Here is a 144,179-nt window from a genome sequence, read left to right on the forward strand (position 1 = left end):
TGGACTGGCCTGGCATCCTACCCGGGGTGTGTACCCTCCCTCTCCAGGCATGTGCCCTGTGCTGCCAGGTTGGGCTCCGGCTTGCCGCGACCCTGCTCATGGACATTGTGTGTGATATAGAAGCTTCTGCACACCTACTGTCAGTGCTGGAAGGCCAACATATCTCTTGACCATGTCACGATGAAAAAGAGGAGTACATTAAATTCTGTGTAAAAAAAAAAAATGGTAAAAGAGCAACAGAAAGAATGTAGATGTTAAGAACTACCTTTGGCTTGAGTAAGACTGTTCTTTTTCAGTGGAGAAAACCTTTCCAAGGCAGCTGAGATTCTTGAAAGATGACCCACGATCACGGCGACCTTCAACATCAGGCCATGTTGTCACCGCTTGCAACGTTATTAAAGTTATTTGATGTCTGCAGTATCATTCATCGACAATTTGTAGCTAGTGGTCAAACAGTCCGTCAGACCTTTACAAAGTGCTTTTTTCATTGATTGAGTGTTAAGAAGAAACTGCTGTGAGCTTGTGGTCAGCTGTAGGAAATGGGTCAACGGTTGTTGCATCGTAGCCATGATACTTCACGCATTGCTGTCACCGTTCGAGAATTTTTATCAGTAAAAAGCAATTCTGCGATCACCCAGAACGTGATTTCTTCACGTTCCCAAAAACCAAAATATCAGAATGAAGCCAGAAGATTCTGAGGACATTCCAACAATCCAAATTAATGTTATGGTAGAACTTAGTCAGTGAAGAATTAAAGAGTTGCAGCATTGCTTGAGAAAAGTAGTGAGCTTACTTGGAATGGACAGCATATGAAAACTTTTTTTCAAGTAAAAGCCTGTTCTTATAACTTTTTGCTCAGACCTTGTGTTTTGATTGTATTATATTACTGTCTGCACTTGTTGTACTTAGGTGTGAACATCATTATAATATGCGGTGGAATACTGTACTTTGTTAGAATTGCATCTTACATTATCATCCTTGCCGCAGCAGCGCTGATTGGAGAACAAATCTAGGTCCCGGTGGAAGCATAATCTTTCGCAACGAAGAAAAGGTCTGGTACAGACTCACAGGAAATTGTTTTTATGTAAGGAATAATTTGTTCTGACAAAATTAAGAAGGACATAATGATGTTCTCAAAAGGTTAACACTACCAACCTATTTTATGTTACAAATTATTGTAAGGGCCTTTTACTGGCCAATTATGCAGCGCTCACTTGTTCCACACACAAAGCTGTTATGTACATTTTACAAGGTGTTCGGGGTTTTTTTTTTTTTTTTTTTTAAGCAATCTGTTAAAATAGTGAGTCATGGTTGTACAATTATAAACATTCAAGAACAAATAAACGTGGAAAAACCTGTCAGGGCAACTGAAACATTAAGAACTATGGTCATACACAGTCTTGCTTGAACACTGGAGAGACATGTTACACCTTTGACTGGAGTTACAAACACATATTAACAGTTGACACTCTATGGATGAAGACAAAGATGGACATGTGTGTCGGTTGTTCCGAAAACCTTTCCCTGCCAGGGTTGTCACTGGTGAAGCAGGTAAAATCCTGGTTCTGGGTTCAAATCCCTTTCTGCTGTAGCACCACTTGATCTGATACTGTAAAAACCCACAGCTGAATAAATGAATAAACAAATTTAATAAGAATAATAATCTCCTCTCTTTCAGGGTCCTTCCTCTTAGGCAATTTCTTTTGCCTGCATATTCCTTTTCAACTGAGCATCATGCGTGAGACACCCATCAACTGGAATATTAACACTGTGTTGATATGAGTCATTTCATGTCAATTTCGCCCATACATCACATTGCAGCCGGTTGCCGCGCTGCTGCACAAAGGTGGAGCTGAACGCGCGTCTCGGAGCGGAGACGCAGCGCCGCACAGTCGGGACCGTCCTTGAAGAGGCCACAAGGGGGCGCCATTGCCGTTGACTGCATAGCAGTCGCCCGGGGGGGTTGGGGTTGGTGGGGGTCTGCTGGTCGGATTCCACATCCACAACTCCTCACTTCGGAGATGAGCCCATCCTATGTGCGTGGACTGCCCTGGCCTGTCCGTGAAGGGGATGCCGATGCCGAGCTGCGCTATTTCTATGTCATATATACGCATGACAAATATGAGTAATAAATGAGCAGCGGCGCAGAGAGAGCTGCCTCCCCGTGTCCGGGACAGACCGCGCGCGGCGTGCGAGTCACGCTGGATCTGATGCTTTGTGGTCCACAGCGCCTCCGCTTCTCCTCCGCGCGCTCCTCGTGTCCCGATGGACATCTGACAGCGGCTCTTCGTGGGAAACGCGAGGACACGTCTGCGCTCTCGCCGCTCAGCACCTGACGACGCTATTCCTCGAGATCGTTCAGTCTTTGTTCCGAAGTCGGCGGCCCAGTTCGGAGCGGAGAGCGGGACGCGCGCGGCTCGAGCGAGCGCACATGGAACCGGGGACAGGATGGGAAAGTGCTGGCAACTTTTCTGGGTACGCTTCTCATCATGAGCTCTCTTTTTGTTTCCCCGCGTACACAGACGGTACGTCTTCAGCAAGTTATTGTGACCGCATATAAATTTTTTTATTAAAGGAAAAGATATTACTTATGATTACTTATAAATCTTTAAGCTCAGATTATTTTTAACCCCCTCAGCCGGATCATTATAATGAGAGGGCAGAGTGAGTGAGTGCGTGACACTTGTTTATTTTTCCGCCTGATTTTTAATTTTTTCTAGTGATTATTATTATTTTCTTTCTTTTTTTTTTTTAGTTAGGCTCCCTCTCTGCCCCATTTTAGTGGACAGTAAATGGATGCGCTGCCCGTCTGATGCCCCAGTCACCTCAGAGTTTTTTTTTCGGGCTCATTCGTCTTAGTTTTCTTTCTGCACAAACTCGAGAGGTAGGTGCGGGGCTTCAGTGGCGCGCGATTCACCGCACGGTACGGAGTCTCTGCTCTGTCACTGCGCCTCTGCTCGTTTAAAAGGCACTGAGTGCGCGAGCGAGCGCTGCGCCTCTTCGCTCTCCCCTCGGATCGCACGAGATCATGGGCGAGGCGGCTCCCCCGCAGCCCGCGGCCGCCGGATTCGCACCCGTGTTCGCTGTGGGCATCCCCGGCCCGGTGGCGGGGGGTCACGCCAGGGGCCCCGCGGTCCCGCAGCTCCACAGCGCCATCGTGGAGCGCCTGCGAGCCCGGATCGAGCTCTGCCGGAGGCACCACTCCTCCTGCGAGTCCCGCTACCGCCGCGGACAGGCGGAGTCGTGGGAGCGCGAGCACGAGAGCACGCTGCACCTCCTGAGTCTCGCGCACCAGGGCGCGGGCGGCAGGAGGGCGCGCGGCTCCCGGGCGGCGGCGGCGCAGCAGCACGCGGCGGAGCACAGCGGCGGCAGGGCGAACGGGGAGCCCCACCGGCCCCAGGGGGACGCGGAGCGCGACAGCAAGAGCAGCACGCGCATAGCTGTGAGTACCTGTCCTGTACGGGCAAGTGCTTCAACAGTGGTTCGTGACACACATGCACATGATAGCGTGGGAATCAATGAATATATAGATGTACATCATTATATATAGATTGTGCCGATGCACAGATACAGTATATATATATTCCGCCTATATATGGGAATATATATTATCTGTGGGAATATATGTACTGAGTATATTATTATAGGGAGAATGTGGGGACAAGCGTGTGTGTGTGTATCTGCATCTCAATAAGAAACTTGAATATTTTTTCCTTCAATTCTTACACTTTTTTGTATACAGTACAGGTATCTGTTTTCCCTGTTAATGTTTATTTCTAAGGAAAAAAATAAATAAATAAATGAAAAGTAGCCAAGTCGTAACCCCGAAATCATTGTTCACACGTTATTACATTTTTAGTTTCGAAACTGTTACTTAACTTTCGGATATCGGTGGAAGATGCGATTCCTCCATGAGAAAAGGGTTATTTTAGCAGGGTATTTTAGCAGGTGTAATGTAAACGTAAGGTGCGGCCCACCCGTCAGGCCACCGCAGGCCATGGTGTCCTCCTTCATAACTCTGGAGATGGACAGGTGTGCGGTTTGGCTGGACTTTCTCCTCCCATCAACACTGTTTTCAATACCATTAGTTAGCAGCAGTTTTTTGGAAGCTGAAGGTCTTGGGTTCAAAATCCACAACAGCCATAGTGCCCTTGGTTATGGTACCTACCCTGAACATCCTGGTCTCTAAATGGGTAAATCATAGTAAAGTTTATCGAATACTATCTAATAAAGTAATTTTAGACAGTGTCCACTGAATAAAGGTTACTTTCTTAGCAACCAAATTCAAACCCTTTCCATACTGTTGCGCAACAGCCGGTACTGGAGTGGTTAGAGCCCCTGCCTTTGGACCCAGAGGTCCCAGGTTTGAATCCCTCTTCAAGCTGCAGCACCCTTCAGTAAGGTACTTACCCCAAATTACTCAGATAAAATTACCCAGCTGTATGAATGGGTAAATGATAAACATTGTAAGTCACTTTGGAGAAAAGTGCCAAACAAATGTAAAATACACTCTAGTGTATATGTGATTTATGTGAGCAAACATGGCATTGCTGGCCTATGGCTTATTCTGGAAATTCTTATCCAGTTTTGACTGGCATGTAAATGTAAGTTCCCAGCAAGCTGAAATTAAAGTAAAAGTGCACTCAAAAGGGGGGCGCGGTGGTGCAGTGGCGCAGTGGGTTGGACCGGGTCCTGCTTTCTGGTGGGTCTGGGGTTTGAGTCCCGCTTGGGGTGCCTCGCGACAGACTGGCGTCCTGTCCTGGGTGTGTTCCCTCCCCCTCCAGCCTTATGCACTGGGTTGCCAGGTTAGGCTCTGGCTCCCTGTGACCCTGACTGGGACAAGCGGTTCAGAAAGTGTGTGTGTGTGTGTGTGCCCTTAAAAGTACTGGTTAAGACTGTGTGTGGGGAGGTGGGGGGAGGAAGAAATGAACATTAGGATGTTTTCAGGCATTTGGCTTCGAAAGCCTTTTCAGGAATGATCAGTGATCATATCCTCACTTGTCTCGGAGACGTTTTAATTAGCGCAGGTCTAGGGGGGCCACCCACTGCGAGGCGAAGTGGTGCGTCTAGCAGTGATCCTGCCTGCGCCGTTTGCTCTGCGGCCAATTTCCTCGCTGTCATGGGAAAGCTGAGCCGCGTACGGAGTGCGCTTTGCGCACGGGCAGATGGCCAGGCTCCGGCCCGTTCTTCTGATTGCTCTGCGCCACATGTAACGTTGCATTTTGTCATGACAAGCATCATTCAGTCCGGTGTTGGGGAAAGATGGACGGTTACTGCATACACCTGGGAGTCTTATAAAGGGAAGGTGCGGAAAATGACCCTACCTCTCAAAAGCCTCCCCTCGTTGCCAGACATAGACTCTCTTACCACACTGAAGTCTTAAGAAATATAGGCAAATTACAATTATTTACCCATTCATGTAACTGGGCAATTTTACAGTACTACAGCTGGAGGTGAGATTCGAACCTGTGACATTTGGGTCCAAAGGGAGCAGCCCTAACCTCTATGGTACCAGGAGCCCCTACACAAATGCCATAGCGTCCATTACCGGACTCACTTAGGTTCAAATTGCTCAACACACGTCCGAAATATAGAAATAAAGTAGCGTCAACTCCATAACTTACCCGTGCTTGTCTCTGCACCTTTTCAAAGTCCCTGATTTGTTAAACACAGAACTCTTATGTTTTGGTTAGTGCGGAATCTATTATACACACACGAATTTCGTCCTTCACTCAGAGTCACGTTGCTTTGGAATTTACGGTATAATTCAGCCTCTATAACACACACACACACACACACACACAATTCCAGAACCGCTTGTCCCATACGGGGTCGCGGGGAACCGGAGCCTACCCGGCAACTCTGTTTATTAGCGATTAAATAACAGTGAAAATGCAGCGCTCCTGAGCGGCGTACCGGACAAGATTCCCATCTTACTTGAGATAACGATCGGAACTGAGCATATTTTCCCATGTCAGTTGGGGATGTGTACACAGCAAAGTGGGCTATTAAAAATCCAACAGCATGCTGGTGCTCAGATTACCATGTCAGCACCCAGCCAGAGCGACCTGTTCTACCTTTGCCACTTTCACACATTTTCCATGTAATCAGTTGTTTTTCTAACATTTCCATATTACTATATAAAATAACAGCAGGTGGTGTAATGGCTAAGGGCAGACTTGTAGTCTGAAGGCACTCATATTGTCCCACATTCCCCACCAAGGATGCTACGCCCTTGAACAAAGTAATTACTCAAAATTACCGCAGTGAAAATGCCTCTTTGTGTAAATTAGTGAGATACGCAGTTGCTCTAGTCAGTATTAACTAATTGATAATATTTCCCCAATTAATGTTTGTATACAAAGTAACACAGTTTCACCAATTTAGTGATTTAGAAGTAATGCACTCAAAGGGTTATAATATGCTAATTAATTCATTAGTATTGACTTAAGACTTTTTTTTTAAGATACTGACCCAATTTTTCTTCTAAGGAGGCACCAGACAGAGTGATGATACAGAACATGTATAATGCGTTCGTCCTTTGACACCACTCCGTCTCTGCTTTTTTTCACTCTAGAGAAGTTACTGAACCACCGGCATCCAAGAAACATGAACATACAATATAAACGTATGGTTTTCAAAGTCATACGAGGCCAGAATCCCGAAAACACAGTTTAAACGTGCTCCCTAAACACGGCCTTGTTTTGCACTTTGTACATGAAAATGAGATGCAAACAACAGTAATGACCTTTATTTTCTGTAAATAAAAAATCAGCACAAATTAACTGCGTGAGAAATTCTGCTTTGTAGTACTGCTGGGAAAAAAATAAAAATCAGCTGCGTGTATTGAAAGGTTCGAACCGTTCAGATGCGCTGGTTGCGTGGAAGAAGAGGGCTTTTCTTCGTGCTTGGTGCGCTTTCTTGGGGGAAGAAAATCTGTCAGGTTTTTCCTGACAAACTAGGAATGTGTGTGTGTGTGTGTGTGTGTGTGTGTGTGAGTGTGTGTGAGTGAGAGAGAGAGAGAAAAAGCAAGCCAAGCAGTGGTTAAAGCTTTTTTCCCCTAAGTTCTGTGGTTTGTCAGACTTGCCTGAAACTGGACCACCGTGGGAACTTCAGCGTTCAGGTGCTGCATGTGCAGAACAGTGTCTAATGTATCCAAGAGTCTCTGTAAGGGGTGGGGCAGTTATGGGGGGAAAAAAAAAAAAAAAAAAAACTAACTTCTGTAGCTCTATTCGAAGTGTTCATTTGTACATCATACTTTTATATCTGAATCCCGGTACGCTGAAGTTGTACTTTGACTGCACCCTTCGCTATCTGTCCAATCACGAGATTTGTCTGTCCTGCACTAGGAAGCGGGTTCGAGTGTCCAAGACAAACCACAGAAAGTCCGATTAAGAGCTGTGTGTGTACTTTGGGGTGGGTGGGGGCGGGGGGGAGTGTCACGGTTGAGACATGTTTACGTTACAGCTCAGGGTGTTTCTTCATGCTGGGCTGAGATTGCCATGTTCCCAGGCTCCAGGTTCACACCACCTCCAGGTCCTACCGTGGATGGGTGGGGGGGGGTTTCTCCCTTCTCACCCAGTCCCCTGGCCAGTCCTCAGGTCTACATTGTCTTTGGCTGTTGCTCCTGCTTCTGCTGCCTTTCTCAGCTAAGCAGTGGTCTGCGGGAAAATACAAACATCTGTATGCCTGGCAGCGCAGCTCGCACCGAAAGCGCAAGAAAAAAAGAAAAAACGCAACAAAAGTCACCCGAGTACTATTTGATGATCTTTTTTTTACACCACGTCGCAGAAAAGCGCGTGCTAAGTGAATTGGTGTAAACGCATTGCATTTGACCCTTTATGATGCAAGCCGTGAAAAATTCAGACGTGTACAGGCACTTTCCCTCAACGCCGCGTGAACAGAATGGGGAAGTCGATACAATCTATCGTAATGAATATAGATGATTTTTTTGGTTATTTTCGGCAATTTTTCTCCGTGAGACATTCAGTCTTTCTAGTAGTCGCTGGACCGATTACCCCCCACGGAGAAATACTAGAGAAAGAAACACGTAAAAATGCTTCTACGACTTCGAAGGTAATTTGCAGGTGTAGGCTGGTTAACTGAGAGATGTATCAGATGTTTCCTCGGTGTGTCTACAACGTCTGGCCAGCTGACCAGTTAGCCCAGAGGAAACAGCAAGCAATTTAGGCCACTGCCGCAGAGCTAAGCAGCGAGAACACTCCCCAATTCATCATCATGCTAGCGGTGAAACGGTACACGACAGTTGTGATCTACAGCTGTTTACACAAAGGGGGATATGAATGCTGGGCTTCCTGACAGCCAAGGCCGGGTGGTGGAAAGCTGTGAGAATGAGGCAGGAGAACGGAGCCCGTGTTTTTCCATCCAGGAGACACGACCTACCGGGGTCCTCAACACCGGCATGTATGTAGTGGGCATTTACTATTAGGAGAGTTTCACCTTGAGAAGAATGTCTTCGGTCAGTTATTTCCAAGTGACGTCTGCGGAGATTAAGATCCGGGTTTTTGAACACTCATCTTTTAAACGTTCCACACTGCAAAATCACGATTACACCCAGCTGTACCTTGCTTTGGAGAAAAGCGTCTAGTAAATGAATACATGTAAATGTGCATTGCGAAAATAAATTGGCTAAAACGTCAGGTAATTTTGCACTTTTCAGAAAAAAAGGACCCTTTGGGGTGTTTGCTGCTTTATGTGCAGACATTTTTTTTTTTTGCTTTATTTTACTTGGTCTTGGTGTGGAATGAATCTAAAATGATTACTGAATTTGCATTTTACATTAATTTAGCAGATTCTTTAATAGATGAAATGTCACGTGTTTCTTGTATTTGTCGTCACAGCTGCTTTTTGTGTCCTATATAAAAAATGGACATTAAAAATGTAGGGGACTGACATCTCAGTACACACTAGGGCCTGCAGTGAACCGACGGCGAGGGGTTTGACAGTCCAAATACCAGGAAGAGCATTGCCAGTTGACACCTTAGACATGATCATTTTTTAATTTCTTTAATAAGAGCACAGTTATATAAAATTGTTTTGGCTCTAGATGTCTGAAAAAATAAAAAGCAAACAAATAGTAGTAATAACACACACACACACACACTGTCTGAACCGCTTGTCCCATTCAGGGTTGCAGGGAGCCAGAGCCTAAGCCGGCAACAGAGGGCATAAGCCCGGATGGGGAGGGGACATACCCAGGACCGGACGCCAGTCTGTCACGAGGCACCCCAAGCGGGACTCAAACCCCAGACCCACCGGAAAGCAGGACCCAGTCCAACCCGCTGCGCCCCCATAGTAATAGCAATACCCTTATATATTGATAATAGAAACAGCAGTAGTAACTGGGTGGATCAACGAATTTCCAGAAGCAGGAAATACACAGAAGTACTGTGAGCAGGAATTGCCCATAAGTGCTGATCCAAAGCCAGTTCAAAATGTTTTAAATGGTTAAAACAAAAGTTAGTGCTGGGAAAGCTGGTCCTTGAGTTCTGCCCACAGGCATTAAATAAACCGGTTATCGCACTTTGCTGAGCTGTTTCACTGCTGCTGCCTGTGCTGAGCTGCAAAGCAGTTGTAACTAACAGCAATCCATGTATTAGAAGAATCCATCAATCAATCAATCAATCGTTGTTATTTCAACCCGTCAGACTGTATCATGTCCAGCATTTTAGAAACATCAGCCAGTTCTGAAAGCTTGAAATCGATACATTCTCTGTCATGATTGCTACCTTGTACTGTACTAAGTATGTATTGTAGTGACAATATGATTTTTATAAATGACCAGGTACGCGGTGGAAATGTTTGGAGTGGCTGTGAGGTCTGTTGCAAAACCACTCGCTGCACTGTTCTAATTGGCAGGGAAATGGATGAACTGACGAAAGTCATGGAGAGCAAGGACATTCAAGGAGTTATTCCTCTGGGGTCATGTCTTGGAGATTAATATCGTCCTTGGTGAAAGAGGAGAGCGAGTACATTACACTTTTTCCTCGTACGGTCCCTCCTTGCAGGACTGTGCCGTGCTGTGACCGATCCTTCCTGTTCCTCCTCTCTCATTCAGCTGACCCTGTTTCTCATGCTGGCTCTTTCATTCCGGCACAGCAATTTCAAGCCCCGAAGCCCGTTCAGCCTTCCTGTCCAGCTGGGATGGTGACGTATGGTAGCAGAAAGAGAAAGAGAAGTCCCATCTCGCTCCCCGACTCCAGTCTACCCTCTCTCCGTGCTCCCCACCCCGGCCCCCCACCGATCGACTGCCTTCCTTCCTGTTCTTTTTTTAGGCAAAGCTGCATACATTTTCCATCACCAGCAATAAAAAAGGTCCATTTCTGCCACTTCTGAATAGTGTTGCCATTCATGGGAAGACCTCAAAAAACATGCAGACATTTGTAGTTCAGTTTTAATTTCCGAACTTGCAAAGTTGATCTTAGTGCTGAAACCTGATACAGTAGTGCTTTATACATATTCTAAAAATTCCAGAGATTTTTATAATGTCAAAGTTTTTTTTTTTTTTTTTTCATTTTATTAAACCTTTTTCACTATTTGCTGGCCTTGGATCTGCTTCCTATAGAATGTGCCGAGATTATTAATGCATCTTACAAATGGCATCAAAAATCTCAGTGATGATTGGTTTCTGTTACATGTCAGCTGTATGAAGAAACTGATAGCATCACTATATTTTGACTTCTTCACTGTCATTTAGTGTCATTTTGGCATGTTATGTCTTCCGACGATAACAAATGAGTCATTTCCCTAAACTCCTGAGAAGCTGCTCAGAACTGATCATGCCATACCTTCTTCCTGGAAAGTTCCTCCTTTCGGAGGCTACTGAGGCTGTGGACAGACAGGGGATGGAAATGGTCATATAGGCAAGATCTCAGAGGTAGTCCTGGCATTCAGAAACGATTTGCATACTTAAAAGACCCAACCGGAAGTCTTTGTTAAACAGTTCCTGCATAAACTTTCCTTCACCAGAACCATGTTTGTCTTCAGACCTGCCAAGTAATGCATATAGAGGCATGGCGACACTGTATCGTTACTACACAAAGCCTTCTCTGATGGAACATGTGAACATACCATTTCTGAGCTCACCAGGCCAGGAGTCAATGCTTCTGCTGCTCCGTATATTATTACATATTTTGCTAAACATTACATTGGAGTCATACCATACTGTTACTTGTGATCAGTGGAGCAGCGCTTTCTCTGCTCTAGTTGGTAGGACCCATGAGGAAGAGGGCGCCCGGTAACACGACCTCCTTTAACATTCTTGCCACAGACAGAACAGTATGTGTGATTTAGCATGAAATGGACAGTTTCGCACACTGTGAAACTAAAATCCCAGAAAGGTTTCAGACACCAGCAAAAATTTCCATCAACTGAAAAAAATTGTTTTTGGAGGGGTTTGTCACCTCCAGGGAATATACAGTGCTGCTTGAAAGTATGTGAACTCTATAGAGATGGTCATTATTCTTGTATAAAATATTAAAATAAACATATAAATTCTGAATGTGAAACTTCAATGAATGAATGACTGATTCAAGCACCTGATTCTTACTTACTTACCTGGTTTACGCAATGCAACTTGGGGTTCACTTATTTTTACACCTGCACTCCTTCAGGTTTTCTACTAAACACACAATTTCCTCTGAAGCAACATATAGAATTGGTCATTACACACCTATTATGTCACGAGAAAGTCGACTTCTCATTAAATAACCATTTCATCTCAAAACTAAAGGACACGAGGGGTTCACATACTTTATTTTTTTCCGAAATTACAGGAAAGTAGAAAGTAACGGGCAATCTAACAAAAACTCTTAATTTACTGACATCAGTAGCTGCACAGACCTCAATCCATGCAACATCATCTCAGTCCTAGGTGAAGGGTTGTATCCAACACTGCTCCTACACAGAAATGATGCCAGGGAGCCGTCTGTGCTTTTAATGTGCGATTTATTTAAGTGGAAAGCCCATGCGAATAAGGTGGAGGATGGGTGCCATGGCAACCACAAAGGTTCAGCGCTACAGAGATAGAATTATACAGTGATATTTCAAAGACAGAGTGTAAGGTACACAAAACCATTATTTTAATGGCATTTAAACAGGCCTTCGTTATTTTATTCTTAAAACAACAGGGTTTCGAAGTTGCTATGCAAATTTAGAGATTCGTGCAAAAGGGTTTTGACCGTTCAATACACTACATTGCAAATCCACTGAATTTTGTTTCGAATAACATTTCCATCCATTGGGGCTTCTATTACCGCAAACAATTTCATGCAGTCTCCTGACCCATTTCTTTTACTGTATGCAGTTTGTGCCGCATTGGCCAGATTTGGACTGAATCAGCGTTTTTGTGCTCAGATCGATCTTTGTCACCCTGCCTGTGGTGTTAACAGCAAAAGTCTGCCTTAGGGGACAGTGTGGGGAGTCTTTTATTCACCGTGCTCCAGTGTTGCACTCATGTCTACGGCTTTTGTTATTATACCCCTATAGTATAATAACAGTCTCTTTAGACCAAACGTTATATGGGAACGAATAATACCAAGATAAGCCATTACTATGCAAACTTCTGATATTGCACCCGTCTGATTCGGGAAGTCTCTCAGCAGAGGAAGATCTTGCGTCTTTGGGTTTGTTTCAACCTTCCAGAAACCTGCTTGAATACAATTAACATTTCCACGACCCACATTTTCAAGCAGTCTTCAGAAAAGGGAAAAGGAAAAAAAAAAAAATCTCCTTCTCTCATGCTCTTTGTGGAGGGGAAGGGGGGAAAACGAGTGATTAAAAACATTTCATTACATTGCAGATCTGAAGCAAAGCAATCAAGGGTCTAACGGGTTTTTTTTCCCCTCTCCTTCTACAAAATGAAGTCTTTTGAGCTGAAGGGAGAGCCGGGGCATTGTGTGTGTCACAACAGAGACCTGTAGTGCTGGGTGCGAGGAGCCCCAGGGCCCGGCAAATGGTGGGAGGTCCCTCACCCTTCCTCCTGGTTTTCCCCTGAAGACGCCAAGGGGGTGAGGGCAGGGGAGCCTCGCCTTCGAAAACGGTTGCCCTTGTTCCCGCTCGAAGAATGGCTCGGAAAACTTCGCAAAAGTGTAATACCAGGAAGTGTGGGATGACCTCGGAGAGCAGTGCGCTTTTGTAGAGGAGAGCACAAAAGACATTGTGAGGGTTGTGTTTGCCTGCCCAGATCAGTGATGACCCACCCGTTTTAGAAAGCTGAGCAATGAAACGTCTCTAGCTTGAGTCCGTCCTTCAATCCATTATCAATAACCCCATTGTCCAGTGCAGGGTGACGATTGTCCAAAGCTTATCCTGGAACCATAGGGCATAATGCAGGGTGCATCCTGGCTGGGACACCTGTTCAGCGGGTATCCATTCTCAGATACTGGAATCTACAGCAAATTATGTTAATCACATCAAAGCCAGATGTCCAACAGCAAGAGTTAAATTAAAGCAGAACAAGAGCAGAACTGCTCGCAAAAAAAAATACAGCTACCGTGTTTCCCAGCTCTTATCTAGTCAGGTCCTTTGTGAGAGGAGGAAGTGTACCGGGCCAGTGTGTCAGCTAAACAAAGCATTTGCTGTTTTGGTTTACGCTCGTTTCCCTGGACGCAGCGGCGAATTCGGCCCCGCTCCCCCGGGGCAGCGCCGTGTGACGGCAGCATCGTGAGCTGGAGGGCCGCCGAAGGACGTTGTCATATGGGACAACGGGTTGTCACAAAAACATCCACAACGGTGCAAGCTGTTGGGGGCTCACAGCTCTGCCGTGCCCCTCTCGCACCAAGCCCGGGGTTCGGGGTACTTCCTGCCCGCCGTAGACTAGCTGATCTACTACTGCTTACACAATTCAGTCCAAAGCTATTAACAGAGCATCAATGTGTGCTTCATAATTCTTTAGTGTTTTTACTTGTCTTCAGCAAACACTTTGTGTCGGAGTGCATTTAAAAAAGTACGGTAGTAAACTGGCTCTATTATCACCAGCAAGGGACGTTTTCCCATCATAATGATTTTGTTATTCCCAAGAATCCATGTTATATATTGTGGAAATATGTGCACAGCCCCTTCCCAACATTCGATCCACTCTTTCTATCCCATTATTCTTGATAAATAAAAGATCAGCAAAGAGACCGAGCTTGGAAAAAAAACAATTTTGATGCAAATTTCTAAGAGGTTATGACGACTCTTCTGTATTCCAAGCTCTTATTTTGAAATGCCAATGTGTAATTTTTGCATTACTTTTGTAAACAATTCTGACATCTGTCCAGAGAGAATTCTGACAGCCTGTTCAATATTTCACATACGTTAGAGCTGGAGATGGCAGTTTTCATAACAAAGCTTTGAATATTTCAGACCTTTTAAAGTAATTGAGCTGCGATACCATCTGTAGTTGCCACCAGCTTTGACAAATCTCATTAGGTCTCTCCTATGCAGATGTGTCCGTAACTCCATCACATATTCTGCGAGTAGCCGATGTAATGCCCAGTATTAAGCTACATATGTGTCACGGATAACCCGCGATAATCTCATCTGCTCGCCTCTCAGATTTAGTGCAGTCGAACAGCACTTTGCATATGTGGTAAATATCCAGACAGTGACTTGTTTATAACAATTCCTGGAAAATGCAGCTGTTATGCAAAGTTGAAAGTACATTCACTAATTAAAAATAAATGTCGCTGCCCTCCTTTCTCGCAGGACGCATCCTGTAGCATTTGCGCATGTATGCAATAAGCTCATTAAGCTCTATAGATTAGAAACCGTGCTTTTTCAGTGTTCGTTCCGCAGGCTGGAAAGTCCCAGTGCATCAGAAACCTTGCCTGCGTTCTTGCGTCTCGCACGCCTGTCTAATATACACTCCGAATTAGGTCAAGTTCGCACAAAGGAAATGAGGATTTATATGAGAATGGATTCAGCACTTGGCAAAGGACTGTAGCAGGTTGTAGTGGAGCTGCCTGTCTGAACCTATTCCAGATGTTTCCCAGGCTGCTGCTAACAAAATGCAGTGTTTTCTCATAAATATGAGTCATGTGAGGCGCAGTGCTGTTACCCCAGTACCCCACCGACATACCGCGTTTACTTTGCTGTATTTACTGGCGCTGGCTAAACTATGGAGTATCAGCTTCGTCCATTGTCTCTGTGTTTCCCCAGTATGAAAAGCTAAAAAGTGGATCGTTAAGAAAATAAATGACATTACAACAATTATAAAGACAGTTTTTAAGGAACTTGTGTAAAATTATCCCAGGGACAGTAAAACAAGGGAGAGCTACTATTAGATACGGTCAATAAAAAAACTATTTATTCTCAACTCTGTATGTAAATACTCCCAGGGACCCATACTAAGCCTGGAAGTGGTCCTTCAGAACAAAACTTATTTTGGTTTACAGTAACTTTTTTGGAAGTAGGGGGTACTATGTTACATCCTCAAGAACAAAGAGAGCTTGTTGAAATGTATGAATGAATCGGGGGGGGGGGTGCTTCTTTTCACCTTATTGAATCCATGCTCAACTATTACTTTACTGCTTAGTGTATTGGAATAAGCATTAAAAGCATGTTTTCATAATCTGTTCTATGGCACAAAGCTGAAAATCCTTGCCAGTTCCTTAGACAGACATGTTTTACTCGGTACCAATTCAAAAAACAATGTATGGAAATCATATACACATCTCTCACAAAATTAGTTCAGATGGCCCTCACTTCTGTAGTTATGCTGTAGCTATTACCACACCTCTTCACTGGAAGTGTTTATCACATTTAAAATAATATACCATTGGGACCCTGGACATGAGGATATACTGCACAACATCACTTTATGCGAATTGGGCTATATTAACTATAACTTGTGCTTGAAAGGGGGGAGGGCGCAGTGACGCAGCGGATTTAGCTGGGTCCTGCTCTTTGTTGGGTCTGGGGTTCGAGTTCCACTTGGGGTGCCCTGCGGTGGACTGGTGTCCTCTCTTGGGTGTGTCCCCTCCCCCTCCAGCCTTACACCCTATGTTGCCCGGTTAGGCTTCTGGTCCCCACGGCCCTGAATGGGACAAGCGGTTCAGAAAGTGTGTGTGTTGTGCGTGAAGGATACCTTTCAGATACATAACGGCAGGTATTTTACAAACGCTGGTACATTTCCTGATGTTCTCCGGCTTGCTCCTGGGGAAAAAAAAGCCAGTTTAAACTCGCAGCTATTAATTGCCGAAGCACTCACGACCTGGGTTTCATTACCTTCATTACTTCAGCACTGCTGGTTCTCTTCATGGGGGTGGGGAGAGGCGGGGGGGTAGGCATACGTTTCCTGTCCAACAGTCTACTGGCATGGAGGAAGCCCATTGCTAATCTGGAGCCTCATTGTTTGCTTATATAATTCTCATGTGTATACATTTTTATTTAGATCTTCAGTCCACGATTCAGTGCTAATTCCTCACTTGTACGAAGATCTTTTATACCACGATCCCTGAGGGCCGACCGTCGTGCGAGAAAGGATTGGAATGATTACCGGCTACAGTCATTGTTATACAAGACTTGAGCTTGAAAATGTGTTCGATAGTTAGCGTTAAGATTGTGTAACCTAGATACTACATACCAGAACCGAATAACCCTGAACATGAGTACTTCAATACTGCCAAAGTACACTTGCATTAATGAAGCAGGGAAGTGGTTTAGAATATCAATGAAAGATTTCTTCCTCCTGGGAGCCCTGCTGTCAACACCATTTTATTTGACAGTTTGGACCATATTTAAGAGCTGCTTGTTATTGATTTCTGCAGAAAGATCAGCCCATAGCGTAGAGGCCGTTGGTAGTGTAGGTCGATCGTTCCGTACACTTGGATTAAAATTTCCTCTCACAGTAATCTTTGCCATCTGTGCAATTGCACAAATATTTTGTATCCTTTTCATTCTGGGATTTGTTTACTGTGTGTGACACTGAGCGGATTGTTTTGCGTCCTTGCTAGAAAATAGCAGATCCGTTCAGTAGCTTACAGCACAGCGTGTGCATTTCTGGTTGGATGGATGACCCCAACAAGTGGGTCACGATAACCTCGCTACAGTCCGGTCTGCTTTTGCTATGTTTAGCATCAGCCGAGTGGCTCTGCTTGTCCATGCCAGCGATGAAGAGCCTCACAGGGGAGGCTCTGATGCCGCCATCCGTGCCATGGATGAAGCCATTCAGGCCTGACGATGGTCATTGACATAAATGCGAGACAAATGTGTGCAGATGCACCAGTGCTCATACAAATCGCATGTGAAGCAAACAAAAAAAGTGTTTTGTGAGCAATTCACAAGAGGGCAAGTATGAAGCAGGCAAAATGGATGCACACGTAAAACGGTTATTATTTAAGCGTAGAAAATTCTTACGCAATCAAAGCTGTCAGAAGTTCTAACCTTTCGTTGATATTAATAAAAAAAATAAAAATAAAAAGCTCCAGACCATTCAAAAGACAACACTACAAGGGGTCTCTTTGCAGTGTTTCAGGACTCCATACATGGATGGAATTCTCAGAGCCGTGCAGAGCTTCTGAGCTCATTAGACATTAATAAGAAAATCTATTTTCAGACACAGATAGTTGTAAGATCTGTCTTGAGGATTTTCTGGTAAATGAAAGGTGCCAAGATAGAACGGAGGCTTCCAGTGCTGCCAGGTATTAGGAGATGTATCCTCAAGTGTGACTACTGAACTTTCTCAAATTCTTTATCATGCAGCGGGAAAAAGAAAAAGTGTTTGACCACATTTTTGCAACTAATAATTTTTTTGTAATCGCACTACAGGGTTAGTCATTACAAGATTTACAATGGTTAGGAAAGTATAGTTTGTGAAGGATTAACAAGGCAAAACAGCAGTGGGAAATGGCAGTATGGCAATTTCACTTACACTCAGTCAATTCATTGTCACAGCAACACATGCTAATACTGGCCAACTAGTCATCTGCGGTTGCCCCTTGTTCTAATTGCCCATTATCGTCCTTTTAGTAGGGACAGCTGGTAGTGTAGTGGTTAGAGCTGCTGCCTTTGGATCTAAAGGTTGCAGGTTTTATCCCCACCTCTGCCTGTAGTACCCTTGAGCAAGGTACTTACCCTAAATTGCTCCAGTACAATTACCCATCTGTATAAAGGGGTAAATAATTGTAAGCTTGTGATAACTGTAACCTTAACATTGTAAGTCACTTTGGAGAAAAGTGTCAGCTAAATGAATAAATGTAAGAAGTCAAGAGCTTGTTTGCAGCTGAAGTTGTGATTCACCATGCAATGGTAATTAAGATAAAATCAGCAAGGGGGGACAAAGGCAGTGAAGATGTGTTCACATACTTGATAAATATAATCTGCAATACAGAGAATTATTCTACCCTCAAAACACAGCAATGGAGATTAATGCAAATAAGAACTGTGTCTTCAATGTCTCATGGTAATTCAGAGCTATACATATCCACTTTTTCCATGTATCTACCCAGAGATTTCATTCATTACAAATACAGCTCTAGATATCCTGCAAAATATTATAATCTACTCATGTTTCATCTGATTGTGTTAGACTTATTTTACAGACCTGATTTTCCTGCACCATTTTAAAATGTTAAAACCTAAAAATGTTCTGGTCACAAATGCAGTTCTGCAGCCTCTGTTCCAACTACCAGAACAGATAAACAACCAAATAGTCTAACTTGTTTATATATAAAAAATACAGCAAACTGAGTATTGCATTTACTGTTGACTGAAATTAGCATGTATTGCCAATAAAACCAAGAGTCAATATGATAATTTCTGTACTGTTGTCTTTGCAGCTTCAGGGGTCTTTGAGGAGAAAAATAGAGGGGCAGCCACCAGAATACAATTCCAAAGAAGCCAGATCATCAGAGGAGGTCTTAAACTCAGTCTTCAAGCGCATTCGTACAGATGGAGACACTCTGCTTCATGGTGGATGTGTCTTTAGCAATGGGCAGTCCCAAGCGCCAGCTGGGAATAGCCCAACAAGTCACAACGTTCAGACGAAGGACAACGACACAATTGGCCAAGCCATCGGGAGTGATCTCTTAAGCTTAGCTCTAAAGGAGGTGAAGAAGGAGCCAGGGGATATTCCCTCATGTGGAAAGTCATTTGCCAGCACCAGCAACACGTTTAACTTCAAGGACGAAGGCGCTAGTCAAATAGACCCTGAGCTTCAGGATCTGTTCGACGAGCTCACAAAGTCAGTGACTCCGCTGAATGAGCATGACTTTGAGAAAATACTGAAACAGGAAGATGGTTTCAGCATGGAAATGGGTCGACTGGGTTCCAAAGGCGGCAGAGAGCAATGTTCTCACATAGACAAGGTCATAAAGACAGAGTACTCCCCAGGGTTCCAGCAAGATGATGGAGGTTCTGCTCAGCTGGGGACAGCCTGTGTTGGGTCTGCCTTCATGTCTTCTGGGACTGTTGCCATGGTACCAAAGAATTCCCACCAAGGGTCACAGGGTCCCTTGGCAGTACCCGGGGGCTTGAACAGCTGGCTTGAGGTTTCACACGCTGAGCAGCTAAAGCAAATGGCAGCCAATCAACAGCCATCCATGCTACTGCAAAGCCAGCAACCCAGCCAGCCTAGAGTAGTGGCCAGCTGGTCATCTGCGGTTGCCCCAAGCTCTGCCCCCGGATTGTACAGCCTGAAAAAGATGCTTGGTCCAACCTCTGTCTGTCAGCCGGGGATCAGCCCCCTCTATCGAGGTCTGCCACCCTTGGACGTTAGCCAGAAAAAGGGGGTGAGTGACTGCTTAGTCCAGCTCGGGGGACACTGTGGTTCAAGCCTTGAGGATGCCAGTGGACCGCTATCTCAGGCTCCACTCTTGGAAAACCCCCACGGAAAGCAGCAGGGGCACTCCATGCAAATCCAGAACCAGCAGGCCCCTGCGCGCTTCCAGACCCCACACCTGCCTATCCTTCCGTCACCATGCCAGCCAAACAAATCCCTGCTTCTGAAGACAAATGTGACCCAACATGGACCTGGGCTACATATAAAGTTGAGCCAGCAGAGACAGGTAAGCCCAGGTTATTTAAATCATTTTTATAGAGTGCTCTTCTCATGCAGTGACACAGAGTGCTTGAACAAAGGCATAAAGCAAAGAATCAAATACAACAAAGACAGTTGACTACTTAAATACTTATCAAAACCAAAAAAATAGCATTCATTTAAACCCCCACCAGCTGACCTCAAAAAGTTAATCCTGGTAATGAGTTATTTAGTAACTCTCCATTATCATTACTTCTGAATAACTAGGTAAAGACTTTCTTTCTGACAGTCATTCCTTCAACAGGTTAAAGTCCATTAATGTCACAAAAGTCGGTTTTTGCCCAGAAAGAACTGTTTTTCAGACTAAAGCAACAATTAAGAGCTATAAAGAAGTCTTTTTGTTGTATAGACCACTACTCGTCTTGTTTGTACTCTGTCTCCTTTCCTCACACATAACTGGATTAAGAGCCATAAAAAGGCATGTTTTGTGCACCACACTGAAAAAGTTCAACTTCAACTAGGTGTATTAAAGTGTTTCCATCTTTTAAATTAAGACTTGTGCTTTAACCTTCCTTGCAGTGAAAGAGATGTAACAGCTAGATGCTGTCCTGTATTATTCTTCGCAGTTAAGAACCTTGGATTCCCTGGGCACCAAAGTGGACTCATTTATTAACATAAACAAAATCAAGCTAGCCGCCATTGTTTATCTCCTGTTGTTGTTGTTGCTGCTGCTGCTGCTGCTGCTTCTGCTGCTGTCAATTTCATCACGGCAGATGTAGGACTCCCTGAATATGCATGTCCCCCTGGAAGCAATTTGAGGACGACATGGATTGCCAGATCGTGGTGCATTAACACATTGCACTTCTAATCGCACTAACTGTCAAAGCAGCTTCCCGTTACAGCACAGATTTGCACAGAGGGGCTTGCTAATTGGGGGTCCTTAGCTACCAGGGACAAGTCGTGAAAAATGACAGTAATCTGCTCAGCCTGCTTCAGAATACCAAATCCCTAATTTGTTATGGCTGGAGAGATATGGAACATTCCTTTTTTTATAAAAGCTCGATTATTTTTCTGCTAGACGTATTTCTTTTGTGTGACCTGTGATTATTAACCACGGAAAGTGGCCTCTCAACACTTCATGTTGAGAGTAAGTAGAAAATGTATGTTCAGAGAAGAAAAGGCTATGATTAAGACTAGAGTACACAAAACTATAAAATGAAGTAAGCCTAGGTTGAAATACAAGTGCCTACAAACCCAGTTTTTTTTTTTTTTTTCTGAAGTGACAATTTATAGTGTTTTTTTCTTCTTTTTTTCCATGTTTAGTGGGTACCACTATAGGATCTCCAGGGATCTGAGCAGGCCACTATTGTTATAAAAGCCCTCATACTTAACCAAGACAGTACTTACTACTTTATTATAGTCTTTCGTGGTAATTTAGAAGTGCTGAAGAGATTCAGGGTGGCTATATTATCAAAAAGTAAGACTTGATACTTGCGAGTACAACTTTAGCTGTACCTAGGTTGACAAAAAAAATGTGAAAATCATGTGAAAGAATTATCTGAAAGTGCAACGCTTATTACACAGGTTATCTGGAGATGGAGGACTTGAAAGGGTTAAAACTACTAGTGGTCTTGAGCAGAGTATGGGTCACTGTTCAAGTAGTGTGACGGCTGTCTGGTATCTTCCCACAGTGAACCAAATTAGGGGGAAAGAAAAAGGTCCCAAAATGGTGTCCCGATCCTCAATGGAGCACGCGCACAAAGAAAGATGACCTCCCACCCCCGTGGGTCAACTGTGTAGAGCACAGGGTCTTCAGTGTTTGTTTTGCATTCTCCTCAATCACAAAAAAAAAAAAACATAGCATCATCTTCTTTCAGTCATAACTTTTTAGGGAGATGACACACTGGAAAATTGGAGGCTTGAATGCATGAAGTATGCATGAGTTCCATGACTTCTATTCCTTAAATGACTTCTATTCCTAAAATAGAAAAAAATTGTCTGAAAAAATGAAGGCAGCATGACATGATTGGAGCATATGTTTAAGTGACTGCTTGAGTATTTAGGAAACAACAGAGGGCAGTTGTGGTATAGTGCTTGCAGGTACGAATCCCACCTCCAGTTGCAATACACTTGAGCAAGGTACTTACCCTAAAGTGCTCCAGTAAAATTTACCCAGCTCTATAAAGGGGTAAATAATTGTAAGTTGATTAATATTATGAATTGCTTTGGAGAAAACTGTCAGCTAAATTAATTAATGTAAACAGTGTGTGAAAGACAAGTCTTTGTGGACATTCGGCATGTATCGCTTTTGCAGTAGCCCTTGAGTTGTGGCGCTTTGCTATGACCCTGACTTTGGAAGTATCCAACAACCATAAAGTTGTCTTGCTGATGAAACTGTCCATGTCAATGCAGGCCACCCCATAAGGGTGTTTACTGCAAGGGGAGCAGACAGTTCAGTCAACCCAGGCTTGAAAGCTTAAGTATTCAGCTCAAACCTTGAGGGAGAGCAGCTGAGCAAGAAAATTGATTTATTTGGGCCATGTCTTCATGAGAAGATTGACTTTCAGAGGATGTTTAAATGTCTGCAAAGAGCATCCAGGAACGCTATGAACACACAACTGGTAATAATCGTCCCGATGATCTTGTGACAGCTCTCCTCTGTCTCCGCGCCTCCTCACAGGCTGAGGAAACAAACAGCGGGGGCGAGGGGTGCCAAGTCGTTAAACGGTGCTGTGAACGGAGCACTTGTTTCCTGGGAAAAGGGACCCTCTGCCAAGTTGGAATGCCAGAGCCCCCACCACCACCCCCGGGACGGCGTCCCTGCTTCAGACCGGAGGAAGTGCAGTGTGGGAAATTGGAGTCCAGGGGAGGGCTGGGTGAAGTTGACACTGACGCGAGCGGAAGGGAGGATAAATAGCAACACATGGTAGTTGGTTGCAACAAGCTTGTGGAAGAGTCTAAAAGATAGAGTGCATTTTTGTGTTTTAGTAGGTGTTCCACGCAAGTTGATTTACAATATGGAGGGATTTAGGAAACAACCAGCGCTCCTTACGCACTGTGCTGTCATACAACGTAATCCTCATTTCATTTGGAAACTTGCCAGGTACTCTGAACTCCAAATTTACGAAAGTTTGTGCGTATCGTGACAGTTATTACTTCCATGAAGGTAACTCCAGAAGGTCCATATATCTGTTTGAATACTTTGTGTTTTCGCTGTTGAACCGCTAATGAAGTTTGACCCGGAGCCCGACACAAGGTTTGCTGTGGAACCTCGAACCACATTGTCACGTTTAGGATCTCAGGGTGGGTTTAGAGACTCAGCACCCGTTTGGTGTCCTAAGCAGTGCATCCGGACCCAGTGCACACTGGGAGAAGCTCTGTTTCAGCACAGTTCATTTAGTGCTTGCAAATGTTGCATTTATTTACCTTACTAGGCTCATTAGAGTGACGCTTCCAATGAAAAAAGCTTTGGAGAAATGTGCACTATTTCAGTCATTATGGCCTAGAGGTGAAATTCAGTCCAATGGAGTGTTTATGTGCCACTTATTTACATGAGTTCCATTAACATTATGGTTTCAATTATTTTGGGGGGAGGGATCCATTTGCAGAATGTACAAAATTTACATTTATTCATTTGTTTGCAAAGGTGATGAATGACTGAGGATTAAAATTTGTTGGGTGTTGACTTGTCAGAATAGATTTATTATGCCTATTGACTGTGAGCTGTGGAACAGCTAAGGGTGGGGGGGGCTGATCAGAAACAGCCAGTTTCCATCCCTGTTCTAACAAGATGAGAAACAAGGCAGTGAAAACGCGGTCAGTGGGAGCAAGTCGATAGCCGCGTTTGGTTTCAGAGGCGGGCAGCGTGCCAGAATGAATTACCAGAGGTGAAGCAAGTTCCCAGAAGAAGCGCACATTCATTGGGTTTTAAACAGGGGGAGTCGCGGCCCCGTTACAAACCTCTCTGCCTGCTTGAGAACATTTTCCCACATTCGGCGGAAACATTTGACTGTGGAGCCGTTTGTCTGTAGGGGAGAAAATTCAGTCTCCCTGGCCTCTTCCCCTCTCCCTGGTCCCCCCTGTGGGAAAATCATCTATTTTCACATTCTGGAGGTCTGATGTAACACTGACCGGAAGCCTGACATTTGTGTTGCTGGATGTTGCCCTCTACTGGGTGGTGATCTAAACGACATTTATTTTCTCCAAGTCGGGCCAGTTGTTCACCAAATGTACAGCAGTGCCTCCTGCTCTGAATGTACTGTACTCCAAGAGCTTAGAAGTAGAGCTATATGGGAATAACTATACAAGCAATCTGATCATTTTCAGTTTCTATCACTGATATGACAGAGTGCATTTCCACAATAATATAGATACTGAAAGGTTTTTTCCTGCCATGTAAGTTTACACAAAGCTATACAGCAGAAGAACTCGTCTGGAGAAAGAAAAAAAAAAAAAAAAAAAAAAATCGACCTCACAGTAATGATAGATCATATTAGGAAAACATCCATAACTTTGTGCTGCTGTTTGTTTCAGGAGAAACTGGGCGCACAAGACCGCTCAAACTGTCAGTTAACGAGGCCTCCTCCTGAATACAACCAGTCGAGACAAAGCATGAGTGATGTTCTACAGCCAAACATCTACACAGGTACCAAAACATTTGGTTTTCCAGCAGTCTTTAAGTAAAAGATCTCTCCATTTAGGAAATGATCTCTGGGGACACATGTTAATACTGAATAATTTCTCCTTTTACTTTAGCAGGTGGTTTTCCCTCAAGTGTGAGCTCCTCCCAGCCATTGTCAAATACTGTGTCCAGTCAGAGTAGCTTTTATGCCAACACCAGTCACTTCCTCTCAAGTCAAGATGCCAAGGTGACGCCGTCTCCTGGGGAGAGATTCACAATGGGGCCAAACCACCAGTCAGTGCGTTTCACCCAAGTGGATGTGGACCAGCTTGAGCAATCAAGCAATAAGAACCATTTGGAACCCATGAGACCAGCAACGACGCAGAGACTAGAGAACATGTTGACCAACACCAGTGTGACAGCACCCACAAACTGGGCCCAAGACTCTCGACAAGTCCCAATACCCCAAATGTTGAGTACAACAAGGTTTTCTGACAGCCCAAGGCCACATCACAGTGGCCAGACTGACATGGAGAGCCATCAGTTCCCCCAGAGACCTATACACCCTCCAAGTCAGGTGTCCTCAGATATCAGCCAGCTCCCGCTCAACCAAACTATGAACAGGCAGACTGTAGTGACAACCAGGGTGCCTGTACCAATCTCAAGCCAGCTGAACGTCTCCCCTCTACCAGCAAACCTCAGCCAAGCATCTGCTGTACCTGATGGAGGATACACGGCGTCCGGACAAAATCCTCGCCCGTACCAAACTCGTCACGGCAGCAGTCTGACCCTTGATTTCCTCCCAGAGGGTGACAACATGGTACCGGAGATCAATACAGAATCAGACTTCATAGACTCACTGCTCAAGTCTGGCTCCAGCAACGATGACTGGATGAAAGACATCAACCTAGATGAGATTCTGGGCAATCATGCTTGAATCATGAGAGCTTTCCTTTATGTACAGTATCTTTTTTGCTAATGGAGAACTGTCTAAATGTTTGGACAGTTGCAGGGGTTTGAATTCAGATAGGGGATTTAGTCACTTCAGAGATGCTTTGTGTTTATAATTCATATGTACAGTGATTATGCACTTAGATTTCGTATCACATCTTTGTATGTCTGTGGAAAGGATGACATCATTTCAGTAGTAATGGGCTTTTATATTAAAGTTTTGCTTCAAATCAAATGACTGTCTTCTATTAATTCCTAGAATTGGTTCTTTACATTTCTAAGCCCCTAAGAGAGTGTATGGAGCAAGGTGAAAACTGTAACACTGCAAGGAAAGTTTTAGAACATTTAAACTGGATTTGATGCTTTTCCCTCTGCCTGCCTATCTAACATATCAATCATCTGTTCTGAGGTCTAATGTTCAAAACCAAATAAATGGATAATGTAAGTACTAGTACATTTGGACTTTGTTTATATTTGCCAGCAAGGGACACATGTCATCAACCATAGGCACATCACCCAACACCAAGCCCAACGTGTCCCCCTCAGTACTCAAGTATCTAATGGAGAACCTTAAAGGAGTGAAACAGTAAAAGGCAACTCTGGTAAAAAGTAAGCCTGCCATTAGATCTGCTTTTGGAAATACATTCATTAATTTGTAACCATGTTGTATACACTTTGCAGGCATGCGTTCCATGGACCCAAGGTTGCGTGTACCCAAGAAGAGCTGTAGTCTGAAACAATTCAGTCCATGTAGCCTACTTTATTTTCCAGTGCCAGTTAGGTGTTCGAATGTGTCTCACATGCATCCATTTGCTCTGAAGAATGTTCACGTTGAGCAGGAAGCAGTTGTAACAGCTCAAAGGAGGAGCACAAGACTGAAGGCCACACGTGGCTGGATTTACCATAGTGATCCAAAGTGCCCTTGCAGGTGATGAGGATGACTACTCACTGGTGCTTGATTTAACTGATCCCATGTTTCTGTTCAGCCCTGTTGCTATAAATGTACTTTTCTGCTGGTTCCACTGAAGAGTAATTGTGTTTTAAGAAGTTTGTGAAACTAATAAAGGACGCCTGCAGACTCTGTACCTGTGGGAAAAATTTTTTACTATGTCTTGTGAGATGGCTATGGCTGTATGTGTCACTATCAGTAACCATTTTGTTTGAAGACTGGGGACAGCTGGTAACGTTTAGAGCTGCTGCCTTTGGACCCAAAAGATCGAAGGTTCAATCCTACCTCCAGCTTTAGTAACCTTTAGCAAGGTACTTACCCTAAATTGCTCCAGGAGAAAAATAATAATGGGTAAATAATTTTAAGCGGCAGTCACTTTGAAGTGTCAAAGTAGATGCAAGTCATTTACACAACACATTAAACACCTTAGCATACATAAGTGTATTTCAACAATTTCCGCTCTCCTTTAAATTGTTTCCTCACATTTAAGTGTAGCTAACATTGTCTTACACCCATATGGATGTCAAAATGTTAACATTTTAATTCCCCACTCCTTTATAGTACACATATTGTTCACCTTACCACAAGTAAGGTAACAGTTTATGACCAGCGGCCCTCAACTTTAGTACCGACTATCTAGCTTGTTTTATGTTGTAAGCCCTGCATCACTTTTGGAAGTGACCTACTGGAATGCCCCACTTAATGTTGCCGTTAATGATTTTGTTGCTCAGCAATTCTCAGGAGTAGCCATTACCACATCCTGACTAACATTCATTCAGTCATTCTGTGCCCTTCATGCAAAGTACATGTATGTGGCAAGTGTACATGGTTTGGCAAATAGTGCACCTTTCAGTACTTTTCACTCATCACAACTTGGGGGGGGGGGGTTTCAAGTGATAGACATCTAAGACACAAAATAAAAGCATCTGAATATGAAACTGCAAGTTAAGGCAGTTCAAAGCTGCTGAGTGACCAGTTGATGTGGGTAACTCTAAACTTGGCAACATGCACAATGAGGCACTTTACCACAAAGTATATACTTTATTCCAGACCAATTAAAAAAGTAGTATATAAAGAGAAATGATGTAACAAATCAAGGTTCACATACATGCACATACCTCTAATAATGAACAGATCATTGTTACAAAATATATTTGTGTCACGTCTAGAGATAGCTCAATACCAAACCTTTACATGGTGTGATTAGTACTATCACTACATAAAGAGAAACAGTTTACCTTAACTATATATATATAGTCTTACACACTACTATATTTTTTTTTTAAAAAAAAAAAAAAAAAAAAGCTTAACCATCAATTTTGTTCTGTAGATATGTGCAAAGTAAGCACTATACTGTACCACCGGGTTCTAAAATACAAACTTATTTGCATTGTTTAACTTCAACACTGTTGCATTACATTACCATGATTTGTGTCATTCATACATACATACATATATAAAATAGCTCTGAATGCAAAAGGTCTAGTACAGAAATCATGGTAACACTGGAAGCTTCCATTTTAGAGTTTCTCATACAAACACTTGTTCTGAACGTAGCCCAAGTAGCCATTTTGGCATGATAGACAAGGCAGAGGGAGTCCGTGTCTACTGTTTACGTAAAAACATGCAAAGAGTCACAGTAATGCAAATCTGAAGAGAGGAGGAGCAGAGGAGAGGAAGGGAAAAAAAAAAAAAAAAAAAAAAAAAAGGCTTTTTTTATTTTTTTGAAGCAACATTACCATGTAAACGTTGGATAACATGCAATTAAAGGAAAACTCCATCGTGGCTGCTGTCACTCAAAATCAACTGTAGTGTTTGCTTCTATCATATGAATGACGTGAAAAAAACCCACGCTAGATTGCACACAGTCTCCAATCCTAGAATTCATAGTTACATACATGAACATCTTTCCTCGACCATCTAGTCCTAAAAACATGTTCACATCTCTTCCCATTCAGACTTCTACTCCAAAAAATAGGTCCAGACCTATTGTTGTCAGTTAAGAAAATCATCAACATGGTTTAATATCAACTTGAATCAGAAGTTTAAAAAAAAAAAAAAAAAAAAAAAAAAAATTTACCAAAGCAAAATTTTCCAGCTGAACCGAAAGTATCATTTGATCATGCAATATCAGTTGCGTTTCCACAACCACAGCACCACCTACTGGCCGGGACCTATGGGAAAAGAACAGTGTAATACTCTTTGGAGGCCATGACCAAAAAGTCAACTGCAATGAGTGTGTTTTCCATTAAAAGTCCCTACTGTTGAAACATGCTTGAGTCACGATCAATCAAATCCCATCTATACCCTACTCCTCTCTTCTAAGCTCTGTAACCCCTATCGCCTCACCTGCTAGAACATGTTGGAACCACCTACGTTTTTTTTTTTTTTTTTTTTAAACCATGGCATTGAAACTCAGTCCTACTTGGCGTATCTGCAACAATTGCAACATGTGTGGAGACTGACTGAAGTCGCTGGCATACTGGGAACACCCATTTCAGCCTCATGTCCGCTTGTCAAAAAAGGGCCACTGATGGCAAATGAAACAGCTACTATTTCAGATTATCAGTGGCAGTGAGGTGCTGAAGGGACATAAGGAACAAGACAGAGGTTGGACAATTAAAACTGGACAATGCGATCAGACTTAAGAGAAATATAAAGATGGGGTTATTTAAAAAAACTCCCCAATTCCCATTAAAACATATGCTTGTAAAACACTTCTTTAAAACATACGCATACTTCTGATTATTGTACATGAGTGTAGGTACAGGAGTTTAAATTGGATTTTGTTTGACAAAACATACTCATATCGAGGCAAAATAGTGTAGTGTTGTGTACTGTTGTGTAGTGTTTCTCTCTCGAAGTACAACTGAAGGCACTTTGTTAGACAAGGTTCAACTTTAACTGGCTGGCACAGCCAGGCAGCAGCACTGAGACGCATCAATCCTACCCAGAGCCCGAGACATACATCCCTCTAGCGCCTGACCCAATGCAGGGGCATCGAACCAAACCACACCTCGACTCCAAATCCCTGCTGACAAGAGTCCTTACAACCACTGCACACACACCTCACTTTTGGTTTCTCAGGCTCACAAAAAACAAATAGAAACAATTGACGAAAAAAAAAAAAAAAAGGCTATTTGAGGATTAAACAGTCCCCCTGACAAATGTGATTGTTCGCTTGTGTGGTGAGAGCGGAGGCAGTCGAGGCAGCGGGTCACACCTCCGCTGTGGAGTGTGTACACCATTGAGAGACTGGAGGAGAACTTGCGTAGGCCTCAGCGGGGAAATCCTGAGGCGACGGGACCCAGGGACCCTCAAAATATTGTCGATTTCTAGGGCCAGGCTCAAGGACACGCTGAACGCTAAACCAAACACATAGAGCGAGGCCATCTGCAATTTGTTTGTGCACAAATGCGGAATTTTGAAAAGTCCCAAAAACAACTGAAATGTAAAAAAAAAATAAAAAAAAAAAAAGAGAAAGAAGCCTCATCATCCTTCACAGGCTGGACTTGGTGGCAGTTTGTAGTGTGAAGAGTAGAGGGAGGGAGGCCTATCCCACTTCCCCTACAACCAGGTGAGGAAGCTCTCCTTGTCGATCTTGGTGGCGGCCAGCACCGACTCCATGTCATTGAGGATCTCAGAGCTCAGCGCCTCCTGCAGGCTCGGCATCAGCTCCTCACCCTCGACGGCCATGCTGTCACTCTCCAGGGTACCCAGGTCCACGTTGGTGCCAGGGATGGTATCCAGGTAGTCGGGGAAACGGCTGGGTTGTGTCGCCATGGAGGCAGGCCCCAGGGGGTCCCCTGAGAACAGAAGGGGGAGCAGAGGGGTGGCAGGTTTTTCAGTAAAGCAGCTCATAATATCAAGTTTCAAGTGACAAAAAACTGGTCTGCATTCGAGATCGGCATCCACCTGTGTCCATTTCGTCCACGCTGTTGAGGAAGTCGTCAGGGGTGCGAGGCACGCTGTAGCTGCTCATGCTCAGGCCGCTATCGGTGCTCTCGTCCCGCGAGTGGTAGGTCCCGCTGCAAGGAGACAGAGTCACTTAACTGCAAAGGCTGTGGTTCAAGTCCCCGGAGAAGCCCTCCTCTAGCACCTCAGCAAGTTACCCAACCTGAACTGCTTAGCTGAAACTGTTCCACTGTGCAACAAAGGACAAAAAGAATGACGACAACTTACAGCTTAGCATTACGCTATTCAAAAGCAAAAATGAAAACCTAGGATACTTTTCACACAAACTAAAGACATGCAGACCTTCCACTTGTCCAGTTATTGGCATGGAAGTAAACCAAATTAAAAGTACAGAATTCAGAAAATTTACTCAACATGAAAAACAGTTCAGTTACCCATCGGGCTATAAAGTGGAAAAACGAGATTCTGCGTGATATGACTATTCCGCTGATGAGAAGGTGAGGAAAATGGGCAGCCTTTGCAAAGCAAGGCTCAATTTTCCTTTAGAAAAGTGTGAGAAAAGTGGACACATTTGGGGAGGGGGGTTAGCGGGGCAGTCTGACACTGATTAGCACCGACTAAAATATGTAGACTGCATGCTGCAAGGCTGAGATGAATGAAGCCTTTGTAACAGTGTGCGCTCGTGGAGGGGGTGGCTGGGCGTAGCAGTCTGAGCCGTCCGCCTGGTCAACCGTTCTCACGGGGGGAACTTGCCGCCAAGCCTTTCTCCACATTAACTGGTAGACTGCAACAGATTCTGCTGCGGCTCAAACCCCTAAGGCCTCCACCAGAAAAACATCTCAAACCCTTCATTAAAAGGGTGCAGTCACGTGGTTTCTACCCTTTTACCATCTCCAAAACACACCCTGACCCCTTCTGTAGATCTAACACCATCCCATGGGGGGGCAGCCTTATGTAGCGATGGCTTTACCTTCGTATTTCCATCAGGAAGATCTTTAAAATACAGTTAATGCTGCTTCATTGTTCCTTTCAAAGACATTACCGGCTGTTAAAGGAAGCACATCTAATGTGTTTAAGCAGCATCTGCTGGGACCTCATTACCGCAGGTAATTTCCTTTTGGCCCGTTTCCCTGCCCCAGGCTGGCAGGCAGATCCATAATGCTGCTTTTAACTGACCAAAATGTGTCCATTTCACACAAGCCGAGCACTGCCATGGGGTATGTCCCAAAAAAAATGCTGGTTCTATTTTTTTTTTTTAATCTTTATCAATCATATATTAGTATGACCAGTACTGACCTGTATGATTACATATTCCCACTAGAGTGCAGTATTGCACAGCTTGTTTTAAAGATATATCGTCTACCATGCGCTGAGAGTGACGTGCAGAGACTACTGGTTTCCATTTTGGGTTGTTAAGGATTTATTCCCCCCCCCTCACTTAACAACCCAAAATGGAAAAAAAAAAAAAAAAAAAAAAGTGTTATGGAAAGCTAATTACTTAGCAAACTTCAACACACGATAATGTAAGAGAAAATATCTGCAAACTAAGTGAAAACAAAGACTTTAGTAATCAGTAAATGGAGGGGGGGGGTCTGAAGAAGAAATGATAAACTAAAGTATGTTTTTATAACTAGGCAAAATTTTTTGGTCAATGTCTCATTTTATTTATTTGGAAAAAAAACCCTGTCCAGGGCCCACTGATCTCAAGCCAGCAGTACTCGCCTGTTGAGGAACGGATCAGAGCTGTTGCTTGTCATGGTCCTGACGTCTTGGGCCACGCCTGGTGAGGAGATGTTGTTCTGAGTGCTTCCGTCCTGCTCCATGCTGGTGGGCACCTGGGTGCGGAGAGGCAGCTCCTGAAAAACCGTTCTCCCGTGATCGCCGGGCATTCGCAAGGAGCCCTCGAAGAAAGCACTTAGTCATAGGCCTTATGGGAACACAAGGGCTCTGAAATCCACCAATTCATTACCTGTCTTGGTTTAACAGTCAAGCTGCTCAGACTAAGAAAACGCTGTGGCCCTAAATACCTACAAGACCTTGACGGACAGGCGTTGAACCAAAAAGCTATAACAAAATCCTGCTGAGAATGTCTGACTTGAGAACATTCGCCTTAAATCTTAAAGGCAAATGGTACAGTAAACTGTTGACAATACATGTGCAATAAGTCACGAGCATCCACTTGTCTGGAGAGCTTTTAAAACAAGTGCACCATCACCTGTGCTGACTTCACGACAGCTTGATAACAGGCTTTAACTCCACGCCAGGACACTGCCTCCAGCTCCCATATGGAACCAATCATACCATCCCTTAAAAGAAAGCCACTTCCAAAAACATAACATCTTAAATATTTTCTTCCCTTTCATTTACTTCCAAAACTGGAAAGTTTTGCACTACAGTTTAAAAGTGAAGCAAGACACAGATGGTTTGCAAAAACCTTGACTCGCTGACTTTAGTAGCGTTCCCTTGTAGTACTGTGCCATTTCAATTAGAACTCATGAAAACTGCAAGGGTAAATACTGGATGTGTAAACCTACATTTTACAAGATATACTGTATTGTGTAGTTACAATATTGTCAAGCTTTTCAAATTTGCTTCAAGAAACCATGTATCCATGATCAAGCAATATATAAACAGGAAACCTTGAAATGGCAGAAATTGTTAAAATGAGTTGCCAGTAACCCCCCCCCCCCCCCCGGCTTCAGTTACATTAGATTTACATATTCATTCATCTCATGCTTTCTCCAAAGTAACTTACAATGTTAAGGCTACAATTATAAGCTTACAATTATTTCCCATTTGTACAGCTGGGTAATGTTACTGTAGCAGTTTAGAGCAAGTACCTTGCTTGAGGGTACTACAGCTTGAGATGCGGCTTGAACCTATGACCTCTGGGTTCAAAGGGAGTAGCTCTAACCACTACACTAGTGGCCGTCCCAAAGTTTCTCCCAGTGCCACTCCCATTCTTCCTGTAGTAGTTACATTTTAACTTAAATTTTTATTGCAGCCCTTTGTTACTGATGAATTCTGGACCTTTCCTTGCAATCATTCAGTGCTCCTTACAGGAAAAGGTATATGACAAATACTGTTTTTAGGATTTAAAGGCTTAAAGTGTAACCTGATATCTCTAACGCTAGTTTATCATTCACAGGCAACACTAATGTGAAATGAGGAGGTGCAGTCAGACCAGAGATCTCCACCAGATGCAAACAGCTCCTTTTTCAAAGCAGAACTCACATCCCCTGAGCTTGTTGTGAGATAGAGTCTAGGATGTGCTTATTTACTCTACTTCTTTCCTGCCTTTATCACTCAACTGAGTCTAAGAGCATTGCCCTGGCAACGATAAGTGGTGTAAGAAGTGGGATACTTCCCCTGCCACCAAAGAACTAAACAGGTGCAAAAAAAATTAGAGCATGTTTCAGTCAACAGCCTTTAAAACATTGACCGTCTCTTTTAGGGTAAAATGTGTCGGGGGGTACTGTGTGACCTCACTGCGCCATTCCACTGAATTCCGTGGGTGGGACAGTCTGATTTCTCCAGAGCTCTACACAGATCTTGTGTCACCCAGCCAGCTGATTACAACAGAAAGCTTCCAGTAACTCCTGGTAAGTCATAATCCTACATATAATGGAGCAGGAACAAAAAAACCTTCAAAGCAGGACATGAACTAAGACAGGAACTACTGAATTCAATTACAGTCCTAGACTGACACCTGAAAATGTGTTTTCATTTAAATATTACAAAGATTCCTCCCAGTTCCAACCACAGTTAAATATAATTTGACAAGACATTCAAATTCTAAAGAAGGTGATACCAAAGAGGGCCCCTAGAATTTCTACTGAACCCACATATCGCAAGAGCAAGGAAATACCGAAGGTTACGATGTAGGGCAGCTTAAGTTCAGTTTCAGTCTGCAATTCATTTTCAACAGGAAGACCAGGTAAAAACTAATTTCACCATGAAAAACAACTTATTACAAGTGCATAACTTGGTCTTATTTAACCCCCAATAACCAAATTGGCCAGCTGTTTTGGTAATCCAAGTCTAGAAAAATCTTAGGCATGGAGAGTGGGCAGGACACCAACCTGGGGCCTCTGCCGCAGCAGCTCCTGTTGCTTCAGCCGCACCCTCTCCTTCTCCATTTGCAGCTGCTGGAGCCGCAGCTGGCTGCCACCTCCACCCATGACACCACCCTGGGGGCTGGAGGGCAGTGCCGGGGCCTGTTTCACTGTAGCACTCTGGCCGATCCGCTGCTGGTTCAGGGCTGGGGGTAATAAGAGAAGTTATTACGGCTATGCACCACAAAGAGGCGCTCTTTATAGCCTGGAACCCTAGGGCCTGACAGACACATGACAGACATACATCAATTGTGAGCATCAGCTAAAATGTTCTAAAGGACCCTTAAAGAGATGCTTTATATAACAACCCTGTCACTGCTTCAAACAGTAACATAAGACCACCGACGAACAAACTCCTTGATATAAGAATCGGGCGCTGTTCTGGAATACCTGGAGAATTGCTGAAGAAGTGAAGGTAACTACCAGCTTACTGTGTACCTTTAAATAATCAAGATCTGCAGGCCAGGACAGATTTCAAATGAAGTGGAAAATATTATTCACCGAGCACTCTGCAAAATTACAGAAACATGCATTGAGCTATGCCATTGCTGAACAAACACTTTAATTCTGTTTAAGGTTTTGGGCAGTGCCTAATTGTGATTAACACAGTTGGTTTTTAGGTGAAAACAAGGGTGTAGCCAAAGATTTTGAAACCGTCGGTTCAAACGGAGCCCTTTGCTTCCGTGTTTCGGCGCCTCTCGCTGAACCCTGCTTGCAGCAGCTCCTCTCTGCGCTACCCAATTACTGTTTGTTTACACGATCTCCGGAGCCTAAATGGGAAACAGCCGACAGCCTGCAGGGATCGGTTGCGGCTTCACCCTGCCCCCAGGACTGGTCTGCCCCACCCCGCCTGCTTCTCGCATCACAGCTTGGCTTCTTGGATTTATTATTCCTCATTTTGTTAAGGCCATCTGAGCAGCTGGCTGGACCACTTGAAAACTAGTTCCCAGGTGTGAGCGCAAGGGTAAACTAGACCAAGACCTGCAGAGCTTGGGGCAGCATGGCTGATCTCCACACCCTTCAAAAGGCAGATGAGAGCAGGCAGGGATATAGGAACAAATTTTGGAGGAGACCTGGCTCCCATGAAGCTCTCTGGAACATTGAAGAAAGGGTACGGTAAACCTCGAAGGCAGCAGCTTCTGTGATGCCATTTTAGGAAGCAAAAGAAGGATTGATGAACAACCCTGCCACCAGAGAACACCAGTAGGAGAAAATCAAGGTAGATGGGGGTTGATGGGGGGGGGGGTCCAGAGAGATAAGGGGTGGCTTAATGGTGTCTTTCTTTTGTCTTCTTGTGTCCCCATCACACTAGGCGAGAAGAAAAGACCTGGCTTATCAATACAAGGTCCCTGTGGGGAAGGACTAGATGGGGGGGGATCTCACAGCCAGCGAGGGCCAAAGGTGGAGGCCAGTCGCCGGAAGTACTCTGAATGAAAGGTGGAATACCTTTGAACTCAGGTAAATATTTGCTTTTGCTATCAGCAAACACCCCCATTCAAGGCTCCTGTGTCTTAGAGCCACCACACCATTAAAGCGTGAAGGGAGGGGAGGAAAGGAGGAAAAAAAAAAAAAACCCCACACACCCACAACTGATAGGAAGCTTTTATCACACAAGGCACCAACTATAGCTTCTCACAACAGTCCTTGAGCTGTCTGGTCAACAGTCACAACCAGAACATGAAACCATTGAGCAGGCAGGTAGCGCAGTGGTTTGAGCTGCTCCTTTGGACTTAGTTTTGAGTCATACCTCTTGTTGTGGCACCTTTAAGCACAGTACTTGAAGGTTTAAGGAGAATTATTAATCACAGAAGTTATTCAAGAAGAATTAAAGATGACTCGCTGCATATGCCAGCATGCTAGTTCTACGAGGGAGATCCTTCTGGAACAGTTCTGTATGGAAAAGGTTACTTCTCGAACAAGTCACCTAATCCTGCCAAATAAAAAAATACAGCAGAAAGGACCCAAGTACAAAAATGGGTTAAAAAATAATCCTAAGTAGCTTAGTGTACAATTCCCACACTGCAAGTCGCTTTGGAGAAGTGTTAAGTAGAAAATGATTTTTGTCTGGCTTTTCCACAAGACATTCTGGGAGCAAAAAAAGTACAGAGGAGAGGGAAAAAAAAAGTTTAAAAAGTCACAATCAGAACACTGGTATATTTGGTGAACACCACACTTATTTCATAACAGTATGCTCTGCAGCCACAGCGTTTCCGTCACATCGTCACTACCGTCCAAGGTGGAGTGCACAAGTATTTCTGCAGAGCGCCGCCCTCTTTTACACTGAACTCCAGTACACCCATGACTCCTCCTCCAGTTCACCACCTCCATCTCCTTCAGAGGGAGAAGCATGCTTTTTCCATCTGTCTTTTCTTTTTATCCCTTTCTCCTTCATCCTTTTTCTCATTCTCCCTCCCCAGCACCTCCCTGCACCAAGCCCCTCACACTGGAGCTCTTTGACTGAAAAGGTCTGGAACAGATTAAGAGCTGGACCACAGAGGAAGGGAGAGGGGGGTGGGCGCCTGGCAAGGGTTCAAGTCTGTCTGAATCAGGAGTGCAGCGGGGCTCCCCCTGCGCTGGGCCTCACATGGGGGGTGGCAGGAGGGGAGCGAGGACTGGCCTTAAAGGGGCTGCGCTCCTTTTCTCCCCGCTTCTCACTTGAGCCCCACCCAAATATTCCCAGGGTCTTGGTGATGAGCATAAGCAAGCAGCTACACCTGGATGATCTTTATTACCCTCACACACATTACCTCAGTGGGTTAAAACTGGGAACATGGATTGACACTACAATGACTGCAGTTACGAACTGCTGCGGGGGGGACTTATTGCAAACTAAGACAACCAGCAGGAAAGACAGCAAATGTGATTTTTTTTTTTTTCTTTAATTCTTGTGACTATTGGCTAAAAAACAAACAGTCACCTTCAATTCCCCCCCCCCCCCCCCCCCCCCCATTTTCTACATGTTCCTTCAATGTATGGTTTTCAGCTGATGGTACCCAGGACGACATGTGGTGGGATAACATGTAATATTTGCTTCCCTGGCCATACTGGAATTCACTGAAAAGCAGACTAACAATGTTTGCTTAATAAAGTGCCAAGACTTGACTGCTTGGTCTAAAGAGAGTCGAAACTAACTGCCTGTTGACGCATCTCAACTCTCCTCTGTGTGGGTGGTGTAGCAGTAATAACACCGGGTGGTGAAAACCTGCCCTGCGGAAGCTGCCAGTAGTAAGGACACACACACACACACACACACACACAAAAAACTCCTGGGTCGTCGTACTACAGGTTCAACTGCTCGCTTCTGTCTTTCCCCCACTTCCACACCACCTCTGTCATTCCAGAGGCCTCTATGGGACTGTAAATTCAACAATTGCAAGTCTTCAAAGAGCTTAACACCATTAGAGACATAGCGCTGGAGCCATATGCGTTTGTAGGTGAAATAACCCGGCTGTTATCGGTCGTTTTAAAAAAAGAAAAAATTAAAGATGACTCCCTGTGTATGCCAGCATGCCAGCCCTATGACACAGCGAGATCCTTCCGGAACAGTTCTGTAATCAAAGGTAGCTTCTCGAACCAGAATGAGTCATCTAGAGCCTGCCAAGGAGTTACCCCCCCCTCCCAAACATACACTCAAATGGGAATCTTACTCAGAGGATTGTGTCATTCCCAAGTGGAGTGAAGAAAGGGCGAGTTTGGCTCTGCTCAAAGTGCCCCTTCCTTCCTGGGGTCACTGTTTTCAGAGGAAACAGGGAGACACACACACACACACACACACACACACACACCACTCATGATCTCACTGGCCAACAGAAGTCACTAAAATACCATTTAAATACAACGTGCTCAAAACTGCAGCCCTTCAGCATAGACTCTGGTAGAAGCAGAAAACAGGTCATCCTTAGAAGCTTTTGTGTGAGTAATCTTTAATAAAGCAGTTCTGTGTTTAATAAGTGCAGGGAATGACAAACTATAATGAAGTTTTTTAAAAAAAAAAAAAAAAAAAAATCCAACTATACCGCTAGACATGCCATGGAATTTCTGTGTTGATAGTTCTAAAACATTGGTGGATACGAAAGATGGGATAAGATACATTAAAGCAACACACACACTGATTTTGGGAGCCATTGGTTTACAACAAGAGCCACACAAGTAGACAAATCTTGGCGCAACAAAAGGAAACCGAATAATGTCTGAATATTTGCAGCATGAATTCAAAACTTTTGCATTGCTAAACAATCCAGTAGAAATGCAATATTATATCTGGTATTTCTTGGCTGTACATGCTACAATATTGGTCAGAAGCTTTTGTCCATCCGAAAGCTCTACAGGGATGCAAAGTTACATAGTTTTAAAATATGCACACGAAAGGCATCATTGCTTACACTAGCAATATAATGAGGACCATTTCAAATCCAATCTCTTCTTTATTACAGGTGCAGTTGTGTTTTTCTTGAACTAAATGCATGGTCAAGACTCCGACCCTATTCTGACTGAGGGCCATCACATCTTAAACAGTGTGCTACAGCACCTACTGCAGAACCATGGGATTGGGTGATTTATGTTGTGTTCAGTTTTTCTTTTTTAAATAAAAAAACCACCAGGCCCAACTGAAGTCAGCAACCATTCTCTAAGGTTAATCATCATTGCCATCAACAACATACATTAGTCCTTAAAAGAGAGCCCCAACCTCAGTTCACTTTACAGCATGCAACATAGATAAAGTGGCACAACATCCCAGACTGACACTGAACTATTGTTGAAAGAATAGTCTACATTAATAGCTTAGAAGCTAATGTGTTACACATTCCACTCTACTGACCAACCCATTTGTTCGCCCTCCCCACGCAAAAAAAACCACACACACACACACACACCTTTGCATGAATGATGAAATTAATCTGAAGGCAATAGAAAATTTGTACACTTCTAATCTTTAGACCTTAAATTGACGACAATATTGCGATATTAAAACAGGGAGAAGCCGTTAGGTCACCCCTGAAGGCGACAGCCTAATGGAGGACAAAAGCGGAACCCAGCTCACCGTAGCGCGGGTCAAGGCGCGGGTCGAGCCAGGAGGTCGTCTTGTTCTTGTGATTAATGTAGTAAATTTCTCCATCTGTAGTAACAGCCTGCTCCCAGCCTTCAGGCAGAGGACCTGCACAAGCGACATGTTTACAGTCCACATTTACACGGCTTTGTACGGTTAACATGAGGCTTTTTTTCCTGTAACAAATCATCTTTATAATACAGTGCCATAGACAGCCCAGACACACCAGGCTTCCAAAAGAAAGGTTCATATTTGACAGAGGTTGACCTAGTCCTTACATAAACATTGCTGGTGTGTTTCGCTAATGAAAACTTAGAAGAAACGCAACACCTCGCTTTATTCATGTGTCACGGTCTACACTGGACTTTCCTCAGATGATGACATGACACTTGCAAGTCAAGCAAGTTGTATCATGCATGCGGAAACCAGAACAAGTCTGGCCAAGCTGTTTGATCTCTTCGAAACACAGATAAGACATGAGAGATTTGTGTTCAAGAAAGCTAACATTAACAGTAAACAGGAACATCAACGGGGGGAGGGAAAAAAAAAAAAAAGATAGATACTCACCCGATGCTGTGCCCATGATGCCCTGCTGCACGGACACGGAGCTGTTCGGAGAGGTGTTCATCTGCAGCATTGTTTTACGGGGGTCCTGCCAGGTGGTTGACTGCTCCAGGTGGCTGCGAGAAGTTAGTCATATTACCATCAAGAGTTCCACCAACAACTTCAGTCACAAAATGAACTCCTCCAAATAAAACCAAAAAAAAAAGGTTTCTGAGAAATGGTACTACAGATGTTGCAGCAGCATCACAGCAGCAATTTCAGTAGTTCCAACAAGAAATTAACCATTACTAATGTTTTACAGTAAACTGCAGTAAGTACTAAAATTTGACTACACTCTAGAAACACATTTTATTCCTATATTCTAAACAACATGTTTCAATGGGCACCTGTGAGGTACCCTATAGCAGATAATACTTGGATGAAAAAAAAAAAAAGGGGGAGAAAACGGCTGAGACTTGTTTGCTACATTAACATTTTAATATGAACCTTCAGTCACCCTCCAGTTCGGTTGTGCAGACTTGAGGCTAAATATGAAAGTATATAATGCAACCCAGAAGGTCCGTATTGTTTATAGTCATGAATTTAATCTTGGGTCCTGAGCTGAACCAGTTATTCAGACCAGCCCCATTCTGATTAGAGACAGACTGCCACATCAGATCGACCACACACGGTCCTCTCAAACAAGTTGCCCCCTCCCCCCCAACACTGCCTTGAGGGGAAAAACCTAGGTTAACCCCTGGACATTGTCATTTGCATTTATTTTTTCTGCCATCTTGACCATCGCCTTGCCTCCAGCCCCTCGCAATTTGCCACACGCTGTTGGAAGCAATCCGTCATCACCCCGGATTTAGACGGGAGGCTGGAACAAAAAGGCTGCCCGATCAAGACGCGACACAAACAAGCGTCGGCGAGTTCAGTCAGCCGAGGGCTTCGTTTATGGTTCTGCAACGCGTGCGGAAGCCTGGGTGTGTGTGCGCGCGTGTGTATTTAAAGCGCGATGCTTTAACTGGTTAGTAGCAAAAGGTTGAAAACCAACCCCGAGTCCACTTCAGCATGGTTTGGAGGACAAGTAGTAAAGAGTGGGTGGCACTAGCGGGAGAGTTGCCGTTCTGAAGACACTGGCAATTAGCGCTTTGTTGATTCATGTTGCTCGATTGAGCGACTGAAAGGCCGTACAGGAAGTCCCTCTCCATTCACTCGGGGTCAGCCCCAGCCCCCTACGCAGGGGGGCTCGTTTGCCTGGAAGAGTCTGACACGGGGGAGTGTCAGGGTCTTTAACTAGCTGGCGCCACACACACAAAGCCGTAACCTGGCGGACAAAGGCTCAGACTAAGCCCCAACCCGAAAGCCCACCACACAATCCCTTTTGTCACTTCAAGCAACCAAGTGCTTGTATACAGACGGTTTGGTGCGAGTGTGTGTGGGGGGTGTGGGGCTCAATAGCCTGCCTCGCCTTTGGAAAAGCCCTCCGCTGCCTCTCTGCAGGGCAAAATGGATTTTAATAGAGCCTTTTAATATATGGGTGTGTGTGTGTGTGTGGTGGGTTAGCTTGACAGGCCACATTTTGACACTCAAAAGGTCTGACTTTGCACCTGAACTTGCTGCAGTTTTTCAGAAACCATATGAACAGCAGCTATAAAGTAACACGTTAACATTACATTTATTCATTTAGCAGACCCCTTTGTCCAAAGAATCTTATGTTAATCTGCTTACAATGATTTACCCATTTAGATAAATACTTCACTTATCCCTGAGGGAAACTGCATGGAACCACAGCAGCATGTAAGAAAAATTGACCACCCACACAGCATACAACAGGTAGTGATAGTAAGGACACCAGAAGACTAACACACGGGATTAAAAGTAGAAGACAAATCAGTAGTGAATGAAAGGAGACGCGTCCGCTGCATGAGACGCATAGAGAGAAGACGGACAAACTAAGGAAAATGCCAAGAAAAAAAAAAAAAAAACCACAAAAAGTCACTGTAGCCGACTGCCACTCACGCAACACAGAGCACTCATTTATACAGCTGGGTAATTTTCTGTATCAGTTGAGGGTAATCATCTTGATCACAGTTATTAAAGCACAAGTAGGACTGGAACTAGGTTCCTTCAAAAGGAAGATGATCACTAACTACTATGCCACCTGTTGATCCGTAAAAACATTTTTGAACAAGACCTGACATCAAGATACTGTAGCGTTACACTCGATGTTTTGCATGGGGCTTTATGAGTAACCTGCACACGCGGTCACGCCATACACCCGAGCCGAGCGTGGACGGAGGAACCCAGCCTCCGTCGATACTATGGTAATCCCAGCTGGCCTCATCCCTGTCGCTGCTGAGAAGAGGCCCTGAGTCAGCACTTCTCCGCACACAAAGCCAGTCATTTTCAACCCCTCATTTCTGCTTTACTGATCAAAGGAGCTGCCAGATCTGTACCCCCACCCCTCCACCTACCACGAGCCCTCTCTCAGCCCCACCCCCCATTTTCTCACACACAACCCAGAGATTGGGTTGGGGGGCAAATTCAACTCAGGCAAGAGGCCCCTGAAGGAGGATCGTGGATGGGGGAGGGCATTTAAAAAAGTTCAGAGATGGGGTAAGGGGGAGAAAAAAAAAAAAAAAAAAAAAAAAAAAAAAACGGAAGCAATCCCTCAGAACGCTATTGGCTGCTAGAGCTGCTCTGATCCGGTTTCAGTGTGGGGCCCCCACCCTTCCCTCTACACTGGAAACTTTGACCATTTATGAGGAGAAGGCCTGGGGAAGGGGAAAGGGACAGACGAGGGATGGTGTACTGCTGCTCAGAGCCCTGGGTGCTGTACCGAAAAAAGACGAGAGCAACAGGAACTGTGCAAGTTTTCATGAGGGTACAGGACGTCTCGGGAGGAAATCTCAGCTTAGCTTCTAGTGCGGCCCGCTGCAATTTCTACTATACCTCGCACAGGGGGAAGGCACTACAGTCAGCTCTCTTTCCAGATCAAGATACGGGTGAAAAGTTTATTCAGCTCTGATGCATATGGGATATTGGTATCCAGAGGAAAGGCCATGACTGAAAACGTGAAATAACGACAAGAACTCATTTCATTCTTTGCAAGAAGTAGGCAACGTAGCCAAGAAGGTTTTCGGACCCACGAGAGGTGGCGGTGGTTTTCTGTGTCTTGGTTCTACAGATGCAACTTGGAAAAGCTTTCTGTTCAAACAGATCATCAACTTACACAAGATTTTACAGCAGAAGGCCATTATTCAGAACCCCACACCATCTCCGAAACGTACGTTACAGCGTATATATGCTCCGTGCCAAACAAACTCTGCTTTGATACAACCGCTCGGGAATTTCCACAATTGTGACTCAAGCCCAGAACTCATGACCGGATTATTTATACTTGATATGAAACCCTGAATATGGGGATTTGTTTCACTCGTTTTCTTAAAAAGGTCAGAAGCACGTGATGTTGCCCAAGTGACCTCCCTTTAAACACCTCGCTTTGTGCAATGGAACTGGAAATCACTTCAGAGATTCCTCATCATCACATGCTCATCGAGAACACCACATCTGCACGTTAGCTCCCGCACAAGTGATTAATGATTTCATATTCAGGAGGGGGAAGCAATGTTTCAATCATAGCGGTCAACTACAAACAGATATTCAACTGCAACATCATTAGAGAGCATGACAAAAATCAGAAGAGTAGGGCTGACAAGCTTGACACATCTTGCAGATAAATTTGACACCCATGTAAGTTATAAACTTAGTCCTGCCTAGCTATAATGCAGGGTGTCAATCCTTAAAGTGTTTTTCATAAAAGTCTGCAACATCCCTAGAAACCAGCACCAGAAAGTACAGCACTCAACATGAAACCAAAGGGAATTTTACAGCGAATAAAGGTTGAGAAGCAAACTTCTGCAGCCTTGAACATCTCCGAGAGGTTGTTGCCGGGCAACTTAAAGTTGTTCAGCATTTTACCTCTTTTCATCCTACATTTGCATCTCAGTGCTTTAACAGCATCCTTCTGCTTTTTTGTCATTAGTAAGGGTGAGTGACAGCCAGCCGAGTTTTGCTCCAAAGCCTTTCCACTACGACTGACTAGGCCTCATTACAAACCTTCAGTTTATTGGTTGAGTTTAATCACCAAAAATAAGTGCAAAGCTCAAATGCCCCAAAACCTCCGTGAAACGTGGTCATGCATACGCTGACCGTGAATGATATCACCCGGATGAGAATGATTTGAGAGAACGTCCTTAACAACACAGATAGTGAGGCCATAGCAGAGACCCAGGCACACTAGGTGGCCCTGGGAACAGTAGAGAATGGTGGGAAGTTTTGCTGACCCATTTGGCAGGGTAGCCACGTCAGTGCGAATCCCAAGCCTCTTATCTTTGCTTGTCGGGTCTTACTGCCCTGAAAACAAAAATTACAAGCACACAAATAGAAAATGGCTTCCAGCTGGACGCTTTTTCTCTGGAGTAAGACGCAGACGACACAGGGCCCTTGCCAAAAACCTGAGTCACTGCACCATGGTGACTGTTGGGAGCTTTAGTTGTCCATTTACATACAATGAACCCTAACAGGGAAGCATCTCAACCTGCACAGCCATTGTGGAACATCGAATCAGGTCCTGCATGTTTCCTCTCAAGTGTTGTCAAAGGGTTCATAAGTACAGAAGGCAGTAAATAAGTTAAAATATTGTCCTTAGAATACAAAATACCAGTCAAAAGTTTTAGTACAACTGCTAGAAACCAGATTTTTACCACAAAGCATTCAGTTACTAAGTGTGATCAGGAAATGAAGTGACATCTTCCAAACTCTTCCGCAGCAGTCCCCAGAGGTATAAGCCACTGAGTTTTGCTTTTACTCCTCTGTCCCGTTTGTCCAATACCAATGCCTCCCAGATGCACTCTTACTTTTGACTGGTACTGTAGACTGCAGCCTGATATGCACACAACCTCACGATTGCTCCATGACGAACCGGCAACAGTCAAAAAGTCATCATAAATCCAACATAGCTAAAATTCTTTTAAAAAAATCCAAGAGCACTATCTTAATGACATATTTAATGTCCCAAACGGTATTAATGAAAGTCTCATTTGCAGTGGTATTTCAAACACTAGACTCTCCTTCTGAAGGAGGCTGAAGACGGAACAACAGACCAAGTTAGTTCCCAGGGTTGGTAAATAAACTACCATGCTCAGTCATTCATGAACTAGCTCAAACAATGAAGGACATTCAATCACAAACCACACAGCGTTTTCCCCCCCCCATCAGTCAGCTGCATTAATAAATAAAATTTAAAAAAAAAGGAAAAAAAAAGGAAACACAGATACGCCTCCCTGCTGTTAATTATAGCTGGTACTGTAGTGGGTAGAGCTGCTACCTTTGGACCCAAAGGTTGCAGGTTGAAATCTCACCTCCCTCTTTGAGCAATGTACTTACTCTAAATTGCCCCAGTTGAGGAAGAAGGGGAAAGGAAAAAAAAAAAAAATATATATATATATATATATATATATATATATATATATATATATATATATATATATATAATATAAAATATACACACACACACACACACACACACACACACACAGCTGTATAAATTGGTAAATAAAATGTAAGCATAATTAGCACTGGTTCGCTGTGCTGATGGACAACAGGCAGTTACTGATGTAAAAATTACAATTCTGATTGACTGGTTCATTACATCTGAAATTCACTGTAAAATATTCTAAACAGCAAAACAGATGGCAATTTTCAGCTGTTTTGATGGCAAGAGACTACCACCCACCAATTCAGACAACCCTGCCAAAGCCATGAACCACCCAATCGTTGCTGCCATAGGATTCTAATATTTTTCTGCGTTATGTACCCAGCACATTATCACCATAACGTCTGTTCCAAGGCCAGCCTATTTATTCGCTATTCCTTGCAAATACTCCATATGCAGCAGTCAGATAAAATCACAGCTTTTCCACCCAAGAATAGGGGAAAGTTTTAAAAAGGGGTTGCTCTTAAAAGACAAATTAGAGATCAGCCTGGGGAAAATGACAACTGGAGCCTTTGTAAAGCAGTCAGGTCTGGACTGCAAAGCCCCACTCCCCCCAGCAGGACATCATCAAGAGAGATTATTGGAAGAGCCCCCTTTGACCCCAGTGTGGATTTAAGTTCTCCTTTGAAGGGGAGCTCATATCACCCACAAGCTTGGGAACAAAGTGGCCTATTCAGAGGCACGTCCTTGCGTGGCTAAGGGTCCAATCAGGAGAAGATGCTGCAGGAAGCGGCCTGGTGATTTCACAATGCTAGAAAGCTGCCTGTCCCGCAGCATTCCAGTCGGAAATCCTTTCTTCCTCTGACTCAGGATGGAACCTGGCTGCTTTGGAACTGGTTTGCGACAAAAGAAAAACTTAACAAAAGCTGTCACTATCAAACATCATGAAGGACAATTTCCTTTTCATGCAACTGTTTAATACAGGGAAACGACAAACTTAGGGTCTACTGTACTCATCAATATAATTAAGTCAATAGTTTTAAAGTTACATGACTTTCTATTAATCAACAATCTCAGTCTAATATTACTATAAATATTAGTCCTCTCATGACGACGTGTCAAAACCAACAATATTTAAAGTTGAGTTAACAGCACCATTACAGACACACGTCTACCTGTACTTTTAAGTTAAATTGAGTACAAGTATATTGAAAAACCAGTTCTGTCAAAAATGAAAGTGACGAAATCTAAAATGTTTTAAACTAACTTCTTCCTCCCTCCAGCCCTGCCACCCTTGAGCTAAAGTACAAAATAATTACAACTATTAAAGCTGGCTCAATATCCCATCTGTGCTCCAAAAATAGATCATTCCAGCGCAACAAAAACCGTCGGTGCTATTAATGGTCACGTATTCGTTCACTTTACTGCCTTCTACGGCAGGGCTGCATCAGTGACAGTGAGACTATTGATGTGTGGAAAGCAGGTACTACACCATGACCCCAGTAAACAGTACGCTGGCATATTCCCAGTCCTGTCTGTGTACTGAGCTCATGGCCCAGGGCTTGAACAGGAAGAGGCTTGTCTGAGTGCAGACAAACCAAAACGAACCGGCTCAGCCCAACACAGTCTTGCATGGCAGATTTCAGGCAAAGTGATGCACAAAGTTCAAGAAAGAAATCAGTTTAAATGTTGCAAGTAAAGAGCTGCATCCCGATATCTACTGAACTACTGTCTTTAAGAAAGTCTGCATTTGTGTTTGATGAAATGCACTTGTTTATTTTGAGACGTATACTGCCTTACAAGAAAGCATCTGCCAAATGCATAATTGTAACATCTAAATGCATCCATTTACTGAACAGGGCAGTAGGTGGTTTTTGGAGCTGCCGGCTTTGACTTAAAGGGTATTTGTTTGATCCCACATCCATGTCTTGATCAAGGTACTTTCTCTAAAATTGCTCCAGTAACAATTACCCAGCTGTTTAAATGTATTAAACACTGCAAGGTGCAGTGCAGGCTAGCTAAATACATATTGTAGTGTATAGTTTTCATGTAGCACCACCCCCCAAATACAGAACATACTTTGTTCACAATAAATTAGAGATGCATGTAAAATTGTCTTGGGAAACCCTGCATTATCAATACAAATTGTCAAGTTTCATTACTAAGGCCAACAGGCAGTATAACGTTTAGGGCTGCTGCCTTGTAACCTGAAGGTCCCCGGTTTGAGTTGTCCTCTGCTGTACTACTCGTGTGCAAGGCACTCCCGCTAAATTCTAATAAGAACAGAGCTGTATAAAATAACTCACTCTAGAGTCCAATATCCAACATGAGTGACAGCACAAAGGAGCAAGTTAAATAACTGTTAGCATTTCTTTGTTGTTCTCTTACTTTAAATCAGTAGCATGGGAAGGCTTTGAGTTCGTAAAGCTTCTATGCGAGCGTGCGGCTGCAAGAGTCAACTCCCCTCCCCGGACAGACGCACACACCCTGAAATAAATCAACAAGAACAGTGTGGCTACACGTCTTCTGGATGGCTAATGTTAGTCTTCAAAAGAAATGAAAGGTCACCACAGTGCTCTGACCCTTGACCCACCCCACCCAACTACCTCCATGTGGGAGAAGGAGGGGCAAACAAGCCAAACAAGACAACTCAACACTCCTCCCTCTTCCCCGAAACCAGAACAGTCTCAAGTTTGCTGTTGCAGCAATCCAAGTCAGTCCAGATAAGCAACGCACATGAAAACGCCACATACATACGAAAGCATCACGTCTGACAGACGACCTGTTGTGTGTGCGTTCACTATATACTTAGGATCAGGGTTTGACTAAGAACTCTGACCTGATGGAAACCCCATTCCTAAAAGGAGCAGTTTGATTCCTCTCTACTGTTACACTTCTGCTAAATTTTAGGAGAACTAAACGAGCTAAAAATTCAGACGCGATGTGGCGGGACCCCAAGACCCTCAGCTTTTAAACCCTGCTATTGAGGATTGCAGCTTTTCCCACCAATCGTAAACCACCCACAAACGTCAGGCACACGTTGCTTCGTTGTGTCTATCCCCAACCTTGGAGAGGAAGTCATCAAGAGAGCCAAACAGAGAACCAGGAAGCTGTTGACAAACCAGAACGGTACCCTGTGGGAAAGCTGACCACAGGCATGACTTGAGGTCAGCCAGAAGAAAGAGAAAGAAAGTTCCCCTGACCATGCTCAAACAAAGAGGGAAGGGGGGATGGGAACTGCCAGGGGGCAGGGTTTATCCTCCCCCACCCCTCCGTCTGCGCATTCAAGCACTTAAGACACAGCAGGCAAAGATCAAACGCCGCTCTCGATCGAGGCACAGGAGCGAAGCTGCCCAAACAAGAGCACAAGCAGGTACGTGTGCGAGCGATTGCTCCGTCGGCAGTCCTTTCCCAGAATCTACAGCCAAAGGCAAGATGGGATCAAATAATCTCTGAAAGCAACGAATTCTGTACCCCAGATTTCCATCTTTCTACACCGAAGGCAGTCCCCCCGCCCACCACCACCTCTTCTGCACAGATCCACAGCTTTGTGGTTCCCAGGATACACTGGGAGACATGGCGAGGCTGCCGAGCGTGCAGACGTCTGCGCCGATGTTTTCAGCGACGGAGCTCCAGCTCCGTTTACTCCCCCACCCGCCTACCTCCCTCCCAGCTCGGCAGACCTACCCACGAATGCAACAGATGTTCCGCAGATGTTGTATTTCAAACACATCTGGCTTTCTTTGCTCCTTTTTTTAAATCCAAGCAAATTCGAGTGTAATCGTATCTGTCCAAGTCCAACTGCGGACTCGTGATCCAACTGGTCAGCAAGTCGCCCATTTAAGACCAGTCTGGGTTTTTTCACCCCCGCCCCCTTTCTCTCCAAAGAGAACATTATGTTTTCTGGAGATGGAGCCAGAAGTACCAAGTGATGCAATGATTCACACACACGTCTCACTTCCTGTCACAAGTCTCAACTGCTGGGGACTCGCTTTTCCTTTTCAGTTTGTGTGCCCAGTGGATAACAACAAAGCAGAACACTGAAAGTTATTCAAATCATTCTGTACGGCGACCGCAGAGTCAGATAACAGCTAGGGAAATGAAGCGGAAAAGAAGGAGGGGAGGGAGAAATGAAAAAGGGTGGTGGGGGAGAGCAGGGTCGGGGCAGACGGCGGCGGAGTCGGTCCTTCCCAGCAGTCTGGCTCAATCTGTGGCTCCTCTAAAAGAGCCCCTGTTGCTTTCGCGCTACCGCGGCCATCTCGCCAGTTTATTTTGGAGCTTTGGTGATGGGCAAGCCTAGCTCGTCCTGTGGGCAGATGAGTTTGCCAGACGCAGGAGCTAGCCCTGCACCACCCCCCCCAACACCACCACCTCCTACAGTAAGCCATTGTTCTAGGCTGAAACATGAGCCCCAGATTAAGACAGCATGCACACCAAGGCACTGTGTGCCATGGGGTAGGCATATTACCTGGATACCTTTTAGCCATAAAGTAAAATTGTGTTGTAAACCTAAAAAAAAAAAAATTCTGGTTCACAGACTTATGAATTAGAATGAAGTTTTCAGATTTAGGATGATTCAGGTGAACAGCACATATTGGAGCACTTCAGCAGCATCCATGACTAAAAGTACAACGCAAACCAATCAGGTCAATGATAGGTATCCTAGTGGCTAGAGAGGTTGCCCGCTACGCTTGAATGGCCTAGGTTCAAATCCCACTTCCTGCTGTAGTAACCTTGAGCAAGGCACAATTCCCTGATAGTGTGAAAATCACTGCACCGTATATGTAAGTAATGTTAGGAAAGTATCAGACAAATGAAATGTGACTCTACAGTACAAGTGAAAAGTGTGAGCACACTTCCTAGAACCTACTTTCATCAGTAAAAGAGCTGAAGTGTGTTCCCAACTCTTCCGTAGCCATTCCCAGAGACGTGAGATACTTGCATTGCTTTGTCCATTTGCTGTACTGAAACGTGTGACCGGCTGGCATAACTATTGGTGTTATGCATTTGTGAGCTGAGCATAAGAATCTTAACGGTACATAACTACACACATTTTAATTTAAAAAAAAAAAATTAAAATGGTGCCTTTGTTTCAATCTAAGGAGTAAACAAAGTGGAGGAAATCAGAAGACATTTTGGTGCCATTTACTTTAGCCAAATCTGCAAAAGCAAGCAAATGCAACTTGATCAGCTTAAAGAAAAAAAAAAAAAAAAAAAAAAAAAAAACAAACCCTTCCGACACTGGTTGCTTACAGACTACTTAGGAGGTCTACCAGTCAAAACACAATGCCTTTGCACATGAAGGTACTAAGTCAGAGCACCCTGTACGCAACCTGCAAAGATAAGTCAAAATAGTTCTGACTATACTGAGAAAAGTAAGTAAACAGTGGTTTTAAGATAATCCAGTTAGCAACAGAACTACTTCACAGTCTGGTTTCCTTTCATTCACTTTGGATCTTAGAAACAGCAGGAAACCAAATCTGGAACCAAAAAAAAAAAAAAAAAAAAAAAAAAAAAAAAAAATTGTACATAAGAGCTGTGAAGCAGAACACACTTCAGTTAGTAACGCTTTCTATTCTTGATCTCATTTACTTTAGATAGCCCTGTATGGACAAAAAAAAAAAAAAAATCCTTTGCGCTTTATCTCCCATTTCATGTATCACTGCTGAACAGTACAATTTTTTTTTTTTTTTTTTTTTTTAAATCAGGCTGGGACAATGCAAGTAGGCATGTTGACGACTGCATTGCAAATCTCAATTCACTTGGGAGTCTTGTCTTTGGAACTTCTCATCAATCTTGTGACAGCCTCAGTATTTCTGTTTTGCAGAGATTTACTTATGTTTCCTGAAACTGAGCGCTTAGAAGGACAGGATGAAAGACAAATTGGGTTTACATTTCAGCAGCCAATTAGTTTCATTTTAGGGCAAATTAAAGTGTCATGGTGCAAGAGTCTCGACCGCGTTGAATGGAAGCCAGCAATTGCCTGGGTTTTGCGGTGCAGTACTGCCATTCCCAGAGAGGAGCAACACCCGCACACACGAAGATGCAAACGGGAACAGCACTTCCCAGAACACCGCAGAACTGGAATGAAACAAACAGGGTGCTTACTTGAGAAAGTATCTCTGTCCAGAGGAGGTCTTGGCCATCTCCCAGCCAGGCGGAAGGGGCACGTCATCAGGGATCTCGTAGGACGATTGGCGGAGGTGTTGCGGGGGCCCCCCAGGCGGAGTCATGCTGGCCATTGAGGCAGGGGACACAGCACCGAGCTGCAGGGAAGCAGGCGAGGAGTGGGCCCGGACATGCTGAGGGGTGAGCGACCCAGCTGTTCCTGCGTCTGTGCTTGCCTGGAGATAGCGGACCATGGGGGGGGGGGGGATGACTTGTGTGAGTATTACCAGGAGTTTCGCAAACACAGCCTGCAATTCCATCAGCAGGCTACAAAAATAAACAACAACACATCTAAGTCTTTCTAACAATTGCAGGAAGCGGGGTTTTTTTTTTTTTTTTTCTTGTGCCATGTAGTCCAGTTTCCTAGTGGTCAGCATTCAGGGCTGTGCTTAATTGTTTTCACCCCCTCTGGAGAACGGAGTCCGACTGCACAACTACAGATGACATCATGGAATCGTTAAGAGCAGCAAAAACGTCTCCGACCCTTTTTTGATCGAAGCGTAAAAATCCCGCAACGCACGCATAAGCCGAAGTTACCGCGGCACAGAATGCGTTATGGAGGCCTGGCCACTTTCGCGCACCTCCCGCTGAACTCCGGTGACCTGTCTTTAATTAGTCTTCCTGCAAGAACGCAGAGCTAACTTTGGAGATGGTCGCTTAACTCAGTATCCAAGCAAAGACCTTGAGTATTCCCGTGGACAATAAGGCACAGGAGGAGCCATCTTCCACGCTACGTAATAACATTTTTCGCTACGAACCCAGAGCATATGCAGTGTATACACCACTTTGTTCAAAGAAAGCAAAAGCAACAGCACTTTTGTTTGAGGAGATCAATGCCAACTTTATACCAGATCAAAACAAATTAGTTTGTTTTTATTACAATTACACAAACTTGGGGGGGGGGGACCAAGGCCCTCGCATCTTAGCCACTTCTTTGCAGAGCAACAGGCTGTAACAGCCAAAACTGTTGCCTGTGTAACACATCCAGTAAAGCTTCTGCACTCTCTTAACACTACAATGTTTACCCAACATTGAATAAAGGTAAATGTATTTGTGACATTTAGCAAACGCTTCTCCAAAGCTACATATGTAACATACATCTTAGAGAAGAAAAAAAAAAAAACAATTACATTAGGAGAAAGAGAAACAGTTGCAGATGGGATTCATTTACATTAAGTAAACTTTCTCTCTACTTATATACCGATGTTCATAAGTGCACAAACGCAGAATAGACGATTCCTGGTCGCTTTTTTCCTACTTTTTTTTTTTTTTTTTAAGGTACACAAATCACTTCAAAAATTTTAAATGTGAATTTAATATATTTCCAAAGGCTTAAAACTTCAGTGCAAATGTTACGTTCTGAAAAGCATCTGCTAAAGTGACACATTTCAAATGCAAATCATAACGTCCCAAACAGCAGGGACTGCGATGTCCACGAAGCGGGACGGTCATCTCCGTGACCGTCAGTTCGGTAACCGTCATTTCAGCGGCCACGTGACGCCAGTAGGCCAATCCAGACCTTGCTCGCGAGTACGGACCGATGACGCGCCTGCGCACTTCTGCCGTCTTCATTAGCGAAGTAACCCCACACATGCCCCTGTTTGACCTTTCCTAAGCGTTACTCTTTCATTTTAATTAAAATTTCTTGGGCAAAGGATTTAGAAAGTCGATCATTCCCGTATACTTAACTTTTCACAAGTTTTTTTTTTTTTTTTTTTAAACTGCTCGATGGAAGCTATGTAGTGGCCACGAGAGCCAGTCATAAGCGAGGGGGCCGGTGGTGAGGAGTTAGTCCGACCTACCTGTCTGGAGTGGGACTTGGGCTCAGGGGGCTTGAAGAACGAGTCGGGCAGCTTCCTCATCCTCATGGGCACCGAGTGGGGCACGATGGCGTTCTTGGGGTTCATGACGGCGTTGAAGAGCGCCTCCAAGTCTGTCTCCGAGTCCCCGCGGACGTGCACGATTTGGTGGCCCGCGGGCGGGTTGTGCTGGCTCGGATCCATGTCTCCACGCACAGCTAAAACACCGCCGACGAAAAAACAACTCGGCGAACTTCTCCCGACGCGACAACCTGGAGGAAAACGTTATGAAGGAACGATTCGGCCTGCTCCTGCCCCGATGTCCTGCTCAATCCTAGAGGAAAAAGTTAAAAAGTTGAGCGTCGGAGACGCGCAATGGCAGTGCACGCAGGGCTGGGTTCCCAGTCCCCCGCCTGCTATCATGTATCTCTTCCCCCCCGCCACAAGCACACTATTTAATGTGTACAAACAAGCTGTCCGAGCGGCTTTACTGCAACTTTACTGCCTGTACCTCCTTTACTCATGTGTAAAAGTGCGTAAAATCCTGAGGGAAGGAGGAGAAATCAGCGCGGAGCGCATCGCAAATCACGGCGTCCCACTCAACTTCACTCGAAACTTTTGAGTTGGAGTTCCAACTTTACTCATGTGACCTGTGAGTCAGAGCGAGGTGGGCGGGGCTTGGAGGTGGGGGTGCGGGTAGTGGGGGGCAACGCTCTTTAAAGACGAAACACACACACGAGATCGTCGTGCTGTGAAAAGGCATGTTACTGTACTTTAATTAACAGTTGACATCGCTTGCTGTCAAAACACCCCACACTTCTCTTCCTTCATTACTGATATTAATAATTAATAACCTTCTCTTGCTGAACCCTTTTGTCAGGTAATCAGATAATCGATTTTGCAATTACTTACCGTTACCATTACAACGGGGTATTTCTGCGGAGGGGAAAAACCTTAAAGTTACTCCAGGGACGGGGGTTGAACCTAGAAGCATCTTTTGCAAGGTGGCGGCTCTAAACTACCCGCTGCTTGTCATTATTATGATAAGTACTTATTGTTTAGCTGACTCCTTTGCCAAAGGCGACTTTCAGTGAACTTTGGTGTTATGAGCCCACACACCTTATTCACTAAGCTGACTTACACTGCTAGATACACTACTTACAATGGGTCACTCATCCCCATACATCAGTAGAACACACACTCTCTCTGTCACTCACACACCATGGGTGAACCTGAACAGCATGTCTTTGGACTGTGGGAGGAAACCAGAGCACCCGGAGGGAACCCACACAGACAGGGAGAGAACATGCAAACTCCACACAGACTGAGCGGGGATGGAACCCACGTTCTCTCGCACCAACCAGGCACTGTAAGAGAGCAGCGCTACCTGCTGTGCCACCTGTTGTAAAATAGATAATATAATAATATAACTTATAAAATAGATAATTTAAAAATACTGTATAATAATATAATGTTCATACTATAACTAATATCAGGTTAGTTATAGTATGAACATATTGATATTATAAAGTATTTTTATATTTTCTGTTTTATAAGGGAGAATAGTTAGAGCTGTTGTTTTACAGTTTAGGGCTTTACATTCTAATATCTATAGTGATGTTTTCTTTTTTTAGTTGTGGAAAGTTAGCGAATTGTCTTACGGACTGTGAAGTATCTTCATTCAGGAATACTACATGATTTTACTTTCTGTGTAATGCATTGTTTTTTCTAATGTATTTTCCATTGTATGGAGGCAGGATAAAATATTAATAGTTCAATATGTTTTCTGTGTTATAAAAGCCACATCTGCAAATAATTGGATAAAGTATGAATGTATTGGAAAATAATTGGATGAAACATATTGCACTGTACATGCAGTAAAATAAAGCAAAAGAAATTTCTAAGCAAAATAACAATTCCAAGAAATGTTTTAGATGTGATATAATCCAACAAGTCAGTATAAACTTCATAAAATATTCAGTACTCGATGCTGTCACTTCATTATGATTTTTCCCCCCTTTTGCTGCTACTGAAAATTAGTTCCTTGCAGTTCCCATAATTGTTATGCAAATGATTCCTTTCCTTCTATTGAAAAATCATTTTGTCAACAAGCAGCCTCTCTGGATACTGGAACTCCATCCGTGCCCTTTTCCCATACATTCAGAGAGTGCATGAATATGGACCTCTACTAATCCTCTCCAGCGACTGCACAGCCATGAAGAATGGATTAGAAATGTTACTTTGTCCCCTTCCTTTCAACCTGCTCACAATTTAATATAAGTCTGCTATATTGTTTTTATACCAATTACCCTGTACTTTGGACAATGTTTGTGCAGCATTCTTTGATCCTTGCATTTATTTTTAATTCATGTTAAATCAATCTAGTTTAATGAAGAGCTTTTAATATCATTTTCAAAGAAACTAGTAAAGAATAATATTTTAATATTGACCTTTTATTGCTTACTTTTAATGAAGGGGAAATTATAATGAAGAAAAAACTTTTGAAAATTATCCAACGTTATATACTTCAAGAAATTTGTGTACAGACATACAAAACATCATGCCAGTCCAAAAGAAATTGAAATTTTTTGTTAAACAATAGTTCAGGAATCTTGTAACCTTAGAATATTGTGCATTTCTGTATTCCATTGACTAAAAGAAAGATTGTAGCTCTCAACAACCCTGCAGAGTGGGACAGGCTTTCAGTGTAAACTCTTAAAGGTAAAATTCTTAACTGTTACAATCTGAGGGGTACAAACTATTGCACATCAACAGGTAATTAGCAAAAAGTTTTTACCTTTCTTATGTATACTGGTAACATTAGATGTTTTCTAGTCAAGCAATAAATACAAATGTATAAATAAGCAGGAAATTAATGTCATATAACTCACAGAAGTTAAGAAAGCTTGTAAATTATTTCTGGTAAATTACAATATAGTTAATAACCCAAATACATGAGTTTTTAGGGGTGGCTGCACCTTTGCAGCAGCCCTCTTCAAACACTCAACAAAGTTAATTATAATGTTTTCAGTGGTGAAATATGGACATTTTTATACCCCCAACAGTACTGAAGTAGGTTCACACTAACAATGAGGAGTGGAGAGCAATGCTCAGTCATGTGGTAAAAACAAAGTAAAGCATTACTCACGTTTGGAGATTTTCAACATCATCAGACACTAACATGATGGTGAAAACCGGATACCTGCACCTACAGCTCCCTCCGTTTTGTAGACTAAATCAGTAGCTAAAATCACCCATTGTAAGGTGGAAATAGAAATTTGACAAAGCCGATGCATTCATCCATCCATATATCTCTCCATGCATTTTCAGTTACCCTTATCCAGTGCAGGGTCATGGTGGTCCAGAGCCTATCCCAGGAAGCCAGGGATATAAGGTGGTATCCTCCCTTCATGGGATCCCAATCCATTGCAGGGCACTCACACACTCTGGAGCAATTTTGTAATAGGGTACATTAATTTTATGAATTTTTATTCAGCTTAACCTTTGTCTAAAGCAGTTTGATACTGCTAGATAATCAACTTCACAATGATTTGCCCGTTTATACAGTATGGAATTCTTACAGTATCAGTTTAGGTCAGTAATCTTTATAATCTCTAACAAATCTAAATAATAACTAAAAAGTAATCTCTAACATATTGTTTATATGTTTCTCAAAAAAAAAAAAACTGCTAGAAAGGTGATTAGGAATTAGAAATATTTTGGTAAAGTTTTATGCAGCTACTTGTGCGATGAACGTAGGTGCATATAGTGGAAAGAAACAAACTAACTGTACTAAGCATCACATATCTGCAGCTGTGTCTCTTTCTCCTAAGGTAATGCACACATTGTATTCTCTACATGTACGTTGCTTTTGAGAAAAGCGTCTGCTAAATGAATAAATGTAAATGTAAATGTAATCTGATAAAATGTATTTTATACAGCCAATGGATTATAAATTTTAAAAAAAATTAATATAGTACATATAATTTAGTATAATTTGTTAAAATAGGTATCAAATCCAATAAAAGTGTTTAAAAACCTGTCAATCTCTAAATTTGACTTTATTTTATATTATTTGGTTTTCAGTTTCTTTTACTGAACTAACCTCCAATATCTAAAGGAACTGTAGTCCGAAGAGGAAGTATGGAATTGTGCAAATAACTTTGCAGAGATTTACAGAATGTATGGAAAATAAACTTATCTCAGACTAACAATTGAAAGTATCACTTAAGTCAACTAAATTCATTTCACACAGTCTACTAAGAAAAATTATCTGATTATACTGATTTTCTAATAAACTGAGCAAAATTGTTTCCCATAAGTGGGGAGAAAAACTATGCTTATTAATTTCTGAAAAAAAAAGTGTAGAAAAATTATGTTAAAACATGATGTATTTTGATTCTAATAAATATGTTTGCTCTATAAATAAAGATAAAAAGTGATGAACGTACAAATTTAATCTATTTTGCTTAATTCATTGAATATTCAAACATTCTGTTTAATTGACTAATGAAACTGCTGCGTTTTTCGTGTGAATATTCCAGACTAAGCAAATGTCAGCTTTATAAATTGATTGAAATAAAAAGACTATATATTTTAAACATATATATACTGTACATCTATAACTATGTGTGAGGGTAAGTCAGAAAGTATCTGCAATGTTTTAGTAATCAATAATGTTTTAACAATTTTTCATGTTTTAACTTTTTGAAAACATTGTAGTAGGTACGTACATTTTGACTTACACTATACATTACCATATGCTATGCAAATGTGCATCGATTTCAGATTTTAGAACTGCCCTGCAGCATCAAAACAAGCTTTACTGCAAAAGTCTAAAGTTAACTTTAGGGTTTACAGGGTCAACTGAAGAGCTAAATGATGTCATTCGTACAGAAGATAGCTTTTGGGCATGTTTGTTGTAAACATGAGGGAATTGTTCAACATGTCTTAACCTGACAGTTGCTACAGCCCCTGCAACTTATTCATTTTGCCTTTTGTAGTACTTCCCCTCTTCCTGGGAAAAGCTCATCTGATAATTGATATCACAAAGACCGCCTACCCATGTTAGGTACCACAGCATATCTTCAGTGAAAATCCAAAGTTGAAAAAGCTGCTTTGAGTTTGCAAACATTTCCAGGAAATGTTACCTTTATGATTTTAACGTTAAGTACTCAATACTGTGTGCAGTGCAAATATTGCAATTTAATTTAGTATTTTTACTATGCATATAGGACATATCTAGTAATTGTAATAGAAATGAGCGTTTAGAACATGTTAAACATACTCTTTATTTGAATTTTTCTACCAGCTCATTATGAGTGGTGGAAATGCATTAAAGGGCGTTACTCTGATAGTAATTTGCTAATTATTCCTGGCACACATGCATAGCAGACAACTTAATGAAAAAGTAAGATAAATAAATAAATAAATAAATAAATAAATAAATAATATGAAGAAGAAGAAGAAGAATATATGAAAATTGATTAAATGTTAGTTTTTTATATTTCAGTTTAAATATTTTATATTAAATCATAAAAGGAAGGAGTTCAGTTGGGAAAGAAAAAACCTGTTTCACAGGTGTGTTGGTTCCTGAGAGTTACATTACTTTCCACGTGCAGGCCAGCAGCAAATTCTTGAGACATGCGTTGGTCGCCTCTGCTTTCGGGGACAAGTCGAGGCATGATCCCCCCAGGAGTCCACCTTAAGTCTCGCCCATGAAAAGCAAGCACATTAGCAGCGCTGATTTGTTTATACCTGAGCTGAAAATCTTTCACTGAGTTGTTATTTGACCAGAAGGTGGAGATGGGCTTTTCAGGCACAAAGAACTCAGCCTGCTGCATCTAATTAGAGTTTCGGTGCCAAATGGCTCTCGGTCTGAATTTCTATGGAGGGTGTTATTTCTTTAAAATATGTGTAGCCCCCCTTTGACAGTCAAATTATTTCTAAACAAAACAAATCAGATGAATTGTAATGGGAGATCATCCCCGTAACACAAGTGCATGATTACGAAGCCAGTGAGATGAACTCGAGCGCTTAGGAAAATGGAGCCATAACAGCGCGTTCTAAATAGCTGCTATTGGTTAGGATGGTTGGGGCAGACGTCCTTGCAACACATTCAACTGAAGGAAGGAGATTTAGGGTGGGTGAAAGGAAAAGACAAAGAGAGCTCAAAGTGGAGCGTTACTGCCTCAGCCGGTACTGGTTCTGCCGGTAAGATCTGGCATCTAGAGCTTGATGGTCCGGAATAGTGACACGTTAGTTCAAACAACCTTCGCAACGGCCTGCACTGATACCAGATCTGATTTCCAAATAAAACAAAATATTCTTTCTTTAAATCTCAGGATAATTGGTTAGCAAAGGGAGGGGTGAATGGGGTTGTAGCACGCCGAGGCCGCCCGGGGAGGGGGCGGAGATGGGGGCAAAGCAGCCACAGCTGGGGCTGATTTCACTCCCTATTTCTTCCCCGGTGCCCAGCAGTAGGGGGGAGAGACTGAGGAGGAGAATGAGGCGAACCCGAACCCAATCCCTGAGACGACACCCGCGTCCCGACTCTCCCAGCCCCCCTGACCAGCACGAAACCTCTCCCTACCTGTTCCCTGGTCCCCCTTTCCCGTCTCCTTCCTTCTCCCCTGTCGAAGGGCAAATAAAAGCCCACAGCAACGGGCGACTGCATCTCCTGTCTCTTGCCTCGTCTCTTACAGGGATCCTTCATGCAGTAGGTTTCTCATCGTTAAACTAGCTGGAAGGTTATAAATAATGACAGCAGTTATCCTATTATTCTTCGTGCACTGCTACATTATACATATGTTAGCACGTCTCTCAGTCTGTTTCCTTCCGCTTGTCTCATAGAGGGATGCGGTGGTAGCAGGCGGAGTAGGCAGGCCCGAACCGTTCTTTCCTGATCAACGATCTGTAGCTTCTCCTGGGGGATCCCTAGGCATTTCCAGGGCAGTCAAGAAATATATTCTCCCCCTGTGTCCTCAGGCTGACCAAGGGTCTCCTCCCAGATGTCTTTTGTAGCTCCAGTAGGAGCTAACAGGGAAATACTCTAATCATAAGCAATAACCACCTTCACTGACTTCTCTCCATCCAGAGGACCAGTGACTCTACTCTAGGCCTTTCCGTGATCTCGGGGCTCTTCAACTCATCGTGGCAAGTAAGCACATCAATTCTGTGGAGAGCCCTGACTTTTGTATATGCAATCTCCTTCGTTTAGTCATTAGTCAAAAATGGTAAACTCAAAGCTTTGTCTAAAGGCTTAGCTCCCGCTTCACCACCGCAAGTTAGTACAGTGCCCGCAAAACTGCTGATTCACCACCAACCTGCACAGTTTCCTGTTCCTCTTTTCCAACGCAAATGCACTTGCATTAATTCATTTAGCTGACACTTTTCTCCAAAGCAACTTACAATGCTAAGGTAACAATCGTTTACCCATTTATGCAGCTGGGTAATTTAACTGGAGCAATTTTTTAGGGTAAATACCTTGCTCAAGGGTACTACAGCTGGAGGTGAGAGTAAAACCTGCAACCTTTGGATCCAAAGGCAGCAGCTCTAACTACTACGTTACCAGCTGCCTCTTTTACCATTACTTCACTTTGCAGACACTTTTCTCCAAAGCAATTTCCAATGAACTCTATATAGTGTTATCAGCCCACACACCTTATTCAGCAAGGTGACTTACACCTTGAGTTGCTAGGTACACTACTTACAATGGGTCACTCATCCACACTTCCGTAAAATGCTCTCTCTCTTACTCATACACCAGGGGTGACTTAGAGTCACCGGTCAACCAGGACAGCATATCCATGCACACAAACCCACACAGACAGAACATGCAAACTCTACACCAACTGAGCAGGTAATTGAACCCACATTTCTCACACCATCCAAACACTGTAAGACAGCAGGGCTACTCATTACACCACCATGCTACTCAGACTGACCTTCGAGTATCTAAGCTCTTCTACTAGGGGCAGTCACTAGCCCCTTATCTGATGAGAGCAACCCAATCTTTTCCAGGACAGGGCCATGACCTTGTACTTTGAGGTACCGATTTTTATATCAGCTGCTTCACTCTGAGTAGCACAGTGCTTGAGTGCATACCAAAGTTCACAGTCAGGTGAAGCTACTGTGCAATGAATAGATATAACACAGTAAATTGTTTCTTTTTTCCTCTTACCCCATGGATTGTCTCCTAATAAGATTATCTTATTAAAGCAATGTTTGAATCTCTATATGTATTGTTACTGTACCATTAACTTAGATTGTATGCAAAAATTTCTGGCAATAAATGTGAATACCAAAAGTATTTTGGGTTTCCTGAATAAACAAAGGTGATTCTGGCCTTTCTTGAACAGACATTCAGTGCTGTTAAGGGGCTCCAGGATAGGGTTCACTTCCAGATACTAGTATATCCCCACCACCTGTTGCTCTTCAGGTCCTTCCATGCCTTCCACACATCAGCTTTCTCAGCTTATTCTCCACCTCCTTCCTATAGAGGTACTTGGCATCAGCAGCATTTTGGTGGCACTGTGGCACAGCAAGTAGTGCTGCTGTCTCAGCATCTGGGTAGTGTAAGAGGGCAGGGGTTCAATCCCACTCAGTCTGTGTGGAGTTTGTGTGTTCTCCTGGTGTCTATGTGGGTTTCCTCCTACACTCTAAAGAGATGCTATTCAGGTTTGCCCATAGTGTGTGAGTGACAGAGGGTGTGTGTTCTACTGATGTATGGATAAGTGACCCATTGTAAGTAGTGTATCTCACAGTGTAAGTCACCTTGGTGAATAAGGTGTGTGGGCTGATGACACTACATAGAGTTTGTTGAAAGTCACTTTAGAGAGAAGTGTCCCCTAAATAGTGGGTTTGGCCTGTGCCTGTTCTTCAGTGGGTCTGGGGTTTGAGTCCTGCTTGGGGTGCATTGTGGTAGACTGGTGTCCCATCCTGGGTGTGTCCCCTGCCTCCCACAGCCCTCTGCCCTGTGTTGCCGCAATGGGACAAGCGGTTTCAGTATGTGTGTGTCTGCCAAATAAATGTAAAGCTGTGATCCTAAGCTCTCCATGTACACTCCTGACCTATTATTTATTATTGATGAAACAGCATATCATCCTGGTGGGTATGCTGCTGTTCATACAGAAGTTGATGTAGCCCATCACCTGGTCTTTCAGTCAACCTAAATCCTCCATGTGTGGTTCATGGGGCACTTCCGAGTCTGTGGTCGTAAAGCATCCTCTCATTAGCCTTCGATGACTATTTCCTCACGCCCTGATGGTCTCTTGTTGTTGTTAGTCAATGGATTTATACCTGGACATGAGGTAGTCTGTGCTGTGGACTGATCTGCCAAGTGCTGGGAGTGCTAAGTAGCTGTATGCATCCGCAACGTCAGCTTACAGAAGCTCCAAAGCTCTGTTCTATCTTGTATTTCACTTGACAAACTGGCTGAAAGAAGGCAGAGTTGAAGAGAGAGTGACATTGTTAAAACTAATACACTGGAGTGCTGTGCCTAAAGTCTTAAAATTGTTCTGACAATGGTCTTGCATGCTGCTTTTGCGTCAGCAGAGGGTGGAACGTAAAAAGCAAGTGAAATGATGTGGGGAATCTCACAGGACATATAATACAGGTGCATAGAGATGACAATCAGCTCAATATACGGGCTGCAGTTCTTTCATCATGATATGTTCCCAGCTACACCGTTTGATGTTTGAAAACACGGTAAATCCATTACTTGTGCCCTTACTGCACCTCTGGTGATTTCTGTCTGCTAAACCTGTCTGAAACCCATTCACAGCCACGCTGGAATCGGGGATTTGTTTCTGGAGCTACATCATGACAATAAATCCCTGAAACTGCATTTGTGACCCTCACCAGTATTGCCAGCTCTTCCATCTGGTTTGTAATGATCTTGCATTTCCCATAATGACAGAGGAAATATACTGCTTGTATCTGATTCTCTACACATACTTTTTCACTCATGCTTTGTAGCTTCTCGACCTTCATTTCAGCCCATCCTGCACATCCAACCTCAGGACAGAGGTGGATTTCCAGGGGCCTGCATCTGATCTCTTTTATAAACTATTCTGCTTGCTATCATAGCTGCAGCTCTCAGTGGTGTAGAGCACCAAGACAATCAGCAATAGAACAATAAGCAACCTCCACAGCTGCTCTGTGTTCGTTGAGACAAAAAACATCTGCCCGTGTGGTTGAATGACAACGATATAAAAAGACTCAGATAATTAACAGAATTAAAAAACCCACAAAGAACAGAACACCATTAGATTTTCAAAGCACACTATTAATAAAACAGCAACAGTTAATGCATCAGCTGAGAAAGGATTCAGTGTCCTGTCAGTCAGAAGATACTGTTCTCAGGAAATGAGGAAGGGCATTGTGCGAAGGAGCAGCGGAAACACGGGAGTGTACGCTCACTGAGACTTTATGGTGTTGGCACCAACCCCACGGCCTCCTGCTGCACAACCTGAACAGCAGGTTGGGTGCAGTTTGGTGTTCTGTGATTTTGGTAAGATTAGTTATTATAGGGATCTGCTGTGCATGTCTAAAGCAGAGCAATTCATTCAAAAATCACAATTTGCATGTAAATATTGTGAGGCATGTCTTTGACATTTGTGATGAAAGATCATACTTCTACTAGTACGGGCAACAGGTCATGTGGTGATTCAGACTCACAGTCTGAATTTCCCTGGTACAAATCCCTCTCCTGCTGTAGTATCCTTGATCAAGGTCAAGCTAAGTGCCCTCAAGCTAGATTAGATTCACAGTGACCCCTGGTACTTATGCTAATAATAATAATAATAATAATAATAATAATAATTCTTTCTACTGCAAGCATCTGTAGCACTAGTGGGCTTGTGCTTTCTAGAGGGTGTTGCAGTTCTTTATTCAGGCTCTGTACAGACACAGGGAATCACATATACGTGTCCTTTTTGCCATCACCCTGAAAGAATTCAGTACATACAAAACTTTGGAGATTTGCTTTCCTTCTTCATTATGGGCTTTTGTGTCACACATCATGCCTTCAGGTTAATTGCTCTTAGGCAACATTATAGGAAATGGTCAGTACAATAAAAATTTAGATTAAACTGAACTGAATATGGGAGCAACACAGTGGCACAGTGGGTTGTATTTGTGCATCACAGCACCTCGGCTGTACATTCAGGTGTGGGTTAGATTCCGTCTCAGTCCATGTGGAGCTTGTATTTACTCCACCTGTTCGCATGGGTTTCTTTTGGGTGCTCCAGTTTCCTCCCGTAGTCCAAAGACATGTGTCCGTGTGTGTATTTCTCAGTGAATGAGTATATGTGTGAATTCCCAGAAATGGACACCCATCCAGTGTTTACTCTGCCTCACGCGCTGTATTTTTGGGATAGGCTCCAGACATCTGTAACCATGCACTGCGCACGCAGTCATTATCAAACAGAAAGTAAGACAGCCTGTAGAGAACTTCTCATCAGATATGTGTTACATAACACAAACTGTATGCCCAAACACGCACGCACATACACACACACACACACAGTGACATAAACAAGTGTTCGCACACAAACCTTTATCTTGCAGTGAAGGGCCAAGGGTCTGTTCTGTTTTGCTTTGAAATTAACTTATCTACATAATGGCAGACAAAAGACAGAAGCCAATACAGAACATCAGAGAGTGGACACATAGCCCCACACACAGCTGCACCCTCTGCTCCTTGTCCAGTTGAGCTGCGGCGAAAGACTTCTTCTTGGACCAGCAGAAAATATGATTATAGTTGGGATTCCTTCTAGATATCTGCTTATTTACACCACATGCATCAGTTCTGCTTCGTTTGTGTAGACTGGGAGAAGCACTCTAGCAGTCTTGGCTGACCTGGACCTGGACAAAGATGTTTATAGAGGCCATGGAGTACTTTCAAAAAAAGCTAAGCCAAGCTCGGGACATTTTAATAAATAAATAAATACATAAATAAATAACAGTAGAATATAGTCCCCTGTGCTGTTAAACTATGATGCAAACCAAATGTAACCGGGACTCAGGAGGTGAAATTTTTAGACGATGATTATTCATTTGGGCAAATGCTTAGTTTACTTTCCATCTTGGTTTAGGGTCCACTGGAAGGCTTGCAAGAGCAGGCCAAGTGCGGTTGTCAAACCCCCCGTTTGGGATATCATGGGACAGGAGAGAAGTGGAGATGTGGAGATGGATTACTAGAACCAGCATAAGGAAAAGTGTTAAGGCTGGTGGGGATTTTTTATCCCTATTTTATAAAAGACAAACTGGCATTAGTGGGAGTTTGGTAATTATTCTGTCCCGAAATAATGTTTTTATAAATACGAAGAATGAGTAGTAGTTCATGTGGTTAGTTGTTTGTTTTCGTCTAGCTCTGACCTCATTAGCTCTGAAACTGCCAAACCTAAATCCAACCAAAAAGAAAGCATTGTTTAAATGATCGGATGTGTTCCCCAAACTTTAAAACATCGTTCCAAGCTCTAAAAGCAGGACGTGCTGTCGGGGGGTGCGGGGGGGGGCATAGCTATATTTTTAGACTGTGAAACTAAGTGCCACTCTAGGGCTAAGTGGGGGTGAGCTGAGGAAACGAATGACCTTTAAAACACGGGACATAAACACTAAGCTTGATGGAAGGGCGCCCAGTGTGTGAAAGCGGCCTGAAACGCATACAGGAACACACGCATCCTCTGTGACTTTTCAGACGCGCTCATAAGTCTCACACAAGCAGACACACTGTCCATGCACGTACAGCTCTTAACACACAGTCTTTGTATACCTTTAACCACCTTTCACATTTTGGAATTGAAGTCCTTAAAACAAAACCCTTCCTGCTTCTTCAGTGACCTATTGCAATACCCGAGAAGCCTGCTTTCACTAATGCACAAGTACTGTTACTTAAAAATGAATAAAGTTAAAGTACCTGTTTGGAGTGGGCCTAAATTACTCTACAATAATGTGAGACCCTGGTCAACAACTACAGGAAGCATTTAGTTGCAGTCGTTGCAACTAAAGGTGGCACAACTGAAGGGATATTACTGTTTCACTCCTATTATTGCACATTTCATCATCTTCCGCACCAAGGAAATGAAAATGCAACAGTTAATATTGAATTTTATTCACACAGCACTCACTTGTGGGAGCAACTTCCAAGTCATAGTTGCAGGGATCTGGAGTGTATTCCAGAAACACACGGCACAAGAGTAGTCAAGGGTACGCCCTGCACAGGGATCCAGTCCATCGCAGTGCAGCAACTCACAAAGTCACATTCTAAAGACAAATTAGAGACATGAATCCTATCTTTAAACTGTGGGAGAAAACCAGAAAACCCAAATGAACCTCACATAGCCACAGATAACATGTAAACTGCAGAAAGACTAAATTGGATTTGAACCAATGCCCTAACAACCAAAGTATGTTGAGGCAACAGCACTACCCAATGTACCACCCTCATTTGGCTGGAAAGCTTCATTTATTTAAAAGATATATCTAAATGTACATATTTAAATGAGTTAAAACTGTACATTTTTAAGTTTCTAACATTGTTAGTGATTCTGAACATTAAAAAGCTTAATTTGAATCAAAGTAACTCAATACCAGAGTCATTTTTCTTACCTCATCCTTTCTCACCCAAATAAATTTTGAATGAACATTTTTAGTTCTTGTATGTTACTTGCACTATTTTTGTGGTTCTGCCAATTGAGGGGGGTGCGGTGGTGTAATGGTGCAGTGGGTTTGACCAGTTCCTGCTCTCCAGGGGGTCTGGGGTTTGAGTCCTGCTTGTAGCACCAAGCGATGGACTGGTGTTCTTCCTGGGTGTGTCCCCTCCCCCTCCAGCCTTATGTCCTGTGTTGCTGGGTTAGACTCTGGCTCCCTGTGACCTTGCATGGAAGAAGTGGTTTTAGTCTGTGTGTGTGGTGTGCGGACAATCCAGCTCTACTGGTTAGGAAATGGGGTAACATGTTGCATAGGGGTTGGAGCGACTACTTATGGATCCAAAGGTTCCAGGTTTGGCTCCACAGAAAGTACCTTTGAGCAAGGTACTTACCTTAAACTGCTCCAGTAAAATTATGGAGCTGCATGAATGTGTAAATAACTTTAAATAGCTTAACAGTGCAAATTGCTTTGGAAAAATGTCAGCTAAGTCAATAAATGTAAATAGTTAGTAACCTAGCTACACAACAAGGAAAGAGCAATGTTTTTTATAGTGAATGTAGAGCTCATGTACACTAACACTGACATCCTTTGGCAGACAAAGATAACAATCCACATGTGAAGTGTACATGGATTTGCCAGTACGGCCTACTGTATACATTTTGCGGTCAGAATGGATCTGTTGTCAGCAAACCCTTTAGAACACAGTTTATTCATCTTTTCTGAGCTACAAACCCGTTTCAGAATCTGATGAAAGCTGAAGACCCCCTCCTAGAAAGCTGTGCATAAATAAATTTTCAGAAAATATTCGACAGAATTTATTGTACTGGAAATGTATTACCTTCATATAGAATTTTCACAGATGTAGAATTGACATTTATATATTGTTATTTTGTTTCTAAGTGCTATATTGCAAGTGGCAGCTGAGAGTGCAATGATTAGAGCTGCTGCCTTTAAATCCAAAGGTTGCTGGTTCAGCTTTCCCCAACTGCTGTAATACCCTTGAGCAAAACTGAGCAAAATTGAACAAAACCTTAACTGTTCCACTGAAATTACCCAGCTGTATAAAAGAGTAAATAATTATAACTCGCTTTAGAAAAGTAAGCTAAATCTAAATGTTATTTCAGAAGGAAATCTTTGCTTCATAGACACGCTGAAGCCCATAGACCCTTGTTTTAGGGTGGCTATATAGTCAACATACCTTTTAGGTTGGATGAGAGACACACACACACACACACACACACACACACACACACTGCTTGTCCCATGCAGGGTCACAGGGAACCAGAGCCTAACCCAGCAACACAGGTTGCAAGACTGGAGGGGGAAGGGACACACCCAGGACAGGACACCACTCCGTCACAAGGCACCCCAAGCAGGACGCAAACCCCAGACCCACCAGAGAGCAGGACCCAGTCAAACCCACTGCACCACCACACTCCCCCTGCATAACCTCACTGCTGATTCCAGTGTGATGTTGTAGTGTGTGTGTGTTTTTATTTTTACAAATGTACTTGAGTAAAAGTAAAATGTATCACCATAAACTAACAGTTAAAAATATGGAAAAACTACATAACAGCAATGTAGCAGAATGTAACTACGTAACAGTGTAAATGTAATTTACTACTGCCCACTTCTGGCTTTCTGAACCTGGAAGACTCCTTGGATCCAGAAAGGCTATGCATTGAGCCATTTAGTTTTTCAGGGTCTGACTCTCAGCATTTCCTCGAACCCTAACCCTAACACCAAAAGGATCTACATTCCATCAAGTAAGTGCATTTCAAAACAGAAAAAAAGCACATGCTCATTTTATGCACACACTTCATTGTGAAAAATGCCAAGAAGGACGGTGACCCATGACCGGGGGCTGATCGCTGTGTGAAATCTGATTGAGTTACAGCAACAACAAAAAGCTCACTGCCTCTGCACTGTAGCTCTGAGGAAGCTGGCATAGATTCAATATGCATGACCATCTAAAAGTAAAGTGTGCTTCTGATTTTTATGGTCTAGGATAATGTCAGCGGCAGCCCTTTTTTGCAATCGCTGTATTCCATGTAAATAAGCTTTGGTGGGTGTTTTAAAACAGCTGAGGAAGTAACAAATGGAGTCTGGGCTCTGGAGCCCTGCGTGGAATCGGGCGAGGAGAAGTATTGTGTCATTAGCTGAAAGTCTCTGGCAGCACAGTAGCAGCACAGCACAGCGACCATTGCTCTGCCTCGGGGTTTATGTCCACCAGGTCTTTTGACATGCTGGTGTAGCACTGCCTCCTAGTGACACAGAAGAGATCAGTGGGTTGGTGGCTGAGGGAGAGCAGAAAATGGCTGTTGACCTCAGAAGCTCCCCCTTGTGCTCCCTGGCCCTGCAGACAGAGGGCACGGCAGAGCAAGAAGAAAACAGTCTCCTAGTCTCAACTTTTCTTTTAAGTCAGGAACCTGTGGAGGATTTTAATGTTCTCTGACTGCGGACCTACTGGCTCCCTGTCACATTCGTATCAGTCCAACGTAAACTAAAATCATTATAAATGACATGACATGGCAGCACGATATAAATAATATGAAAATATTTCACATCTGCTGGTTGGATCGGGAATACTGTGCTAGGATCAGAGGGTATCTGTTCCTGGAAGTTATGAAACGTCCTTATGTGCCAGGTTGGATTCCTGGTAGTTGCTATGAGGAGTGGAATTGGGCTAGACACTCAGATATGGAGTTTGCATGTTGCTCTGGTTTCCTCCCACAGTCCAAAGGCATGTTGTTCAGGTTCACCCATAGTGAGTGACACAGAGAGAGTGTGTTCCACTGATGTTTGGATGAGTGACCCATTGTTAGTAGTGTATCTAACTGTGTAAGTCACCTTGGTAAATAAGGTGCGTGGGCTCATAACACTACATAGAGTTCATTGGAAATCACTTTGGAGAAAAGCATCTGATAGATAAATAAATGTAAAATGTAAATATGTTCTCATGTCATAACTGCCAGAATTTGTAATTAACTTATTATTTGATTTATTCTCTCCAGACTTGCGGTCCCCTACTCCTGAAGAGTCCACACTGAAACAAGTTCACTGGAAAGCAGAGCCATTAATTGTTAACAAAGGTTTATTATGGGATAAAGGAGTTACCAATTAAGCTTACGAAATCACACTGTTTCAGCACCACCTGTCACTGTTTTAATATATAGCACTATTTTAATATAACGCAGTGCTAATAGACTTCATAACACTGAACAGAATGTACAGTGATACAAAAAGTGTGAAAATGAACATGTCCTGTGTTATTGCATCCTACTAGGCAACTCTGGATCAGGTGTTGAGTGTTGATTATTTTAATATAAATGGTACACAGTTTGGCTCTGGATCTTATTATTATTTATTAGCCCACACTTCTCAGAAGTGACTTGCAATGTTCGGATCGAACACCAAGCTTTTTACAGTGAATGATTTATAAAGATGGATTATTTTTACTGAACCAACTTATACTATGTATCTGTCATGCGGAACCGAGGGAACCAGGAAGGCTGGACCCAAGTGCGGAGTCGTTCGTCTGGATTCAGGAGATCAGGCAAGTTCTCATGTCGGGGACAGGCAAATGGTTGGTCGATCAGCGGTCGGGGTCAGAGCGGGGATCCATGGGCAAGGTCAGGAGACGAAGAGTCGGTCGATCGGCGTTGAAATGAAGATCCGTGGACGGGAAACAAGGCGAAGGGATGAAAACCGGAAGATGAGAACAAGGGTTACGTGTGGACTGGCCGTCACAAAGGATGGCAGTTGTCTCTGACAAGATTCCATAAAGGTATGGGTCTGAGGAGGGTCTTTTAAAGGGTGAGCAGTTAGTCAGGAACTGGAGTCAGGTGCTGTCAATTGGGTTGTGGGTGTGAACGTGACAGTATCTAAGATCACAGTGCTACAGCGGGTGGTGAGAACTGAATCTTGGAGTTTAAACCCGATGGCAACAGCTCTAACAACAGTTATTTGCTGCCCCAGGTAACAACTGGTTACAGCTTTGAAAGGGACAGTGTGGAATAGGGAAAATATTGGAATGATAACACCTACCTTGACAACATCAGAATACCATTTATGTAGGCAGCAGTCTTTGACAACATGAAGTTTATAAAGTCAATAAAAGCACTACTTTGTCATCTTTATGAATGTCACAGTGGACACTCAATAGTCACATTCATCCACAATGTTGCTCATGGACACTTTCAGGCTTCACTTCGAGGTCCCTCCAGTTAGGCCGAGTCTTTCAGGGGTGATCTCTTGTTGGAGTCTCTGGTTTCTGTCTTTAGGGTTTTATTTCTCTCTGTCTTGATGTTGTTGGCCTGCCCCTTGACTTCAGCCAGCCTTTTTTCAAGAGAAGCCCCACAGAGGCCACAAGGGTCACAACTTGTGTGGTGTGAGCTGATCTTAATACGCTGAAAATCAAAATCACATGATCAGTGTAGACCAAACTCTTCTGGCCATCAGTCAGAATGTTCTTCAGTTGAAAGGGATTCATCATCACTATTTCTTCTTCATTATTTAAAATTTTATCAGAACAGCAGGCTTCTTTTTTTTTTTATTTTCTGTTTTTGTCTGACTGTCTGTGTTCCATGGAATTTTGCCCTGAGGATTACAGTTTGTATTCTTACAGTCTCAGTTCTGGGCATACCATTTAGACTGTTCTTTTGCAGGAAGCTTAAATAGCTTCTTTGTTTTTATGGGCTTCATCAAAAAGTCAGGATTTCTGGATGTATTATATGGAACAAATTCGCTCTTGGACACAGCTGTAGAACTGGCTGGCATAGCCCATGGATGTACCTGGATAACTTACATCTGATTTGTAGTGAAAGTCCTTCTCTTTCATCAGAGATTGTGTCTCTGGACAGTGTTACACAAAAACAATGGTAAAGACAGACACACACACACACACACACACACACACACACACACACACTTTGCAAACCGCTTGTCCTATACGGGGTCGCGGGGAACCAGACCCTAATCCAGCAACTTAGGGCGTAAGGCTGGAGGGGGACACACCCAGGCCAGGACGCCAGTCCATCGCAAGGCACCCCAAGCAGGACTCGAACACCAGACCCACCGGAGAGCAGGACCCAGTCCAACCCACTGCGCCACTGCGCCCTCTAAAGATAAACAAAACATGTGAAAACAATGCAAATGAACTTCACAAACAAAATATGTGAAAACAATGCGAATGAACACTCAGTGTGTATGTGTTTGTAGTGCTGTAACAGAGCTATTTTCGCAGACATAAACAAAGTATTTTCATTTCAGCTCAATTACAATGGAGCCTCATCATTGTCACTTAGTTTGGTTCTTGAGTTCCCACTGTGCCACAATAGCCATCTGTGGAGAAAGGACCAATTGAACACAAATTTGCGCATATTCCCTTGGTGGGGTGACGTGGCTCAAGTTCTTGACCCTCATTGCTCTCAGTGACACTACTGTCACTGTCAGATGCTTATAGGGCAGTGATTCGATAAGATGTCACCTTATCCTTCTATCTGAATCCCACTTTCTGCTGTAGTACCACTGATTGCGGTAATTACACTAAAATAATGCAGTAAAAATTATCCAGCTTTATCCATCCATCTTCCTCCGCTTTTATCCGGGGCCGGGTCGCGGGGGCAGCAGTCCGAGCAGAGTACTCCAGACCTCCCTCTCCCCGCACACCTCCTCCAGTTCCTCTGGGGGAACCCCAAGGCGTTCCCAGGCCAGCCGGGAGACATAGTCTCTCCAACGTGTCCTGGGTCTGCCCCGAGGCCTCCTCCCAGTGGGACAAGCCCGGAGCACCTCCCCAGGGAGGCGTCCAGGAGGCATCCGGAACAGATGCCCGAGCCACCTCAACTGGCTCCTCTCGATGCGGAGGAGCAGCGGCTCTACTCCGAGCTCCTCCCGGGTGACTGAGCTCCTCACCCTATCCCTAAGGGTGCGCCCAGCCACTCTGCGGAGGAAACTCATTTCTGCCGCTTGTATCCGCGATCTCATTCTTTCGGTCATGATCCAGAGTTCATGACCATAGGTGAGGGTAGGAACGTAGATCGACCGGTAAATTGAGAGCTTCGCCTTACGACTCAGCTCCCTCTTCACCACAACAGACCGGTACAATGACCGCATTACTGCGGACGCCGCACCGATCCGTCTGTCAACCTGCCGCTCCATTTTTCCCTCACTCGTGAACAAGACCCCGAGATACTTAAACTCCTCCACTTGAGGGAGCAACTCCCCCCTAACCCGGAGGGGGCAATCCACCTTTTTCCGACTGAGAACCATGGCCTCGGATTTGGAGGTGCTGATTCTCATCCCCGCCGCTTCGCACTCGGCTGCAAACCTCCCCAGTGCACGCTGCAAGTCTTGACTTGATGAAGCCAACAGGACCACATCGTCCGCAAAAAGCAGAGACGAGATCTCGCGGCCACCAAAACAGACACCCTCCGTTCCCTGACTGCACCTAGAAATTCTGTCCATAAAAATAATGAACAGAATCGGTGACAAAGGGCAGCCCTGGCGGAGTCCAACATGCACCGGGAACAGGTCCGACTTACTACCGGAAATGCGAACCAAGCTCCTGCTCCGGTCATACAGGGAACGAACAGCCCGTAGCAACGAGCCCCGAACCCCATAACCCCGAAGCACCCCCCACAGGATGCCACGAGGGACACGGTCGAATGCCTTCTCCAGGTCCACAAAACACATATGGACTGGTTGGGCAAACTCCCACGAACCCTCCAGCACCCTAGTGAGGGTATAGAGCTGGTCCAGTGTTCCACGGCCAGGGCGAAAACCGCATTGCTCCTCCTGAATCCGAGGTTCGACTATCGGTCGGATTCTCCTTTCCAGTACCCTGGCATAGACTTTCCCAGGGAGGCTAAGGAGTGTGATCCCCCTGTAGTTGGAACACAATCTCCGGTCCCCCTTCTTAAAAAGAGGGACCACCACCCCGGTCTGCCAGTCCAGAGGCACCGTTCCCGAACTCCACGCGATGCTGCAGAGGCGTGTCAGCCAAGACAGCCCCACAACATCCAGAGACTTGAGAAACTCGGGGCGGATCTCATCCACCCCCGGAGCCTTGCCACCGAGGAGTTTTTTGACTACCTCAGCAACTTCAGCCAGGGTAATGGACGAGTCCCCCTCCGAGTCCCCAGCCTCAGCTTCCTCTACGGAAGGCGTGTCGGAGGGATTGAGGAGATCCTCAAAGTACTCCTTCCACCGCCCGAGAACATCCTCAGCTGAGGTCAGCAGCGCACCACTTCCACTGTAAACAGTGTTCGTGGAACACCGCTTCCCCCCTCTGAGTCGCCGGACGGTTTGCCAGAATCTCTTTGAGGCCGACCGAAAGTCTTCCTCCATGGCCTCACCGAACTCCTCCCAAGCCCGAGTTTTTGCCGCGGCGACTGCCAGAGCCGCGCTCCGTTTGGCCCGTCGGTACCTGTCAGCTGCTTCAGGAGTCCCATGAGCCAGCCAGGCCCGATAGAACTCCTTCTTCAGCTTGACGGCATCCCTTACTTCCGATGTCCACCACCGTGTTCGGGGATTGCCGCCGCGACAGGCACCGGAGACCTTATGGCCGCAGCTCCGAACCGCCGCACCGACAATGGAGGAGCGGAACATAGTCCATTCAGACTCAATGTCCCCCACCTCCCTCGGGACCTGGTTGAAACTCTGTCGGAGGTGGGAGTTGAAGACCTCTCTGACAGGGGCCTCCGCCAAACGTTCCCAACAGACCCTCACTATGCGTTTGGGCCTGCCAGGTCTGTCCAGCTTTTTCCCCCGCCATCGAATCCAACTCACCACCAGGTGGTGATCAGTTGACAGCTCAGCCCCTCTCTTCACCCGAGTGTCCAAGACATATGGCCGAAGGTCAGAAGAAACGACTACAAAGTCGATCATCGACCTCCGACCTAGGGTGTCCTGGTGCCAAGTGCACTGGTGGACACCCTTATGCATGAACATGGTGTTCGTTATGGATAAACCGCGACTAGCACAGAAATCCAATAACAACTCACCGCTCGGGTTCAGATCAGGGAGGCCGTTCCTCCCAATCACGCCCCTCCAGGTATCACTGTCGCTGCCCACGTGGGCGTTAAAGTCCCCCAGTAGAACGACAGAGTCCCCAGTGGGAGCGCTTTCCAGCACGCCCCCCAAGGACTCTAAAAAGGCCGGGTACTCTACACTGCCGCTAGGCGCATAAGCACAAACGACAGTGAGAGACCGTTCCCTGACCCGAAGGCGTAGGGAGATGACCCTCTCATTCACCGGGGTAGACTCCAACACATGGCGGCTGAACTGGGGGGCTATTAATAAGCCCACACCAGCCCGCCGCCTCTCACCTTGGGCAACGCCAGAATAGTGGAGATTCCACCCTCGATCGAGTAGAGTGGTTCCAGAACCCAAGCTGTGAGTGGAAGTGAGCCCGACTATATCTAGACGGTATCTCTCAACTTCCCGCACCAGCTCAGGCTCCTTCCCCGCCAGTGAGGTGACATTCCAAGTCCCAAAAACCAGAGTTGGCGCCCAAGGTTTGGGTCGGCCGGGCACTCGGCCCCGACCACCGCCCAAATCACAACGCACCGGCCCCTTACGGTTTCTCCGGCAGGTGGTGAGCCCACCGAAGAGCGGCTCCACGTTGTGGCTTCGGGCTGAGCCCGGCCAGGCCCCGTGGGCATAGACCTGGCCACCAGGCGCTCGCACGCGAGCCCCCCCCCCAGGCCTGGCTCCAGGGTGGGGCCCCGGTGACCCCATACCGGGCGGGGTAAACGGACGCCTTGATTTTTTCGTCATAAGGGGTTTTTGAACCGCGCTTTGTCTCGTCTGTCATCCAGGACCTGTCTGCCATGGGAGACCCTACCAGGGGCATGTAGCCCCAGACAACATAGCTCCTGGACTCATTCAGGCACTCAAACCCCTCCACCACGATAAGGTGGCGGTTCATGGAGGAGTATCCAGCTTTATAGATGGGTAAACCATTGTAAATACTTAGGAGGTGGGGGAGGGGGGCGTGGCACATTGGGCTTGGCCGGGTCCTGCTCTCTGGTGGGTCTGGGGTTTGACTCCTGCTTGGGGTGCTCTGTTATGGACTGGTGTCCCATCCTGGCTGTGTCCCCTCCCTCTCCAACCCTGCACCCTGTGCTACAAGGTTAGGCTCCGGTTCGCCGCGACCCCAATTGGGATAAGGGTCTTCAGACTGTGTGTGTGTGTGTGTGTGTGTGTGTGTGTGTGTGTGTGTGTGTGTGTGTGTGTGTGTGTGTGTGTGTGTGTGTGTGCGTGTGTGCGTGCAGTTTGGAGGTAAAAGAATAAAGCACCGTTAAGATCCAGATTTTATTTAAAGAAATTGTAAAAAAAAAAAGAAAAAAAACAATAAAATAATCTATTTAATGAAAGCAAATTAAGACTTTTTTTTCTTCAAAGGTCCTACTCCACTCAATTGCCTGCTCAGCAAATTTCAAAACGCTTTAAAGGTTATCCACTTGGTGGCAGTATGGAAATAGAAATTTTTATGAAAAAAAAAAAACAAAGTTAAAAGGAAATTTCATAATAGTATTTCATAGTCTTATCCTGAAAATCTGTACATGTGACTCAAATATAAGCTTTCAAAATATAAAACAACAATAAGATCTGAGACTGTGATGCTCTGTCATATATTGTGTGTACACAGTGACCCAACAATGACGTAATACTGATTTTGTGTTTCTGAAAACGGGTCAGTTTTATAAACTTTGCACAATAGTTTAAGCTTTTTTTCCTGGCACACCAAAAGCCTCATTTATTATAACCAAAGTTTCCGAGACAACAATTTTTTTATTTTTTTTGTCACAAAAGAAAATCATGGGTCATCTTGACATTTTTTGTGCGCCTTCTCAAAAACCTTTGAGAGGAGCATTCTATGTATTTTATGCATGTATTTTAGCATTTTATGTATTTTATCATTTCACAGAAACTGATAGAATAGACTTTAGAGTACAGTGACAAAAACTCTTCATTGAAAACATGATTAAAGGGCAAAGGAGCAATAATTACAGAGTGAAATGTCTACTCTACTCCGGCTGATGTAGGCTCTTCGGAAAAATGAACTGCTCTACCCTGTGAGGCAGCATGATGATCTGAAAAAAAGGCAGCCTAAAAGGTCAGGATGACTTTTGATCTCGAACTGGTGTCGAAGTGTTTGTCCTTTCCCGGATAATGAAATGGGAGCTCCAGTGTGTGCTCCTGTCACAGACGTTGAATCAGGAACATTTCCCCTACACAGAGGAAAGACTTTTACACCGCAAGACACACAAGGGGCAACATCTTAACCACATCCGCACAGCAAAAAGTGTGCATTGAAAAAGGCAGCCAAAGATAGTGACCAGTGACTGAATATTTGAAAAGTGTCCGCAAACCAAAGCCAACGTAGCAAAGCACCGACGTGTGTGTGTGTTTTTTTTTTTTTTTTTTTTATGACTCATCTGTCTGAGCCAAGTGTTTGGAACTCAGGACTCAGCCTGTGTGGTGAAACATGAATAGTTGATGCCACAACAGCAATATGAACTTGGTGTTTTCAAAACAGTTCTGAATTATGAGTATTGGTAGAGAGGATGAATAAGCCTCCGATACACAGCTCGTGCCACACGAGTTTGCCGACTGCAGTTCCGGCACATGAAGGCCTTCGCAGCAATGATGGAGCCTCATGCTTTTATAACCTTAAAGTGTTATATTGTGGACTGTGGGATTTACCAGACTTTTTACCCAGAGGCACCAGGTAGTGCAGTAGTTCAAACGACTGTCTTTGGACTTGGTGCCTCTGGTTTTGAATCGCAGTTTGTGCTCTAGTACCCGTGAACTGAAGTACAGAGAGCAGTAGACTACTCTAAAAAGTAGTTGTAAAAATGGCGCAGCTTTATTAAAGGGTAAATGTCTGTAGGTAGCTTATTACAAAAAACTGCTTTAGTGTACCTCCTCCAGACAAACTTTTTTGAGTGGAATTTAACTTTTTTTTTTTTTTTCAGAAACAGAGCTACCATGCAATTCTGAATTCAAATTGCGCGCCAAAGCGTCACGCGATTCGCCGACGGCTAGCTATGGCGAATATAAGACGTGCCTGAAGTTTCTCTATTCCCTGCTCGCGCTCCAGCCTCGGTTTTTCTGGCGCTTAGTTATTTACGTCATGTCACGAAGCTCGTGCCTAGGGGAGCCAGAACGCGCAGGCGCAAGCAGAGGTAAAGGCACGAGGCAGCCCAGAAGGAGGGGCTGTCTGCTAGCCTGGTCTCGCGAAGTGCTCAGTAGGACTAAGTAAGGCAGTTCGAGGAGATGCAGACCTGTTGCACATTTATTCATTTAGCGGAGGCTTTCTGCAAAACCGCCTATAATGCCAAGTTCATTTATTTATTTATTTATTTATTTATTGTCGGTGGAGCTAGTAGAGCTCTTTTTTGAACCGGTCACCAGCCAGGCAAAGGCAATGAATGAGTAATTAAGCAGTACGCTGCCTGCCAGGCAGCTGTTGGTGTTAAAACAGCTGTGCATTAATAAAGTCAACAAAATTGCAAGCTGGCGAAGTCAAGATTTTGGAACTTTTAATGGAAAATAATTGCTCTTCACGATAAATGACAATTATAAAAAGACACATTTCTGTGTTTGTAACACTGTATATATTGCTCCGCAGTGAATGTCTCTTCAGCCCCTCAGGTCGTCGTAGATTGCACAATTTACAACATTAGTAATACAGCTGACTTTATATTCAAGAAAGCAGTTGATATCATGCATAAGGCAGTGAAGAGAGCCTCTTTAAAACAAATATTTTCTTGTGCCAGCTAATTTTTCTGACAGTGCAAACTAAGCCTCATTACATTTTAAGATAACTAGTGTTGAGGAAACATTTTGTGATATCTCAAAAGTGTTGCTTTGCTCAGCTAACTATTAATTGATATAGGTGAAAAAGAAGTTTACCTTTGTTTTATTTAATTTGTAATGCAAATGTTTATATGTATCTCCAAAAAAAAAAGACTAGGAAGTTGATCAGGAATGGTGGATATTGTGATAAAGTTTTATGCAGGAACTCATGTGATGAACATTGGTTCACATGGTGGAAAGGAACAAACTAACTGCACTTTAATATCACACATCTGCATCTATGTCTCTTTCTGCTAACGTAATGTTCACATTGGATCTTATATGAGATGTTCGTTGCTTTGAAGAAAAGCATCTGCTAAATGAATATATGTAAGTGTAAATGTAATCCATACATCCATTCATTTTCAGTAACTGCTTGCCCTGCGCAGGGTTGTGAAGTCAGTGATCCTTCGCTCACTGAGTGCAAGGCAGAGGAGGGTACACCCCTGATGGGATGTCACTCTACCACAGGTTTGTATTATTTCAGTTTGATATATTTCATTGTTGTATATGTTCACAGTTTGGAATGCTTTGTAGCATCATTCCCTTAATTTCCAACTGAAACTGGAAGCTGACCAAAAAATGTTCTTCAAAACAAATGGACCATATCAACATAATTATTACATTAAACATTTTCAGCTGCATTTACTCACAAAAGCATTGGTTAAATGGTACTTTGTTTTTGCAATAATTCTTTGTTCTTTTTTTTTCCCACAGCCAAAATTGCTTGAGCTACTTAGGTTGCAAATAAAAAGGCAAGCTTTTCCAGTCTGAGCATTCAAAGTCATCCCACATTCTCGTGTATTTATAAGGAAAAGAACACACTGACCTTGCCAAGAGCTTTGGCAACAGTATCTTGGAGATTTGCGCTGTCAAGTCCAATGATTGTTTGCTTATTAAAGGTGACGTGTAGAAGTATTTTACATACAACTTGGCTTTCTACCAATGAATGAGTAAAAAGCCACCACTATCTTTCAGTTTTATTACAATGTCTGGAGCATCATTTATCTAAACAACAGAAATATATATTTTTCACAAAAATATCCAAAATATAAATAACCGAAAACTTTTTTAATGAAACTGCACAATGGAAGAAAGAGGATCTGGAGGGAGGTTGGAGGGAAGGAAGAAGTGGGGAGAGATGGAGGTAGAAAGAGGTGGAGGGTGGGTCACAGGATTGCACAGCTTTTCCAGAAGCATTTTATATTTTTATTTATTACTGTATCCAAGATTTTTATAGAAAAAAACCCAATGAATAAATAGAGACGTGCCTAATATTATACTTTTTTAATGATTAGGGTTTCATTATCATATATTGACAAAAATGTTTATGTAATGAGTCGGCCTTATCTTTAAGGCTGGTAAAATACAGTCAGGATTTTAAGGTACAACATTTTAAAGTATATTCTCCAGCTTATTCTCCTTTCTCTACTCTTCTCTTTCTTCCTGCTGTGGCATCCTGAAGTGCAGAAAGAACACTACACTGGCTTGTGTGAATAAAGCAGAAGACAGCATACTAAACTGGAGATGGTGACCACTGCATATTTCAGTTATTTTAAAGTAAACTTAACTTTGATGTTATTTCTTAATAAACTTAACTAACAAAACTAAACAAACTAAATAAACCAAATTAACAAACTTAACTTTGATCTTATGTAAATTTAATTGTACAGCATTCAGTTAACATTATAGTGTTTCATGTCTTATGTTTCCAGGACAGAAGATCTCTGAGACCCTGCATTGTATGAGCTGTTTATGAAAATACAATGAATAAGTAAAAACCTTTTTAATTCATTATTCCCTTCTATGACATTTTTACAGATCTTAACCCATTAAAAATGAAAGGATTATACATTTTTATTATTCTGTTGATTCTGATGTTGTTGTTGTATGTGGAAACAATTCTGAGTTATGAACAAACTTCCTGTTCCAGTTTTGTTTGTAACTTGCGGATTGGGTGTAGGATGAGAGTTAACTGAATAACTCAGTACTTCTGGATTGCAAGTTCCTCCTATGAAAAAAAAATTTTCCCCCAACACATAACTATTATTCTTCAGAGGTTCACAGATAGATAGTATGTTTTTTCCTACCATAATCTGGAAAAGGGCCAACAGTACTCACACTACACATCTTACTGCTAGAATTTCCAGAATTCAGCATGATTCTTGTCTGTAATATCAGACAAGATATCATTCTGGAATATCAGCAGTAGTTCAGGCAGCTGTGTGATTGAGAACATTGACAACTCACTGTAACTTTTTTCTTTTTGTCCTGTACACTATGAAATGCATAACTCTTTCTTGACAATATTAGAGAAGACGACAGAGTTTTGGGGTATTAGGCCTTTTTTTTTCTTTTTATATTGCCTGGAGCCAGCCAGGGTGCTCTGGTGGGTAAACTAGGTTATGGAAAAATGAAGCACATTTGTGTGTACATTAATTCATTATATACAACACACACCTTTTCACAATGAGGACCATTTAAGTGCAGTTCCTCAAGTGTTAAATTTAAAGGATGACCCTTTTTCTGTATTGTTCTATTATAAACTCCAGAACAATACACTATTTTTCTTACAGTACAAAGTCTGAGCACATCTGGTTTAACTACAAAGACAAGCTGGCCTTCAGGTCAGACTGCTCTGCTACCTCAGTAACAACAATAAACACATCTGAAAAAATCTGTGCCTATTAATGCAAAAATAACCCCAGTAAAGGACAGCTATCTTATTCTGTATGATATATGCCACACAAGAGCAAGACTTTCTGACCCTTCATTTTATTCAGGTAAACTGAAGTGAAATAAAGGTTAATGTTCCGAGGTTTCTGGATTAAACCCATCAAATTTAATCGCCAGATTCCCTGGAAAACACTGCTACAGTTAAGGCTCTGGTTTTAATAAAAACAGAATCTCTTCCTTCTTGCAGGTTACTGTGACCTTGTTTAAAAATGAGCCGACTTATTTATTTGCTTCTTGAATAACAGGAAATTTAAAAAAAGTCTTTGGAAAAATAATTTTTGCACGTTGCTAAGTGCACTCTATTGTGCTGCACATTTTATTGTGTCTCTTAAAATCTGGTTTCTTTCTGATGAAATAAGTGTATATGAAGGGTTTGTTCCCTTATTTTTAAGAAGGTTCATATTGCTCTGTCTCTTGGGAAATCTGTAAAACACTGGTACCTTGTGTTATAAACACACACACACACACACACACTTTCAGAACCGCTTGTCCCATACGGGGTCACGGGGAACCGGAGCCTACCCGGCAACACAGGGCGTAAGGCCTGAGGGGGAAGGGGACACACCCAGGACGGGACGCCAGTCCGTCGCAAGGCACCCCAAGCGGGACTCGAACCCCAGACCCACCGGACAGCAGGACTGCGGTCCAACCCACTGCACCACCGCACCCCCTGTGTTACAAACACTCATGTTGAAATTTTTTTTTTTTTTTGTGTGTGTGTGTATATAATGCAAAAACCTAGTTTTTTTGTTTATTTTTACTTCTGTACATTTGGGTTTAAATGTCTGCACTTGAACAAGTTAACTGTCCAAGATATTTGACATGCCTCCTCTACTGCTTTTAGGAAGGGGTGATGTACTGATATGTCTCTGGACATGTTGAACCACATTTCATTTAATCTAGTGCCAGTCACTAAACTTTTTCTTTCACTGCAGCAGCAGCAGGTTTGAATCAGCAGTGGGTTGGGGGGTGGTCTGTTATCAAGCGCTTTCTTCCAGATGGGAAAGGCATTCATCTTTTACTACTTGATATTTCTGATGGCTAATATCACCTGACACACAAACATACCAACTCAACTGTCACGTCCCACGGGGTCACTGCCCCTCCTGGTCAGAGGCAGCGCCACTCAGTGCCGCTAGTTAACGCTTACGTATCACCTCACAGTCTCGTAGGACACGGAGGTATAAAAGGAGCCAGCGGAGCAGAACTACTTGCGGATTCTTAATCAGCGGTTCTATTGTGCTCTCTTGGCGATTCGTAGTCTCTTGTTCCCTCAGTCTGTTTCCTAGGTGTTCATATTCCAGTCCCGAGTGCTCGTCCCGTCAGTTCCTCCCTCTTGTTCTCCAGTCCTGGTCCATCGTTCCGATCCGGTATTTCGTCACGTCTCGGGGTTGCGGTCATACTCACAGAGTAGCGTTTCACTGTTCACCGTAGTTCAAACATCGTGTGTGTTTCCTGGTCTCGTGTTTCCTGTTTCACTTCCACCGAGTGTCTTACAATACGCACAGTGCACTTTTAACATCACACTGCACGTGAGGTCATTTTGTATTTCGTCTGTGTTTGGACGTAATAATAGCAACGCGCGTCCGTGTCGGACTCCCGTCCGGACGCTACACCAACTTTTTTTCCCACGTCCCAGATACCAGTGATCATAAAGAGGTGGATTGTCTCATACCATACGTATATTGGCCATTAATGTGCTTGGTAATGTTTACATTTTAATATTAACATAAACGGCTGAGGGAAGAAAGCTGGAAAACTGTCTAAGAGCAGGAGAATTGCCTAGCCTACATTTCCTTGTCATTTGCAGAAAACAGTTAATTTCATAAGTGAGTCAACTATTAGTTGACCTTGGTGTTAGCAGCCCACAAAAGGATGTGCTTTAATAAAGATTTTTTTTAATTAACAGGAGCAGAAATGCTGGATCAAACATAAAAACAGAAGCAGCAACAGGTTATAAATGCATCCATTTATACAAGAATGACAACTAGAGCATTTTGAAAGTGCAATCAAGTGCCATCGTCCGAGAAAACCGCTACCCAAAAAGCTGCCCAGCATTCATATGTTATCATACAGAGAAAATATTTTTCTAGCCCCTCACTCCCCAAAGAGGGTGTTGGCCACAGGTGCAGCACAGTGGTGCAGCAAGTACCACTACTGTCTTGCAGTGTGGTGTGAGAGGATGGGGGTTTGATTCTCACTGTGGGGAGTTTGCATGTTCTGCATGGGTTTCCTCTGGGTGCTCTGGTTTCTTCCCACAGTCCAAAAGCATGCTGTTCTGGTCCCCCATAGTGTGTGGGTGACAAAGTGTGTATGTGTTCCACTGATGTATGGATGAGTGACCCCTTGTGAGCAGTGTAAGTCCCCTTGGTGAATAAGGTGTGTGGGCTGATAACACTACATTCTCCAAAGCAACTTCCAATGAACTCTATTGGAAGTTGCTTTGGAGAAAAGTGTCTGCTAAATAAATAAATGTATATTTATGAGTGCCAGGTGAGGAATGCACTTGCTTACATTTATTCATTTAGTTGACACTTTTCTCCAAAGGGACTTACAGTGTTGTTACTTACAACTGTTTACCCATTTATACAGCTGGGTAATTGTACTGGAGCAATTTAGGGTAAGTACCTTGCTGAAGGGTACTATAGCTGGGGGGATTCAAACCTGCAACTTTTGGGACCAAAGGCAATAGTTGAAAACCACTACACTACCAGCTGCCCCATAACTGTTAAGGAATTGCTTACCTTGTATAATTTGTTGCCTAACTCCTAACTAAACATTCTTGGACCTTTCCTTCAGAGCTTAGGATAGATAAAATATAAAGTGCAGACTGGTCAAACGCAGTAAAATGCACAGTAGACAACAATAAACGGGGAAAGAAACAGGAACCTGAAAGGAAACAGCACAAAAAAACAACTCAGTTGTATGAAATACTTCAGTAAACCAGTCCCAGCCATTCAGAAATGCCAGAAAAGCAGTGGCGGATGCTGTGCAGTCAAACTGGCAGATCTTCCCTTCTTGCATCTGACATCTTAACCCAGCATGGAAAATGAAAGCTTCTGCCCTTGTTTTATCTTTGGGGATGTATTTATAATTTGTAATTTTAAACTAAAACACAAATAAATATCACTTAGATCAGACCTGAAAAAAATGTAACTTGAAGTTAAAATATATAAAATTGCTATACTGTGATGTATTGGTGTCATGTACCCTGTCGTCACACGTTGTTTTCTGGAGAGGTTGCAGACACAAGTGCATAAACAGTTTGATAATGGAGGGATGAAAGTCTTACAGATACTGTACATATATTACAGTTTTGTTATAGATTTATCGAAGATGTCTATGCATAAAAAACAAAAAACAAGTCACGATTTAAGCATTGTTCTTCATGGTGGGCTAGTTCAGTGTAAGTGTTTCCTCAAGTGATTTGTTGATTTTCGATGACAAGCTCCACAATACCTAAGTCCTGTAGGCTGCTGCCACGATGGTGATCCTCGGTCAGCTTGACCCCTCAGCAGACAGTGACTAATTGCAGTGACTAAATACTTTGCAATGGCAACGGTCCGAAAAACAACCTTCATTCCTTCTCCGCGTGTGGCCTTCTGCCTCTAACAGCAGTATGTGTCGACTGAGCCTCTGACATAGCAACCACATCTGGATCTTTGCAGCACACAATAGCTCACTTGAACTGACAGTGTTGGGGAAAAATAAAATGCAGATCAAAAAAGACCAGACAGGAATGGAAAAACCTCCCTGTTGGGCAAAGAGATCCATATTAAAACTTGGGACTGGAAAGCCAGCACAAACAGCCGGGAATGCAAAAGCCAGAAAAAGACAGTGGAGCGAAGCATGCATCAACCATTAAAGTTTCAAAAAAAAAAAAAAAGAACAAGATTTGTCACTAAACCACTAAGATGAACAAGAACTGTGAGAAATATGATCTTCAATAGTCTATTTTCCAGCAAGGGGTAGGTGGTCCAGAGTCTATCTCCAAACGATAAGATGCAAAGTAAGAAACACGTTGGATTGGAAACCAGTCCATCACAGGGCAATTATAGACACTTTTTCAATGTAGAGCTACTGGTCATGTGAAGCAAATACTGTTTGATCATGGGAGGAGACCACCAGTATTGTGTGGTCCACAGTGGCACAGTGAGTAGCAAGTAGTGCAGTTTGTCTCAGCATCTGGGCAGTGCTGGAGGACGTGAGTTGACGGTTGCATGTTTGCGTTGATTTTTTATAGCTACCCTGTTTTCCTCTCACAGCCCACTACGACTATTACTACTGGGGGAAAAATGTCTGCTAACCATATAAATAATTCTATAATGCCAACCTCAGAAACCTCAGAAAATTTTCACTGACAATCAGTAGAGTCGATATTTTTCGGTTTAACATACAAGCCTCACTTGCTGGGAATTAAAGAGGTATTGGCCCCACGAGACAATCGGTTAACAGGTTTCAGCAGGAAAATCTTCTGAAATTCCCAGAGATGTAGGACAGTTGCGTGTTGCTTTACTTTTTGCTTTCTGCTTGGGTTGTCCCACACAAATATTACCCAGGTGGCCCATGTGCACTCAGCTTTCATTGGTGCTCTTCTTACAGAGTGTGGTAAACAGGTACATTTAGAGAGAATCTACATACCTTCTGCAATGCCTGGAGACTTCATCCACAGAGGCTGGGGAGGTAAAAATGCAGTATAACCCTTGAGACTAAGGCTTGAGGTAACATTTCCATTAATAATTGTAAGTAATTGACCTTGGAGAAAGGTGTCACCTAAAGAAAGATTAAAATAAAAAGGAAAAAAAAAGAACTATATATATATATAATACATATATAATCAATACCATGATTTGAAAAAATAACTAGTTGGAGACTCAGTATTAATGAGTTTGAAGAATTATCTTACAAATTATTTCTAAAGTATCTATTCATTCATGATTGTTATTGTTAATTGAAATGTACTGTTCATGGAAAATTAAAAACTAATCAACGCAACTTAATTCTTAGAAAGACTCACCAAACAAGTTTGTACACCCTTTCCTCACAAAATGATGTTAATCCATTCTGTGAAAGTGCTCCTTTAGGAAAATTTCCACTCTGAAGCAGGTTATTATATCTTGTAGAAAAAAAACATTAATAAACTAAAAGAATATTAAAATAAAATAAATTTTTCCATGATACTACCATATTTATATAATAATAGATATTTTATTATATGTATAGCAATTGACAAAGGCAGCTTGTAGTATAGTGGTTGGATCTGCTGTCTTTGGCCCCAAAGGTTGCAGGTTTGAATCCTAGCTATAGCACCCTTGTGTGAAGTACCTACCCTCAATTGCTCATTACATTATTATTTATTTATTTATTATTGCTCATTTATAAATGAGCAATAATTGGAGGTAGTTTAACACCGTGAGAAAAGCATCAGCCAAAGGTCTAACACTTCAATACAAAGCATATGAATACTATGTTGTATGTGGCACTATGTAGGATTTCTGACTAATGTTTAATTGCCCCTTCTATAATACTGAATTACCGCAGTAACTTTAACTGTGCTTTACATTCTTCTTCACAACACATAGCTTACTTTTTCTTTTGCTTTTTGTGTTGCTTCCCTCCTTCCCAGGAGAAGCCAGTCTGACAGCTGATAGCACCAAGACAATGTGCACATGTTAGGTAATACAACATATCATCAATCAAAATCCAAGGTGAGCTGAAATAGATAAAGTGGTGTTTTCAGAAGAGGGTGCAGTGGGTTTGACTGGGTCTTGCTCTCCAGTGGGTCTGGGGTTTGAGTCCTGCTTGGGGTGCCATGTGACAGACTGGCATCCTCTCCTGGGTGTGTCCTTGTGCCCTGTGTTGCTGGGTTAGGCGCTGGCTCACTGCGACCCCTGCTTGGGACAAGCGGCTTCAGGCTGTGTGTATGTGTTTTCAGACACACACACACACACACACACACACACACACACACACACACATTTTCAGAACCGCTTGTCCCATACAGGGTCACGGGGAACCGGAGCCTACCCGGCAACACAGGGCGTAAGGCCAGAGGGGAAGGGGACACACCCAGGACAGGACACCAGTCCATCGCAAGGCACCCCAAGCGGGACTCGAACCCCAGACCCGCTGGAGAGCAGGACCCGGTCCAACCCACTGCGCCACCGCGCCCCCTTGTTTTCAGACATTTCAATGAAATTCTGCTGCCTTTAATATATTACGATGAAAAAGCCTGCCTCAACACTGTGTGCAGTGCAAGTTAATTTTGTGATTTAACTATTAATATAGAATATTGGTATTAATGCAACTAGAAACATCTTATACGCTAAATTTATTTGATATAAATTTTTCTACCATATATTTATGAATGATGCAAATGCTACTGTAATGAAAACTTGCTAATTAGTCCTGACGCATAAGCATCCCAAGGAACTTAATAAAATCAGTTTTCAAAAATGTAAATTAAATAATGAAAGGAAGTTCAGCCTGGAAATAAAAAAAAAGAAAGAAAAACAAACCTATTTTGCAGGTGTATTGGCACATGAGGGTTACATCTCAAATTCTTGAGACATGCGTTGGTAGTCTCTGCTTTCGGAGACAAGTCGAGGCAGATCCCTCCAGGAGTCCACCTCAAGTCTCGCCCATGAAAAGGAAGCACATAAGCAGCGCTGATTTGTTTATACCTGATCTGAAAATCTTTCACTGAGTTGTTATTTGACCAGAAGGTGGAGATGGGCTTTTCAGGCACAAAGAACTCATCCTGCTGAATCTAATTATAGTGACATTAGATTTGAGAATCATATGTCTGCATCTATGTCTCTTCATCCTTTCATGAAGCACACTTTTTTGTAGAGTTGTATGGCACGTTGGAGAAAAGCGTGTGCTAAACACACACACACACATTTTCAGAACCGCTTGTCCCATACGGGGTCGCGGGGAACCGGAGCCAACCCGGTAACACAGGGCGTAAGGCCGGAGGGGGAGGGGACACACCCAGGACGGGACGCCAGTCCGTCGCAAGGCACCCCAAGCGGGACTCGAACCCCAGACCCACCGGAGAGCAGGACTGTGGTCCAACCCACTGCGCCACCGCACCCCCTCTCTGTGTGCTAAACAAATAAATGTAAATGAAAATAGAATTTCAGTACCAAATGGGTCTCTGGCTGAATTTCTAAGGAGGCTCTTTTTGTTTTACAGCAGATGTCCGAACATCATATTCAATACAAGAAAGGAGATTTTGGGTGGCTTAAAGACAATGGTGTCAACAGCAATTACGCAGTAATTAATTACTAATACAAATTCAATGTTAATAGGTTTTTTAACGCTATGCACAATATGATAAGATGCAGAGTAAGTGAAAAGCCACAACTACATGTCTCCTGCACTCTGCGCATGATAGTGGGTAACCCTGCTGTTGGCTTGATATTTCTTAATACATTTTCCTACCCTGTCTCTGGCTAGTACTCTCCCTGGACCTCAGTTACAATTTTGAAGGGGGCAGATTAGGACAGACGATGTGAGAATGACACCACATAGCTTGATGTCATCAGAATGCCTCCCCCTGCCGGTGAAAAGATTTTCTGATGCTCAGCGTGGTCTGTAGGCCTCTGAAGGAAGCTAAAAAGCAAGATTGTCAGTCTATGCATCTGAGAGTTCATGAACACCATGGGGGTGGGCAGGAGGCAAAAGGTGTCGGAGGGTTTATGTGGCGGGGCTGGGTTGTCACTCACCAGGGAGTTCCATGTTGCAGGTGCATGTGCCCACCAGGTCTCTTCCAATCCACTCACATTAGTTCCATGAATACCCTAGTCAGTTTCAGTTTCTATATTCCCAGTAGTTAAATTACACCAGTGGAGGTGTAATGGTGCAACAGGTTTGGGTGGGTCCTTCTCTGTGGTGGGGCTGGGGTTTGAGACCTGCTTGGGACGCTTTGCAATGGACTGGCGTCCCGTCCTGGGTATATCCCCTCCGTCTCCAGCCCTGCGTCTTGTGTTGCTGGGTTAGGCTCCAGCTCACCACGGTTTCAGACAACATGTGTATAAATTACATTGATGAAAAGGTTTTTCATCCCATGAAAAAAAAGCCTGTTTTCTATGTATCTTTGCACACTGAATTCAAATATGTTTTCAGAATATCTCTATCACCCATCGTTTTTATGTGTCAGTATAGTTACATATCATGCTGTGTTGTATATTGGTACCAGTACTGTATGGGGCATTTGAAAAAAGTTTGCAAGACACAGCTATTTTCATTGTTTGTGAAGTACAATAGCTGACAATATCGGGGCAGTCAGTGGTGAGCACGGTGAAAGATTTCACCAAGACATTTTGGATAAGGAAAAATGGTACCAACCCAAGTGGAGTCCCAATATGTTGGCAGACTATTGCTGGACACTGAAGAAGAATGTTCCTGAGGCCAAAGACAGCCAAAAAAGCATACACTCGTACATTTTACAAATAAGTTTGTACATATTTTAGGTGTAATAACAGCCTTATTTATGATTAAGTAATATACATTTCTTCAAAATTAATTGCTTTGTAACTTTGATAAAAAAATTCTGCAAACATCTCAATTCAACATAAAAAGTACTGTGAAGTACACTTATTTTAGTTTGTGGGGCTTAAAAAAGTTAAAATTTTGTTGACCAGTGTTATTTTATGCTCAAATGTTATTGCAGTAAAACTCCACACCTGCATCCAACTCTATCCCTGTCCCATGTTGTTGTGCATGACTCTGTGGAGCCTGCATAGCCTGAACCTTCTCATTTCACTCTTATGTTTCAGTGAGATTCTGCTGGCTTCCAAGCGGCAGTCTTTCGCTGACTGGTGTAATTGAATGATTGATTAATCGATCTGATTTATTGATTAACTGAGTTAATTCCTGTAATACTAATAATAATGATAAATCTGCTGTTTCACTTATGATCTTAGTTGCACATTAGTCATTGGTTGTGATTTGCTGTGAATGTCAATATGGTAAGAAGTTCTCATGTTCCTTACACTAGGCATAATTCAGTACATAGTATAAAGTAGATGGTACTCATCTTAACTCAGTTACTTAAATCATAGTGACAATGTGTTCTTTCATGTAGCAGACACAAGGTGTGTGTGAAACGTGTGCATTCAATTGTGCTACCTACTGTGGACAATGTGCTGTGATGACCACATTATCCCTCCTTTGTTTGTGCTGCCTCAGTCATGCTCATGGTCACGTGTGCCACGATCATATAAATAGCATGAATATTCTTACACTACAGCAAATAAAGGCTTAATCTTGCTATCAAATGAGGATCATTTAGTGTCAAACCTTTGTAATGCTAAGCAGTACCAGCATAATGACAAAGAAAATGTCATAATGCCCATGTTATCTGAAGAGTGATATAAAATGAGTTCTTGGGAACTTCATTTCTTTATCATAAACATCCTTGTGCCAAATTATCAAAATGTGTCTTTCCACCATACTGTGTGTCATGTCTCATACCCAGTGCTTGCAAAGTAGACTCCAGATCTCTGCCACCCTGCATTGGACAAGTGGTATATGAATAAACGCACAACATTAAAGGACAAGATACACACACACACACACACACACACACACACACACACACTTTCTGAACCACTTGTCCCATATGGGGTCACGGGGAACCGGAGCCTACCTGGTAACATAGGGCGTGAGGGGGAGGGGACACACCCAGGACGGGATGCCAGTCCACCACAAGGCACCCCAAGCGGGACTCGAACCCCAAACCCACTGGAGAGCAGGACACGGTCCAACCCACTGCGCTACTGCGCCCCCAAAATAGAAATAATCATTTGTTATAAATATAAAGTATGCTGGTGTTTATTTGACATGTATAAAAAAAAATTAATTTTTTTTTTTTTTTTAAATAAAAAAAATCCTTGGACATTGTTTTTCCATTAGAAAACATTAACTCAGTCCCCACACATGGGCAATTTGCCTAACAGTGATTTCATGAAACAAACTTTTTTTTTTAGGGAGGGATGAGTTTCAATATTCACGTGGCATTGCACTGGGTTTTGTTTACCTCTGTCTCAGCTCAACGCACATGGCAGACAGCAGCGGGGTGAGTATAAAGCCACACCAATGCTCCCATGTTGCGGAGGCAACCATTCCCACTGCATTCTCAACCTGCTTCTTTTCATGCCTTGAGACCTGGGGAAGAGGTTGGGCTGGGGTGTCAACTCCGTCATCTTTGACGACCACTTCCTAGTACGGCCCTGATCTCAGACATCCATCAGAATGACGTACACCCCTTGTTTCTTTGACCCATGCCTGTCCCCGAACGTGTCTTTTGTCTTGTCCTTCAAACGAACAATCCCGCACTTGGGTCCTACCTCCTGTCTCTTGTCCTGGTGTGCGTGACAACCTCATTATTCAAGGGATGAGTGCACATTTTTTAAAAAAAAAAGAAAATCACTGAAACATTGGATCAGTTTATACTATTCTCTTATAAATCATGAAAAATCTCAATTTTTATTCTATGTACACGCAGGCATACAAGGATATGCATGCACCAGCCCACTGATGGAAACCAAAACATCCCAGGCAAAAAAGACGTACAACTTCCGAAGCGAAAGTGTCATATGCCAGTGTGTGCGTCACTGAGCAACCCCTACAAGGACAGTCTGATAAGGGGTCTAGAAACACATTCAGTTCAAGCTCTAGGTAACACGTTCAAGAAAGATGCTGGGGCCTGTAATGATCCACAAAACTGAACATCACTTTGAGTTTGTAGATAGTTTCACAGTACAAATTCAGAATTCCAAAGCACAACTTTTTATACTGAGCACAGATCACACACCATGTGTTCAATGCTATTATATCTAATAGATACATGTACACGGAGTCCTCAGCTTACAAACACCAAAAGTCTGTTTGTGACTCAATGTGTTCGAAAATCCACCCACTGAATCACAATCAGCAAACATGATAGTACAGATTTACCTTCATTCACAAGCTACATTCTTTTAAAAAAGTTTGGTAAAGCTATAATAAATCAAAAACTTTGCTGTAGAATTTCCCATTTTCATCAACTACTTGTCCTATGCAGAGTCACTGTTTCATAGCCTATCCTGAAAATGCAAGGCATGAGGCAAGGAACATTGTGAATACAAGACTTTTATTATCTTTTATTAACTTCAAACATATTTGTCAGTATTAACATTCTTCAGCAGCTTGTTCCTTTTAGTTTGCCTATATGTACAGAAAACAAAGGTACAGTAATAGATATGCCTTGATTTATTCTCTATATGTGACCTGCAAATGTCTCAGATATACACAGAGGCATGGTACATCAAAAATATGGTGTAAGAATTTTTAACATTAAATTTAATTAATCTTAGTTAAAATGAAAACTAATCTGAAATGACAAAGTAAAAACGTTACCTCCACAAATTCATTTTAATGACAATCACTCACTGTTATCTCATAAACATGCACATTTGTCTTGTTGTTGTTCACTGGCTTTTACAAATACCACACATGAGCTATAAACACTGAAAGTGATTTAAATTAACCTAGTCTTTCTCTGTTTGGGTCAATTTTAATGCCAACTAATAATTTGATGCAAAAATGCAACTGATGTACTCTCCATAATAAACACTTTTTTTAAGTAAACAAGTAAAGAAATTACAATTGAAAATAAGTAAATTAAAAAATATTGGAATATATACATTACACTATACACTACGATACATATACAGTACAATACAGTGACGATCAAAAAAAATCTAAAAAGCACATTGATTAAAGGGGATTAGTTCAGCTATAAAACATCTACTTTTATCTTGCTGAAAAGGCCTATTTGGAACAAATGAACACCTTATTTTTTACTGACTTTTACTGTGGAATGATACATTCGGCATTTCCACGTTAAACGTCTCCCAAATTGTGCCTGGTTGAAGCCAAATACTGTAGTTTGAAGGAAAAATGTTATTTTTTGCCATATATTCTTTTCCTTTTTCTTCCACAGGGTCTCTCTGACCGATTTAATGGAACAGGTGTCGGTCTGTGAGGAGAAAAAATAAGGCAGCCTAAAATGTCAGGATGACTTTTTGATCTCCAAGGGCTCATCGCTACTCAGATAATCGAATGACTCCTTCAGTCTGTGTCGCTGTGAGAGATGTTACATCAAGATGTTCTGTCTGGAACATTTCTCCTACCGAGAGGAAGACATTCATACCACAGGACACATAAACGGGAATCTCTTAATCAGATCCAGGCAGCGAAGCATATGTATTCGCAAAACCAACCAAAGCTTGTTTTACTAGGAACTGAACCTTCACATAAATCTTACTGGAAATTCAAGTCTATTTGGAAAATATACTGCTGTGTTTATTTTTCTTCAATTATCACTCTTCTGTTTGAATCGAGTGGTTTGCTAAACAGAAACACGATCGTTTCTTTCGTTTAACTGAAATCTGTACCGCAGTAACTGTAAATGCAACTTAATGGGAAAGGAAATTAAATGACCTTAAGTGTTTTCTTTTCTCTTCTAGTTTCCAACATGTTACCTAGTTACCTAGTGGACAGTGGCACTTTGGTCCTCTGCTAAGGCTAAACAATAAGAACAATGCCTTTTTCAATTACAGCTAACACTGCAATTAACATTTTGGGACATTGGACTAAAACTTTTCAGATTTATACCTCATTTACGTCTTATCACATTAATAAACACATTAACAAACTAATTTCTTTCTATTAAGGTTAACCTGAAACAAAGCAGAAACAAGTGATGCTACACTAAGTTTTAGAGATACACTGTAAACATATAATTATTAAACAAGTTAATTGCTGAGATCAGCACAACAGGTTAATTTTACAGTCACAATTAATGTGACACCTCTCTGATTCTTCTCACAGAATGGCATGATGCTTGAACTCCAGTTTTTATAACTTCATGGCAAGGTTTATTTGCAAGAACACAAGACTTGTTTGCTGTAGGAAATTCTAAATAAATGCCAGATAGGAAGTAAATACAGGCTTGGAGCTTTGCTTGTCAGGAGACCAGGGTTTGAAGAGAAAGTTGAAAGGTATGGCAACTAGATGTTTGTTTATCATTCCTGAGGTAACTATGTGCATCTGTTAGGGAGGTGAGGTAACAAGCTGCCATTGCTATAGACAATGATGTTTCTTCTCAAGCTCATGTATGGTGTAAATGTTCATGCACCATAACTTCATGATCATGCCCACATAAGCCTTTACACAGCCACTACTCCTGTGTTGTATGTAAATGTTTGTGTACCCTTAAAAAAAAAAAAAAAATTAAAAGAAATTTGTAGGCAGGTGATCAGGTTAGTCTATCCTGAGTTTTGCACACTCACTTGAGCGATGACCATCGGTGCATAAAGTGGAAAAAACAAACTAGGTTTACTAAAGAATCACATCTACAACTATGTCTTTCTCCTAATGCACAAATTGTATTTTTGATCATTATTTAATCAGAGCCACCCTTTCTCATCTGACATAATAGGTGTGTAATTACCAATTCCATATGTTAGGTTAGGAAACCGTGTGCAGTAGAAAAACGGAAGTAGTGCAGGTACAAAAATAAGTGAACCCCAAGTTGCATTGAGTAAACCAAGTAGGTACATGGAATCAGGTGTGTAGAGCATAATAAAATATTTCATAAGTGTATTTTAAGATTTAGATTGTATAACTTCATACAAAAATAGTGACTATCTCTATAGGGTTCACATACTTTCAAGCAGCACTGTAAACTACAGACATATACAGCGGGTGGACAAAATAACGGAAAAGTGATATGAAAAAGGTTTAAGTTTGAAGCAAATAAAATACTATTACCAATGCAGCTGCAAAGGTGAGTCAGCTGTTGTGGTGGAGGATCTCTAATGTTATGGGCAACCATCTCTTGGGAGACATTAGGTCTGATGATTGCTCTGTTTGGTCGTATAATAACCAAGGAATATGAGGCTATTTTACAGACCAAATGCACCCCATGGCACAGACACTGTTTCAACATGATGTTGCTATATTCCAGGATGATAATGCCCTCATATACACCAGGATGAAGTCAAATGCCTTCCATGGACTCCTCGGTTACTAGACTGAAACAGCACCGAAACTTAATGGGGAGTTCTGGGGCACAGAGTGTGAAGTAGAAAATCTAGAAAAAATTACTTCCTTCAAATACCTCGAGACTTTCGAGAATTGATCGATATCCCACTACACACAGTTCAGAGCTGGTGAAACAGGATTCCAAGAAGTATGGCCATAGTCCTTATTAGGGTTCTTGATATTAATGTATTATTAAGTGTTTCTGCTATTTTGTCCGGCCCCTATAGCTAGAACAAGTATGATAATAGATGGCATAGCAAAAAAAAAAAAAAAAAAAATTTTTAATACTCATCACTTATGGGCTGCTAGTTTTATCTGACATGCTGGTATTTGCTAATTTGTATTTTATCAGTGTTTTACACACTCACACACACACACATATTAGGTTCTCTTTTAGATATGAATCAAGTGATTAAAAATGAACTACTTTAATTGTCACCGCAATGTCTGTAAAAGCTCTAAAAAGAAACATATCCTGAAGTTGTCTTCTGTTCTGTGTTTCAGTGGAAATTGCGGGTTAGAGAGCAGAGCAGAGAGTGGATTTACATGCCAAGGGTAGAAGAGGAGGAGGAGAGAACTTCCTTCAGCCCGATCTGAGACGCGGGGCTGTGGAGGAGCAGCTCACACACCTTCCTGCGCGAAGCTGCGCCGCTCACCATGGGAGACGCGCTGAAGGACGGGGCGGACAACGTGATCTACATGGACAGCAATGCGACAACAACAGTGAGGAGCGATCCGGCTGGGGAAACACAGGGGAAAAGCGAATTCGTAGACTCGTACGTGGACGAGATGTTCCTGGAGGGAGAGACCTCGGACGGTAAGCGCGCTCCCCCTCGCATCCCCTCTCCTGCGCCGCGCAACTTGTGCGACGTGGACGCGCTCACCGTGACACCCGGGGCGGGAGGTGAGCGAAGCCTTTGGGCAGAGCTCGCACTGCCGCAAATAACGCCGGGATTTCATCGAGGGCTCGAGAGGGGGGACCACCACGCCAAAGACACCGCGTCGTGGCCGGACAAGCCGGTGTTTCCAACAGCATCGGAGTCCTCCTTGTGTTTGGGGTCCGCAGAAAGTTTGGAGAGTCTGATCGGTGAAGCCACCTCTACATCCGACTACAAGAGGGACAACAAGCAGCCATCGGCATCGCTCGGCATGATGGAGACGCAGCGGCAGCAGCAGGGTACCGATTTGAATCTTACCTCGGATTTACTCCAGTTGAGCACATCCAGCAGGGCAGGTGCCGAGGAGGAGATGCGCCTTCCGCAACTTGACCTCTCTGCGCACTTCTACTGCCCACCACCCAACGACATGATGATGATCTCGGAGCACAGTGCCTATTTTGCGGGCTTGTCCCCCGCCTTTGTCCCCAAAATCAAGGCAGATCCCAGCGATGTGACATCCCCGATGGGCGAAGGGGTGGTGAGCAGCGCTTTGACCAACATTTTCAGGGGGAAGGTGGCGGAGCGCCACTCGTGGTACCAGCAGTGCGGCGTGTCGGACGGTAGCAGTAAGCGCCACGAGACCCTGTCCTCCTTGTCCCTGTCCCCAGCTGGCATCAGCAGCACCTCCACCTACACGGCATTTGCTGGGTAAGTTCCCTCAATTCAAGCCTTATTCCCCAAAGTAGATAGAAAGCAATAGAGCCGCAAAAATTCTCTCATGTTCTTTCTGAAAGAGCAATAAAAAGAAAATTTTTACTGCAGAAATAGTTATTTCTAATGCAGCAATAAAGGTATCAGTATTGTTATTTATTTATTGTATTTCAAAAGTAGCCTCCCAACTGAGTGTTTGTATTATTGTGTCCGGATGCTGTATGTAGGTATGAGTATAAAGAGTTTGTGTGGACATGTTCCAGTCATTTCTGCTACTGACTCAATCAATGTTACGAAACTTGCTGATTAATAGAACAGGTGTCATGAGGAGCGCAGAAGTGGTTAAGGCTCATTCATTGGTCAAATATTTCTATGATATTGATGCAGTTCCTTTTCATCAATGCACAAAGGTAAAGTTGGATTTAGTGTAATTCGGTCCAATATTAAGTCAGATTTTAGGGGTTTCGTAGTGACATATTAAGTAGTTATTTTAATTAGATATTAATATATATGTCTGGCTTAATAACAGCATTTCTGGTCTTCCAAAGGTATGGGAAAAAAGCATATCCTAGAATACTTAATATGAAAGTTTATATTTCTTTTTAAATTTGCATTTATTCATTTGTTGTTTAAAAATTGATATAAAAAGTATTGGTACGGGGGTGCGGTGGCGCAGTGGGTTGGACCACAGTCCTCCTCTCCGGTGGGTCTGGGGTTTGAGTCCCGCTTGGGGTGCCTTGCGATGGACTGGCGTCCCGTCCTGGGTGTGTCCCCTCCCTCTCCAGCTTTACGCCCTGTGTTGCCGGGTTAGGCTCCGGTTCCCCGCGACCCCGTAGGGGACAAGCGGTTCAGAAAATGTGTGTGTGTGTGTGTGTATAAAAAGTATTGGTGATGCGACTAAAGAAAATATCCTAGAAATAAAATGAAATCCCCCGTTTGAGGAGGACATTGAAGGACTGGGGAGCCGAGGTGGATCTGGGGCTCTGTGAGGGGTTTCGTCTGTCACTTTAAATACAATGGATGTATGATGCCTATCCTTTTCAGTCTGCTGCCACAGAGGATGTGTTATATCTGCGGGGATGAGGCCTCAGGGTGCCACTATGGAGTCCTCACTTGTGGAAGCTGCAAGGTTTTCTTCAAAAGGGCTGTTGAAGGTGAGTACAGATTTACATTTATTTAGCAGACACTTTTCTCCAAAGTGACTTCCAATGAACTCTATCTATGTAGTGTTACCAGCCCACACACCTTGTTCACCAAGGTGACTTACACTGCAAGATACATTACTTACAATGGGTCACTCATCCATACGTCAGTGGAACACACTCTCTCTGTCACTCACACACTGTGGGTGAACCTGAGTAGCATGTCTTCAGACTTTGGGAGGAAACCAGAGCACCTGGAGGAAACCCACGCAGACACAGTGAGAACATGCAAACTCCACACAGACTGAGCGGGGATTGAACCCATGTCCTTGTGGACCACCCAGGCACTGTGCCACCGTTTCGCCCACCACACCACAGGTCTATTGAAGCAGGGGCTAAAAATAATCATTTCTTTCTGTAATTTTTAAATGTAAAGGATGTAATGCTCATTGTTATTCTTGCAATATCTTACAATGCATTTTTAATACAGGGTACATATCAAAACATTAAACTCATAAATACCACAAAGCCTAGATGGCAGATAAGGCACTTGGATTATTGACAAAGGGTGAACAATGATTCATTTATTTGCAAGACACTTAAAACGATAACATGGAATACTTAATATTTATCTATATATGAGTAAGCACCCTAGGTCTTTGTCAGTGTTATGAAGTCATCATATTGAGGACTGCTGGTACTACTGGTGAAGGTCCAGTTCGGAGGAGTGCACGTTATCTGGAAAAAGAAGATATAAAGGAGTCTCTGAGTCTGACCTTGGCTGTGCCACTTGTGTTCAGTCCTACTTAATCTTCTATGTAATTGAACCCAGTTGATAAACAAAGCTCTGGTCCCACACAGCAGGCTGCATCTCAGTGTACCTCCCTGTAATTATAATTAATGAGACCTTTCAATTAATGCAGGTCATCAGAAGTATTTGTGTGCTGGACGCAATGACTGTATCGTGGATAAGATCCGGAGGAAGAACTGCCCTGCCTGCCGCCTCAGAAAGTGCTACCAGGCTGGGATGATGCTGGGAGGTATTTTTTTTTTTATGGATTGCTGCTGCAGATATGATTGCTAAGATTTATGCATTGGAATTTATGTTCAGACCCACTAACTGGTACTTTCTGTGCTTCTGGCTTTTTTAAAAAAATATACAGATAGACAAAACTCAGTAAAAGGAATAATACAAAAATATAAAGCGTAATAGTAAGAGGGGCACGGTGGCGCAGCGGTTTTGGGCGGGGCCCTCTTTGTGGCAGGTCTAGGGTTTGAGCCCTACTTGGGGTTCCTTGTGACAGACTGGCGTCCCATCTGGCCTTGTGTCCTGTGTCGCCAAGTTAGGCTCTGGTTTGCTGCGACCCTGCTCGGGACAAGCGGTTGTAGACATTTTGTGTGTGTGTGTGTGTGTGTGTGTGTGTGTGTGTGTGTGTGTGTGTGTATAAAGCATAATATTAAAAAAAAAAAAAAAAAAAAAAAAAAAAAAAAAAAAAAAAAAAAAAAAAATCGGAAAAAAACAGGATAATTACAGGAATAAAAGCCTAAAATTTACAAATGCAATAAAAATTGACATTTAAAAACTCATTTCCTGAATGTGAGACATTTCTACTCAGTTGCACCAGTGCCTTCTGGATTCTAACGTGTGTGAAGCCAGGCTTAGAAAACAATTTCAAAACTCTCTCAGGGGTTCTAAAATGCGGAGATTCTGTTTACAAAAAGCAGTCTGCACCGTTCCCCAAGTTACATTGTCGTACTTCAGTACTGCAGTAGTTCTCAAATGATCTAAACTTAATGATGGTTTCGAAGATCAAAACAACTGATGAATCACATAACAAAGTAAAAATATTTCTTTAAAGAAAAAAAAATAAAAACCCTTTTCCAGGACGGAAGTTAAAGAAGTTTGGCGCGCTGAAGCCCATGGGTTTGCCACTGACCGCCCCACCTGGATTGGCTCTCTCCTGTGAAAGCCTGGATTTGGCCTCTGCGGCCTGTGTTCCCACCATCCGTGAGCTGAACGCCAGTCCACAGATCATCAGCATTTTGGAGAACATTGAGCCCGAGGTGGTGTTCTCCGGGCATGACAACTCCTTGCCTGACCTGCCTCACTACCTGCTCAGCAGTCTCAACCGTCTGTGTGAAAGGCAGCTGCTGTGGATCGTCAAGTGGTCCAAATCGTTGCCAGGTAATTGCCTCCCACCATCAAGACGAAGCCCTTGTTGCATCTTGAACAGCTTAATATTGTAATTTGCATTAGATAAAAGCACAGGCTGAATGAATAAATAATAATTGTGTTAGTGAATCTGTTGTTTTAGTTGTCATAACATGTGTTATCTTTGTAATTAGCTTTTAGAAATGAATGTGTTCATAAATCAGTCATCAACAAGGTACAGGATTCACCCATCTCACATAATTCATTCATTCCTTGAGATTACACTGTTAGGCAAATTCTGGTTGTCAGGGAAATGAATTTTTGTTTTTCCTATGGAAAACACAAGTTTCCAGAGGAAAAGTGTGTCCTTTAAGGGAGGGAGTAAGGGAGATATATGGGAAAGCATATTGGATTGACATTAATTAATGGCTGTGATTGGTTGACACTGTCAACCTAGGACCTTCCATGTTGCCTTGCTGTAAGCATAAGTATGCTTCTCTGTGTAGATGAATGAATTTGTAATGTTCTGTTATTTTCTTAAATATTCCCACAAGTGTCTAGTCCTTGTTTACGTTGTTGTTTTTATATTAAATAATTGCTTAGACTTGATAACCAGGAATGGGAATTATGTTGTTGGGAATTACCTATATGGGATTGAGCACTTAGGGAAGTGGTTTTAGTGTTTACTGCATCCATGACAGGAAGGGAAATAAAACAGCAGTGTAATGGCAAAAATGCCATTGTGCTGAATTATTAAGCCACTGTATGAGAAATTCATACTTACACAAGCAGACGTAGCAGTTTTTCATTGGGGCCCTGTCATGTGAGGGATAAATAAACAACAATTTATAATGACCTTTCCAGGTAATTTCAGCTTTCAGCCTTTAAAACTAATTTGGCAGTGTCTTTAAACTGTTATCCTACCATTTCTATAAAACATTTTGTGTAGCTTTGCATATGAACCCAACTTGTGTCATTCCTCAAATGGGTGTAACAGGCATGTGCCTTTTACTGACATTTCTAAGTAAAAATATGTTATTTATTTCTCTGAGATAACCTAAATTTGATTAACCGATTTTATTTTGAAAAGGATTCCGCGGTCTGCACATCAACGACCAAATGTGCCTCATTCAGTACTCCTGGATGAGCCTCATGCTATTTTCCCTGGGTTGGAGGTCCTATAAAAATGTGACCAGGGATTTCCTTTACTTCGCACCAGATCTGATCATGAATGAGTGAGTAATGAATGCAGCGACAAACCCGATATGCTCCGGCCTAGATTATGAGTTCATAGTTCATTTCACAAACAGCACTATGATGTAATTGTTGACAAAGTGGTTGCGAACTATGAATACTTGCAGAGAGAGAATGAAGCAATCACCCATAGCCGACCTGTGCATTGCCATGCAGCTCATCCCGCATGAGTTTGATAACCTGCAGCTCACAAGGGAGGAGTTTCTCTGCATGAAGGCTTTGATGTTGCTAACCATAGGTAAGTTGGGGCAAATTTCTCACATTCTTACTACTGTACACACGAGTACATATAAGCGTGCCAAGCTTGTTTCTTCTACAAATATTCAGTAAAAATTAAGCTCTCAGAAACGAAAATTTTATTCTGTTAAGAATCCTGTTGAGAAATTGCAAAGAAATAGTTTCTTTCAGGTAAACTGTTGATTCAGGTTTTCGCATATTGCATTGGTGAGTGTGTGAGTGTAACTGATTTCCCTGTGATGGACTGGTATCGAACCCAGAATATACTGTCTAATGTCCTGTGCTCCAAGGGTACATTCCGCACCCCTGCAACACTGCTATGGGTGAGTGGTTATTGACAAGAAATGAATGCATGGGAAGAGTTTTTAAGTTTGATTTTAATTATACCAGGAATGATTTATTTGCTCATTATAGAAAACTGCTGGTGCTAAAACAGGGTTGTGATGATCTGGAGCCTATATTCAAAGTATATAGTGAGCAATGAATGCAGTGACAAAGTTTGTCCATTGTATTTCGTGTTAGAGGATTGTCGCTACAGTTTGTTGTGATTACGGTAAGTTTATTTGTTGCTCGCGCTGTATCCCGACGCGCATTCTCGCTTAGTAGTTCTACGGTTAGATAGAAGCAATTGGTTGTGTGTTGGTGCAGTTGTTGGTTTTATTTATTTTTTTTTTTACTTACTTATTGAAGCGAATTTGCTGTTTGTTAGGGTGTGTGCAAAGGCAAAAATACCATGTCCCATTTTGTGGAGTGGGCGTGACTTTGTTGACTCGATTAATGGTGTCTCTTTTGGTTTCCACTGTCAGAGTGGTTTCGATTTCGATTAGGACTCAGCAGACGTGAATTAGCCTGGTTCAAATGACAGCTGGTGACCTGTAGCGGCAGCCTCTTGGTGTGAAGACTAGGGTGCAAAAACCAGGGAATCTACCTGCGGGAGTCCACCGAGGGAGGCCTCCACCACTATGCGCATTCTGCCATTACCATCCTGTTTTGTATGGGACCATGCATCAAACATGTTGAATATCAAAGCTGTCTACGGCAACCAAACTGTGCGACGTCATCACCACCAGAGGCTCGGATGCTCTCACTGCTAAAGTAACCGGTTTATCCTCATCTGTCAAACCCTCCATCCTGTTTCAACCTTTCTATGAGACTCTGGAACTGCCAGTCTGTGGTGAGAAAGACTGACTTCATACCTGCCTACGCTTCCCATCTCTCACTGGACCTCCTGGCCCTAACTGAAACCTGGATTACCCCAGACAACTCAACCACACCCACAGCTCTCTCCACTAACTACTACTTCTCCCACATCCCCTGTCCCTCCAGCAGAGGTGGAGGCACAGGCCTGCTCATCTCTCCTTGGTGGGAATGTTCTGTTCTCCCTCTCCAACTGAATAACCTGTCCTGCTTTGAGTTGCATATTGTCTCTATCATAGCCCTAATCACTCTTGTTGTGGTTGATCTGTACCGACCCCCTTGACCCTCTTGGCTGCTTCCTGGATGACCTCGACATCTTTTTGAGCCCTCTCCTAGGGGACAACACTCCGTTGATTCTCCTGAGTAACTTCAATCTGCATGTTGAGGACATTCATGCAACTGGCCTTTTGCTAAAATTTTCCTCTCTAAAATTCTTACTCTCTTGACTTTCTCTGTCCACTACCTTCTAGACCAGCATGCCCCAGTGCCACCCCATGACTGACTGATACATTACGTACTAACAGGACCAAACTCTGGGCTGCAGAGCAACAATGACAAAAATCCAAGACTTGCACGGACCTGGATGTCTACAAACATCTCTTAGCTGTTTCACGTACTGCTGTCTCCTCAGCTAAAACAACTTTCTTCCACAACAAAATATAGTCTGCAACTAAAAAAAAACCACACTGACTTTTTGCCACCTTCACATCCCTACTGTGTCCTCTGCCACCCCCTCCTCCTTCTTCTCTCACTGCTGATAACTTTGCTTTGTTTTTCAGAGACAAAGTCAACACAATAACGGAGACATCACCCTGTCCCCTTCGCACTGGACTTCTCTGTGAAGACATGCTCTCCAAATTCAAGCCACTCTCAGAATCTGAAGTCTCTGACCTCCTGATATCACACAGAGACACCACCTGTTCGCTAGATTCAATCCCATTGTCACTTCTGCAGACCATCTTTCTGCAACTCTCCACCTTCATTGCTAAGATCATCAACTGCTCACTCTTCTTTGGCTGCTTCCCATCTGCCTTCAAAACTGCTCTAATTTCACCTCTGGTAAAGAAACCATCTCTGTTTCCTAACTCAGTCCAAAACTATAGAACAATCTCCTTCCTCTCCTTCCTGTCTAAAACTCTAGAACGAGCAGCCTGTGATCATCTATCTGAATTCCTCACCCGGAACCATCTTATCAATGGATATCAGTCTGGATTCAAAGCTAGTCACTCCATGGAGACCGCTCTCCTGGCAGTGTCTGATGTTCTCCAGTCGGCTAGAGCGGCCTCCCTCTCCATGGTCCTCATCCTCCTTGACCTATCTGCAGCATTCGACACTGTCAGTCACCAGATTCTACTGTCCTCTCTTAGTCAGCTTGAGATCAAAGGAACAGCACTAAGATGGTTTGAGTCCTACCTTTCTGACAGATCCTATCAAGTGGTCTGGTGGGGCTTTCGTTATTCTCCTCTGCCTCTCTTAACTGGTGTCCCGCAAGGCTCGGTACGGGGATCTCTGCTCTTCTCAATTTACACCTCTTCTCTCGGCCCTGTCATTGCCTCTCATGGATTCAAATACCACTGCTATGCTGATGATACCCAGCTCTTCCTCTCCTTTCCACCTGGAGCATCAGACATTTCTACGCGCATTGCAGCCTGCCTGTCGGATATCTCTCCATGGATGTTTGATCATCACCTGCAACTTAGCCTCTCCAAAACAGAGATCCTACACTTCCCAGCTGACCTTTTTTCCTGTCATGATCTCTTGATCAAACAGGACAACTCACTTATTTTGCCTACCTCCTCAGGTAAGACTCAGGGAGTGATGATTGACTCAATTCTGTCTTTCTCTTAACACACTGAAGCCACAACCCGGACCTGCAGATACATCCTGCATAACATCTGCAGGATCCAGTTTTACCTCACAACAGACTCTGCACAACTACTTGTCCAGGCCATGGTGACATCCCGTCTGGACTACTGCAACTCTTTCCTGTCTGGCCTTCCTGCTACTGCCATCAAACCTCTACAACTGATACAAAACACTGCTGCCCAAGTTGTGTTTGACTTGCTGAAGCGTTCTCATGTATCTGCTATCCTTGTTTCTCTGCACTGGCTTCCCATAGCTGCCCAGATCAAATTTAAGACCCTGGTTATGGCCTACAAATGCATCAGTAAAACTGCTCCCAGCTATCTACAAGACTTGATCATTTGCTAACCCCCCACCAGACTGCTACGCTCTTCCGCATCTGCCCGCTTGGTGGTCTCACGCACAAAAGGGAAAAACTGAGGTTCTCGGGTCTGGCTCTGTTGTGGTGGAATGATCTCCTCCTCTCACTCAGAACTGCTGAATCTTTGTCCACTTTTAAAAAAGGTCTTAAAATTCACTTCGCCCATGATCTCTCAAGTTCATGTAAGGTATAAATGTTCATGCACTTTAACTTCAAGATACACCTGGATAAATCCTCTACACAGCAACTCCTGCAATGTAAAGTAAATGTTTATATGTATCTCAAAAAAAAAAAAAAAAAACTACTAGGAAGGTGATCAGGAATCGCCGATATGCAGGTAAAGTTTTATGCAGCTGATGAACATTGGTGCATATAGTGAAAGAAACAAACTAACTGTACTTAAGATTCAAGATTCAAGAGTTTATTGTCATATGTACAGTAAACAGTCTGTTACGCCATACAATGAAATTCTTACTCTGTGAATCCTCCCAGCAGCCTATGACATAAATCATAAGGACAAAGAAAGAAGACCCAAGGTGTAAATTACAAATTTACAAAATTACTATTAGTGCAAATGCAAGAAACAAAATTATGCGCATGTATAAAGTGTACAGCGTGCAATGTAAACATGGAAGACATGCATGTGCCAAATCCTGCAGAGGTAGATTGGGTCCATGTTGTTATTCGCATTTGAAAAGGGGTGTGTGTGTGTGTGTGTGTGTGTGTGTGTGTGTGTGTGTGTGTGTGTGTGTGTGTGTGTGTGTGTGTGTGTGAAATATGCAGAGGTAGTCTGTAGTCTCTGATGTCATTTGCATTGTGGGTGTGTGTATGTGTGTGGAGGAAAGATGGGGTAGTTGACATCTCTCAGGATAAGAGGGTAATCTGTGTCTGCAGTGATGGGGGGAGAGACAGTGGATGGGTGTCGTTCACAAGTCTGATGGCCTGTGGGTAAAAACTGTTTTTCAGCCTTGAAGTTCTGGCTTTAACACTTCTGTAGCGTCTGCCTGATGGTAAGAGTGTAAAAAGGCTGTGCTGGGGGTGACTAATGTTCTTGATGATGTTAATGGCTCTCCTGATGGCTCTAGCCTGGTAGAGGTTCTCCTCTGTTGGTAGGCTGTTCCAGAGATGGCTTGGGCAGCTCTCACCACCTGTTGTAGAGCCTTATGATCCTGTGCTGTGCAGCTTCCAAACCAGACTGTGATGGAGCTGGTGAAGACGCTCTCAATTGCACACCTATAGAAGCTTCTGAGGATTCGGCTTCTGAGGATTCAGCTTTGATTGAGTCACACATCTGCAGCTATGTCTCTTTCTCCTAATGTAATGCACAAATTGCATTTTTATGAGATGTACGTCACTTTGGAGAAAAGCATCTGCCAAATGAATAAACGTAAATGTAATGTAAATGTAAGTATATAGTTCGTGGTATGGTTCACCCTGGCAGGGATGCCCGCTCATCACAGACATCAGGATTAATGTCAATGTTAACATCTGTGTCCGAAGCTTTCTTAAAACTTACTTCTTCACTGAGTTTTAAAAATACAGCTGTCGGTGAGTACTGTTGAGCTGGAGTTGACACTTGCTCACTGCTTTTGTGATGTTCACAGTAGAGGAGGCTTTCAGAGTAGAGAAGTGTGCAGAAGTGGTTTACCATTGCCTTCTTCCATGCATGTCTTTGAACCCCCATGAACACTGGAACATCAAGCAAATTCCTTAGACTTTCAAACACAATTGAAGCCAGAGCCCAGGAGCTGTAAGACAGCGGTGCAATGCATTGTGGCGTCTTGTTTTCTTGGATCCCGCAGAGAACCGAAAGATGCATCTTCCATGGTCTTAGTGTTGTATGGTGTTGCAAGAACTGTGTTTGGCTTTGGCACCCTTTTCATTAACAGCATACATGTGCTTTGTCCCGGTCACCCTCCACCCCTCCAGTGCCCCTAGAGGGCCTCAAGAGCCAGGAGCAGTTTGAGGAGATGCGGCAAAACTACATCCGGGAGCTGGGCAAAACCATCCAGTTTAAGGACCCTGGGGTAGCAGGGTTCTCGCAGCGCTTCTACCGTCTCACCAAACTGATGGACACCATGCATGAGGTCAGATCCCCCTGGCTTGCATTGACCTAGACATTCCCACCAGTAACAGAGTTGAAGTTCCCAGTTTTAAGTATCTCAAGAGATTTCTGCTTGATTTCTGCCTCCCTCGAATAAGCTGCTAAGTTTAAAATTTCTTCAGTTAAGAATCAATCTAAAAAAATGAAGTTACTATGAAAATGTTTACTAAGTGACAACAACATTGAGTTCCTCAATGGTACGCATCCTTTAGACTCCTCTTGTCAAAGACAGTTTAGCTCAACTCTGTTAAAAGCCTGTAGTATGCCTTTTACTTTTAATCTTCTATGATTTTTTTAATAGTAATGTCGGTAATTTAACACTAATTGTACATGTCATATACCTGAGTGAGAACATATCAAGATCCTTTTCTGATTTTAACACAAAGTTAATCACCATTTTGAACAATATAAAATTGCTGTACTGTATTGTTCCTGGTGGGGGGGTGCAGTGCCGCTGTGGGTTGGACTGGGTCCTGCTCTCCAGTGGGTCTGGGGTTCGAGTCCCATTTGGGGTGCCTTGCGATGGGCTGGCATCCTGTCCTAGGTGTGTCCCCTCCCCCTCCGGCCTTACGCCCTGAGTTGCTGGGTTAGGCTCCGGTTCCCTGCGACCCCGTATGGGACAAGCGGTTCCGAAAATGTGTGTGTGTGTGTGTGTGCTCCTGGTGGCAGAGCAGACAGAATGCAATTGATCACTGTGAAGAACTAACGGCAAAATGTGTCTTTTGGCCTTATAGATAGTGAAGAAGGTGAATCTGTACTGCCTAAGTATCTTCATCCAAGCAGATGCCATGCGAGTGGAATTTCCCGAGATGATGTCAGAGGTCATCGCTTCCCAACTCCCCAAAGTACTGGCAGGGATGGTGAAACCCCTGCCCCTCCTCTTTCATGGTAAATAATGGTAATTCAGAGATGAACCACAGAGGTTTGTGTGAAACACCAGGTCATGTAATGACAAATAAAGCCCAAGAACTACAGGTTTTAAGACAAGAGTAGATATATCATTACCATACTATATTTACCCTTCCTCAAATCTCTTTGTTTGAAGTCTCCAAGTGTATGTGATATCAGCACGGTAGTCTTTTAACAAAAGAAAATTAAGTTAATAGAATTTAAAAAAAAAAAAAAAAAAAAAAAAAAGATTTACAGTCAAATTAGACATAATCTGGTTTATTTGTGTTAAAACAGCTGTGTATCAAACAAAAGTCAACTGAAGTACAAGTTGGCATAGTCAGGATCTCAGAACACTAAAACTAAAGTATCTTCAAGTTATGACAAAGGGAATTTCTTTCATACGGTGTAAAGTATTTTATTTTGCGATGCATAAAATTTGTCTTAAGTTCGTACAGTCATTATTTATTAAAGTGTAATGCACTGTTGCACTGTTCATTGAAAAGGTTTCACAAGAAATGCAGAATTTTTTTTTACATTGTAAATGATATGATCACAAGGAAAAGAGGAGTTGGTTTATTGTTTAAATATGTTTTGTTATCTTATTCTGTACTGCCTTGTGCATTGTAATGATTGTGCTCTTTAATATAAAGCCAGCTATAACCCTATTCTAAATTGTAATGTTGAACAGGATATCTGAAAAGTTTTATTCTGTTCTGCCAAATGTTGGTTCCTGTGGGTTTAAAAAGTAATGCAACTTTGTTTTATTTTAGTATTGTGTTTGTTTTATATTTTCCAGGTATATCATATAAATGCAGTTAATTCATTATGTTTGCAATTTTATGGTTTACGCCTTGCAGCAACATTGCCATCAATTTACACGTGTAATTGAAAACGGACCAAAAATGTCGTACAGAATAAATTGATCAGTTATATGAATTCTTACCTGTATTTACTCATTGATGTATAGGGTAAATAATTATTTATGCTAATAAATAATCTTTCCTTAAATGATTCCCACAGCTAAAATGACTTGAGCTACTTAAGTTGCAAATAAAAGGCAAGCTGTTCCAGTCTGAGTATTCGGAGTCATCCCACACTCTCATGTGTTTATATGGAACAGAACACGATGACCTTGCCAAAGGATTTGAAGTGAATTCCTTGGAGACTTGTGCAGTCAAGCTCAGTAATCTTTCACTCATTAAAACTGACATATAGAAATATTTCACTTAAAACTTGGCTTTCCATTGAAGGATTCATAAAAGGCAACTCCTGTCTTTGAGCTTTATTACAACATGTGGGCCATCAGTTGTGTAAAAGGAAATAAAAAGATACTTTCAACAACAGTCCAAATATAAATAATTGTAAACTTGTCTGAAATTTTACAGTTGCTATTACTGTTTCTCTTCTATGGAGATAATGGCGTCTTTTTTAATCTTGACTTTCATTACATTGTTTGTCATTGAATACTATTATTAAAGTAAATTCATTACACGGAAAATTAAAAAATACCTGCTCAGTGGCTCCCGAAGAACAATTATTTGGAAGGAACAAATGCGTGTGCCTTTCATGACTGCTAAAACTTAAGGTCAAGTTATGCTTGAGTCACCCACTCCTGAGGGACAAAGATTTATTTTTGCTAAATAAATTTTAGGGCGTAAAGCTCCTAATAATTTATTCCAAGGAAACCACATAACATTGATGGGGGTTAACAAGTCTGGAAAGAAAAACACAATAACTGAATATCTCAGTACCGCTAGATTAAAAGCCACATCTTTAAAACGTTTTCCCTCCTACACATAACTGTTGCTCTTTCAAGGTTCACAAATATTTTTCCTACCATAATCTGGAAAAAGGCTAGGAGTAGCCACATGGCACTTTTTACTGCTAGAATTAGCATTACTCTTATCTGCAATGAACAGAATTTATTTCTGGAAGATCAAAAGTAATTCAAAGAGCTTTCTGACTGAGAAAATTTACGACATTGTAATTTCTTTGGTTATTAACACCATGAACTCTAGAGCTCTTCCTTGACAACATTCGAGAAGACAACATAGTTTTTGGGGATCAGGCCAGTTTTTTCTTCATATGTTGCTTGGAGCCAGCGAGGGTCCTCTGACGGATACACTGTGGGTGATGGAGACATAAAGCACATAGAAGTGTACATTTAAGTAAGTAATTGTGACACATTCATCACATAGACTATTTCACAATAAATACTGTTGAAGTGCTGTACCTCTGATGTTAAATTCAAAAAGGTTGCTTTTTATTTTTTGCTGTATTACAAACCTCAGAGCAATGCGTTTTTTCTAACAGTTGGAATAACAACAAGGATAAGCTGGCCTCCAGGTCAGACTGCTCTGCTCTGCTACCTCTATAAACAGCAATAACCTTGTCTTGCAAAAATCAGATGGTGCCTAGTAACGCAAAATTGACCCCACAGGAAGACCCAAGTCTTGTTCTGTATGATACGAGCCACTCGGCTCTTACCGAGACTCTTCATTTTATTCAGGTAAAAAAAAAAAAATTAAATTCAGTCTAGGGTTTCTGGATTAAACCCCACTTTTTGGAACAGATTCCCAGGAAAACACTGCTACTCTTAGTGCTCCGGCTTTAATAATTTAAAAAAAAAAAAAAAAAAAAAGAACAAAACACACACACACACACACACACACGTTGTCACTTCCTTCCTGCAGGGTACTGTGACCCAAGCCAACTGATTTATTTGTTTCTTACACACACACACACACACACACACACACACACACACACACTGTTTGGAACCGCTTGTCCCGAGTGGGGTCACAGCGAACCGGAGTCTAACCCAGCAACACAGGGTGCAAGGGGGAGGGGACACACCCAGGACGGGGCACTCCGAGTGGGACTCGAACCCCAGACCCGCCAGAGAGCGGGACCCAGGCACGCCCACCGTGCCACCGCACTCCCCCTGTTTGTTTCTTAAATAACAGGAAATTAAGTCCTTGAAGAAATCATTTCAGGGCATTCCTAATAATTGTAGCGTGTTGAAAAGTTTCTTACAGGGCTTAAAACCTGGATTGGTTCCGAGGGCAGGATTTTACTCAGAACTTCAGTGTTGAAAGTGTGTGGGTGGAGGCTTTGTTCCTCTCTTGTCTGGAAAGTTTCACATTTCCCTGTGTTGGGAATGTGTAATACTCACCATCTGAGAACAGCGCCCCTCTGGGGAAGCTGAGTTCACCAGCGTGTTCTGCCTTGTAAGAGAAGATCGCTTTTGCAATGCTGTGAAGTCACCAGGTAACAGAGACGCTAATGTTACTGGAACGTTCCGGAAAGAATGTTCTCGGAAAGGTTCGACTTGTTATCCTGACACATCACAGCAATCAGGCATAGAAATATAAAGTAAACATGTTTTCTTGCAGATATACAGTGCCTTTAAAAATGTATTTATGCATTCAATTTTTTTCTGTTTCATTTTTTAATTTTGATTTAGGGAAACACCAGGATCTTTTTATATATATTACAGAGTACTTTATGTTGACCAGTGGCAAAAATTAAATACATCATGGTTCCATGGTGAAACAAAATAAAGTGACAAAAAGTCCAAGGGGGTGAATACTTTTTATAGGCACTGTATTCTTGCCTTTTTATAATAGATTTGAATGTAAAGATGATTACAGGAAATTTTTTTTTAACTTTTGCTAATGCTAAACTTAGAGGTATTCTGAGTGCAAGCAAATAAGTAATTGTCAGAAAAAAAAAAAAATCTGATTTTGTTCCAAGCAATTTAAAATATGCAATAAGGCTTAAGCAACATCAGTCAGACAGGATAAAAGTGTCAGGATGCATTTAAATAAAAATAAAAAAAAAAACAAAAAAACAAGACATAATGTAAGCTCTGTTCCTCACGGTGGACTGGCTCTGAATCAGAGTGTTCCCTCTATGTGATTTGTGGCCTTTCTGTTAAAAGCTCCACAATGCATGTGCCCCATGGGTGGCTGCCGTGGTGCTGATCCTTGGTCACCACGACCGCTCAGCAAGCAGTGACTAATTACACCTCACTCCACTCCCATGAGCAGGAATGGGCAGTAAATCTGAGTTCCTGTCTGGGACAAATCTGAGGATATAGCAGAGCACCAACCTAAGCTCAAGATTTTCATACTTATGGCTGGATTGGTTGAAGTCACACCATATTTGTGAGGTTGCAACACTGGTGGGTAATGCTGGCTTTGATATGTGACATAACCTTTATGAGCAGAAGGGAACTGTCCATTTATTGTTATTTTTATTCACAAAGAATAATCAAAGGCTAAATAAGTAATCTCATGGCAATGCAATGCACCTGTCACATCTCTGACCGTGCCCCAATTACACGCACATGGCAGGAATCAACAGGACAGGGTTTAAAAGCAGCCCAACCACCGCTCTCAGATCACAGAATCTCCCAGAGACAACTGTCCACAACCACCACATCCAGGTCACTGAAGCATGTGATGGATCACTCTCACTGACAGTGATATGGAAATATAGAATGCAGATTAATATGGTAAATAGCTATGTGGAATGAACAAAAGCTCATTTTTAGGAAATGAGTTTCAGGGACTGGAGAAGCAATGCACCTATATAGGAGATCACGAGTAAGGAAAAGACACTAGATATCAGAAACTAAACTGAGACATGTACATTTAAGGAACTCTGCTTCAAGGTTTAGTACTGCCAAAAGTCCAAGGTGTACAGCCTGCAGCAAGTCTTGTTGCTGGGTAACCCAAAACACTCACTTTAAAGTGAGAAAATGTACAGACCAAGGTAGTTACACTTTGAAGCACCATATCCACTCAGATCTGAAGGTGAAAGGATGTTGTATTCAGATGAGATAAAGAGATGCAAAACAGTTCACTTCAGATAATTTAGGAGTTAACTGTGAAAATGCCTTGTACCCTTACCATGAGTCACGTCTCTGGTAGCCATTACTGAGGGAGACAGCTTGCTGGGGTGGAAGATCTGGGTGTATCTGAGCCTTTTGACTGTCCAGCTGGACAAAGCTCACACAGTTGCTTTGAATCCTCCCTGCATAAGCAGAAAAATACACTGTCTAAGAGAGGTATAGGAACCATCCATCCATCCACCCATTCATCCATCACTGGCTGTCTAATCCAGGATGATGGCCTTCCAGAGAAGGGTTAGGGACCACGCCCCCTCCTAACAGAAAAATTTCACATAAAGAATTAACCCCACTGCTTGAGAAATAGGTGTACTTAGACTTAACCACCTAATTCACACAAACACACACACTGTCTGAACCGCTTGTCCCATACGGGGTGGCGGGGAACCGGAGCCTACCCGGCAACTCAGGGCGTAGGGCTGGAGGGGGAGGGGGACACACCCAGGGCGGGACGCCAGTCCATCGCAAGGCACCCCAACCAGAACTTGAACCCCAGACCCACCGGAGAGCAGGACCCGGTCCAACCCACTGTACCACCGCGCACCCCCCCCCTTAACCACCTAATTATCCAGTTTAAAAACTACAATTAGGAAAAAAAATCTGCTGACCATGTAAATAATTCTGCAAATTCCCACCAGCACAGAGAAGGGTCTGGATTTTTCAATGCAACATACAGACCACTGTAAAGTTTGAGTAAACTTGCTGGAATCTAGTTTTTTTTTTCATAAGGCATTTGGATAACATTTTTAATCAGCTAACATGTGTTCACAGCTCTTCAGCTGCAATCTCCAGAAATGTAGGACACTTGTGTGTTACTTCGCTTTCACTTCTGTCCAGTTCTCCAGTAATCTCATGAGTACTGACCGGGTTGTCCAGTTGTACACAAACTTTTAACTGGTGCTGTACTAGCAGTGTATGTGAAACATTGACCTTCAGGATCATAAAGATAAGCCTGATGAGGTCATGATGGGCAGAAGTGAATCTACCTTGAGCAGCGCCTGGAGACTTGAGCAAAGGGCCAGCGGTGTTGTTCATATCCTTATCTTTGAACTCTTCCACGATTTGTGGAGACTTTACAGGTGATGTGGGAGATTTTTCGGCATCGCAGGCGGAGAACAAATTTTCATACAGCAGCCTTTCTGACTTGACTACGTGATCTTCAAAACCAGCATCCAGGCCAAGACCTAGGTCAGGGTACAGGCTTGGAGTGCAGCTGTAGGTGTGAGCTGCCTTCCACGGAACACCACACATCGAAGAAGTGGAGCGTTTTATCCATGGGGGATGGGGAGACAGTGACACAGCGTGACCCTCAGGGCTAAGGCTTCGGTGGTGGCTGTCTGCTTCACCTGGGGGAAAAGGGTGAGGTGGTAGGGTGACGGTTACTGGAGATGTCTGGCCAACTTTCTCTACCTTAGTTGTAAAAGGAGTACAGTAATAAATGATACAAGCTTTTAACATGAAGGCTACCAGCTTGAATCCTATGCCAGAGCCTTAAGATTTCAGGCGAAGGTACGCTCAGCCCTCCTGCAACGAGGTAATGTACAACAAAAAACTACTACATCATCTTGTGAAAACACATCCATTTTTTTCTTAAAAATGTAATTATTCTACTTCTATATATACAGTATTGTAATACTGACAAAGACACTACAGACAGTACAATCGCAACTATCCCCAGTTATCAGTTCGGAGCAATAATTCTGCAACAGCAACAAAGTAAACACTGAATAAACATCCAAGGGAGCATTTAAGAAAATTAAACACAAATTCATATAGCTATGGACAGAAATTTTATTATGTCTATAACAAAGCATCATGGGAGAGCTACAATGTATTTCCAATTACACTGACAATCACAGCCTGATTATTGTATACGGTACATATGATCCACTGTGAGGCAGGAGGGACGAGTAGGGCCGTCCAAACAATACGCCAAACCATTATGACTTAATGTACTTCCCCAAGGATACACACAAATTCATCAACATCGAATCTCCTCACCCTGCCTACTGACCAAGCATTATTCTGAAATGTAAATCTATTACATTTATTCATTTAGCTGACACTTTTCTCCAAAGCAACTTAAAATTATTTACCCATTTATACAACTGGGTAATTTTACTGGAGCAATTTAGGGTATCTTGCTCAAGGGTACTACAGCCAGAGGTAGGGACCAAACCTGTAACCTTTGGATCCAAAGGCAGCAGCTCTAACCACTCCACTAGCAGCTGCCCCCACTATTCTGACTGAAACGGCAGATTCCATACACTGATACTTTTCTCCCGAAGCGATTTCCAGTGTTAAGCTACTTAGAATTATTTACCTATTTGCAGATGCGCAATTTTTATTGGAACAATTCAAGGTACCCACTGCACTACCATGCCTCCCTTTAGCCAAGCAAGACAATTAGAATAATTTAGAAATATAGAGAATACACACACACACACACACACACACACACACACACACGTATATAGAGAATATATATGAGGACGGCCCATAGCTCACTGAAGCTGCGGCTGAGGCACAGTCCCAGGCTGTACAAACTCTTGGTCTTTCTGGGGCTCATGGAGAGCCGCATGCCTCGGCTCCTGGTGGAACTGGGCCGACACCAGGGCAGATCCAGATGCTTGCTGGGGTCTTGGGCCTGCCTGAAGATCTGGGATGGAACGATACATCCTGAGTTCAGTCAACCCTGCTCAACTAAAGTCACTGGCCTTTTTTGACCAAGTGTGTGGAACTTGAAATCTGCAAGGGCTGTCATTGTACAGGTTTCAGAGAGCACATTCATTAACTGCTTTGATACAGTGATTAAGAGCTGAGCAGAGCAAAAACCAGCACAGCCAGCAGCTCTCCAGGCCTCCAGTTATTCATGACAGTTACAGGCCTAATTGTGGAAAAAAAAAAATGGCCAAGTCTCAGAGCTGGATGTTCATTTCCAGGCTACAGAGGCTTCCTGGCATTTTCTTTACCCAAACCTTTAATAGCTGTAGGCAGCACACCAGTTAAGGGTGTGGAATTCTGTCCTGAAGGTTGGCAGTTTGAGCCACAATTCTGCCACCATCAGAATGCAGGAGTCAGTTTTTCAGAATAATAATGAAAAAAAAGCAGTAGAATAAACATAATTTGGAACCTGTATGTCACAAATATTCAAAAAGCAAATCAATAGGGATATAGAATGCGTGTCTGAGCGTGGACATCCATGTCCAGTTTCCAACGCAATGTGGACAAAACAGCATATCAGAGTCCCAGGAAATGACTCACCAGCTCATAGTTATCAATTAGAATTTCCACCACAATGTTCTGGAACTTGATGTTCATCATAGCTGCCACAGTCTCCTCATGGGATCGCAACAATGTGGGACCAAAGATGACTCCCAAATTGGGAACAGTCATCAGGTTCACACCGCTGTGCGAGGACACCCTGGGGAAAGGAACAGAAGGCTGTGGCCACCTTTCAAAGGTTTCACCTGCTATTTGGGCCACTCTTGCTTTACAGCAGGAGCTTGAGAAGGAGGGCCAACCTGACCAGATGGTTTATGAGAAGGTCTAACATCTCCTTGTTTTTCTCTGGCAGTTTATGGATTAGGGCTTGGACAGATCGGACCCTGTTGTCCTGCTCGTCAGACTCTGCAAGGGCAAAGGAACATATTCAAACCTGGGGGATGGGACAAGAACAGAAATGGCTAGATAAAAAAGTCTGACTGAAAAATAAATGGGGATAAAATAACTCCTTTGACAATGTCTTCACATTGCCAGCAGACCATCGGCAGGGAATACGCAACCACTGTGCCTTTTTTTGGGACCATAAAGGGCTCACCACTTACTGACAGCCATGATAAACTCTTTGTGCAGCTCGTAGGTCATGAGTGGTTCTTTCAGGCAGCTGTATTAAAATAAAGATGGGGGTTGATAAGCATAAAGTCTTTCACTGAGTGTGAGTTTGTTCACACGTGTATATAGACACAGCCCCCGCTTAGTCAGAACTGTGGACATCTGGAGGAACAATATCATATTCCACAAAATCCTGATAAGTGGTTTGCAAGGGGAGATTCTAAAATGGATGGGGTTAGGGGATGTTTTAGGCCTCCAATGACCTGAGATAGTTCTTCAGACCGCTGGTTATTGTCTTCAAGTCCCAGGTGTCTGCATCCAAATCCATGTCAGGAGATGCTTTGGCTCCTGTAGGAAAATGTCTATTGTTGAACTCATTTAGGGTTATTATCATTACACATATGAACTGAGCTGATACTTTCCTCCAAAGAAATGTATAATGTTCAGCTATTTACACAGCTAATTAATTGCTACTGAAGCAATATAGTACTTGCTTAAGGGTACTACAGCAGAAGGTGGGATAGGAGCTATAACCACTGCAGCACTCACTTACCCATACTATTATTATTATTTTTATTATTATTAGTAGTAGTAGTAGTAGTGATAGTAGTATCAGTAGTAGTAATACATGCCTTAACCTGTTTTATAGTTTTTCTGTACAGGTGGATGTACAGTTTACTAGAGCAATTAAGTTTTGTACTCCAGGGTTAAAAGACAGTAAAATAAAAAATGTTGTGTTCCCTTGACTGTATGAGAGGATCATCGGTTCCCATCCTCTCCTTCTTTGGTTACAGTGACCCCTACGGTCACCTGGATGCCTACAGCGCTGTGGGTAAACAGGGCGAACAGTGCTGCAGCCCACAAAGTGAAAAGTAGCAGGTTTTTCACAGAATATACATCACAGGAAATTTTCCCTTCCTGTGGTGACAGGAGTGTCATGCTCTGGGGGAGGAAATGATGACTGGAGTAATTTGTTACAACTATCAACTCTTGTACCAAACACTGCAGACATCAGTCTCTGCACTTTGGAGCTGACCCCTCCAACTCTGTACAGGCCGACCGTGTTGAGTCCTGAATGTAAAAAAACACAGGCAATACCACAATGAATCACTCAGTAAAACAAGATGCGTATTAATCTAATTTTTACAACAAAACTAACTCAAAGTATTTGAGAATTCTAGAAAAAAAATGCACTCTTTTATTTTAACATTGAGTGCTCTGGGAAAATCTTCAAACATCTAATCGATTTTACGTTGAGGAAAATCATTACTCTACCGAAAACGTTTTAACATCATATAATATCCGAAACAATCAAAAAGCAAATAGGCACCTACCCTGTTTCTCTACCAAGTCAATGCATTTCTTCACAAAGTTAAATCCAGTCTCATTCAGTGATGCTGTGGAGGACAGAAGAATTGTTCACAAGAACCTCAGAAGTGGACAAGATTATAAACCCACAGAGTTGAGCATGCAGCCTTATTATTAATTGCAAAGAGAAAAATTAACGAAACAGCAACTCATCTGGCAAATCAAACATTTGTATAAAGAATCCATAAAGCAGCAAAGGAATTAGTCACAGAAGTTCATCCTCTTAAAGAAGGAATGAAGGGGACAAGTGAAGGAGGAAAGTGAAGGAAAGAAGTTACCGATCAGGTCGTACAAGTAACATTCTAGTAAAACTCACTCTCTTCGTTGTTGCTCAACAATCCTGGAAGATTGTATATCTTTAGAGAAAAAGGACACATACAGTCACACATTAAGTGTCACATTGTTTGATAAGCATTTTTATGAAAATGACTTTAGGCCATGAAAACGGGTAAATCCTTAGAGCTGGTTCATCCTTAGCAAAAACAAGGTAATTCCCCCTAACAGGTAAAAGAGACCAGTTACCATGAACCACAGTTTACAAAGGTCAAACCCTGAGGTGAGGAAGGGTCAACATGATGGTTCAGATTGTGTCAGTCAGCACTCAGTGCACGGTTAGTCTCCTCGTCAGTAATGAAATTAGAACTAAACGCAGGAGTGTTAAAAAATTATGACAATGAATTATTCCAGTGAGCCCAGATCCGACAACTTTGTTAGTAACATGCGATTTTAGTTCAAAAATATCTCTTGGCATGCATTACCTTTAATCCACACATTCCACAAATCTTGGATATCTGAACTTACCCCAGCATAAATCTACAGTATGTCAACATAAAGAACATTCTATTTATTTCACAGCATAATAGAATACGTAAAGTCAAAGTAGCTGATTGTAAAGTCAAATACTAAGAAACCGTACATTAATATGAAACACCTGAACACAATAAACGTATAAGGAAATAATTAAAAAAGGATATTGTTTTTCAGACTAGCTTTTGCAATTCAAATAACGTCCATAAGAGAGCAGTAGAGACACATTTGTCTCAAGCTGCTAAAACGATAATAAGTACATGACCGAGGAACAAGTGGTTGTCTTACCGGCTCCCTGCCATCCATGGCCTCCATCCAGAGTCTCCTGTTTGACTCTGACAGTGCCTGTAGTGTGATGACACCATGCCTAGGAGGATGGCAAAGACTCGTGTATTTTTGTTGTCCAGCCGCGACTCGTGTGGTCAAAAAGCGATGACTTTACGCTTAAACGGGTGCAGGCCAACTTTCTACACAGTGTCAGAGCCGGTGTGTGTGCGAGCGCTACGACCTCCTGACGTGTGACGTCATCCGTCTCCTTATACAGAACATTCTAAAATGATCAGCGGTGTTAATCGGATCGTTTAAGGTGACCTCTTATCTCACAAGATGTCAAAGTCAATGTGTTATCAAGCTACTTATCAGGGAGTTGACGAGATTTCGGTGAGGGAAAGATCGCCACGGGGGAGCTTTACTGCGTGGAATCGTACGCAGAAGAAATCAAAATATTTGAAACCATTAAATAATTAACTAGGATGTGAAGTTTCACTATTTTAAAATTTTTTATTCTAGATTTGATTGTATTTTCTTCATTCTTTTATTTAGCTGGTAGCATAGTGGTTAGAGCTGACTTTGGATCCGAAGGTTATTGGTTCGAATCTTACCTACTTCTGTTCTTGCTTAAATTGCTCCAGTAAAAATTCCTCAGCTGTATCAATGGGTAGATAGTTGTAGGTAACTTAACACTGTAACTTGATTCGGATAAAAGCATCAGCTAAATGAGTAACTGCACTTTCCATCATTATCCTATTTTATGAAATTAGTTGCAAATTGAAAATGATACACATTAACACTTGCCACCTTTAGTTAGCAGCAAGAGTGTACAAGAAGACAAGAGACTCATTATCTGATCTTTATTCAGCTCATTTCAGAATTCAGACTTGTTAACAGGGTTAAGCGTACTTTAGTGGTGAAGGACTGTCTTCATTCCACACACTTCTACAATGTTTCCTGTGTTCATAGCTCTGGCATTCCTGATTTTTCTGTCCAATAATAAAGATGAAAAATGAAGAATAAAGATGAGAAAAGTTGCATATGAGATGGGATGAGCTGAATCGGTTGACAACTTTCACTGAATAGAAGTTTGTGAATAGATTATATTCTTATTTTCAGCCATTTTATAATTAGTTTTAATTTTAATGCAACTCAAAGCTAATAAAACTATTGACAAATTAACTATGCATTTTAATTTCCTAGAGCTATATTTAGATAATTAGCACAGCTCACCTATAAATAAGAGTTTTATTAAGCATTCACTGATTGTGTACATGGTAGAGCTGAAAGTAATTTTTATATATGTTTATGTGGTTAATTGGTTAACAGCATGTAATTGGAGGTTCTGGAGATAAAATATTTTTTATTTTCAGTAAGTGTAAATGAGTTTTAATTTAATTTTTAGTATTGTTATTTGGCTTTGTTACACTCTGATGTAACGTGTTACATTGGGAGGCGTGCATCCTACCTTGCACCAGGAGGGGCTGCCAACACCGTGACACTGCAGTCTTTGATAACAGATGGATGGAAGTCTTTTCTGTTTATTATAGCTTCTGAGGTTTTCACAGAATCTAACTCATTAAGACGGATGTATGTACTACTCAGCTTTAATTGATAGCAACATGGTAAAAGCAACTTTTGAGTTACAAACAAACTGAGTTAAGAACAGAATTCCAGTCACAATAATGTTTGTAATTTCAGGACCCAATATAATTTTACCATATGTTTCAACATCGGGGCACCAATGTGTTGATCTGCATATTTATTCTTGTCATGACTGATTATGGCCTATCAGGCTTTATCTGTTTGCCTCACCCTAACTGTGTTTCTTAAGAAGCCCCCGTGGATGGAAAGATGGAAAGCGCTCGGACGCATTTAAGAACCACGATCAGAACGGAGCACCATACAGACCTTTCCACGACCTCGATGTCGAAACAGAAGCGCTTGTCGATAGAGTCGGCCTTCCTGCGGACACAAGACTTCAGCTTGAATATTTCTGGTGGGGCCGAGACAGGAATGTACTATGGAAAGAAAACCAGAGGAAGAAAAGCAGAAATCAGCTGTTTCCGTGCACTTACTGTAAGCTCTGAGCAACTCATGCAAATACTGACTAGTATTTCAGGTGATGATCTCACGAAAGGCACATTCAGAGTATGTGCAGAACAAAAATCAACTGGAAAAAACACATAGCAACATCTATATTAGTATGGAATATTCAGTATAAATGGAACATTCTGTGCAATCAAACCTTTATGGCTTACAGATATCCTGAAAAACCCAGGAAAACAGGGTCAACCATCTGACCTCAGTCTGTGATAGTCAGTTTCGTGTACTGATGTTGAAGACAGGTGTTGTAAAAATCTTGCCACTGCCAGAAAACCTTTCTGTCTGGAATTATTTTGCCCTGAAAAATCTCAACATACCTGTTTGCCTATTGACTTGTTTTCTGCACTGCTCACAGTAAAGGTCTTGGTCCCCTTCTCATACGTGCAGTAGTGGCGGATCCACGCAAATCCCAGAGGCCCTGAAGCAAAAAGAACTACGGCTCACAAAACATAGATAGCTTAGGGGTTAAGGAAAAAAATACAGAAGTAAAAGGCAGGCTTTCAAGGCCATAGACTGGCCTTGAAAATTGAAAAAAATTGAAAATTGGCCTGAAAATTGGCCTGCAATTACATACAGTATCTTTTGAAAGAGTTAGTGAACCTGAGGTGGGTCGGAGAAAATACCAGCTTGCGAAACAGGGAAAAGGGTGAATGAAATGAATCAAAAGCTCTTTACAATGAAATTTTACACGTGTCAGTGTGCACAAGAATGACAATTAATGTCTGCGTGTTGGAACATTGGAAAGTGATCTCCCATCCGAATGTCACCAGCTGAATCTCATTTACATTTATTTATTAAGCTGTTGTTCTTCTCCAACGAGACTTACAATGTTAAGTTACTTATAATGATTTACCCATTTATATGACAACTGATACTGCAACAATGCAGGGTAAGAACTTCTCTCAAGGGTACAACAGCAGGAAGTAAGGTTTGAACCTCAGACCCTGGAGTGCCAAGACAGCAGCTCTAACCACTACTTCACCTAACGAACCCAGACTCTACATTCAAAATACACCAATCCCTCACCTAAAAGGGTTAACTGGATCTGCAAAATCATGCTGTTAGCAGAATTTGTTACTATTATTTGTATTCTTTCTGATTATGAAAAATTGCAACTGGTTCCCAGACAAAAAAAAAGTCAACTAAAATTTAAAATTAACCAAAATAAATAATATTTCTTTATGGATGACAATGACAAGGCCAACATATTTCATAGTATAGTTACAGTATATAGTATAATACACATTTTATACTATTTGTAACAAAAATGATTGAATTCATTAAACAACTGAATCATTGAAGTCATTGCACCGGTTTCTCATTGTACAAAACCCGTTATGTGTTAGATGGGTGTACGTCTATGTTATTAAGCTTTTTATTTCTTTCTGGCTCAGAGGCTGGCTTTATGAACAAAGTGAAGTACAAAAACAATTGCAGTGCTAATAGTACTTGTGTGTTCAGGAGCCAGTGTGTGTGTATGCTTTACTGATACTTCTACTACTGTGACTCACGCTTCTCTTGAACATACAGAAACCCCTCCATGGTCCATTGGCTCGGGGGTCTGTAGTCATGATCTGCAGACCTCATCCTCTGCATCAGCTTCTCTACTTCCCGCTTCGTGCTCTCAAAGTTATTCCTCGTCTTAAAAATAAAAAAAAAAAAAAAAAAATGAAATGAAATCAGTTTAAACCAAAGCATATCGAGTGAAATCCTTTTCCCAGGTAGATGTTCAACTCTGAAAATGTAACACTTTGCTACGTAAACTGTGGGCCACTTAGAGAAAGATATCACTGGAGGAGACAGCTTACTGTGCTGGAGAAGCGACCAGGAATCCTTGAGTTAGACAAAGCCAGTGTATCATTCATGCTTGGCCGCTTTCACCCCAATGCCTGTAGGATATGACCGAGCACTGCGCTGCTCAAAGCTGTGACATGAGCGTGTCCTCAAGCAATAGAACGTCCTGGCTATATTCCTCTTTCTCCGAGGACCAGTGTTATTCTACTGATTATTTTCTGTCCCGCAGTAACAATGCCAGAGGCTTGGTATTTCGTTTTGCTAGACATTTGGCTGCTTCCGCTTCAACGAGCTGAGAATTGGTTTAATGCAAGACCAACAGTGCATGTCTGGTCACCTAAGTGTACTTAAGGGCTGACAAGGGCTCCTTCCACCCTGCCGCTGCTCATGTTCTCGATGGTTGAGTGCATTTTGTTTGGTCCGGAAGCGTGAAAAGGTCATCAAATATAACAGTGGAACCAGCGGAACGCCAAGGCAACATGCTTGTGATTCCTGTAGCATGTGGGTCACAAGACAGAGACCACAAAAATTAAAGAGCTCTAAGTTGGGGCTGTGAGGTGCCAAGGAGTCCAGGAAGGAACTCAAGTGGAACTGTAGAACTGTACCGAGCGCTGGCACACATCTGCACACAAAACAGCGATGCAGTCCAGAGCCTGGTCAATGTCTGGGTATCAGACAGAGCTCATGAGGGATACGTTGTAGATCCATGACAAACATTAACAGGGAGTCCTACTAAATCACAGACTTAATTTCTTTAAAAAGTTCATCAGGAATCCTCAAACTTCAACCTTGTGGCACAGTTCAGAAACAAACCCCACTGGGGCTGGACATTTAAAATATGACACACCACATCCAGTCACTTAAATAGCCTTGTGTTGCAAAGCCCAGCTTGGACTGCTGTTCCCCAAGGGTCTGAACTTGGTCCCTTACATTTTGAAGGTTGAACTGCAGCTGCTGCTTGTAAGGCTCAAACTCGGCCACCAATTCGTAGCCCTCATGGTAGAAGGTGAAGAGGCCCTGCAGGAAAGCCAGCAACTGAGGAGAAACAGGAGGAACCCAGGGAATATGAGTGAGACACTTCAAAGAAGCACACATGCACTCAGTAATACATTAATGTAGAAAGATGCATTAGCTTTAATATAATTTATAGCAACTGAACTGAAAAGGTCCATTCACCACTTGATTCTAGGAGGCAATAGCCATGTAGTTTTAATGCACAATAATGTCTAACTCAGAACTGGTGCTGTTCCTTTCCAGTTCTATGAAACATTTCCCACCAAAAACCGTTGAGGGCCAGTTCTATTATTAACGGTTAGCAATTCAATCAAAACAAATGGTATTCCACTTTGCATTTCATAAATGTGCTCTTTTATTTAAACATAACAGATGCAAGGAAATAATAATTCGGAATTCGTCTGGAGAAAAAAAAGCTATAACCCTCCATGCATGAATGAACAACAAGAAGGCCAATTAATAAGAAAAAGAAAGAAAATTTAGAAAAAAAGGCGCACTCTCGTTGTTCTCCCGATCCACTTTTGCCGTCCTTTATATCTGAGCAGTTTCTTCACATGTATTATATGAGTATGTAAACAAACGGACCATCAACCTTCGTAAAGAGCCATTACCTCTGTCCACATCCTCTTAAAGGCCAGGATCTTAATGCTTCCTGTAAACTACTCTCACTTAAATGTTAGCGCTGACAACCACTGAAAGACACTAGACTTTGAAAGTTTTTTTTTTTCTTTTTTTGACTCTCACAGGCATACATAACACACAGCATGATGAGCTTCATCTTATTTTACCGGGACACAAAAGCAACGACTCATCTCACTTCGTGTCAAGCAGAACATCCCTGAAAGAAGTACACGAGGAAACGTGGAGAAATTGACGGAGACTTCAGTTTTATTGTTATCGCCGAATGTCGAGTGAGTGACTCGTTAATTTCATCTGAGTTTATGTAAGGGCCATCACGCTAATTCTGGAGAGTCATTCATACAGGGAGACAGACGACTCTCGCCACAAGGGTTCTGAAGAGTTTTTTCTTTCTCTCCGAGGATATAAATGGCAGGATGTGAGTGTCTGGACTGCGTGCTGGACAGCCTCACGCTTATCAGCACTGCCACCTTGTCCCCTCGCCCCAGCACCTCTATCTCGCTTCTCTTGTGATAGCACTTTGACAGCCAGACATCAAAGCCGGGACATTCGCGTTGAAGAATAGACGCAACGATCCGAATGTGATTTTGCTGTCTGTTTTGTAGCCGCAGGGGTGAAGGGATGAGAATTCACCAGGAAGCTGTGAGCTGTGACAGCAGGAAGGACTATTCTGCTTTTTGTGATTACGCTGAGCACTTTGCTGGAGTCCGACTCTGAACCCGCACCGAATTTGCAAGGACGAAACTTACCGGTTCGACAAATTCAAATTTCTTCTTCTCCTGCACTTCCTGGATCTTGAAGACATATTCTAGGGAGGCATCGTAGAAGACCTCTTTGTCTTTTTCAATCTGTACATCTGCCTACAATGAAGCAAAGAAAAAAAACCCTTCTTTCTCCAGCTGGAATATGAGTAAAGCACTGCCAGACAGTCCTTGATCTTATTCAGGTTACTCAGATGTCACACTTAATATTAGGCAGTTAGCAGTCACACAGCAAATCACAGTAAATCCATCAAGAAAACCTAGTGAACTGGATGAGTCTTGGCAAGAGGAAGATTTGTGGAAAATTTCCTACCTAATTCCATGTATCTCACACATACCGAATTTATGTTAAACTCTCTCAGTTTTTTACATTTCACATATATACTATTTGGAAGCACAGTTTGCTGCATCTCTCTGCATGGGCTTACCTCCTGCAAAAAAGTGTCTTTCTTTTTCGATGACAAATTGAGGTGCTTCTCTAAAGCGGAGTAATATTTCTCTGACTCCTTGTCAAATTTCTTCTTCTCTTCCTAGAAACGAAACTATGTCATTATCTATGAAACATCAGGAGTTCTAGTTCAGTAAAGTCATTAGAGAGTTTATTAGTATACCACAAAAATCAGTACATCCCATTTCCATATTTCATAATCACATACAGTAAACAAAAAAAAAAAAAAAAAAATGCTTTGGGTGAGAATGATCACATTTGTTGTTTGGAGTCCAGAGCCACTAGATGGCAATCTCAATCTGTGTCCTTTTCACCAGTTTTACTCTTACGCTTCACAGCCCTTGAACCCGCGCGGGGCAAGAAAAGAGAAGCCAGACCCAACAGATAATACTGACTGTCCTGATCGCTTGGCTACTGGAGGGCAAGGGAAGCGACTCGGTGTCCTCACCACAGTGACTCAACATCAAAAACCGGATGATTTGTGAAGGAAATAAACTGTAGCGACATCACTTCCCGTAAAGAAGCACAGAAAGGCAGCATAACGTGGTGATTTAGGCTACCGCTTCCTGACCGGCATTATTTATTACTACGTTCGGCCGCCAACGATTTATCCAAATGACTCACAATATTTTCCTTCCATTCAGCTTGATTTTTCAAGGAGTAATTATGGTGAAACAAAATGTTTTGCGCTCTACAAACATGATGGCACGCGTCCCGTTCGCAAGCTCCACGGAGCCCTGTGCCAGGACGGCACGCCGAGGTTTGGAACGATGCGTGAACGACGCTGCTACGGACCGCCCGCTTCCGGGCCTCCGAGCACAGGCACGACCCTCTCCCCGTCCCTCCTCACAGCATCTCATCATAAACCAGCACTACTGATACCTGCAATCGAAACGCTCAAAGACCTCGTTTTTACCCAAAGACCTCATTTTTACTGAGCCCAGGAGCACTGCAGAAAAGAAACGTGGCTGTCAATTAAAGCCATTAATCACTGCTTGCCGCGGAACGGAGAAGGGCACGGACTATAATTCAGCTGGATGGCTTGACAAAACGGCTCTCTATGAATTTGTTTTGACTTTCTTTGCCTGTCAGCTTTGTTTTGCCTGTGGAGGTCCTGCCTTTGCTGTTCTCTTTTCCTCTAAAGGGCTTTGAAGAATTCTAATGGAGGAGACTTTAAAGGCTGGTAATGGCGAAGGCTTTTCAGCGGCAGACGGCGACGACTCCGGCACACAGGCACAAAAAGACAGGACCTCAAGACTGGAAATGCAGCTAAATTGTGGGCACGTGCATTTATTTCAGACCTCAGCAAAGAGAAGTGACTGACTAGCTGTGCAGAACAATATCTGTCAGTGACCTCTAGTGTCATAAACAGAACAACACAGGTCACAGATGGCATGCTAGTGGAGGGCATGGTTTTAAATCCTGTAAGTTGGCAGTTCAAGTCACGGTGGGGGTTTAACTTTACTATCTTTGAGTGAGGGGCTTAACATACAGTATATTGCTTCTGGAAAAAACCGATAGAATCGGAAGGCACTTTGAATAAAAGTTTCAGCTAACCAATAATAATAACAATATATACGTTTACTTATTTAGCAGATGCTTCTCTCCAAAGCAACTTACAATGAACTCTGTGTGGTGTTATCAGCCCACACACTTTATTCACCAAGGTGACTTACACCGCTAATAAGGGGTCACTCATCTATACATCAGTGGAACACATACACACTTGCTGTCACTCACACACTATAGGGGACCAGAACAGCATGCTTTTGGACTGTGGGAGGAAACCAGAGCACCCAGAGGAAACCCACACAAACATGGGGAGAACATGCAAAGTCCACACAGACTGAGCGGGGATCAAACCCATGTCCTCTTGCATCACTCAGGCACTGTGAGATAGCAGCGCTACTCGTTGTGCCACTGTGCCGTATTATTATAATAATAATAATAATAATAATAATAATTGTTATGGGGGCATGGTGGTGCAGTGGGTCTGGCCGGGCCCTGCTTCGTTGTGGGTCTGGGGTTCGAGTCCTGCTTGGGATGCCTTGTGACCAACTGGCGTTCTGTCCTGGGTGTGTCCCCTCCCCCCTCCAGCCTTACGCCCTGTGCTGCCGGGTTAAGCTCCGGTTCACCGCAACCCTGCCTGGGACGAGTGGCTTCAGCCAATATGTGTGTGTCTGTGTGTGTAATTGTCATGTCCTAGGTTAACAGGTGTTGCGTTGTTTACAGTCATGTAGCTGATTCTGCAACAGGCAAACAGGCAAAATGAAAGTATGGTCATGGAAAACTTTTGATGCAAACATTTGTCAGGGAAGTAATGGTTGCATTTCAAACCTACTAAATGAGCCTCTCTTCAGTTTTTACGCACCTATGTTTACCAGCATGTTTTTCCTCCAGTGAGATATACAAAGTACTTTGCATTTTTGAAATGCATTATGGGACAGACGGCCGCAAATGGGATCTTTCACAAGAGGCAGCGTTTCGAGAAAGCCACAGAATAAGTCCCTCGAAGAAGAATTGACCCGGCCGCTGTCTGCCGCTCGCTGGATGGACGGCTAATTGGACCACTGATCCAGAAGGATGATTAAACTGGGGCGTCTCCGTCGATCCTGATGCTGCAAAGCTCCATTGTCTGCGCTTGTTTTCACTAAGAGGTCTGACAAGCCGTGAACGGAGAAAGGCGGAGCGCTCACATCTTTCATCACAAAGAGACGAGCGGCTTTATCATACCCCCAAATTCAGCTTGTTTATGAGTCTCTGTTACTAGTAGCGGTGACTAATTAACACAGTGTAAACAATAACATCTGCTTTTGTGACATCAACGATCAGAAAATTAAAAAAAAAAAAAAGGTGCGTCTACATTGCTGATACATTTTTTTCCTACAATAATTTCAAACGTTTTGTTGCAGTCATCAAAAGTGACAACAAAAGTGAGTAATGTTTTATTTCACACAGCACGAAAAAAAAGAAAAACTCAGGAGATAAACGCAACGTCAGCTGGATGTCAACAGCAAAATGTTCTATCAAAATCGGTACTCAAGAATTTGAACGAGAAGCGCTGCAGTGGCTTGGGGATTGGCGGCCTAGATATCAGCAGACAAGAAGTACGAGACAGATACAAGACAAGTACATTTTTTCTTCCTCTGACCCGAAGGTCTAGAAGCCGCCGCTTCGAGTCGAAGTGAAAGGAAGAACTCAATTTGTTTAATCAATAGTGAGACATGCATTTCTTATGGGATGAGCTGTCCTACCATTTGTACAAAGCATCGGGTCCTTGTGACTATCTCCCTGCCACAAGACTGGAAGATTAAAAACTGTTGAATGCAAAGGGAAAGAGTGTGCACCTATGGCAAATAATGTCTTGTGAACAGTCACAACTCAGTGTTTCATAGCTAAGTAAAACAAACTTGTATATTGTGTATAATACAAACAATGCAAACAATGAGCTCTTGGCAAAAAGCTATTTCTATATGATTTCATATGAAGACGAAGCTCATTTCACCTCCAGGCTGTTGAGCTCTTCTCTTTACACAGTATGCACTTATTCCTCATTATCTAGTTCTAATTTGTTACTGATTATTGATTGAATATTGAAAAGCTAGATAAATAAATAAATAAAATTTAAGACCCTGGTTATGGCCTACAAATGCATGCAATAGAACTGCTCTCAAGTTATCTACAAAACTCGCTACACCCCAATCAGACTACTTCGTTGTTCCACATCTGCCCGCTTGGTGGTCCCACGCACAAAAGTTAAGGTAGGGAGGTTCTCGGTTCTGGCTCTGTTGTGGTGGAATGACCTCCCCCTCTCACTCAGAACTGCCGAACCTTTGTCGACATTTAAAAAAGGGTTTGAAAACTCATCTCTTCTGGACTCATTTCACCCATCATCTCTTAAGTTCATGTAACGTATAAATGTTCATGCCCGTAAGGTAGAAATGTTGATGATCGTGATCATGCTCAGATCAATCCTTCACACAGCTATTCCTGCAATGTAACGTAAATGTTTATATGTACCTCAAAAAAAAAAAAAAAAAGTATTAGGAAGGTGATTAGGAATTGTCGATATTCTGGTAAAGTTTTATGCAGCTACTTGTGTGATGAACATTGATGCATATGTTGAAGGAAACACTGTACTCAAGAATCTGCACACATCTGCAGCTATGTCTCTTTCTCCTAATGTAATGCAAAAAATTGTATTTAGTATGAGATGTACGTTGCTTTGGAGAAAAGCGTCTGCCAAATGAATAAATATAAAGTAAACGTAAATGTAAAATTATTTATTTCTTTGTCCCAAGCATATTCTAAGTTCACCATACAATCACCCTAAATGATGCCTAATGTCATAAGGAAAAAGTAGTATAACGCATTCAAATTTTATGCAGTTTTACTATTTTGCTGTTTGTTCCTGGAAAATAACTAAAAAAAGAATCTTTTTACTCAGTCGCATTTGCAACGATTTTACGACCCACATATGTGTCTGTGAAGCTCTTTTGCAGGCATAGTTGTAGTAGCAAACATGGACCTGTATATAAAATGCTTCCTCACCATTCTGTATCTGAGACAGTGAGAGATACATTTGGAATAAAGGTACGAACAATGAATATTCTTTTTATATCAATATATTTAATGTTTGTGGAAATTTAATTCACAAAGAGCCTAGCGTATACAAAGTAAATTTTAAATAATGATTTCACAAAGCGTGGCTATTGTTGACCACACTTATAGTGAGTGTGGACTGGTTTGAGGACGATTAAAGCTATGTTTCATATTTCACTAAATAAATAACTTGAAAATTAGAACACAATGGTAGAAAACAAAGAATGCAAACACTAACGCGTGACTATGCAAAGTGAGACTGTAGAGTGCCAGAGTGTAACCGAGAGCACGGGTATGTGGTCCCACAATGCAATGGGTCTCACAGTCACACCGCCGCTTGGCACAAGTTTGAAATGTGGTCTCAGCTTGTCATGCCGCCGTGAACGTTGTTTGAATGCATGCAAGAAAACTGTATTTTCTTGACCTCGGTCCTCTTTCTGCCAGACCAAACACATGATCGCTATACCCTCTGCACCCTTAATTCCGGAACCTCTGACTCCAAGGTCAGGACTAACATATGCTAATAACTCATGCCTTATTATACTACTTAGTTTGCGCAGGTGATGTTGTTTTCCTTGCAGGAACTTAACATTTTACCCAGGAATATTACTCAGTAACTGTTAGATGCAACTGTGAAAATCAAGCACCTTTCTCAGTGGGTCAACGGCAGGGTCAGGAGTTCAGTTCATTAACCTGAACACTACCTGCAGCTCACAGCTGAGAAGAGCTTCAGTCAGTTTCCTCCATTAGGTTCACATGCTAATTTGCATTGAAAAAAACCATGTTTAACAAGAACATCCGCAACGGCGTTTCTGCCAGTGGCACAAACAGGGAGACTCGTGGAAGCCCAGTTTACGCGGTGATGGAATGATATCGTTCCCAGTCCTGCTGTTCGAAATACAAGTTTGGCTGAGACTTGTCAATCCCCTACAATAATTTTTATAACCCTCGTCAGGTGAACGAAACAATGTCTCCACCCAAACTCTCTCTATTTGCGAGGTTCGATTTTGCAGTATCGACAATATTACATTGTGCCGAACACCAGAGAGGCACAAAAAAAAAAACGTACATTACAGTGAGGCAGCAATGCATTCATGTGGTGTTGAACAACTATTTTCAGTCACAAACACTGTCCAATTACTTTCTTAGAGGACAGTGAAAAATGGGAAACACAATATAATTTCCGTTCACGCGAATGTGATATGAACCAATAAATTATCCCTTGCGAGTCCTACTGTGCCTTAGGAAAAAGCTGAGCATTGCATATGGGTCTGCCTATTGCAGAAATTGTGTTTACCTTTGAAAAGTCCTCATAAGTGTGCAAACATTTCATTACTTTATTGTGTTTGGCCTGCTTCTGAAGCAAAGCCACAGAGCTCCAGAACTGGGCACTACAGTCTCATTCTTTCAAGCATTGTTAAGTTCACCGGTGCATTAACGCTTTCGATTATTAAAGCCAAATACTATAAGGGGAATTAAACTGCCATGAATCTTAGTGAAGAACGCAGCTCTGCGCACTTACCTTGGCTGCGTCGATCTGCTCCCTTCGAAACCTCTCCAGCGGTGTAATTAAGACATCATTCGCATTCTGTATCTGCAAGAAAAAATCATTTAAAATACGTGAAATAAACTGAACGTATTTACCGTGATCATTTAATTTGTATGCTGGGTTTTTACATCACATCCATAAATTATTAAAACAATATCAGACCTTAAGTAACCAGGAACAAAACACATAATTTGTTTCGCCTTATAACAGAAATTAAAACATTAATTTGGCAAACCAATTAACTTACGCAGATCTGAGTTAGTACCCTGCTAAGTGTCATTACATAATGCATATGTAACTATGGTTAACCATGTGAACTCGGTAATTTCTTTATAATTAAAAGAAACCATTAATTCATAATCCTCCCCAAAAAAAAAGGCTTAGAAAGGATTACATATTAAATGTTATCACCTAACAGGAGTGAGTTTTCTACAACACAGGCACTGTGACATAAACCTTTGGGGAAAGGCAATAAAATGGCAAATAAGGCCGAGCCTTTGGATGCAGCCGTTGAAGCAAATGACCCCATTTATGTGAGGACAGAAACAGCGGGCTTGTCGACTATGGAAGACATATAGGTCACACTGGGCAGAAAAAGGAGCTTTAAACCTGGAGATTACAACACATTACATCTCTGATATACGTCGCCGCATCTTTGCGGGGCATCCAAGTACAAGTCAGCTGGGTGTGCTGGGACCACTGCAAAACGGTCACGTTGCATTTCAGTATTTTCGCTCGGTGCACGGTAGATAAGGTGAAATATATGGTCTCAATTACAGCAGACATTTTGCCTTGTTGTGGAAGTCGGGGGCGCTTCTGTTTGTTTTCCATGTAAAGCACCATGTTTTGGCCACTGATCTGCTCCGTATTATATATACATGTCTATATATATATATATCTATATACTCATATATATACGTATATGGGTGACTTCTCCCTGTAATTACATAAACCTTACAAAGATTTGCAAAAAACACCCCTTCAGTTAGGACACTGCAGCACGGTAGGTAGCACTATGCTTATGATCGGGTAATATTTCATTACCATTAAATGCATAAGAATAAAAAGGAAAAAAAGAAGAGAATGAGGCTGCTGTTTAGCATGCTGTTTACTTAAGTAGTATTATTTTCTTTTGATAATCCATATTTACCTTTCTGAATGTAACCCCCCCCATATTTAGTAACATAAGGACCTTTATGCTACACTTTAAAGTTTCATTATAAATATACTTCTATTACATAGTACTGTGCTTTACTATGAATATATTTATTTTTGATTCAGCCTTTTTCCAGTTTGATAACATTTGTAGCAATTCACATTTATATTTATAACTGAACCATTATAAAATTTAGGCCACGCTGAATAGATGATGCCAGCAAACTTCTAATGCTCACTCTAATGTTATTTATGTGATATATATATAAATGAAGGAACATGCTAATATCGCCATAAAGTCTCAGACTTTAAGATTTAAATGTATTTTTAGTGAATCTTGGTCACATACTGTAAATATACCAAAAGACGAGGAAAAGAGGTCCCCTGTTTCAGCATCTGATGTGCAGATATTGACAAGTGAGTGCGATTCCCCATGGATTCCATTAATACACCAGTGTCTGCTACCCTGCACCGAACAGAAGGAAAAAAATACCATGAAGCACTTTTCACTGCCTTAAAGAAGTTCAGCAACCCAAAATATCCTTGCATTCATTTGACATCCAGTCTGCCTTTTATTGTCTTCACCATGTTCAGTGTACACTAACTTCAATTGTCTATAGCGAGTTCTCTAGATAAAACAGTGCTTCGGTCCTATACTACTTTATTATTGTAGTACTTTATTACTGAACACGAAATTCACAGTGTCACAGATCAACATTAGTTCGAAAAGCTAAAATCAGAAACGTTATCTTAGCTGCCTGACATCCCATGTCCTACGGCACATGACGCAGCATGAGAAGGGGGGGAGTGCGTCAAAGTTGGCCCAGTGTGCGAACAGTAATTCTCATGCTGAACCAGACTTGTTCAAAGTCTTATCGACCGTAACTAGGATGCAAATGAGACACGAGCTGAGCTGCATACATACGATTCTGCTTAAATGCCACATAGGCAGCCTAACTTCTGTCTCGCTGGCCTTTTCTGTTTCTGTGTTCAGTAGATCCTTTTCCCAATCATTGCTAGAGCAAGTAAATCAGAAATACAAATAAATAAAGCCGCAAAACGTCCGGAAATGAAACCTGCCATTCTGGTCTGCTGTGAATGACTCCAGAATTACTCGTAGACTGTGAACGTGTGCACGATTGCTCTGCGATGGACACGTGTCCTGTCCAGGTGGGACCCTGTCTCGCATCCTGTTTCTAAGATAGGCTCCAGACCACCATTACCCTGCACTGGATGGGTGAACAAAAGCGTTTTTCAAGACAGACGAAAATGGAATGAAATATATAATAGGATGGATATCTTAAAAGTTTACCAGTCTTGGACAGTTAGTCCTCTTTGCTGCTACAAGAAGGTAAAACACTCAAAGTTGCACAGCTTACAATACTACCATCTGTCATCAAGTTTTCTGACGTTTATGCCTTTCCGCTGTCCCTTCACACGTGAGTATTTGTTTTAGCTGCCCGAAAGCATACCGTGTGATCACACATATCATTTTCAGCACTTATTGAGCATGATTTTATAGCACGGATAATTAAATCAAAACTTCTCTCCACTTGCGTCGATCACAGGTACACAGATCTGAAGGCTGAATTATATTTGGCAGAACACACTCTCATCAGTGCTTTCACACACTAAAAACAGGAATGGCGAAATGATTTACCAAAGTTCTTTTTTCTCATGCTTTGTTTTCTTTTCTTTTGATTGTTCAATTTCCAGGACCCTTAGTAGGACTCCATGTAGGATTTTTCTGTTCCTTTCTTTATAAACGCTGCATGGAATGAAATGTCATTAATTGTTAAATCTTGTCCATATTTTTTTTTTTTCATGAAAGGTTCACCCACCCCATTGACTGAATGTTCTGGTTAGAGTGAGAGGTTGGCTCAATGATTCCTAATTATACATTTTGTTGGCTGTCCCCTTCAGCTGCCAGGACAGACACACTTTAAGACATTTGGTAAATCTGTGTAATTATCAGCTCCTTTAATTGGGATCACAGGGTTAATGTTGTCAAAATTATAGGCTGGTGAAAATTAGCATCAGAAACGGTGGTGATCATCTTCATTAACATCCCATTCCTTTGTCAACATGTCCAATGACGGAGAGGAGGTCATTTCAGGAAAAAAAAAAAAAAAACGCAAACAACGCCAACTTGGTTTAAGAGCTGAGATTTATTTATTACTCATTGCAAGTGGTGACAGGTAAAGAGTAGAGGTTGCCCTATGTGGTTTTCAAATCTCTTACAGGCAAAAGGCTGCACTCTGATGAATTCCCCTGCATTTCCTCCTAACGGCTTTGTCGTAGAAAACAAAAGATAACCGAGGCAAGACCAACGGCAGCTGTAGGGCTATCGCCCGGAAGCTGGGCCAGTACAATTGAGAATCATCTCGCAGTTTGCTGCCTGATCGAAAACAACAAATAACCAATTGTGTCTTTATCTGCGCCCAAGGAGCTGGAAAAGAAATGATGTTACCTTTTTTCATTATTTGTTTTTTTAGGTCAGGGCAGAACACTTTCACCTACAGCGCCGGATCCGGAGTGATGTCTTCCTCGGTTCTAATTGGCGCTTGCTGTTGCCTTTGATGGCGCCTCTGTGGTTTTAAAGCAGAACAGGATGATTCCAGCCGTCCAATTACACAAGGGGGAAATGAACATGAAGCTAGGCGGGTTGGGTTTGGGTCTCCCGTCAGTTTAAAGTGAGCTGAAGGATACCACTGGGCCCGGAGCCAATACCGCTCAAAGGAATAAGTGTTCTGTGGTATTTAGTGAGCGGAGAGCCTTCAGCAACAAGGCCTCAGACCAATTAATTCATCACTATGATAAAGTCAACAGTCAGCAGACTGAGCATTCAAATGGAAACATGAGGATGTCACAATATTAAAGACGGCGTTATCCTCTTGAACAGTGTTCGAATTGTTCGAGTTCTCAATCCCCACTCTTCTGAGTCTCAGCCTTTTTCATTTAGACTCGGTTTCATTCCCTCCCTGCCACAATAATTTCGCACAGTGTGGCAAATGCACATCCAGTGAAAGCCCCCTTAAGGCTCCATACAAAGGAGTTCATTAAGAGACCCTCGTGATGTGGTGATGAGACTGGGATGACTCTAAACTCAGTGCCAGTAATAGAGGGACTTGGATGGGGAGGGAGAGAGTGTTCAGCACTGACAAGTTACCCCAGTCCAGTATGTGCCTGAACACTTGCCATGGTTCGAAAACTGAAAATCTGGGGGTCTGCGGAAGCGAATAGATGGACAACCCAAGCACTTCAGCGCAGCCGTACGCACAGCTGTGGAAGAAATGCATGAAATTCAGCCAAGTCCCTTCATAGCTGCCCATACTAAGTGCATTAAACCACTTGAATCTGTGTATTAGCAGATGTCCATGCAAGAGGACATGTCATGCACACGTCCACGCAAATGCTGGCAATCCGAGGCAGGCCATCCAACGGTAATGTATGCTTACCAGACGTCTTCTCTCTTCTTCGACGGTGTTTAACAGCTGAGCAAATTCCTTGAAGGACTGAGCTGCAGGGAAACAAGAAGAAACAAATCTTGTTACTTATGGATGACCTCTATCCGTCCATATTTGTGTCTTTTGCACAGAATGCCACACGCAAAGCACAGTGCATTGCACTTTGGCTCGCTGACCAGTGCACACAGACGAAACCTGGCTCAGTGACCAGGACGTGCAGGAGAAGCTCACACGGACAACACGCACGAATGTCACGCAGCTCTCGCATCAGCAGCGGCAAGGCAGAAAGCGAGCTGTTTTTGCTTCAAAGTCTTGCCCTAGTTTCCCATTAATGAACTTTTCCTGAACATGCCCTGGCGTTAGAATTTTTAAATCAACTCAGCTCACGTACAGAGCATCTGCTGTGCAAGTTTTTCCAATGTTTTTTGTCAATTCTGTTCTTAAAAAAAAAAAAAAAAAAAAACCTTGCGGCATTCAACATTCTGATTAAAAAATGCCAAACTTTAAAGTGCTACAGATTAATTTCCAGGAGATGCCACGTGTAGTCTTTAGAAGGATACTTAATACGAATTCAGGGTAAATATCTAGTTGTATTAATGGATGGAGAGTAAGCCACATAATTTGCTTTGGATAACAGCATCTGCTAAACAGCGACCACACCTCGCAGCCGTATGATAAAGTACGCTGTTCCAGCTCATAGATGACCACACACCCATTTGCAGACAAATCGCTTTGTCAGAGTGGGGTGAGGAGAGTGGGGCTTCCAATCCCTCAGGGCTTCATTATATCAGGGATCAAATAAAAAGCCCACTCAACTCAGGGGGCCTTGCAGTCTTCTTGAGCAGCACCGAATGTCCTGTGTAGCAGCATCACTGTCAGCTGTTAGGATCGTTCTCAGGGCAGGTGAATGGTTCGAACTGATGCAATTTACACTCGAAATGCGTGGGGCACAGGAGGGCAGTGGTAGTGAACTTTCCAGCGAGACACAAACCAGAAAGGAACACGCCTACATCTGGATGACTGATAGGATAAGATAAATCTGGATGACTAATAGGATCAAGACAAGAGAAGTTAGCTGAAAGAGGTGCTGGATTCATTCATAAGGCTGCTTGGAAGAGAGAATGGATGTGGCCATCGCTTGATGACTACCTATCTCTTCATCTATCTGGACCACCAAGACAATCACTGATTCAATTTATGTTGACCTCTGCATAATCAAGAACAATAGGGATTTAATTTCAAAGTTCAAATGCCTTCTCCGTTTACACCCTTTGTTCATATCCCAGGGTCCCATGCAATGAAAAACTGCAACAATGCCTTATGAAAATATATACATTTTTTTTCCCTAATAATGTGCTTACTACTCAGTACAGAAGCTTTCCTTTCCAGGAACGTGATAATTTTACATCCACAATAGATTTCATCCACTGCCTACCATACGTTTCACTCTGCAAAGCATACAGACACTATACTTTTTTACGTTTAACAAAAACTAACAACTGTACATTGACCATTCTCACAACATCAATAATGGTAAAGCTAAGTTCACAATTAAAATAACAGGTTCAATTAAAATGCAACGAACATCGGTTCATATAGTGGAAAGAAACAAACAATTTAAGAATCACGTTTGCAACTATGTCTCCCTTTCTCCTACGTCGCTTTGCAGAAAAGCATCTGCTAAATGAATAAATGTAAACGTAAAACTTTTAGAAATAAACATATAAATATGAAATCAGTCATTTAAATCATACAACCAACTTCTATAAAATGAATACTCTCACAACATAGTAAACAAAGTGTTACTTCACAGTACAAAGGTAACATAAACAATTTAAAAATTAATTCATTCTCCTCAACAATTCATGGTATATGTTTGTGTAATTTACATTTATTATATGTTAGCAGACACTTTTCTCTGAAGGAACTTCCAATGAACTCTATGTAGTGTTATGAACCCACACCCTCTATTCACTAAGGTGACTTACACTGCCAGATACACTACTTACATTGGGTCACTCATCCATACATCAGAGAAACACACACACACTCTTTCTCTCTGTCATTCACACACTATAGGGAAACCTGAGCAGCATGCCTTTGGACTGTGGGAGGAAACCAGAGCACCCCAATGCAGACATGGGGAAGACATGCAAACTCCACACAGACCGAGCAGGGATCGATCCCACATCCTCTCACACTATCAGGAGCTGTGAGACAGCAGTGCTATTCACTGTGCCACCGTGGCATCTGTTTTCATGCTTAAAAACACTTTTTTCATCCGTTTGTAATTTTACTTGACAATTTTTCATGTGAGGGTATAGTAGCAGAGCAAACAGCATTGCTGTCTCAGAACACCTGGATTGGTGATTCTAAATTGTCTATAGAGTGTTACATTGTTCTGGTGTATAGATGACTTACTGACTGTGTACTATAGTGCCTCTACCGTAGTAACCCTGGATGAAGGAATACCAGCTAAATACTATCTAGTATTCAATGTAAGTCACTTTGGAAGCGGGCATCTGCTAAATAAACATAAATATCTGGGATCCTTATTTTCCCTTGTAAGAAATAATGGTATTTTAACCCCCCTCATACTGCTAATTCTCCTTGTAGGGTGATTTCAAGAAACAAATTAATCCTCTTAGGTAAGGAATGGATGTACATGTGCAGAGGACAGCTGGTCATATAGTAGTTAGTGCTACTTTCTTTGGCTCCAAAGGTCACTGGTTCAATCCCCACCTCTGGCTGTAGTACCTTTAAACAAAGTACTTACCCTAAAAATTGCTCCAGTTAAATTACCCAGCTGTATAAATGAGTAAATAATTGTAACCTTAATGGTCTAAGTTGCTTTAGAGAAATGTCTGTATACCTTTTTTTCCCCTTGTTATTCACATGCATTTTAAACACACTGGTGCAAGTGAGACATTTTGCTACGATTTGGTAGATTAAAGGCGTCACGGCAATGTGTGGATTCAGCAAGGCAGGCTTCTGCCATGTTTTTGCTTAACTCCTGCGGGTCCCGATTCGAGAAACTCTGAGCGCACTCTGGACTTGTTTGGGGTCGCCAGAGACAGCAATCTTCGCAGCTCAAAAACTTCTTGGCCTTTCATTTTTTTTGTGCAATTAATATGTTCTATAGCTATATCAATCTTGCTTTAAGATTGATTTCGAGATAACCGGCATGGTTTGTGAATGTCACCGCAGGAAGTCTCGGGAAAATCGATACGGGGTCGCATGAACCCGGGCTGATGCCGCGGGCAGGAGAGCAGTGGCTTGGGGGGGACTTGGGAGCATCAAAGCAGATTGCCCCCAGAGCTAGATCAAGGGTCTCTATCTGGCTTCCAACCAGAGCCCACCAAGTCAGTCAGAAAGCAGGTCTTCACTCGCGATCAGATTGATTTCAGGAGACAATTACATTTTTTTTGTGCTCTGAATGCAATTCTGTCCTTTAATGCTGGCCACTGTGAGACCAAAGAGGTAAACATCATGGTCCAAGAAAACTTTCCCCAAACTTTTTTTGCCCTCTACTGAGGAACTTCTTGTACTTCCAAAAACTTGTAAAAGAGGCTCCTCCTTACACCCACTTTGATACTGTAATTTTCAATCCACTGCACTGTAAGCTGGTAAAGGCAGCTGGCCACTGGTACCAGCATGTCAAACATAAAATTAAGAAAGCCTGGCCATAAAATGGGTCTACGTCTTGTTCACTCGCCGTCTTTCTTTGACAGATACTCAGTCATTGTCTTACAAACCTTGTAAAACCACACACATAAGCTGCAAACCTCCTGTTTCGAAGCAGACACTGTCAATCAAAACTTTACACCTCTGGGTGGCTGGGGAGATGAGCCCACAGCAGCTGGCACTACTGAGGTCCATCTGAACCAACCAGACCCGATGCCATGCGGGCGGCCAGATCTCAGCGGGAAATACTGGAGGTTGGCAGTGTTTTTGACGAGTGGCCAGCTGCGACATGCGTGTTCCAAATTAGAGCATGCTCAGTGGCAACTAGCTAGCCTGAGCTATTCGGCCAGAGCATAATTGGCCTCCACTAACTCTGAATAGCTTGCAGCACTGGTGGCAGCTTGACAGATAAAAACTGGCTGTAGACTGGGGGAAAAAAAAAAAAAAAAAAAATCCGCCCAAAATAAACAAGACAAAAAAGCTAACAAACACAGAGATATGAGATGAACTGCTCCCTCACAGAGTTTGGACAGATTTTCACAAACCCACAGCTGACTATGGGTAGAGAGCAGGTGTAAGAGCAAGGGTACTACACAAGGGTGGGGGGGGAAAAAAAAAAACTTGATAAGCTGAAATGTAAGACACTTGACATTATACAATAAGCAGCCTTCTCATAACTTTCCTGTGAAAAAGGAAACAAAACAATGAAAAAAAAAACATTAATTTCTGATACAAAACAGTTCATTTCCTTTCAAAAGGATTTGAAGTACGTATGGTGAATATGAACGTAGCTCTGCTTAGCAGACAGATGGTTTCATCTAAAGAGGCCAGCATGACATTTAAATTTACACAGATGGATATTTACAGCAGCAAGGTTAAGAAGCTTTCTGAAGGATAATGTAACAGATCAATTTGAATTTCTAGGACTGTGGTCCCGATCCATGTATAAAAAATTATGGGCAATGCCAGTAAAAAGAGCAACCTGAACATTACTTGTGCATTATATCTATTAGACAGAAGAATGAAAGCAAAGCAACACACTCTACTTTTCTGCAAACTGCTGCAGAAGAGCTAGGAAGTCAATGTAGAAGGACGTGTGGTCAAACAGGACGAGAAAACAGATTCAAGCTTGGGTCGGTTGAATTGGGGTTTATTCAGATGGGGATTGTGGGGATGGTTGTTGAAGAGGACGTGGCATGAAATACAGAGGTACAAGGGGTCAGTAAAGCAGCATCGGAGTCGTCAGACTTCACCCTCCCTTTATCTCTCTCTCTTCTATGTTGGAAAATGATTAAATAGATTGTTATTGATAAGATTTATTGATTACTGGGTTGTTTGGATGGTCCTGCTCCTCCCGTCATTGTCACATCAGACCTCACATGCTACTGATGTCAGCTGACTTCCTGCTTAAACTTGTTCACTGAATGTCTTGTAGGAAAAAAATAAACTACAGGCGGTCCCCGATTTACGATGGGGTTACGTTCCGTAAAACCCGTCATAAGTCAAAAATATCGTAAGTCGAAAATGCATTTGATACGCCTAATCCGCACCTCTGCGTGACAGACTGGGAGATGCAGATCGCTGCCGAGCATCACAAGAGAGCATCACTCTGCATATCGCTTGCCCGGGTAAAAAGTCAAAATCCAAAAATCAAAGTACGATTTCTACCGAATGTCTATCGCCAGCTCGCCACCGTAGAGTCGGAAAAATCGTAAGTCGAACCATTGCAAATCGGGGACCGCCTGTAGTTTCCAACAAGTGTATTTAATGCTTCTGACTGGTTCTGCACATATGTTTGCATGTCTGTATGTGTAAGCATGTGTGATGAGCCCTTTCAGAAAGTCTCCATCAAAACATTTTGTCAAAACACATATTATCCATACTTGCCCCAATGGCAAAGTATGAATGAAAGACCTTCAGTTCTGTCAGAGGCAGGCCAGTAACACTTTCTGGTTGACCCCCGCCCCCCAGGAGTTCTCACAGAAATGTCAGGTCCTAATTTTGATGACAAACAGGGCCATGCAGTGTGGCAGCAGGCCGGCGGACGGGACATGTTGCTGGACTGCCGCCGGCTGACTCACCTACGTTCACCTCGTCGTCCGTCTCTACATCACCAATGCACTCAAACTGGAAATCCTGGAGTGAGCTGGAGAATTTCTGCACAGCTGCAGAGAGGCCTGGGAGAAACAAAGTGTACGTGCTATAAAGATAACATGCCTTTCAGAGTAACAAAAAACCATTCTCAAGCTCATCGTCCAAAGGCATTCGTGGTACGTTACATAACAGATCTCAAAGGTTTCCCGAATTCCTGAAAGTCTTCTTTCGCTGTTTGCTTTAAGAGCAGCCGAAGAGAAGTGCTTTGAGTTGTCGGAAAAATGACAGGAAAAGGCAAAGAAGCTCACGCGCCGCCTGCGAAATAAATCCTGCATAAAATTTTCGGCAAAGGCATCGGATTGACAGCCGAGGATAAGGTCATGATGAACAGTCAAACGTTGTTCGCAATCAGTCCTTACTTGGCTTTCCTACCCGCGACAAAAAATTAAAAGCATCGTTTGAAACAAAAAAAAAAAATCAAATTATAAACACAGCACAGAGCCTCTTTTGCCTATTTTTCAACATAACAATAAAAGCAAATTGAGCTTATCCAATACCAGTTGCACACTTGTGTATTCGATGCTATATCACTGAAATGTGTTTAGAGGCTTTTTCGCCAATGACCTTGCAGCATGCAGAAGAGATTAATATTTCAAAGCACATTCTTATGATCCTATTAAAATTAATGACGGCAGCAATTTCAGTCGCAGCGAACAGTTATTGTCAGAAACAAAACCAAAAATGATCACTTTAGCGTTTTTTTTGCTCTTCTCAATTCCCTTCACAATATGCAGAGCATGTCAGCGCAGCGTAAAATGAAACATAAAATCCCGCAATAACAGTTAAATAACATCCGGCGATGGTTTCTCAATTCGCACCGAATGGAAATTAAACTTTAAATAACATTCCTTTGTTTAGCATGCAGGAAACACCAAT

General features: G+C 42.7%; 4 protein-coding genes across 9 annotated transcripts in view; 2 read left to right on the forward strand and 2 right to left on the reverse strand.

Moving 5' to 3' along the window:
* The first annotated feature begins 1,940 nt into the window (after positions 1–1,940).
* On the forward strand, positions 1,941–26,622 carry maml2 (mastermind like transcriptional coactivator 2). 2 transcript variants are annotated; one of them, XM_029255631.1, is made up of 4 exons: positions 1,941–3,442; positions 18,783–20,009; positions 24,515–24,626; positions 24,740–26,622. In XM_029255631.1, exons 1-4 carry the CDS (start codon positions 3,029–3,031, stop codon positions 25,537–25,539), a joined length of 2,553 nt encoding a protein of 850 aa, XP_029111464.1. In that variant the 5' UTR covers positions 1,941–3,028; the 3' UTR covers positions 25,540–26,622. The 2 variants fall into 2 exon arrangements, with proteins under 2 accessions (XP_029111464.1, XP_029111463.1); XM_029255630.1 differs by having other exon boundaries at positions 1,943–3,442; positions 24,737–26,622.
* Positions 26,623–28,597: 1,975 nt separating this feature from the next.
* yap1 (Yes1 associated transcriptional regulator) lies at positions 28,598–54,220 on the reverse strand. Of its 3 annotated transcripts, XM_018764787.2 has the most exons (9): positions 54,104–54,220; positions 53,596–53,926; positions 51,734–51,969; positions 40,147–40,259; positions 39,574–39,687; positions 34,500–34,678; positions 32,140–32,273; positions 30,418–30,530; positions 28,598–30,308 (listed from the first exon to the last, which is right to left on the reverse strand). In XM_018764787.2, exons 2-9 carry the CDS (start codon positions 53,794–53,796, stop codon positions 30,070–30,072), a joined length of 1,329 nt encoding a protein of 442 aa, XP_018620303.1. In that variant the 5' UTR covers positions 53,797–53,926; positions 54,104–54,220; the 3' UTR covers positions 28,598–30,069. The 3 variants fall into 3 exon arrangements, with proteins under 3 accessions (XP_018620303.1, XP_018620312.1, XP_029111578.1); XM_018764796.2 differs by having other exon boundaries at positions 32,140–32,252; positions 53,596–54,220; XM_029255745.1 differs by having other exon boundaries at positions 53,596–54,220.
* Positions 54,221–96,253: 42,033 nt separating this feature from the next.
* On the forward strand, positions 96,254–108,756 carry pgr (progesterone receptor). Its single transcript, XM_018764450.2, has 8 exons — positions 96,254–97,532; positions 98,580–98,689; positions 99,601–99,717; positions 100,563–100,862; positions 101,920–102,064; positions 102,191–102,321; positions 107,671–107,828; positions 108,580–108,756. Exons 1-8 carry the CDS (start codon positions 96,604–96,606, stop codon positions 108,739–108,741), a joined length of 2,052 nt encoding a protein of 683 aa, XP_018619966.2. The 5' UTR covers positions 96,254–96,603; the 3' UTR covers positions 108,742–108,756.
* The window catches only part of LOC108941648 (rho GTPase-activating protein 42-like), a 44,888-nt gene continuing 9,439 nt past the window's right edge, over positions 108,731–144,179 (reverse strand). For 2 of the 3 annotated variants that reach the window (XM_018764420.2, XM_018764437.2), the window contains 23 exons: positions 143,231–143,326; positions 137,457–137,518; positions 132,817–132,888; positions 126,673–126,774; positions 126,233–126,343; positions 124,761–124,865; positions 123,548–123,677; positions 122,354–122,454; positions 121,842–121,951; positions 119,949–120,027; positions 119,655–119,666; positions 119,170–119,209; positions 118,820–118,882; positions 118,482–118,556; positions 117,749–117,833; positions 117,479–117,537; positions 117,176–117,281; positions 116,916–117,075; positions 116,160–116,310; positions 114,638–114,997; positions 113,653–113,776; positions 111,912–111,991; positions 108,731–110,860 (listed from right to left, as the gene is read on the reverse strand). In XM_018764420.2, the coding sequence (XP_018619936.2) occupies positions 110,751–110,860; positions 111,912–111,991; positions 113,653–113,776; positions 114,638–114,997; positions 116,160–116,310; positions 116,916–117,075; positions 117,176–117,281; positions 117,479–117,537; positions 117,749–117,833; positions 118,482–118,556; positions 118,820–118,882; positions 119,170–119,209; positions 119,655–119,666; positions 119,949–120,027; positions 121,842–121,951; positions 122,354–122,454; positions 123,548–123,677; positions 124,761–124,865; positions 126,233–126,343; positions 126,673–126,774; positions 132,817–132,888; positions 137,457–137,518; positions 143,231–143,326 (2,393 nt within the window). In that variant the 3' untranslated portion in view covers positions 108,731–110,750. The remainder of the gene's footprint in view (positions 110,861–111,911; positions 111,992–113,652; positions 113,777–114,637; positions 114,998–116,159; positions 116,311–116,915; positions 117,076–117,175; positions 117,282–117,478; positions 117,538–117,748; positions 117,834–118,481; positions 118,557–118,819; positions 118,883–119,169; positions 119,210–119,654; positions 119,667–119,948; positions 120,028–121,841; positions 121,952–122,353; positions 122,455–123,547; positions 123,678–124,760; positions 124,866–126,232; positions 126,344–126,672; positions 126,775–132,816; positions 132,889–137,456; positions 137,519–143,230; positions 143,327–144,179) is intronic. The other variant, XM_018764429.2, reaches the window with a different exon arrangement.

This window comes from Scleropages formosus, chromosome 10 (assembly GCF_900964775.1).
Source record: "Scleropages formosus chromosome 10, fSclFor1.1, whole genome shotgun sequence".
Lineage (NCBI taxonomy): Eukaryota > Metazoa > Chordata > Actinopteri > Osteoglossiformes > Osteoglossidae > Scleropages > Scleropages formosus.

Bases quoted from the DNA above. Each gene is read 5' to 3' on its own strand.
- maml2 (XM_029255630.1), top strand. From the start codon at position 3,029: ATGGGCGAGGCGGCTCCCCCGCAGCCCGCGGCCGCCGGATTCGCACCC. The intron at 20,010-24,514 runs GTAAGCCCAGGT...TGTTTGTTTCAG, and splicing joins AGTTGAGCCAGCAGAGACAG to GAGAAACTGGGCGCACAAGA. The intron at 24,627-24,736 runs GTACCAAAACAT...CTTTTACTTTAG, and splicing joins ACAGCCAAACATCTACACAG to CAGGTGGTTTTCCCTCAAGT.
- yap1 (XM_018764787.2), bottom strand. From the start codon at position 53,796: ATGGATCCGAGCCAGCACAACCCGCCCGCGGGCCACCAAATCGTGCAC. The intron at 51,970-53,595 runs GTAGGTCGGACT...CGCTATCTCCAG, and splicing joins CCAAGTCCCACTCCAGACAG to GCAAGCACAGACGCAGGAAC. The intron at 40,260-51,733 runs GTAAGCACCCTG...AACTTCTCGCAG, and splicing joins GGACAGAGATACTTTCTCAA to CCACCTGGAGCAGTCAACCA.
- pgr (XM_018764450.2), top strand. From the start codon at position 96,604: ATGGGAGACGCGCTGAAGGACGGGGCGGACAACGTGATCTACATGGAC. The intron at 102,065-102,190 runs GTGAGTAATGAA...GAATACTTGCAG, and splicing joins CCAGATCTGATCATGAATGA to AGAGAGAATGAAGCAATCAC. The intron at 107,829-108,579 runs GTCAGATCCCCC...TTGGCCTTATAG, and splicing joins TGATGGACACCATGCATGAG to ATAGTGAAGAAGGTGAATCT.